Source organism: Sorex araneus, chromosome 5 (assembly GCF_027595985.1).
Source record: "Sorex araneus isolate mSorAra2 chromosome 5, mSorAra2.pri, whole genome shotgun sequence".
Taxonomy (NCBI): Eukaryota; Metazoa; Chordata; class Mammalia; order Eulipotyphla; family Soricidae; genus Sorex; species Sorex araneus.
The window spans coordinates 216,178,455-216,322,633 of NC_073306.1; the positions used below are offsets into that span (position 1 = coordinate 216,178,455).

Genomic DNA, 144,179 nt, shown 5'->3' on the forward strand with positions numbered 1-144,179 from the left:
CTTAATGTATGTAGCAGATCTTTCATCTCACTCTACAAGTCAAAAGAGAATGGTGAAATAAAATCACTGTCACTCTCACTATCACTATCATCCCATTGATCCTCGATTTGCTTGATCGAGCCCAGTAGTGTCTCTATTCGTCCTAGACCTGAGATTTTAGCAGCTTCTCTTTACTCGTCCATCCCAATGGTACCACATTAGAGGCTCTTTCGGGGTCAGGAGAATGAGACCCATCATTATTACTGTATTTGACATATGAATATGCCACAGGGAGCTTGCCAGGCTCTCCCGTATGGACCAGAAAATTCTTGGTAACTTGTCAGGTTCTCCAAGACGGAGAACTAGGCTATTAGATGTCTCAGATCTTGGCTGTTGATGGGATTACACAGTGATGGTGGGGGGGTTGGGGAGGGGGCAGCAGTTTCTGGGTGTGACTGCCTAGCTACAGGAAAATGGGGGATCTGGGTGGAAGAGGCCCAGTCCCAAGCGGAGCAGGCTTAGAGATCTCGGCCCTGAGTCCCCGCATACCTGGGTTCCTCTGCCGGTTCCTTCATGTGTGAGGCTTGTCCAAACATGTGGAGAGGGGCCTTGAGCATGGCTGTGACTGGTTTCCGAAAGTCTTCAGCTGCCAGGCCTCTGCTCAGGGTGGGGAGGGAAACTCAACCCACCCCTTCTGAGGGGCCCTGGTGAAGACAGTCAGGCACAGGGGCAAGAGACTCTGCCAGAAGACAGAGTAACAGGCTGTATTTGAAACACCAGACCTGACAGTGCTCCGAGATTGTTCTGAATCCCCTATCTTTCAGGAGTGCCTTCATTCCATAGTGTGTATGAATATCACACTCTTGCTACAAAGGCATGCACGTTCTGTGCCCATGAGGAACAGCTTACAGTGGCACACTGTACCCGATATGAAAACTAGAATAGTAGAATAGCTGATACTTTCCTAAAATATCAGCTCTGGCACAATCATATCCCAGAAACCACCAAATTATTGTGCCTTTTTTTAAAGCAATATATACTCACACATATATAAGTGTAGCATGAAGGTTATCAACCTTCTTTTGGGGAATTTTCAATCAGAAAGAGGCTTTCACTCACTCTCTTTCCAGTCCCAGAGTGTCCGACAGCCAAGCAACACTGACTGCCGGTAAGTTCCACATCTTGGAAACTTCATATTTTGAACCATTAGGTTCTTTCAAGAGAAGATGTGTACTGGCAAGCAAGACTCTTTTGGCACTTGGTTTCGAACAAAGGATAAAATAAAGCAAACAAAATGCCAATTAAATGAAATGCACACCTCTCCGGAAGTCAATAATAATACTATCTAGCTAGTTTATCATTCTCATTATTAGAAATGATACAAAGTTTCATGGATAAGCCACAGTTTATGAAACAATATCCTGAAATTATTCTTGCAAGATTTTTGCAGACCTTTCTGTAAAATAGGAAAAACCTTCACAATCACATGTAACATCTACAAAACTCTGACGACACATTTCTTCATCTCAGTAATCATACTCAGTGTCAAAGTCCTGAACACAGGAAGGAGCAGGCACAGAGTGGCAGAGTGGATCAGAAAGCAACCTAGCTTTCTCTGCCTACAAGAGACACATCTGAAAAGTCAGGTTAAACACAAACTCAGAGTCAGTGTCTGGAAAAGCAATCTAAAGAATTCCCTGAAAATTCAGGGTTGACTATACTCTCAGAAGAATAGACTTGGGTGGCAATAGTCATTTTGTAATTTATCTAAGGATCAAAAAATAAAAAAGAATGTATAAATTTAAACAAATACACACCTAATAAGGGACCATTAAAATCTCTAAATCAACAGCTGAAGATAGTTATAGCAGCAACACAATAATGTTATATTTTAAAGCTGCTCTAACACTGCTGCATAGATCACATAGAAAATATGCAACAAGGAGATGCTGATCTTTTTTTGTTTATTCTTTTTTGTTTATTCAGAAGCCATTTCATAGTGAAATACTTATATTTTATATTATTTTCAAGTAATTTAGGGAAATATAAATCATACAGAAAAAGTTATTGAACTTGTTATATGCAACAAATACTGAGTTTTTAAAGATATTTTTCAAGGGAAATTTTTGATTTTTGAAATAGTGATACAAAAATAGCATAATATACATATTTTTTAATGTAGTAGGGAAGGATGAGGATATGAAAGTATGATTAATAAATATAATTAGAGAGAATTTACCTCACACCAAGAAAGCTAAGGAAATGCTAGGCTATGAGAAAAAGGAAGGTTGGCAATTAAATTATAAGAAAGGAAATTTGTGGGTTTTCTTTTTTTTTGACCATCATGAGCATTGAAAGCCAAATTCCAGGAAATGTAGAGTTGTATTACGAAAGCTAGTAATCAGGGTAAGGGCAACATTTTAATACAGGGAACTATCAGAAGCTGAATTATGTTTTATACGATCATTATGTTGGATGACATTTTAGTATTAAAAGGAAGAAGCAGGAAGATCAATTTAAAAGTTGTAAAAACAATCTTAAAACAGGATGATGATTCTTGAACTAGAGTAATAAAGGTGAGAAAAGTAAATTAAACAAGACTAAAATATTTATAAAAGAATTTCTGATGATTTCAGTATTTGGAATAAAGAACGTGAATAAATCAATAGTAACTGTGGATATTTTAATTGAAATAGTAGGTACATGACTTGCTGAATTGAGAAAGATAAATAAAGAAACAGTTTATAAATTATAAATATGGGCCCACAAATGAGCAGACGATGCTGAGTCCCTGAGTTACTCACTAGAGGAGCTACTTTTGTGTCAGGGGTAGGGTACCGTTGCCCTTAGCACTCTCTCCTGGCTCTGGTAATGTTCAGGGGACCATATCACTGCAGATCAAAGTGGGATTGGCTGCATGGGACTCGGGAGTCATAACCCCTGGTCTAGCTCACCGGCCCTCCCTGCAGGCATTTGAAAGTTAAGATGAAGTCTCACATTTACATTTTGATGTATATGACCCTTCCAAAGATTTTACTATGCTTTCTTATCAACTGGGGGAAGAATCAAAGCCAACTGTCCCATAAAATATATAAATAACAGATCCTTAATATTTCTGATCCGGGAGTTGTAGATGCAAGCAATGGCTAAACACATACTTTGCATGCAGAAATCTTCATTTCTTGTCACCTGTGGTCCCCTGAACTCTCTGGGAGCACACCTCGGCATAGTCAGGAGTAGCCACTGAGCACTTCCAGGGATGTCTCAGAAAGGAGAAAAAGGAAATTAAATATCACTGTATCACTGTCGTCCATCAATTATCGATTTACTCAAGCGAGTGCCAGCAACATCGCCACTCATCCCTGTTGCATTCAAGGTCAGAGGAATGAGCCCATTGTTGTTACTGTTTTGGGCCTATCAAATGCGCCATGGGTAGCTTGCCAGGCTCTTCCATCGCTCTCTTCCAGGAGCTTTGTCTTATAGATTCTGGACCTAGGCCCTTGATGAGATTACATGGCACAGGGTGGGGTTTGTGGGTGTGACTGCCAACCTACTGGGAAACTGGGGACCTGGGTGGAGAAGGTCCAGTCCCAATCCGAGCAGGCTTGGCGATCTCAGCCCCGGGTCCCGCATACCTGCCTTCCTCTGAGGTTCCTTCACGAGTGAGGCTCGTCCAAGTGTGTGGAGAGTGGCCTTGAGCATGGCTGTGGCTGGTTCTGGAAGTTTTCAGCTTCTGGGGCTATGCTTGGGGTGGGAGGGAGACTCAACTCGCCCCTCTCCAAGGGGCCCCAGTGAAGACAGCTTATGCAGGGGCAGAAGAATTTATACAAAGGGAATATTTTTTAAAAAGAAGTTTTGATTCATAGGTAAATATTTTTAATTTTTAATTTCAAACCCAATTTAAGCATATGGATGCCAAACTAAAAGAAAATGAGCAGCATGGCATTATTAAGCAAAGTAAACATGCAATTAAAGATCTATAGTTTTATTTATTTATATATATATTTATTTTTGCTTTTTAGGTCACACCCGGCGATGCACAGAGTTTACTCCTGGATCTACAATCAGAAATTACTCCTGGCAGTGCTCAGAGGACAATATGGGATGCTGGGAATTAAACACAGGTGGCCGTGTGCAAGACAAACACCCTACCCTCTGTGCTATCACTCCAGCCCCTCTATATTTTATTTTACATAAAAAATGGAAAGTAGTTTCCTGAGTTAAGGGAAAAAGTTACTATTTGTTATGAATAAATAAAAAGGGCTTATTACAGAAGTTTCCTAAAAGAGAAATACAAATGGCCAAAAGGCACATGGAAAAATGCTCCACATCGCTAGTCATCAAGGAGATGCAAATAAAAAGAACAATGAGATATCATCTCACACCACAGAGACTGGCACACTTTCAAAAGAACAAAAGCAACCAGTGCTGGTGTGGATGTGGGGAAAAAGGGACGCTTTTTCATGTTGGTGGGAATGCTGACTGGCCCAGCCTCTCTGGAGAACAATATGGACAACCTAGGAATTGAGCCTCTGTATGATCCCACAATACCACTTCTGGGAATATATCCCGAGGGTGCAAAAAAAGCACAGTAGAAATGACATCTGTACCTATATGTTCAGTGCTGCACTGTTCACAAGAGCCAAAATATGGAAACGACCTAAGTGCCCTAGAACAGGTGACTGGTTAAAGAAACATTGGTACATCTACACAATAGAAAACTATGCAGCTGTTAGGAGAGATGAAGTCATGAAATCTGCTTATAAATGGACAGACATGGAGAGCATCATGCTAAGTGGAATGAGTCAGAAAGAGAGGGACAGATATAGAGGGACTGCACTCATTTGTAGAGTATAGAATAACATCACATGAGGCTGACACCCAAGGAAGTAGATACAAGGGCCAGGGGGATTGCCCCATAGCTGGAAGCCTGCTTCATGAGCGGAGGGGAGAAGGCAGATGGAATAGAGAAGGGATCACTAAGAAAATGATGGCTGGAGGAAATAGTCAGGATGAGAGATGAGTGCTGAAAGTAGATGATGGACCGAACATGGTGACCTCTCAGTGTCTGTGCTGCAAGCCATATGCCCAAAAGTAGAGAGAGAGTATGGGGAATATTGTCTGCCATGGAGGCAGGGGGTGGGGTGGGAAAGGGGGGTATACTGGGGATATTGGTGGTGGGGGAAGTGCCCTGGTGGAGGGATGGATGTTTGATCATTGTGTGATGGTAACCCAAACATGAAAGCTTGTAACTATCTCAGGTGATTTAATAATTTTTTTGTTTAATCACAGTATCACTGTCAGCCCGTTGCTCATCGATTTGCTCGAGTGGGTACCAGTAATGTCTCCATTGTGAGACTTGTTGTTACTGTTTTTGGCTTATCGAATAGCCACGGGTAGCTTGCCAGGCTCTGCCGTGTGGACGAGATACTCTTGGTATCTCACCAGCCCTGAGAGGGATGGAGGAATCGAACTCATGGTGATTCACTTGTTTCACTTGTAGTCCCGTTGATCTTCAATTTGCTCGAGCGGGCACCAGTAACGTCTCCATTTGTCCCTGTCACGTGCTAGTGCAGCCCAATGGTATCTGCTCACTCCAGGGACAGGAAGTGAAGGAGGACTCATCCACTCCATTCCTAATGACACTGGTGGTTTCAATATAGGCAATTCTAGGTGGTGAAGTGATATGGTCTGGTTATTTTTATTTGCATTTCCCTCACAATAAGTGATGATAAATATATTTTCAAGTGCTTTTGGCAACCTGTTTCAATTCTTTTGAGACTATTCTGGCCATCTCTTCTCCCTGTTTTTGATTATGATCATTGTTGCTGTTTAGTTTTATGTATGCTTGCTTTATTCACAAGATAATACATGGTGTGTTTAAAATAAAAGTCACATATTAAAGTTGCAGTATGGCATTATAAGTACTTACTTTAAAAAATTTTAATATTTTGGCTATCTTAGTAGATATATAGAACATATAACTGCATTTATTTCTTTTTGACACACTAATTTACAATACTTGTGATAGGGTTTCATGCATACTATATATATACATATATATATATTACAGTCTAGATGTCTAGATAGCATACTTACCTTTGTGATAATGCTCATCTTATAAATGTACAAAGTTACTATATCCCACCGCCAGCAAAGTGCCCAGGACCCTCTACCTATATCCACCTAAAGGATATTTTGAGTTGATTTTATCCCATGGTTAAATTTATAAAAATCTCTATATGGAAGTGATCTAATACCACTAAAAAATAACTGAAACAAAAATGTCTAATCTTCACAAATGGCTCAGGAGCAGCTGCTGTCGAAACTGCTTCCTGCAACATCTCACGTGCTTACTCTTGTAAACAAGGAAACGTATTAAGGGCAGTATTGGCAGCCGTATCTGAGTTGAGAAAAAAATTAAGATAAATTCAGCTGAATTTTTTCATTATCCTCTAAAGTCCAGAAACAGCACAATTTTAAAAATCAAATAAATAGTATTTGATTTCTCCCAAGCTTGGGCATTGAAAATAGTATTTCACATCAGGAGTGTGAGTTCCATGTGAACTTGTCAAATAGGTTTCTCATTCAGAAATGCTTGCAGGCATAAGAGTGCCAATTTCAGGTTTAAATGACTGCAAAGGACATTTGTTCAATTAAATGAAACACTGTTTACAAACTCAAGGCAAATCAGTAACGTCATTTTGAGACACAAAACTTTAGTGGAGGCTTTTAAAATATATTTTCTCATATTCACTTACAGGTTTTGACTTATACTTTTGGTGAAAAGTTTCAGTCTGTATTATTGTTTTTTATCTTTTATCTTTGCAGTTATTATTGGGGTAGATTAAGCATATTTTTGTCTTACTTAGGGTCATTGACATTTGATTTTATTTAATTAAGAACCGCCTTAAAATATTTGTTTAAAAAACTATTATATCAGGAATAGACAAGCTTTTGTTCATAATAAGTCTGGGTCAATTATAGAAAGATGATGATTTTAGTTTCCCCCATTTGAGGCTATATTTATTAGCTAAAGAAAAACATTTAATTAAATAATGTTTTCAATTTATATCATAAGAAAATGCTTTATGCTTGATTTCTGTCTGATACCTTTAAATATCCCTATGGCTATGCACCAATTAATGATTCTTGCTATATGGAATCAAAAGTATTTGTAAATTCTTAGACATAAGATTATTTATAGATGAAGCAATATTAGAAGTACAAAATTCAGTAGTTATTAGAGCCTCATTAGGAATCATACTTTGCTAGTACTGATCAATAGGCAAATATAGCCTGCATTCAGAGGCAGTCTATTTTGGTTAACAGGCATTACTTGAACAAGAGGTCTTATTATATGTTCATCTTATGCACTTATAAGACATTTAAGTGAAGAAAATCTCCAAGACACCTCAAATAGCATGCGGATTTTTAATGCGGGTTTCTCTTCTAAGATTGACTTAAGTAGAGGACTATCACAATGGTACTATCACAATGAAAACAATACTGTCGACTTTGGATATAGCATTTTGACCTTAAAACAAAGTCTTAGTGATAAAACAATAAGGAGAAAATGAAGGTAATAATGTACATGTTTATGACATTAATGAGTTTTATTCTGCTTTCTCATCATATTTGACATTTTAGTCAAATCAATTTGAAGGAGTAGAAGTCGTGAATAATCCTCTCCATTGCCTTTCTGGAAGATGTGATAGATCCATATGGACATCGGAGGGCAGTCATCTCGGTCTTGTAGTTGGCGAAGGACAGGCAAGCATTGCGAATACTATTTCCGACTTATGCCGCATAGACCAAAACTGCTGCTCTTCTCTCTTTGAGGTCTTCCTTTATCGCATCTCTGCACAGCTTTGTGAGCTCGGACGTTAGCTTGTGGTTGCCTGAAGCTCGCGCCAAACCACGTTGACAAATAAGCTCAAGAGTTTCCGAAGACAGGCATCTGTTTGTGGCTTTCTCACGCTCGGCATTCTTTGCACAGTCATGGAGGTGCTGACCCAGTCGATCGTATTCCTCATCGATGTTGTCAAGGACGGCATCTTCCCACGTTGCTGCAATAGTGCCCAAGAGCTCCCAGTTGGTGGTCATTCTGGGAGTTGCCTTCTTAGACTAAAATTTTGCAGACCTTTCTCCCCGCTCTGTGAATTAGAATTTTGCACAAAGGAGATGGTGGTCCGATCCCATTTGGAATTTTGGGACAACAGCGACATTGGTCAGGCAAAACCTTTGATTGAATAGTATGTGGTCAATTTCATTGTGGAACTGTTCACCGGGAGACTGTTCCAGCGTTTAGATTTGACCTTCTGGAACTGTGAGTTACCATGGATGGTCTTGGTCAACATGATGAATTCAGACAGTCTCTCACCCTGTTCCATTCTAGGGCATGGGTCCCAATGTGGTATTCTTTGGGCGACCTTCTTGGACCTATCTTGGCATTAAAATCACCAACAATGATCTTGTAGAAGGTGTGATCTTCTTTATAGAACTTCTCCAGTTCCATGTAGACCATCTCAATTTCTTCTTCATCGTAGTTGGATTTTGGTGCATAGATTACAAAGATAGAAACTGCAGGCAGTGAGCCACATCTATTCAAACGTAATTGTGTGATTCTGGTTATTAGGCATTCGAATGAATCAATGCTCATGGCCAAGTTCGTGTTGACGAGAACACCGACACCAACAATGCCTCTGTTGTCACATGTTCCAAGGAGCAATTGTTCTCCAGTGCCAAAAATGGCGTGATGTGATTCTCGGTTCAGTCAGACCGGTGATGTCGTATTTGACCTTCTATGCTTGCACCATCTGGTCCTTGATGGATGCCTCTGATGCCAGCACATGCGTTGAAAGTACAGACAGTCATTTTAGTCTTTCTTCGATTTGGCAATCTAGTTCGTCCCTGAGATTTTTTCAGCCTCCCCTTGCTCATCTTTCTTAACGCTGCTGTATTGGGCTGTTTCCATGTCAGGTGAATGAGGCCAACTCTTGTTACTGTTGTTGGATCTCTTTGACAGCCATGTCCACCTGCCCACATACCAAATTCCGCAGGATGGATATGTCATTCCCAATGTCCTCCCTTCCGAAATCCGACACACCATTTCGTTGGTAAAGACACGTACAGCACCTAGTCTGGACAAGATCAGACCTGAACTCCTGAAGAATCCGCCACCAGTACTCATCAACACACTGGCTCGGCTCTTTATAGGCTATCTGTCTGAATGCAAGGTTCCGTCTCAGTGAAAAACCAGTAGGACCGTTCTGTTGTACAAGAAAGGAGACATCCACGACATCGGCAACTATCGCACAATCTGCCTTCTGTCTGTCGTCTACAAGTTGTTCTCGCGTGTCATCCTGAATAGAATAGACAGAACACTAGACAAAGGACAACCATGTGAGCAAGCCAGGTTCCGAAGGGGATTCAGCACAATAGACCATATCCACACAGTGACCAAACTCATTGAACTTTCGCGAGAGTTCAAGATGCTGCTTTGTCTAATGTTCACCGACTTAAAAAAGTCCTTCAATTCTGTTGAGACTGAGGCAGTTATCGAAGCCCTAGCCAAACAGGGCATTCAAACTCAGTATATCAAAATCCTCTGCGAGCTGTACTGTGGATTCACCACCAGGATCTCACCATTCTACAAGGAAGTGATCATTGATGTAAAGAGAGGGGTGCTGCAGGGTGATACAATTTCACCAAAACTCTTTAGTGCCGCCCTCAAGAACATCATGCGATGACTGGAATGGGAAGGAGTGGGAGTGAAGATAGACGGTTGGCAATTACACCACCTCCGCTTTGCTGATGACATCGTTTTCATAACACCAAACACTAGCCAGGCAACACAAATGCTGACTGACTTCGATCACGAGTGTGGAAAGGTTGGTTTGCAGCTGAATCTCACCAAGACAATGCTCATGAAAAATGAACTAGTCCCTGAAGCTCCATTTGCTCTCAATGGACCAAACATCTCCAAATGCAGCAGCTATGTGTACTGGGGTCAAGAACTCAACATGAGGAACGACTTGGTGCCAGAATTGTGCAGGAGGAAGAGAGGAGTGTAAAATGCCTTCAAGAGCATCGAAGAAGTGGTTAAGAGGAAAAAGAACCTTTGACTCTGAAGACATCTTTTCGACTCCACCATTCTTCCTGCTCTAACATATGCCTCAGAAACCTGGGCCCTACGCAAACAGGATAAGAACACTATTCGGGCATCCCAAAGAGTAATCGAAAGAACTATGTTAGGAGTATCACATCTCACTCAAGTGGGAGAAAGAATCTGGAGTTCTGACCTCCGTCGATGGTCAAGAATCAGAGACACTGTTTTGTTTGCCAAGGCATCAAAAATCAGATGGGCCAGTCACGTAATTCAATTCAGAGACGACCACTGGACTAGAGCTGTTACCGACTGGATTCCATAGGATGTCAGAAGACCTCATGGCCGCCCACCAACTAGATGGTCAGATTTCTTTGTCAAAACCCTAATGAACAATTTGAGGGTCTTTCTGTTTCTAGAGCAAGCAGATATCATTGGGCTGCACTAGCACGTGACAGGGACAAATTGTGATGTTACTGGCGCCCACTCAAGCAAATCGAAGATCAATGGGATGACAAGTGAAGTGATACAAGTGATACAATTTGAAGGAAAACATAAACACATGAAATTTTATGATTATTGGTGATTTAGTTATGGTATATTTCTTTTAGTCATTTTATTTCTGTTTTACTGAAAAAAACCCTCATGCAATATTATAAACAAAGCAGTCACTTTAAATTTGATTTTTGTTTTAAAAATTAAATAGTTCATTTGACTATTAGATTTTAATGTTGTATTTTAAATTGCATTGTACTTCACTGTCTGTAGCACTGCCATCCCATTGCTCATCAATTTGCTCGAGTGGGCACCAGTAACGTCTCCATTGTGAGACCTGTTATTGTTACTGTTTTTGGCATATCAAGTACACCACGGGTAGCTTGCCAGGCTCTGCAGTGCGGGCAGGATACTCTCGGTACCTTGCCGGGCTCTTTACCCGGAGGGACAGAGGAATCGAACTTGAGTCGACCGCATGCAAGGCAAACACCCTACCCGCTGTGCTATCGCTCCAGCCAAAAAAAAAAAATGCATAGTACTTAAGGAAAAAAAAATCAACTGAATTTCTCCTGACAAAACACGTGTGCCTTTATGAAGGTGTGTTTTCTCCCTTATAAAAGAGACTTTATTATTTGTTTCACTTTCATAAACTCAAGACAATAGATCTTTCATTTTCCCAGCCCAGGAAATAAGCACTTGCCTCTTTGGTCACTCCAGAGATCATATGTCCTCCCAAATAGGGACTGGCTTTGGGTTGGTATTTGCTTGTGGGACTCCATAAGCAAAAACGTAAAGCGCCACAAACTGAGAGACACAAAGCAAACAAAATTCATTGCATCTCCATTTTCACTCTGTAAGTCTAAAGCTAAGGACATGGCAGGGTTATATCCAATATGCAACATTGGGTACCTTGCTATTATCTTTCTTTGATAAAAACGTAGGATTTTTTTATAGCTGCATAATTTGGATGTCTCCATGTATGTGTCTACATTATTTTGAATCAGGTCTATTATGCTTTCCTGAATAATCTCATCTTACTGCAAATTTGCAAAAACTATACTTCTTATAAAGTCACATTTTCAGTTACTGAGATTAGGTGTTAAACACATTGCTTTCATTTTATATGGCATAATATAACTCATGCCAAAGAATATAAGTTTCTGAAAAAATAATTTCAAACGTGAGGAATGTATTATTATATATAATTAGCTTACAGAGTAATTGTTTCTGTTTGAAATGGTAGTGTGTATTTAGTTTCCACTATCAATCATTTCAAATTCAAATTATCTAGCATATGCTTTGTCTAATAATGAGAATTCTTTTCATAATAAAGACTATTTAATACTGAATTACAGGAATTATATAAATATGAAATCAACAAAGTGCCTGCAGTTGTTATTATCCTTTGTCACTTTGGTGTTTAAACAGAACAGGTGTCAAAAGCAGATTCCTGAATTGATTTCACCTCATTTTCTTTACACATACCTTTGAAATCAGTCTTTAACACTATTTCTTCCTTAACTATTTCATCTAGGCCCCCGTCCTCCTTTTACCAAGTCTCAAAACTATAAGTGATGTTGATACATTTTTGAAAACAGCACAAAGCATTTTACTTTACAATGAAATCTGTCAAAGAATAGGCCTGTTTTCTTCATCCTTCTGTTGATCCAGCTATTTCATTGATATGGAACATATTTTGTTGTTACAGAATCAATGTAATATTTTCCAGTGAACTTAAAATTCATTTTACCAGGAAGTGTCATAGATTTCCTTGTGGCAATAGAGGACTCCTTGATTAAGAGTTTGACAAATTCCCATTGAAGCTGCATAATAAATCAGTCTTTTACTGGAACAGCCTAAGAGGGGGTAAGTGAAGATGCTGTACATTAATACCTGAGGGAGAGTTACTAACCTCTGTTCTCTGGTGATCAATCACACCCGCTGGGTCTCACTGACTATGTCTGGAGGTCATCTGGTTAATGAGACAGCGCTGGGAGAGTCAGTCCCAGGATTACATTGTATCAGTCAATCATTAGCACCCATATGAGACACCAAGATCCATTTGCTACTTTTAAGAGAAAATCCTGTGAAATATACCCAGAGCAGATTAATGATTATAAATGGATTACATAAAAACAATTAAGAAAACTATGGCCTGATTTTTAGAGTGCCTCCATTAGGGAGATTTAAAACAGGTTGCTATGAGGTGTTTTTACATGAGGTTTATGTGTCTCAGAAAGAAAAATAACAATTAGAGATTACATCATGTTTAAAAATAATGCATCTATGTTTAAGAAATCAACATAGGATTTCAATTAAAAACATTGCTTCAATGTTAGTATCTAGAACATAGCTACTTAGAAATTTATAGTCTCTGCAATATGTATAATTCAGAAACATGGAAATAAGCTTTAAACAAGTCATCTTGCATAGCTTTATCCTAATTTATGTATATTAATTTTGACTATTAATTGCAAAATAAATGAAAAGTTATACCTTTGTCTTTTTCTCTTGATGAGACAAAAATGGAGACAAAACAACTATCCTTTGTTTTTAATATCAAGTAAATATAGAAAATTGCCAGTTCCTTTATTTTATATAAGTATAAATCATCGTAAATATCATCCACCTTTTTTGCTCAAACTAGTAAACAGAGTACAAAATATTTTTAAAGTTTTTATTCCTATTTGCAATTTTTTAAATGTAAGCAGAATAACAAATTCCATTTTAAATTTCTCTTTGTTACAATTTGAAATTTCATAGAAAGTGATTGTATTGATTTTCATACAATTTTATTTTATTTTTATTACTTGCTGTCTAGCCTACGAATCTTTTCCATTTGGTTTGAAATATTCTCCTCTTTCTTACTTTTTTAACTGAGGTGCCCTGATTGTCAGTCGCTCATGCTGGTGTCCTGCGGACGGCGCTTCCACACCAATGCCCGCCAGCGTCTGCCTCCCTCCACCGTGCTCCCTACTTCTCCCCACCCACTCCCAGCCGCCTCTGGGCAGGCCCCGTGTTGCCCTGTAGGAACTGCGCTAACTGTGCTCTACAGTACTGTTCCCGGCGTGCCTTCATGCAGAACTTTTTACCACTTCCCAGAACCCCCTCCCCCTCCCAAGTGTTCAGTTCCCTCCACCGTCGCCAGGTGTTGTCCCCTCAGTTCAAACACCCATCCCTCCAGGCCCAGTGGTGCTTTCTCCTGGAGACATTCTCACGCCCTTTGCTGCTATAGCCTTTGCGCATTCGGCATCCCCCGTTTTGTTCCTTCATATCTCACATATGAGAGATTGTTCTCTGTCTTTCTCTTGTGACTAAATTCACTCAATAGGGTGCTCTCCAGGTCACCTGTGTAGCAGCTAATTGCATAATTTTATCTTTTCCATGGCCATATAATATTCCAGTGGCAGGTAACAAAATCACCATGCAGGACCTATGGCTTTTCCATTTGTAAATAATGAAACAGAAGAAAAATAAATTTAAAAAAATCCCATTCACAATTGCAACTCTGAAAATCAAGTATTTAGTGTAAAACTAGGGGTAAGCCCTGGGTTAGGGCAAAAACAAAAAATACTTTTGATCTGGCACATGTTCTCTCTTAAACACATAAATAACTAAATAACTCTTTCTCTCCTCATACACTTCTCTAAGAATATCTCTTCAAGTAAGAACTAATTTGCTTCACTAAAACATGATTTCTATCCATTACTTTAAGAAAATGTAAAGCAATTAAAAAATTTTACCAGAGGGGCCCTGAGTAGAGTGGGTAGTGCTCTTGCCCCCCACCTGGCCGACCTGGGGTAGGTCTGCCACATGCCAAATGGTCCCTCAGAGTGAGGAGCCAGGAGTAACTCCTAAACGTCAGTAGGTGTGAATGGGTGTGACTCCCCTAATGTTTTTTTTTTACCACAAACATACAATTTATAAAAATAGAACTATTTAGCTACTTATTGTAATAATAAAGGATATGTACACATTTTATACATGTGCATTTGTTTAAAACTGAAACAGGCTCATAAAATTTTGATCTATCATAGGCTTTCATAGCTAAAATAAGGCTTTCAGATAAGCCTTCTCTTATCTGAAACTTGTCTGTACTTATATTTTGCTTCTTAAAATGCTTGGATGGCACTTAAAATTGAAGCATTTATTCTTCTATATCATAATTATCACTATTATGATTTCAGACATGATTAATGATATTATGTTTGTTAAATAGAAGTGATATAGAAGTAATTATAATTTATGATGTATTCTGATATATGGAATTATAATATATGATAATATTTATTGCATATTAAAGAAAATGTTTCTAAAGTGTGGTTTAATTTATAGTTTTGGCAGAATGTTTTATACTTAAAATAGTTTTATAGAAGCTTTCAGTTGAATGATATAATAAGCTTGTAATTAATAAATCAGGAGTGAGCCATAAATTGCATGATTTTGAAAGTTCTCAAGCTATATCACTTAAAAATAAGATTGATACCTATATTAGATTGTTTCATATATTTAAACTGCTTATATGTTTATATAAAATGTGTGTGAACATTACACAATTGAAAACTGATCTTATAATCCCATGTTTGATATGCTCCCAATAGCACAGTTTTTGTTCAATATTGGCTGTACTAATACCAAACATTGCTCCGGTTCTCCTGGAGTATAGCTTTTCACCCTTCTGGAAGGTGTTGATCCCCAGTCGCTTTCTCTTTCCGTGTGGCATCAGCTGCCTGACTCTTGCTAGGAGCAGGAGTTTATAGCAGCCACATCACCTCTTTCCAAGGTCAGGTTGGAGCAAGTCTTGCAAATTTTGCTTTAGTCTCTTGGAATTCTCTTAGGTTGCTACCTCTTATAATTAAACAGGCAGTTTTGAGAAGAATGGGGGTCTAGGTACAAAGTCAATAGGCTCAGTATTGACTTCTCTATTTTCTCACTATTGATGCCACACATGTGTGTAGAAGCCTTCAGATATCTTGATTTCAAGTACTCTGAGACCCTCTCAGATATTCCAGCTCTCTCTAAGTCCCAAACATCATGACACAGAGATGATTCAATTAACAAGACCTTTCCTGAGTTCCTAACATGTAAAATATACTTAGATTCTATCTAATATAACCTAGTTAGGGTAGTTTATTGCATATTATTAGAAAATCATCACTGTATCACTGTCATACCATTGTTCATCAATTCACTCGAGCGGGTGCCAGTAACGTCTCCATTTTAGCAGCCTCTGCTTACTTGGTTTTTCCAACGATTGGAGGCTCTTTTCAATGTCAGGGGAATGAGACCTGTTATTGTTACTGTATTTGGCATATTGAATACCCTATGGGGAGCTTGCCAGGCTCTGCTGTGTGGGCGGGGTACTCTCAATAGCTTGCCGGGCTCTCTGAGAGTCATATATATATCACTTGTATCACTTGTCTTCCCATTGATCTTAGATTTGCTGGAGTGGGAGTCAGAAACGTCTCCATTTGAACCTGTTGTGTGCTAGTGTAGCCCAATGATATCTGCTCACTCCAGGGACAGGAAGTGCCTCAAACAGTTCATTCAGGGTTTTGACAAAGAAGTTTAACCATCTCCTTGGTGGGCAGCCAGGCGGTCTTTTGTTGTCCCGTGGAATCCACTTGGTAGCAGCTCTAGTCCAGCGGTCATCTCTGAATCGCATTACATATCAGGCCTCTCTGATTTTTGATGTCTTGGCAAACGAGACAGCGTCCCTGATTCTTGACCGTCGACGAAGGTCGGAACTCCTGATTCCTTATCTCACTTGAGTGAGACGTGATACTCCTAGCATAGCAATATCGATTCCTCTTTGGGATACCCGAATAGCGTTCTCATCCTGTTTGAGTGAGGCCCAGGTCTCTGAGTCATATGTTAGTGCAGGAAGAATGGTAGAATCAAAAAGATGTGCCCAGGGCTGGAGATCCTTCGTGCTCTTAACTACTTCTTTGATGCTCTTGAAGGCATTTTATGCTGCTCTCTTCCTCCTGCATAGTTCTGGTGCCAAGTCATTTCTCATGTTGAGTTCTCAACCCAGGTACATATACCTGATGCATTCAGAGATGTTCATTCCATTGAGATCAAGTGGAGCATCAGGGACTAGTTCGTTTTTCATGAGCATCATCTTGTTGAGGTTGAGCTGCAGTCTGACCTTTCCACATTCGCAGTCAAAGTCAGCCAGCATTTGTGCCGCTTGGCTAATGTTTGGCGTCATCAGAACGATATCAATCAACGAAGCAGAGGTGTTGTAATTGCCGACCATCTAACTTCACTCCCATTCCTTCCCGTTCCAGTCATTGCATGACATTTTCGAGGGTGGCACTGAAGAGTTTCGGTGAAATGGTATCGCCCTGCCGAACCCCTCTCTTTACGTCAATGATCATTTCCTTGTAGAATGGTGAGATCCTGGTGGTGAATCCGCAATATAACTCACGGAGGATCTTGATGTACTGAGTTTGAACTCCCTGTTTGGCTAGGACTTCGATGACGGCTTCAGTCTCAACAGAATCAAAACATTTCTTTAAGTCAATGAACGTTAGACAAAGCGGTATCTTGAACTCTCGAGAAACCTCAATGAGTTTGGTCACTGTGTGGATATGGTTGATTGTGCTGAAGTCTTTTCAGAAACTGGCTTGCTTGCATGGTTGTCCTTCATCTAGTGTTCTGCCTTTTCTATTCAGGATGACATGAGTGAACAACTTGTAGACACAACAGACAGCAGGCAGATTGGTCGATAGTTGCTAATGTCTTAGATGTCTCCCTTGTACAACAGAACAGTCCTGCTGTTTTTCCACTGGGATGGAACCTTGCATTCAGACGAGTAGCATGTGAAGAGCCGAGCCAGTGTATTGACGAGTACTGGCAGCAGATTCTTCAGGTGTTCGGGTCTGACCTTGTCTGGACCGGGTGCTGTATGTGTCTTTACCGATGAAATGGCGTTTTGGATTTCGGAAGGGAGGACATTGGGAATGACATATCCATCCTGAGGAATTTGGTATGTGGGCAGGTGGACATGGCTGTCAAAGGGATCCGATTAGAAGTCGTGAATAATCCTTTCCATTGCCTTTCTGGAAGATGTGATAGATCCATCAGGACATCGGAGGGCAGTCATCTTGGTCTTGTAGTTGGCGAAGGACAGGCAGGCATTGTAAATACTTTTCCTGGCTTCTTCCACATCAGCCAACACTACTGTTCCTCTCTCTTTGAGGTCTTCCTTTGTCGCTTATCTGCACAGTATTGTGAGCTTAGACGTTAGCTTGTGGTTACCTCAGGCTCGCGCCGAACCACATTGACGAATGAGCTCCAGAGTTTCCAAAGGCAGGCGTCTGTTTGTGGCTTTCTCACTATCGGCATTATTCGCGCAGTCACGGAGGTGTTGAACCAGTTGATCGTATTCCTTGTCGATGTTGTCAAGGACGACATCTTCCCATGTTGCTGCAATAGTGCCAAAGATCCACTGCCCAACCACTGCCTCACTCAAGCCACTCTCTGGACATTTGTGCCGAACTCCACGCACAAGTGAAGCCCCACAAAACTAGGTAAGTAGAGCTTTTAGACCTTGAACTCTAGGCTCAGCAAGATCCGGAAACAAGACCTTCTGTCTGCCTCCTCCAATCTCTGGTACCTTAGGGAAGGGGTCAAATCCAGACGCCCCACCCTATCCAAGTCAGAAAAGTACCTCACCGGCTGACTCCCACTGCATCCATCACCATGCTCCAGGCTGCTCTCTGGACCACAAAACAGCCGTGTGAAACACCATAAAACACTTAATACCTATTTCCCATAATTCCCACACCATATTTGATAGGGTTCAAATATGATGTGTACCATGGGAACACCTCTAAGGGCAATTAGAGGCCACCCTAAAAGCCTCCATCCCTCTCAGAGAGCTGTCAAGCTACCGGTAGTACCCCGCCCGCATGGCAGAGCCTAGCAAGCTACCCATCATATTCTATATGCCAAAAACAGTAACAACAGTGGGCCTCATTCACCCGACACCAAAAGAGCCCCCAGTACAGCAGCGTTAAGAAAGATGAGCAAGGAGAGGCTGAAAAAATCTCAGGGACGGACTAGACTGCCAAAATGAAGATATATGTATATATATATGTGTATGTATATATTTGTATAATTATATATATGTATATGTATATATGTGTATATATGTATATATACTTATATATATATGTATATATTTGTATGATTTCAGAAGAGAGGATGTTGGGAACAACATATCCATCCTGTAGAATTTGGTATGTAGGTGGGTGTTGAAGAGATCTGAGTAGAAGTCATGAATAATCCTCTCCATTGCCCTTCTGGAAGATGTGATAGATCCATCGGAACGTTGGAGGGCAGTCATCTTGGTCTTATAGTTGGCGAAGGACAAGCAAGTGTTGTGAATACTTTTCCCGGTTTCTGCCGCATAGGCCAACACTGCTGCTCTTCTCTCTATAAAGTCTTCCTTTTTCACTTCCCTGCACAGCTTTTGGAGCTCCGATGTTAGTTTGTGGTTGCCTGAGGATCATGCCAAACCACGTTGGCGAATGAGCTTGAGAGAGTTTCTGAAGACAGGCGTCTGTTTGCGGCTTTCTCAGTCTCGGCATTCCTCGCACCGTCATGGAGGTGCTGAACCAGTTGATCGTATTCCTTGTTGATGTTGTCAAGGATGGCATCTTCCCACTTTGCCGCAATAGTGCCAAAGAACTCCCAGTTGGTGGTCATTCTGGGAGTTCTCTTCTTAAACTTAAACTTTACAGACCTTTCTCCCAACTCTGTGAAGTAGAATCTCTCATGAATGAGATGGTGGTCCGATCCCGTTTGGAATTTTGGGACAACAGCGACATTGGTCAGGGAAAACGTTCGATTAAATGTGATATGGTCAATTTATTATTATTATATATATAAATAATATGCATAATATATTATTATGATAAAAGCTTTTCTGCTTATCTTTATCATTTTATCCAGTTATATACATATTTATATATGTATATATAATGTAATATATATTTATATATGCAATACATTCATCAAATTCTTGAAGAAAATGAGATCTTTCTCATCTATATTTCATTTACAGTTTGTCTAATTCAGAGAGGACCAGAGTAATGTTGTTTAGAATATCGGTGCTATGAATTAGAGATGCTGGATTTTATAAGCATTTTTATCAAATGCTAATGAATTTTGACAAAAACAAAAATAAACATTTTAACATTGCAAAATATTGTTTCTAATTTTCAACGTGTTTTTGCAACATTTACTTGATACCTATATTTATCTGGCACTATTTTTGTCTTCATCGTTATAGTGAAGGAAACAGAGGCATGTTTAAGTATTTTTTAATAAGTTGTTATTTAAACCCAAGTCTTTGGCTACAAAAACTGAACTTTTAAGCTCAGCAGTTTATTGCTACTCTAGAAGTGAAAAAGTAAAGCAAAGAATGAACGTACTGAATTTTAATGAATATCACTGTATAAAGGCATTTGGAATATTTGTAAATTATTCAACCTCTTCGACTTTTATTCTAGTTCATTCCATAAAACTCCAACAGTTAATTTAATTTAAGGTGAATATAATTGAAGTCAGTAGAATTTTCTGTGTATAGAAGAAGAAAACAAGTTCTCTTTTGTATTTACACAAATCCTATTTAATGTGCTGAATAGAACCAACGTTACATTGCCAGGGACAAAGCCAAGGATGTGACCCCTGGAGCACTGCAGCTCACACGCCACATGTCAATGCCCGAGAGAGTGTGCACCTGAGCTTCTCCGGCTGGTTCTACCGCACACGCTCTTCACCTTGCACTTGGGCTTCAGCACTCAGCTTTGTCAGCACGTCGGATGCTGATGAAAAGGCGTGAAGCATGTTCATGCTCTTTCTTCTGCTTTTAAACTTTATTACACCTATGCCAACAGATTCTCTTTGTAAAATAATAAGGACTATTATTAATAAGATTAATCTTATGTCCTTAAAGATGCTATTAAATGATATATTTAGAAAATGAGCATTTTACCATTGATTTATAAATACTAAATTTGTTCCAATTCCCACAACTTTAGAGGAAAGGTAAAGCTGGTCACGTAGATAAATCAGCAGGTAAGGCACTCATGTTGCATATAACTGACCCTGGTCCAATCCTCCAAACAATATATGGTCCCCTGAGACTCACCAGGAATAACTCCTGAGCACAGAGCCAGGGGCAAGCCCCGAGCACCAATGGGTGTGGGCTTAACATGTGTAACAAGCATCATTAAATCAAGGACTAATCTTTAAGCTGATTTCATAAGAAAAGTACACTAAGGCTAGTATGAATATCATTTCTTCATTAAGCTGGATGAATACTTTCGAAAGGTACTTGATGTTTCCAAATGATTCTGTAGTCCTCCACCCTGCCCCAAACTTGTACTCTCTTCTATCTTCTTCCCACATTGCCAAGATCTAATTTACTAAAACTCTCCTTTTGAAGGACAGAAAATGCATACACCTTGATTTAATCATCTGAGTATTGATGTTTTTCTCCAAATCATAATTATTTCTCAATTTATTTAACTGCATCAGATCTTCAGAATCGCGTAGTATTACAATAGTGCGGTATTTAATTCAATCTCAGGTAAACAGTTTTCTTGCCATTCTTTTTCTTCAGTCTCTACTTTATTATGAATCAAGTAAATTTTGGGATCAGTTAAATTTTTCTCCCTACAAATCTTCCTGGATCTGGTGTGCTGCTTCTGGAGCGTCCCCATAAGGCAGGACACCCCCCGGCACCCAGAGCTGCAGACGCCTGCAGGGACCCAGACACTCCAGGATAGCAGCAGCACCTGCACACTGCCTGGAGGTGGAGGCTCCATCCAGTAAATCCTGCTTCTGAACGAGTGGCGCACGTGTATGTGCCTGAGCAAAGCATACCTAGAGAGTTTAGACAAAGTAACAGAGATAGCTGTGAGCTACATGCAGAGGGTTATTACTGACCCACATCAGACACCGTGGAGAAGCTGAGGGGACAACTTCACACCTGAGGAAGAAACCCAAGCAGAGGGCTCTGGACGCTCCCTAAGAAAGGTCTCAAGGCGGCCAGGGCAAGGCTGTTCACAGAGCTGCAGCTAGAGGGTTTCAGACAAGATCTAAGAAAACTTCAAATCATAAACCACTAAACTGAAGAGCACAATTAGAAAACTGAAAAACAAAATAGTGAGAACAAGTAGTTGATTTCCAGAAGCAGACAGACTTATCAATGTGCTCAAGGAGAAGATGCAAGAAACTAAAAAGAACTAAGAATTTATAAGTGAGGAAAACTTTAGGACAGAGGAATATCTGAATTATAAAGTTTCCAGGAGAAATAAATAGAGACAACAAGGAAGAAACCTTGGAAGAATAAACTATAGTCAATACTCTTCTAAGGTTGAAGATCTATTTCACTCACACACAGGAATCCCACAGAGTTACCAACCATTGTATTTAGAATAAAAAGAAACAAAGATATAGATATAATCCTTGTGGATATAGAACATCAAGAGTAGAACAAAACACTATCTGCAAAGGAGTCTGGAATTCACAGATTTCGCAAATGAAATCCTAAAAATTAATAGAAAATACTATACGAACCAATATGATGAATAAAATGGACATTGGAAGCAAGAATAATCATCTGATTCTTACTGAGCTAGGGGATCATTTGATTCTTACTAAGCTACACAAACTTCACGGACAAACAACAGTCAAGAAAGTTTGCAAGACAAAACTAGCACTTTTATATATACTTAAATTACTCTTAGAAAAAATTTTTGAAAACCTAAGAACAAATTGTAAATGTAGACTCCATACAATAAATTGACAATGACTTTATTTTAAAATTTTTATTTAATACCATGAATGGCTCCTCCACTCCTGAACAGCCATGATCCCAGAGGCACACAAACCAATACTGGAATGCAGCGGCTGCTGACAGAAATACCTCTGGAGTTAATTACTAAAATACCAGCATTCCAAATCCATGTGGCTGCTCTCGAGGCCTTGCGACATCATATGCTCTTAATTATCAGCATTAGAAAAATAAATGATTTATTGATGCCTTTTTGGCAGGTCTGATTGTTGGGGAAATAATCCAAATAATAATAGTGGGTTTTCTGTCAAAAATTGAATGTAAACAAAGTAAAGAGAGAGTGAAAATCATCTGCCACACAGGCAGGGCAGGGGGTGGGGGGTATTCTGGGGTTCTTGGTGGTGGAACATGTGCACTGGTGAAGGGATGGGTGTTGGATCATTGTATGACTGAGACTTAAACCTGAAAGCTTTGCAACTGTTCTGAAAGCTTTGTAACAGTGATTCAATTAAAAATAAATAAATAAAATGAATTTTAAGATAATAAAATAAAATAATAAAAAAATTAAAGGCTGGAAAACACAATAGACTTCCAAAGCCCAGGGCATGCAGATTGATATGAAAGGAAGCTTGGTGCTGAAAGTAGGTAAGGCATATATATGCATTATGACCTTTCAGTACCTACAATGTGAACCATAATACCCAGAAGGACAGAGAAAGGAAAAGAAGAAAAGTGTGCCGTAGAGGCAGACTTGAGCAGGCACGGGAGGTGGGAATTGCACACTGGTGAAGGGGTGGGTACTGGAACATTGTATCACTGAAACCCAATCACGAAAAACTTTGTAACTGTGTATCTCACGATGATGCAATAAAAAAATAGTAATAGAAGGCAGTAATGGTTATTGTGCAATAATCAAAGAAAATATGCATCAAGGAACTTAATATAACATCAGTATATTTGCAGCAAATCAAGGAGCATCAAACTATGTAAAACAATTATTTTCATATTTGAGGGAAAATATTGAGGACAACACAACTATTTTCAGATTAGAAGGAAAATATTTAGATTGTTTGCCTTATGTTATTTTATTACTTATAAATTAATAAGGAGCATTACTGATTTTTGAGTAACAGCAAATAATTAAAATTTTAAATGTTTTTATAATTATACCATAACATTAATTTGTGTTAATACAATATCATGATTTATCAGAGCGTTTTCAGATTTATTTTTCTTTCTTTTTTTTTTTGCTAATTCATTTATTAGCTCATGAAAATGTATATTTTCAGCAAGTGTGTGTATGTATGTGTGAGTGTGGTTTGTGTGTGTGTGTGTGCAAGTGTGTGTTCATACCTAGGAGTGGAACCTAGGTACTTTTACATGGGAGGCACATTGCCTAACCATGTCTGACACTAGTACTTAGTTTTCCCATTGATATAACTGAAAATGATGTCAGCTTCTCTTGATAAATGCAAGATGTCAGATGTTAAATCTCAAAATCTCAATGCATTATACAAATTAGGTCAAAAGAGCATTTTATTCAGGGGGAGATATTTTATTTGCTATAACTGTTAGTGGAATAATTAAATCAATATGTATAAACTGTAAAATATTAATATCAACTCTTAAAATAATGTTCCAAAATAAAATTTAAATATATTTAAATATAATAAATCAAGAACATTTCTTTTTGAAAAAAATTTAGTTTGTCATGCAAATTGATTTCAGATTAATTTAATTTTAAATACATTTATGCAATAATTTTGATATTTTTACCTTCGTTGATTTGTGAAATTTATACAAGAAACAAAAGCATTGCTTCAATCTTTGCACATAATTTAAATTTCTTCATTCATTCCATCACAGTACATTCAATAAGGAAATTTAGTCTTAAGTGTCATCCTTTTTAAAATGTATTCATTCATCTCAATCTTCATATGAAAAGATATTTGCTTTCGTTTGTCTGTTTGTTTTGAGGCTCAAGAGACAGTGCAGGGGTTAAGGTTCATTCCTTACATGCAACAGACTGGATCTGGTGCTTGTCACTGCGTGGTGACTGCTGGACACCACCAGGAGTTATCACTCCGTGCAGAGCCAGAGTAAGCCCTGAGCGGAGTGAGTCTGGCCAACCCTGCACCTCAAACACTAAGGGAAGGGGCAGTCACTGACTAAGGTGGGTGTTATGAAGAGTTCTGTGGCTTACTGGATTGTTTATACTGTTTGAAAGTCAGAGTTCGGTGCACATATTGTCTGATATTTGTCCAGCAATATTTAGTCCGAAATGCCAATGCTTTTTCCTTTCGAGTGGTCTACTAAGTTGCATTCAGCAGGTCTAGGGGTTTTCTCTCTGGGTCATCTCTGGCCACAGGCCTGTGGTGCAGTGCAAGGGCTGGCTAGAGGTGCTGTGTGGACCCTGAGGGGTCAGTAGTTACCAAGCCCACCCCTGTGATGTCCCTGGGCCTACAAGGCCACACGCAGTAGTAGTTGTGAGATCATGTAGTGCCAGGGGTATTACCAGGGTTAGTTGAATTCAAGGCAAATATCTTAACCACTGTACCACCTGTGCAATCCTAAATATTAACACCTATGCATAAAATTAGAGAATTCACTCAAAGCTCATGGGCAGTGTCTAATAAAACATAGCATGTCATAAAGCATTGCTATTTTCAATAAAGACCATGACAATTATTATCATTAGGAATATATTAAAACATTCTATGAACAGGAAACAGAAAACATTAAATCCGGGCAGTTGTCTTTTCTTTTTCTTGACTATTGAGTGTGTTAATAGACTTAGGAAAGTGCCACATATGCACATAAAAAAATTGAGTAGCATCAACAGTATAATAACAAACGTTAATTAGAATTTTACATGGTTGATTACATTTATTAGAACTTATAATAACTTAATGCATCTATCTTAAGTATTTATTTATAAAACCCTTTTTCTATTTCTGTATGTATGGGCCACACCCTGCTGAGCTCAGGGCTCACTCCTGGCTCTTTCTGAGGGATCACTTCTGGGTGCTGGGGATTGGTCTAAGTTGACAATATTCAAGGCCAACCCCTTACCTGCTGTCCTATTTCTCCAGCTGCTGGAATCCTTTAATTTATACTTTCATCATCTCTTATAATTTTTGTGAAATAGAAGTTATTTCTATAATATAACTTCTTTTATAGAAGTTATAAAAGAAAGTAACTATAAATGTAGTGGGATAATTACATGGGATAATTAGCATAAAAATTGCTTTTAAGGAAATAAATCAATAACTGTAAGAAAAAATATTTGCACCACTTTACTGCTCTTAAACCTAGGAAGGAGTAAAATTTTAAGATTCAATCACTTACCTGTGATAGGTACTGAATTAAAGAGAACATGTAATTTTAACTGAATTAATTTGATTTTTGCTAAGCTAAACAATGATAGAAGTTTTGTCACTTGCTGGTTTGGTTGCTAGACTTTTTATAATGTTCTTATATAAGTAAAGCCTACTTATTGCTTCTACAACACATAGCCATTCATATTATTTTGTGACCCTGCTTTTGCATATTTTTTTTATTTTATTGAATCACCATGTGGAAAGTTACAAAGTTCTCAGGCTTATGTCTCAGTTGTACAATATTCAAACACCCATCCCTTCACCAGTACCCATATTCCACCACCAAAAACCCCAGTATACCTCCTGCCCCCTCCCCCCAACCCCCAACTGCGTAACTGATGAGTTTCACTTCATTTTCTCTTTACCTTGATTACATTCCATATTTCAACACAAAACTCACTGTTGTTGTTGGAGTTTCCCCCCAAGAAAGACAGCCCTACTACCAAGGAAGCATTTGATAATTAGTTTTCCATTGCTTAGAATGAGGAGATATGTAGTCCCACTGCTCCAAGTGCATAACTCTCTTTTTTTTCCTTTTAGCTTGTTTTTTTTCTCATCCCCCTTCCCGCACCTCGTAATATGGTGGACGCCACGCCGCGTTTCTCCCCAAAAATGGGAAACAACAGGGAAAGAGGGATATTTCCTCTTCTCAACCGGCGTGGGGCTATGGCTTAGTTCACATTCCAGAGAAATGGCTGCTACTTAGATTACCTTCAATATTTCAACAAAAAACTCACTGTTATTGTTTGGAGTTCACCCCCAAAGTCAGACCTGCTAAAAAGGAACTGTTTCACATTGCTGACAATTAAGAGATGTTAAGTCGGTTTTGGATTTCTGTATAAAGTCCAGGGAAAAATTCTGCCCAAAATTGCATAGCCCAGCTCACAGTCCCAGTGCATTGCTGTAGGAAGCCGATCTGGGTGCCAAAATGGGGTAGAAAACCTCTGGAATCAAAATCTTTAGGATCAGAGGGTCTGTTTTGCACTCAGCAGCCCTGGATTTATCTGGGCCAAGGGCGTGCCGGTAACGCCCACTTCCCATGGTTGCTTATTTGCATATATTTTTATTAACGAGGAACATAGTAGAATGACGCTGCAATATGTCTATGGCATTGTCTAGGGTGTGTATCTAATTATCCCCTTTGTTACCCCTTGGGCAAATTGATGGAGGTGGAGGCTTGTATCATTTGTCAAAAGCTGTTTAAGTTTTTATTAATGGAGAGTATGACACCATCTATAAGTCATGGTTTCTCTCCTGCTTGTATGTTGTTCAGAAGAACTAAACATAAAAATAGGGTTTATTGACTTTGAAATTAAATAAGATGACTGCAGGTTTCTTCTATAAACATCATCATTCACTTATCAAATGGTGAGACTTGCCAGAGGGATCAATTTTCTCCATTGTTTTTGCCCACACATAGGTTATATTGAATAGTCATAGGTTTTTTGTAAGAAGACATTTGCCTTCTAAAAGCCATATGAAAACAGTAGGCCTGAATTCAGTGGTAATTGATTTTATTTATATTTCATATGCATTTTAAAAATATGAAATGAGAGAGATGCATTCAAGAAAGATTAATGCCTTTCTTGTAAAGAAGGGAGAGTCAAGAGTAAACACTCCTGATTGAGAAATGATTCTCTTTCCTGAGAAGGAGAATGTACCATAAAGTCACAGAAATAGACTTCACATCTCATGTTGGGAAGTATACAACCACCCAGATAGACGAAGGACCTGTAATTCATCGATATTAAAAAATAAAACAATTTTATAGGGAAAATTAATTTTCATATATGAAAATATTTTGGAAGAAAGCATTCAGAGTTAAGTTTAATTACTCTAACATGAACCCAGAATTACTCTAACCCAGAACCCAACAACAGCCATGCTCAAAGCCCCTCTCCACACGTTCGGACAAGCCTCACACATGAAGAAACCAGCAGAGGATCCCAGATGTGCAGGACCTGGGGCTGAGATTTCCAAGACTGCTTGGATCGGGACTGGGCTTCTTCCACCCAGATCCCCCCATTTTCCAGTAGTTAGGCAGTCACACCCAGAAACTGCCCCCAGTGTCATGTAATCCCATCAATAGCCAACATCCAGAGACTTAAAACCAAGTGTGACATCTTATAGCCTAGTTGTCCCTCTTGGAGAACCAGGCAAGTTACTAAGAATTTCCTGCCCACATGGGAGATCCTGGAAAACTCCTCTGGCATATTCATATGCCAAAACCAGTAACAATAATGGCTCTCATTCCCCTGACTCTGAAAGAGCCTCCAATGCAGCACCATTGGAGAAACGAGAAAAGAGTGTCTTCTAAAATCTCAGGGATAGGACGAATGGAGGTATTACTGAGACTGCTCGAGAAAATCGACGATCAATGGGATGATGATGATGATGATGATGATTCTAACCTGAGGGCATTGTCTTTGGCATAGGATAATGTCACTTTTAGTCTTTTCTATGCTTTCATATTGTGAAGAGTAAACTGTTACATATGTGATATCTGAAAGATATTTTCTTTAATGACTTTACCATCTTAAGAGAATTATTTGGCCTGAGGACAAATATCAATGAACTTTTATTAAATGCCTTTTACAATAACATTTTAATGCAGTCAGGACAAAAGCCAGCCAACACACATAGACTAATAATTAACTTAATGTCTTATAATAGATATGTGCTCTGGCCATCTATAATCAGAATTATCACCCGCCAAGCAGATGCTTGCTTAGTCAGTTGAATAAAACTTTTACTTAAATGACTTTTAAAACATACTGATTATGGGCTAGTTTAAACACATTTTTCTATTTCAAGCAATTCTTTCATACTTTTACAATTACAAAAATGGTGGGGCAAGGTGAATTCCAAACTTGCTAAAAAAGTCTCAGGATAATCTTGCAGACATTAGGCAGTCTTTAACCATACAGGTTTGCTACTAACATGACTAGCTAAACATATTGGTAAGTTCTAACATGACTTTTATCAATATATATTTATGCAGAAAGTCTCTTTCCAAAGAAAAATATAACTGGGTGATGTGGAGGACAAGTGTTAGCAACCGAGTCTGCCTGAGGCCTGATAGCATCAATATGTAATAGCTGTATATAGAATTGCCATTTCTGTGATCAATTCATATTAGTTCTTGTCTATCTCTAACAGTAAATGTTGTAAGAGAGGCACTATGGAAAATTTCTAAAGAAAATAAAAATGTCTATCTCAGAAAATAAGACATATCTAACAAAATGCATTTTATAAAATAAAGGGGTCTTGAGGCCTCATCCCAGAGACCTTCCTTATCAGGAATTCTAAGATTCCCAATAAAATAAAAACCAATTCCAGCCAGTTACTGGAGTGTACTCACAGAATAGAATGCGGGATCTCCTTCGCCCTTCTCATTAAGTCTCAAATATATATTAACTTGCTGCGTGACTGGATACAATGTGAGCAAGTATGTAATCTGTACTTGCATCTGGATTTTAGCACCTCTCCGATTCAGCTACGCATTCTGAAACCCTTATGCATATTCCTCCACTTTAGGTAACTCTCCTTAAAACCTTAATCTCCAAATTTGACCGTAAGACTCTTCTTTAAGGGACCCTCAAGTGTATGGACTGTCTGCCTTCTTTCTGCTGTTGGTCTTATTCTTGAATTTTATCTCCCATAAAGGGCTGGGCTCTTTGGTTGGATGGAGTTGACTTTCATATACTTTTTCTTGACCTCGTAGAACTAAATCTCATTCCAATACTTGTTGCACGACATCTCTGAGGTTCTGGGGTGATTGGGTTAATTTTCAAGCCAGTACATTAAAGTGGACTTAGGTGTGACCCGATGGCCCCTGGGGAGGGGGGGGGCTGGCAAGGTAACTGCGCACAGGAAGCAGGAGCACACACGGTTTCTCGCTTGTTTTTAAGATCACGGATGATCAGATATGCTTGTAAATCCTTTCTTGTTTTTGGAACTTCCCCTAATAAGTTCTTTATGAACACACTACCTGAAATTCAGCAGCAAGCTTTGAAATCTAATTTGCACATTAGATTCAAGTGTTGATCAAAACATAAGAACACCTGGCAGGAGGCTCAGCAGCAGGGTGCCTGCCTTGAGTGTGTGAGGCTCTAGGTCCAATCTTCAGCATCACCAAAACAAAAGCAAAAGAAAAATCTACAGAGTGAGGGAGAGAAAAAATGTACCTGCCAGAGAGACAGGTGGAGGGTGGGGGCAGGAAGGGAAATGGGGACATTGGTGGTGGGAAATGTACACCGGTGAAGGGACAGGTGTTGGAAATTAACTAACTAACAGGAAAGAAACCAAAATTATAAGAATGAGTGATTGTTCAAGAGGCAACTAACTATAGCACATGTCTAGCTGGTCTAGGCTGCAGAGCAAGCTTCAAAAGGGGAAGTGGAAGCTGAGACACCAGGACAGGAGTGAGGATACACACCTTGTGTGCCGTCAACTTCTCTGATGTTGACTTCTCAGCTTCCCTGACCATGAATCATGGCAAGGGCTACGGTCACCACATAGGAAGTTTGGCACCAAAAACAAAAGTAGGTATCTGGTTTCATGTTTAGGACAGTTAGGATGAAGTAAACAGGAAATCTCTGATTTCAGGAGCTCAATGACCAAGAGGAAGAAGGTGACAAAACAATGATAAATCAGAAATTGAGTAATAGAAATACAGAAAAAGCATATAAAATATCAAAATTGCCTATTTTAATCTTAAAGTTTAATTACACTTTAAGTGAAACAACATTCAGATGGGAGAAAATTTATCTGCATGATAATAAGAGACAACTTATTCAGAGTTATGTGATAATCTGGAAATATAATAAACATTTTAGTTAAAATTCTAAAATCTAGACTTATTTGTGCTCAACACATCAGTTAAAGGATTGATATCCAGGACCTGTAAAGTACTCATGAATATCAACAAAATGATCTAAAAGTCCCATCAGAAAATGGGTAGAGGAAATGAACAGACACTTCTTGGAGGAAGACCAACAGTTGGCCAAAAAGCACCTGAAAAACTGCTAAGCACCACTTACCATGAGAGGAATTCAAATCAAGACAACATGAGATGTCATGTTACACCAGTCAGATGGCAAATACCAAAAATACTGACAAAAACCTCTGTTGGCAGGGATGTAGTGAAAAATGAGCCTTCATTCGCTGCTGATAGGAATGTTCTCTGGTCCAATCCCTAAGGAAAATAGAATGGAGAGTACTCATTGAACTTAGAATTGAGCTCCCGTATGATCCAGCAATTCTACCTTTGAGTATCCCGAGGACAGAAAGACACTCATTCAAAAGAAAGTATGCACACCATTATTCTTATAATAGCTAAGACTTGGAATCAACCTTGATGTACAATGACACTTAAGTAGATCATGAGTTGTGTTACATATGCACAATGGAATACTACACAGCTGTTAGTAATGATGAAATCAGGCAGTTTGAAGCAGTATGAATGGAACTACAAGATATCATGCTAAATAAAGTAAGCCTGGACAGGAAGGATAAACGCAAGATGATATCACTTGTATGTGTATTTAGAATAAGTAGATAAGGGAATGCAATATTTTAAAGGGGGGGTGTCCAGGTCAACTTTGGCCCCTGAGAACAAGAAGGAGAAACAAAAAAAAGAGTGGAGGTGAGGGAGAGAAGAGGCATCTGAGAAGCAATGGGGGCCAAGGAAAGGGGTTCAGGTACAAGGTGGTGCTAAGGAATAATTGAGCCAAATACCCAAACCACAGAGTCAACACACATAAATCAAGAGATTCAAACTTTAACAACAAAACCTAGAACGCTTTGTATAAATAGGGCAGGCTGGGGGGAGGAAGGGTGCTATGGGAGGGAACCTGGGAATTTGGTGGATGGAAGTTGACACTAGTGGTGGGATTGATGCTGCAATATTGTATGTCTGAAATTCAACTATGAAATCTTTGTAATTCACTGGTCACTAGTCACTTGTCATCTCTTTGATCTTTGATTAGCTCAAGTGGGTGCCAGTAACGTCTCCATTCTTCCCTGTCATGTGCTAGTGTAGCCCAAAGGTATCTGCTCACTCCAGGAACAGGAAGAGCCTCAAACCCTTTATTCAGGGTTTTGCATAAAAGTCTGACCATCTTGTAGGTGTGTGGCCCCACAATCTTTTGATGTCCCATGGAACACAGTCAGTAACAGCTGTAGTCCAGCATTCATCTCTGAATCACATTATGTGTCCAGCTTATCTGATTTTTCAGGCCTTGGCAAACGAGACAGTGTCCCTGATTTTTGACCATCAATAGAGGTCAGAACTCTGGATTCCTTCTCTCACTTGAGTGAAACCTGATACTCCAAGCATAGCTCTTTCGATTTCTCTTTGGGAAACCTGAATAGCATTCTCATCCTGTTTGCATAGGGCCCAAGTCTCTGAGGCATATGTTAGTGCAGGAAGAATGGTGGAGTTGAAAAGATGTGCCTGGAGCTGGTGTTTCATTGTCCTCTTAACCACTTCTTCAATGTTCTTGAAGGCATTCCACGCTGCTCTCTTCCTCCTGCGCAGTTCTGGCTTTAAGTCGTTCCTCATGTTCAGTTCTCAACCCAGGTACACATAGCTGCTTCATTAAGAGATGTTCTTTCCATTGAGAGCAAATGAAACATTAGGGACTAGTTCGTTTTTCATGAACATTGTTTTGGAGAGATTCAGCTGCAGTCCGACCTTTCCACACTTGTGGTCAAAGTCGGCCAGCATTTGTGCCGCTTGACTAACGTTTGGTGTTATGAGAATGATGTCACCAGAGAAGCGGAGGTTGTGTAGTTGCCAACCGTCTATCTTTACTCCCATTTCTTCTCATTCCAGTCATCACATGGCATTCTTGAGGGTGGCACTGAAGAGTTTCAGTGAAATGGTATCACCCTGCCGAACCCCTCTCTTTACGTCAATGATCACTTCCTTGTAGAATGGTGAGATCCTGGTGGCGAATGCATAATACAGCTTGTAGAGGATCTTGATGTGCTGAGTTTAAACGCCCTGTTTGGCTAGGGCTTCAATGACCCCTTCAATCTCAATAGAACCAAAGGACTTCTTTAAATCAATGAATGTTAGACAGAGTGACATCTTGAACACTCGTAAAACTTCAATGAGCTTGGTAACTGTGTGGATATGGTCGATCATGCTGAATCCTTTCGGAACCCAACTTGCTTGCATGGTTGTCCTTCATCTAGTATTCTGCCTATTCTATTGAGAATGACTCAAGTGAACAACTTGTAGACAACAGACAACAGACAGATTGGACGATCATTGCCGATGTCATTGATGTCTCCATTCTTGTACAACAAACTGCTGGTTTTCCATTGGGACGGAAACTTGCATATGCACAGGTGGCGTGTGAAGAGCTGAGCCAGTGTATTGATGAGTACTGATGGTAGATTCTTCAGGTGTTCGATCTGATCTTTTCTGGACTGGGTACTGTACGAGTCTTTACCGATAAAATAGCGTGTTGGATTTCGGAAGGTTTGGAAGTTAGGAACAACATATCCATCATGCAGAATTTGGTATGTGGGCAGGTGAACGTGGCTGTCGAATAGATCTGAGTAGAAGTCGTGAATAATCCTCTCCACTGCCCTTCTGGAAATGTGATAGATCCATTGGAACATCGGAGGGCAGTCATCTTGGTCTTATAGTTGATGAAGGACAGGCAGGCATTGTGAATACTTTTCCCGGTTTCACCCACATCGGACAATACTGCTGTTCTTCTCTCTGTGAGGTCTCTGAACAGCTTTGTGAGCTCCGATGTTAGCTTGTGATTGCCTGAGGCTTGTGCCAAACCATATTGGCGAATGAGCTTGAGAATTTCTGAAGACAGGAGTCTGTTTGTGGCTTTCCCACTCTCAGCATTCTTCGCACAGTCATGAAGGTGCTGGACCAGTCGATTGTATTCCTCATCAATGTTGTCAATGACAGCATTTTCCCACGATGCCACAATAGTGCCAAAGAGCTCCCAGTTGGTGGCCATTCTGGGAGTTCTCTTCTTAACATTAACCTTTGCAGACCTTTCTCCCTGCTCTATGAAGTAGAATTTTGCATAAAGGAGACAGTAGTCTGATATCGTTTGGAATTTTAGGAAAACAGCAATATCTGTCAGGCAAAACTTTCAATTGAATATGGTGTGGTCAATTTCATTGTGGAACTGTTCACTGGGAGATCCCCATGTCCAACATTTAGATTCGGCCTTCTGGAACTGTGAGTTAGCATGGGTGTTCTTGGTCAATAGGATGAACTCAGACAGTCTCTCACCCTGATCGTTCCATTCTAGGCCATGGGTCCCAATGTTGCGGTCTTCAGGGACCTTCTCAGTTTTATCTTGGTATTAAAGTCACCAACAGTGACCTTGTAGAAGGTGTAGTCTTCTTTATAGAATGTCTCCAGCTCCATGCAGAACTTCTCAATTTCTTCTTCATCATATTTGGATGTTGGTGCGTAGACGATGAAGATAGAAACTGCAGGCAGTGAACCACATCTATTCAAGCGTGATCATCAATTTGGGTTGTTAGGCATTTGAATAAATCAATGCTCATGGCCAAGTTCATGTTGACAAGGACACTGATGCCACTGATGCCTCTGTTGTCCCATGTTTTGAGGAACAGTTCTCCAGTGTTGAAAATGGCATGATGTGATCCATGCCTTCCTGTTTCGGTCAGACCAATGACGTTGTACTTGATCTTCTGCGCTTGCACAATCAGGCTCTCGATGGGTGCTTCCAATGACTGTGTACATGCGATTCAAGTACAGTCATTTTAGTCCTTCTTAGTTTTGGCAGTCCAGTTTGTCCCTGAGATTATCAGCCTCTCCTTGCTCATCCTTCTTAACGCTGCCGTATTGGGGGCTCTTTCAGTGTCAGGCGAATGGGGCCCATTGTTGTTTGTGTTTTTGGCATATCGAATAAGCCACGGGTGGCTTGCCAGGCTCTGCTGTGGGGGTACTCTTGGTAGCTTGCCAGGCCGCCGGAGAGGGATGGAGGCTTCTAGGGCGGCCTCCAGTCATCCTTACAGTTGTTCCCATGGTTCACACCATAATCAAACCCCATCAAACATGGTGTGGAAATTATGGAAAATGGATATCAAGTGTCTTATTGTGTGTCACCTGGCTGCTCGCAGTCGTGAAAGCGACCTGGAGCCTGGCAGTTTCTGGGTAGTGGAGGTAGTTGAGGTCGGCTGGTGAGGTATTTTTTTGGCTCCGGTAGGGTGGGGCATGTGGGTTTGATCCCTGGGGCGCCGGAGACTGGAGGAGGCAGACAGAGGATCTTGTTTCCAGGTCTTTTTGAGCCTAGAGTCCACACTTTGTAAATCATCGTGCTTTAATTGAAAATATACCTAAAATCTTATGCTTTGCAGTTATCAACTTGTGTGTGATAAGTAGAATCTTTGTGTTATTTTTTTGACTAGCCATGCATTTACATTTAAAACAAAACACTTTCAGATAACTATGCATGAGGTTTTAATGATTAAATTTTCTGTCATAATTCCTGACTGCAGTCCGTGAGATACAATAATTAATGAATAAGATAGTTGCTTTTAATGTTCCACAATTTAGTGATATACAACTTGCAGTATCTCAGAATCATTTAGAGTTATGCCTAGGTGAACAGGTATCTGATATATTGCTTCTCTGGTAAGAGTATAATAGCATAAGAACAATTACTAGCTTTGTGTCGATGGCATTTTATCAATGGAATTTCCATTAAGTTAGTCTTCTATCTTGTTAATGTCATGCTCTTTCTTAAGGAACTTGACATCATAATAATATGTCACTGTAGGAAAAAGTACTTTTTAAGAGCTGTAGATGTAAAAGCATGTTATTTTCACCACTAAAATAGCATTCAGAAGTTTCAAAAATAATTTTTAAGACAAACATGGATGATATATAACAAAGTGTATCACTTTGACACTAAAAAAAATGAATTGTCAAATTGCTTGCTAATATTCACTCTTTACATATAATCCTACAAAAAGCATGTTTTAAGAAAGTATTTAATGTATTTTAAATTCTTATAGTAAGCATTTGGCTTCACTAACCCTAATGGGAATACTAGTCTGAATTAAGTTGAAAATTCACAAAGATGGCACTTTAAATAGTTCTGCCTGATATGCAAAACTTATCTAATTGCTTGGAAATAAAATGCTTTAATAATGAAGTGCACTTTTTAAATGCGATTTATATATTACATTTTGTGGAGTGATAGCACAGCGGGTAGGGCGTTTGCCTTGCACACAGCCAACCCAGGTTCGATTCTTCCATCCCTCTCAGAGAGCCCAGCAAGCTACCAACAGTATCCCGCCCCCACGGCAGAGCCTGGAAAGCTACCCGTGGTGTACTCGATATGCCAAAAACAGTAACAAGTCTCACAATGGAGACATTACTGGTGCTCACTAGAGCAAATCAATGAGCAACAGGATGACAGTAATACAGTGATGCAGTGATTTTGTGGTGAGGAAGTGAATCAGGAAATAAATATATTAGAAATTGTTAAATGTCTTGAATACAAACAAAATATTTTTAAATTTGTTATGCTGACATATGTCAAAAGGAAACTTTAAAAATGAAAATTTTAGGCTCCTTAAAGACTATGATCCTGGAGCACCCAGCAGCTTCTTGTAGAAATGCCCCTAGACTGTGAACTGAGCTACAACCCCATGTGAGGTAAGGTTTCTCTCTCTCGACCTTTTCTTTCCGTGGGGTGGTGGCACGGCAGTGGCAGCGCCCACAAGGTGACCACCATCTTCTAGAACCCACTACCCAGAGGTGTGAGCTTGCAGTGATGTGGAGTGCAGGAGACCTTGGGATGGGAGTGTTGCCGGCACGCTCTCCGCCAGGACGAGTTCCAGAGCAGCCGCACACGAAACTGTGAACTGAGCTAAAAATCAGAAACCCAAAACCGTGCAACCACTGTTGCGGCCAGGTGGGCTCATATACTCTTCATTCTCAGCTATGGAAAACACATTATCAAATGATGCCTTTTCACAGGTTTGATTGTTGGCGGGAAATTCTAAATAATAATAGTTTTCTGTTGAAATATTGAATGTATTCAAAGTACAGAGAGAATAAAGTGAAGATCAATAGCCACACAAGTGGGGGGATGGGAGGGGGTATACTGGGGTTCTTGGTGGTGGAACACGTGCACTGGTGAAGGGATGGGGGTCTGATCATTGAGTGACTAAGACTTGAACCTGAAAGCTTTGTAACATTTTTTCATGGTGATTCAATAAAACAATAAAAATTTTAAAAAATGATAATTTTAGGCAAATACCTATGCTTTTAAATCTATTGATTGATAGATTTATTTTTCTCCAAGAAACTGCCTAATAAAGCTGTTCAATAAAGCTGGCCATATTTGTTAACTGTTTAAATAAGTGAAGAAAGGGAAGAAAAAGGACATATCTTATACATTTTTGGGGGTAGGGTCACAGAGCACTGTCATGCAGATTAAATCCTTGGGGTCCCTCGGCAAAGGAGTTCTGGTCCTTTGAGCATTCCTTGGACCCTCTCAAAGCCTCTGGGATTCACTAGCACAGAAGACTACTTCAGGTCTCAATTAGCTTTTAAAAAACCTCTCTCGCCAAAGATCTGTAAAGTGTTCACAGAAAGTAATTTTAAAATGTTTTGTTTTTTTTAATTAAAATTTTTTTAATTAAAATTAAAAATTTTTTTAATTAAAAAAAATTCGTTTCCAACTGGGCCAGAGAAATAGTACAGCAGAAAAGGTACTTGCCTGTGTGCAGCTGACCTGTTCAATCCCTGGCATCCCATAAGGAACCCTAAACACTGAACACCACCAGGAGTAATTCCTGAGTGAAGAACTGGGAGTAATCCCTGAGTACCACCAGGTGTGGCCCCCCTTCTGTGTAAGTTGCTTTTAAAAGCATTCCCAGAGTTCCACTGAATATGTGTTAAAATAGGCACACAGTACAGAAGCTTTATTCAACTGCCAACCTTGAATCCGTCTTGTTATGGATGCACAGTGTCCTCATTCTTCCATTCTGACACCCAACCCCCAGGAAAAATGTCACACTGAAGTCCTACCCCAATCAGTACCTGAAAATTTCAGCTTATTTGGAGACAGGCTCCTTACAAAGGTAGTTGGAACAGAGCAAAATCACTAGGATGTTGTTATATTAGGGGAAACAGGCCCCTTCACTGCTGTGTTGATGATGCGGCAGCTGTGACGGGTTGACCTGGCTGTGGCACTGACTGTGGGTTACACTTTTAGTTGTGCTTCCACCTGACTACGGTGAGGTCAGAGACCAACTGTAGTGCCAGGTGTCATAGAGTATCACAGCTGCCAGGATGGCAGCTGGCACAGGGTATCAGATCTATGACCGTGAGGCAGGAATTCTTAGTCACAAAAACGGAAATCAGAAGAACAAACTAGTGAGCACGCGCACACACACACACACACACACACACACACACGTGAAGACTGGAGTGGGGAGAAGCCCAGAACACAGCCTTCTCTCGGGGGTGCCATTCCTCAGAAAGAGCTACCATCAGAACAGTGAGACATTCTCAAGAATCACCACAGTTTGTTATAGTAGGCCTACCAAACTAATATGTCTCCTTGGCAAACACTGTGGTTTACCAAATTTTCAAATGATTTGTCCATGATGATTTGTTATAGGCATTTAATAGTCTGACACCAGCCCCACCACCACTGTCCCCTTCCCTTCACCATTGTCTCCGTCTTCCCAACCACCCTCAAGCTTGCTCCCTTAGCAGGCCCATGGTAATTTGTTTTAGATTGCTTGTTACCTTATATGGCTAATGGAATGAAGGTGTGTCTTTTCTTCATGACTTAACAACTGAAGTCACTTAGGTACTGTAGTTTAAATTTTTAACCCTGTGATTTACAAAGTTTTTGTAATTTGTAAAATTGCATAGTAGTTTTTGTTCATAGTAACAGTTGTTTCAGGCTTTAATGTTCTTTTTTAAAAAAATTATTTAATCACTGTGAGATAGTTACAAGTTTTCATGTTTGGGTTACAATCTCACAATGATCAAACACCCATCCGTCCACCAGTGCACATTCCCCATCACCAATATCCCCGGTGTACCCCCCTTTCCCGTTCCCCTCACCCCTGCCTCCATGGTAGACAATATTCCCCATACTCTCTCTCTACTTTTGGGCATTATGGCTTGCAACACAGACACTGAGAGGTCATCATGTTTGGTCCATTATCTACTTTCGGCATGTATCTCCCATCCCAACTGGTTCCTCCACCCATCATTTTCTTAGTGATCCCTTCTCTATTCCATCTGCATTCTCCCCTCAGCTCATGAAGCAGGCTTCCAGCTATGGGGCAATCCCCCTGGCCCTTGTATCTACTGTCCTTGGGTGTCAGCCTCATGTGATGTTATTCTATACTCCACAAATGAGTGCAGTCCTTCTATGTCTGTCCCTCTCTTTCTAACTCATTTCACTTAGCATGATACTCTCCATGTCTAGCCAATTTCATGACTTCATTTCTCCTAACAGCTGCATAGTATTCCATTGTGTAGATATATCAAAGTTTCTTTAACCAGTCATCTGTTTTAGGGCCCTCGGGTTGTTTCCATATTTTGGCTATTGTGAACAGTGCTGCAATGAACATATAGGTACAGCTGTCATTTCTACTGTGATTTTTTGCACCTTCAGGATATATTCCCTGAAGTGGTATTGCGGGGTCATATGGAAGCTCAATTTCTAGTTTGTGAAGGACTGTCCATATTGTTTTCCTGAAAGGCTTGACCAGTCGGCATTCCCACCAACAGTGAAAGTGTCCCTATTTCCCCACATCCACGTGAGCACTGGTTGCTTTTGTTCTTTTGAATGTGTGCCAGTACTGCTCTGTGGTGTGAGATGATATCTCATTGTTGTCTTGATTTGCATCTCCCTGATGACTAGGGATGTGGAGCATTTTTAATGTGCCTTTTGGCCATTTGTATTTCTGTTTTGAGGAAGCTTCTGTTAATTTCTTCTCTCCCCATTTTTTGATGGGGTTGGAGGTTTTTGGTCTTTGTGTGTGTGTGTGTGTTGTCGAATGTTTTATTGGGTGTTGACATCTGGAGTACTGTAAAACATGCATTATCTTTAGATTCAAAAAGGAGAAAGCCACATTGTCCTCACTGTCAAATGTGTCATGCTTGGCATACATGATGGAAATTAATGAAGTATCATGAGAGTAATATGGTCCTGAAAAGCACCTACAACTTGGAGTAGGGTTCATTGGAGGTACACAGTATATTAATTTAAAACAAAAATAATCTTTGTAGAAGATCCACTCCCGCACAAAACTTTATTTGTCCCTTTACTTTTCAGAAATTTTAATTAAAAAAAATCATATACCTTTTGAAGGTTACACTTTTTGTCTGAATAATAAGTACAATTTATTTCTTCTTAGGTAGCTGATGTGTATTAAATTTGAAGAAGATGATATCTCCTTCTTCAACAATATAATTTCTGCCTTGTTGTCTGTACTTTCCAGCAGCCTTGACTGCATTTTCAGAACCTTCTTCTTTAAAATCTTCGTATATCATTATTTCTGACATAAAGAATCCTTTTTCGAAATCCATGTGAATCTTTCCTGCAGCTTGAGGAGACTTCGTCCCTTTCCTGATGGTCCATGCACGCACTTCATCTGGGCCTGCAGTGAAAAAGTATTCTAACTGGAGTGCTGGAAACCCAGCCTTAATCATCTGGCAAAGCGCTTTGTGTCACGTTCGCTTCCAGATACTTCTGTCTCTCCTCAGCACTCAGTTCTTGCAACTTGAGTTCCAAGGCCCCACTGAAAGGAATGACCAAGGCACCTGGGTCATACTTGTCCACCCACTCTTTAATTTTTACCAACCATTTATTTTTCTTTAGGATGTAGTCTTTTTCAGAAAGATTAACCAAATAGACCATTGGTTTTGAAGTCAGAAATAAGTATTTATTGAACACTTCAGTCTCGTTGTCATTCCAATCATGACAGAAGCGAACAGGTTTCTTCTGATCTCTAACCCAGGATTTCACTTTGCTCACTGTGCCATGCTCAGGCTTTAGCTTCTTATCTCCTCCTCTCACCGCCACCTTCTCTAGTTCACCTATAATAGGCCCAATCATTTCCTCATCTTTAGGCTGGAGTTCTTCGTGTACTATTTCTATGTCTCGAACAGGATCTACACTTCCTTCCCATGCGTGACATCGTCATCTTCAAAAGCACGGGCGAGGTGAAAGGTTCCATCCCAGGCACTAATAGAGATACAAAGGCATTTCCCAGGCCTTGCCCATGTGAGAGCCTTTCACAAGCCCAGCAATATCCACCACATTCAGAAAGGCAGGGATTGTGCTGGCTGGTTTGTGGTACTGGCAAAGAGCGTCAAACCCCTCACCTGGCGCAGGTACTCTGCTCGTATTAGGATCAATAGTGCAGAATGGGAAGTTTTCTGCTGCAGCCTGACTATTGGTTAATACATTGAAGAAAGTAGATTTTCCAGCATTTGGCAACCCAACAATGCCAATCTTCAGTGAAGTCCCAGATCTTCCAGTGACTGGAGTGGTTTAATCCCATCCCATATAGTGCTTTTGGGGGGGCCATTGTGCTCGGCTTGTGCAATGACAAGGTGTGTGGGGGGGTGGAGGAACCAGTGGCTGTGGGGGTCGCACTCTGCTGGCAGCGAGAGCAGGGTGGGAAGAGAAGAGAGAGCGCGAGCAGGCCCAGCCCCTCTGCCAAGCAGCACGCACGGCGGTGGCGGTGGGGCGGAATGCTGGGTATTTTTCCTCATACAATTCTACCAGTGTCTCATATATCCTGGATATTAATCCCCTATCAGATGGGTATTGGGTAAATATTCTTTCCCATTCTGTGGCTCTTTCTGTATTTTGGTCACTGTTTCTTTTGAGGTGCAGAAGCTTCTTAGTTTGATGCAGTCCCATTTGTTTATGTTTGCTTCCACTTGCGTGGTCAGTGCTGTTTCATCCTCAAAGATGCTTTTAGCTTCAACGTCATGGAGGACTCTGCCTCCATTTACCTCTGTGTACCTTATAGATTCATGTCTGATATTGAGGTCTCTAATCCACTTTGATCTGACTTTTGTGCCTGGCATTAGACAGAGGTCAGAGTTCATTGTTTTGCAGGTAGCTATCCAGTTTTCCCAGCACCACTTGTTGAAGAGGCTTTCCTTGTTCCACTTTGCATTTCTTGCTCCTTTGTCAAAGATTGAGTGGCCATATATTTAGGGGTCTGTGACAGGATATTCAACTCTGTTCCATTGGTCTGTAGGTCTGTTTTTATCCCAATACCATGCTGTTTTAATTACTACTGCTTTGTAGGAAAGTTTGAAGTTGGGGAAGGTGATGCCACCCACCTTCTTTTTTCCAAGGATTGCTTTAGCAATTTGTGGGGGTTTATTGTTCCATATAAATTTCAGTAGTGTTTTGTCTATTTCTTTGAAAAATGTCATGGATATCCTGATAGGGACTGCATTAAATTTGTATAGTGCTTTGGGCAGTATTGCCATTTTGATAATGTTAATTGTCCCTATCCATGAGCAGGGGATATGTCTCCATTTCCTAGTGTCCTCTTTTATTTCTTGAAATAGTGTTTTGTAATTTTCCTTGTATAGGTCCTTCACCTCTTTGGTTAAGCTGATTCCAAGGTACTTGATTTTTTGAGGTACTATTGTGAATGGGACTTTTTTTAATGTCTCTTTCTTCTCTTTCGTTATTTGTACATAAAAAAAAGCCATGAACTTTTGGGTGTTGATTTTGTAGCCTGCCACTTTACTATATAGACCTATTTCTAAGAGCTTTTTTGTAGAGTCTTTAGGGTTTTCCAAGTATAGTATCATATTGTCTGCTTGATATCTTGACCTCTTAATTTCCTATCTGTATGCCCTTTATATCTTTTTGTATATGCTTTTTATTGTTATAAATCTCGCAAAAAGCTAATACACAAGATATTTAAAGCATTGGCAAAATTTAACAAAAAGCAAACAACCCAATAAGAAAGTAGAGGGTCCCCAGAGAACCTCCAGGAGTGTCCATGAGTTCAGAGCCAGGAGTACTTTCTGAAGACCTCTGGGTGTGACCCCCAGTCAAACAAAAAATTTTGGTGAAGAGCTTCCTAATTGCAGACATATAGGTTGTCAATTAGCATGTACTTTTCATCATAAAGATTAGCAAAAAGTGCTCTGCATTGCCTGTCATCAGGAAAATGCAAATAAAAAGAACAGTAAGATATCACCTCAGACAGTGAGAATGGTATGCATGCAGGGTGCATAAACCAGTGGGGCCTGTGGTGGGGGAAAAGGGGTCCTCAGACCTGATGGTGGAGTATAGAAGAGCTCAGCGTTTATGAAAGGCACATTGGAGACTTCTCAAAAAACTCAGAATTAACATTTCAAAAATTTTATTTCTTGGCATCTACCACAAGAGCTTCAAAACTCTACCTTGCAAAGACATTTACACCACACTTGTAAATCGTTGGCTATCGTTCACAATAGCTAACTTACAAAAAAGCCCTAATGCCCAATAACAAAAGAGTAAATACAAATGCTGTAATATGTTATTTATAAAATGGAATATTTAACTATAATAAAAAATAAGTCTTGCAATTTCCTGCTGTATGAATGGAACTGGAGTATACCAAGCTGAGTGAAGTCAAGGAGAAAGAGGGGAAAAGGCTGTGCAACAAGGACCCAGCAACCCTGTGACCCAATAAAACAATTTTTACATAAATTAATTTTATACTTATTCATTTAATTATTGAAACTTTGTGATATAATCAATTTTAATTATATAATTGTATCCAAAAATGCAGGCTTTTCTTCATTAAAATAAGAATAAATTTAAAATAAACTGCATTCAAAAGAGGCAGATGGCAATAGAAGAGAGCGGCATTGTTTGTAGGTAAAATGAAACATTCCGCCACACATCTTGATAAAATACAAGAAAGCATGATATGGTTATAGCTGTACATCCAATGGGCACCAGTTTCTTTACATAGCTCAGGGTTAGGATACACATACCCTGCTGTTCAGCACATCACATGGTCAGTACATGTCATTCCTACATCAACTTGATAATAGTTAGCATGTAACATCTCCTCTTGCTACAGATAAGCCCTGCATTCCATACATCCCAGGAACTTGGTGTCTGCAGAGTTTTAGCCTCTAACTGGTTCAGCAGCATGTGTATGTTGTTTTTAACTAATTTAATAAATAGGCACATAACAATACTCTACAGAATGTCCTATGTAACAACAAATTGCATGTTTTCATCTTTTTTTTCCAAAAGTAGAAAAGTTTATTTAAAAAGTAGAAGAGAAAGGAAAATGATTTTATCTTCTTATGTATGAGAAATATTGTGCGGAATATAACCAGCTTTGTTCTTGTTTTATTTCTTATTCTCCTTTCTTTTTCTTTCTTTCTTTCTTTCTTTCTTTCTTTCTTTCTTTCTTTCTTTCTTTCTTTCTTTCTTTCTTTCTTTCTTTCTTTCTTTCTTTCCTTCTTTCTTCTTTATTTATCTTTCTTTCTTTATTTCTTTCTCTCTTCTTTCTATTTATTTTTTCTTTCACTCTTGGTTTGATGTACTCCCTTTTATCTTTGCTTCTACATTCTTGGCCAATGACATTGAATCATAGTGGAGGTTCTGCTATGTTTCTCTTAATATAATTTATAGGTACAGGCTTCCTGTAAATGCATTTAATACATTTTAGTTGTTTTTTGAATATGGTGAAAGATAGACTTCTAAATTTATTTCTTTTTTACATACGATGCACCAGTGTTCCTGGAACCTTTTTTCAGGCTTTCTTTACTCCATTTCATACTTTTTGCTCCTTCACCAAAGACTAGTTGCCTATAAATCTGAGGGTATATCTCTGGGCTCTCAATTCTATTCCATTGGTCTGAAAATATGTCATAATTTCAGTAACAAACATTATAGTATAAGTTAAAGTTGGGAAAATTGAAGATCCCTATCTTCTTTTTTTACTAGAACTTCTTCGGTTATTTGGGGAGTTTTAATACTCTATACCAATTTTGACAGCACTTGATTCATGTCTTTAAAAATGCTGTGGCTATTTTTATAGGTTTTTAATTAAATCTATATAATGCATTTATAATATTAATCTTTACAATCCATGAAAGGATATGTGTTTGGATGTTCTTGTGCCTATTATTATTTCTTTTAATAGTGATTTATAGTTTTCTTTATATGTCTTTCATGTCTTCTGTTAAGCTTATGCAAAAAGATCAAGTACATTCTGTTACTAGGCAATTGATTTTAGGTGCAATTATGATTGCAATTTTTACTTATTTCTCCATTATTTTATTTCTTATTGATTCTCTTTCATCATTTGCATAAAGTGTGGGAAATCATCCCCTGTAATACTGATGTCAAGATTGTTCCAGGGTCAATAACTTGGGTTAGGGTTTAGAATATAAACAGGCAGCAAAAATACACCTGGAAAGAATACAATATAGATGGGCAGTCAAAATGCACCAAAAAATAATAGAATAATATAGTTTAAGGTTTTCTAGATGTAGCAAGTAATTGGACAAAATAGAATAGAAGGTGTCATGAACTAATTATAGACTTTAAGGGTGCTTCTAATTACATATGTGAATATCTCTGCTCTTTAGGTACCTACTGAATTTTGATGTAATTGCAGTCATTCTTAATGTTTCTGGAAACTTAAACAATAATGCTCTTGTTGTCCAAAGTGTTTTTTCTCCTCCCTATGTGTGTGTTTGTCTCATTATCTGTGAATAATCTCCACTGGACAGAGGTTGAAGATGCCAACCTGACTTGCATTAGACCTCAATCTCATGGATTTCTGCAAGTTTGATCTTGTAGCCTGCCACATTACTCTGTAAGTTTAATGTTTCTAGAATCTCTGTATACTTTGTGGGGTTTTGTAAGCAGAGAATCATGGCATGTGCAAATAGTGATGACTCATTTTCTAATCTGACCAGACTCGATATCACTTTCTTATCTAACCTCTTTGGCAGAGATATTTGGTACTATATTACACAGTAATGATAATCATGAACAATCTTCTCTTGTTCCTGATAAGTTTTCTAATTAGTCTCCTGACTGATCCTAAATGAAAGGCTTTTAATGTTGAGTTTCACTGTTGAGCATGGCATTTGTTGTGGGATGACAGTGAACAACCTTAACTATACTGGGAAAAGTTCATTATATTCCCATTTTATTGAGTTTTTATCATAAATGGGTGCTAAATCTTCTCAAATGCTTTTTATATATCTATTGATATGACCATATGAATATCAATAGATGCATATTATTTTTCCTTGCATTCATATGGCGTTGTTACATTGACTTACTTGGGCATGTTAAAACATCCTTGCAATACTGAGATAAATCCTACTTGTTTGTGGTAAATGTTCTTTTTAATATATTGATGAATTCAGTTTGCTAATAATTTGTCCAGTTTACTTGTGTCTATATTCATTGGGAATTTAGGTGTATAGTTTTCTTTTCTTAGTGGTTTCTCTCTCAGCTTACGATGTAGAAAGTGTTCATGTTTATTTGACATTCTGCAAGAGCCTGAAAATAATTGGGACTAAGTAATCAGTAAAGATTTGTAACAACTTGCTAGTAAAGGCCTGGAGTTTTGTTTGGGGGGAGACTTACTATTTCAATTTCCTAGAGTTATTGGTATGTTCAGAAATTCTGTTCCTTCTCATTCACTCTTGAATATGTGTTAATTTCTTCTTGGTTCTCCAGTTTCATGTCAGAAAGATTTCTATAATAATCTCTGACTATACTTTGAACTTCTGTTTTGATGAATTCCCTGTCAATTTTTAATTATTTATTAGAGATTTTCCTCTTTCTTTTATTTTGGTGAGTCTTAGGAACGGTTTGTTATTTTGATTTGTCTTTTCAAGAATTACCTCTTTATTTAAATAGTCTTTAAAATTACTTTTCTAGTTTTTATTTTATTGATTTCTACTTTATGTTTTTTTTTAAATTTATTTTATTGAATCACCATGTGGAAAGTTACAAAGTTCTCAGGCTTATGTCTCAGTTATACAATGCTCAAACACCCGTCCCTTCACCAGTGCCCATATTCCACCACCAATAAAAACAAACAAAAAAAACAAAACAAACAAACAAAAAAACAGTATACATCCCACCCCTCACCCTCCAAACCCCCCCTGCGTGACTGATAATTTCACTTCCTTTTCTCTTTACCTTGATTACATTCCAGATTTCAACACAAAACTCACTATTGTTGTTGGAGTTTCAACACAGACTCACTATTTTTGTTGGAATTTATCCCCCAAGAATACAGCTCTATTGACAAGGAAATATTTGATAATAAGTTTTCTACTGATGAGAATGAAGAGATAAAAAGTCGCGTGGCCGCGGTAGCTGCCACGCGGTTTACAATTTCTGTATTATAGTAATTACGTCCAGGGAGATTTAAGTTGGAAAATAAATCATTTCCCTTCCTGGAACAGCATGGAGCAAAAGCTTAGTTCACAGTCTGCATACATGGTTGCAAGCACTCGCTGGAACCACAAGTCCTAAAGCTGGCTCTGGTTCCTGCTCGTTCCACATCCATGTGGCTGTGCAAAGGTATGGCCACCCGGGTTGAATCTCGGCCAGAGCCCGAGCTCCGGCCCCGGCCTGAGACTCTCTACTTTATGTTTAATTTTTCTTCTGTCTTAATTTTTCAGTTCTCTTTGTTGGTGTTTTGATAACTGCATAAACTATACTATTAGAATATTTATTTGGGGCCATTCTTGCTTGTTAGGAAATGCTTGCATTTGCTATGCCCCAAATGTTAAAGGAGAATTTTGAATTCTTCCTGAGTTCTTCTTGATCCATAGGTTGGTCAGTCTGTAAGTTGTTTTCAAGTGTTTTCACTTCCCCTGATTCACTTTGTGATTAAATTGAATTTTCAAAGCATTGTGGTCTGAACGGATAGTTGATTCTTTCAGCATCTGTTCATATCTCCTCTCATGGGAACATGTGGTTATTCCCTCCCTCTTTCGTCACCATGGTTGTTCTGGGGCCGCATGAGTCACTCCTGGAAGACTCTAAGAATCATTTTGGGTGACAGGGTAGAACTTGGATGGGCTGACTGCAAGGGCAATGCCTCACCTGATGTACTCTCTCCAACCCTCTCCCCAGTAATTGATGGCGTTTATTAGAATTTTTGTCACTGGGTATATTAATGCTTTATATATTTTGGATAGAGCACTTTATCTGACATATCATGGGTGAATACGTTCTCTAAATTACTAAAGTGTCATTATTTTGCATGTATTTTTAAATTGCATCTAGTCTAATTTATTTATTTATTATTGCTGGTGGAATCAAATCATTATAAACACCTCCAAGACCCTTATCCTGGAGAGTTCTGCCTATAATCACTTCACTTAAAAAAATGAATTCTAACCTTGAGATCTTTTTCTCACTTGGAATTAACTTCCATGTGTGATATAAGATACTGGTTCAATGTCTTTTTTTCTCTTCGCATATTACTATCTAATTTTCCGAGCACTATTTGTCAATGTTTTCTTGGCATCACTTTCTGGTCATTGATCCTTTGTCATAGATTAATTGTCCCTCAGAATTATGAACAGTTAATTTTCTAGCATAGTCTTATACTTCCTTCGATGTTTATTTATAGTTTCCAATAGTTCTAATAGATTTGTCATTTTCAGTAGTTTCAATATCTTTCACCTTTTCAGTTGATAATTAGAAACTTGACTTTATAACGTTATTTTAAATGTAGTAGTATTTTAAAATTTCTCCTTTATATAATTAGTGGCATAGAGTTGTTTGTGATACATATTATGCCCCTTTGTATTTATGAGATGTCTGTTGTAATTTTACCTCTTGTTTGGGCTTACTCTTTTTTCTCATGACTCTGAGAGAAAGCCTACTTTAATTGTTATTTAAGTAAAATAAACAACAGAGCCAGCTCATAGTATCATTATTTGCATATGCCTCTTCTCTATTCAGTTATGTCACATGTGTTCAGAAACGCAACACTTTTTTTGTTAATTTTTTTTTGGCATTTATCCTTTGTTATTTTATCTCCTGGTTGAAAGTATAGAAAGTGAAACAAAGTATAGAAAGTATAGAAAGTGCATGAAGAAAATCTGGCCTCATAGTTATGGGTACTTAGAAAAGGGAGGTTTATTTTTTAATTTATAAAAATATATATTGTATTAAAACACCTTGATTTACATGATAGAAGGAACTTGACTTATTTTTTCAAAGAGTTTTAGTGAACTCTTTTTTTTTTTCTTTTTGGGTCACACCCAGCGATGCTCAGGGGTTACTCCTGGCTTTGCACTCAAGAACTACTCCTGGCGGTGCTTGGGGGACCATATGGGATGCCGGGGATCGAACCCGGGTCGGCCGCGTGCAAGGCAAACGCCCTACCCGCTGTGCTATCGCACCGGCCCCTTAGTGAACTCTTTAGGGTCTTACATATATTTTGTTATGTATCTGAAAATAGTGATCACTTCAATTCTTCTTTATTAATTTGTATCCCTTTTATTTGTATTTATTTTCTAACTTCTGGAGTAAGGATTTTCAAGTAAATTATGATTAATAGCAGAAAAACTGGAAATCTTGTCAATAGAACCCTTATTTTTTCACCATTCAGAATGATGTAGGCTGTGGGTCTGTTAAAAGTGGCAATTATTTTTTTCAAAAATTTTCTTCCAATATATTTTGTTTCTTTATTATGAATGAATGTTGTATATTGTCAAGTACTAACTCTGCATTAATTGATGTGGTCATGTGTTTTTTATATTTCCATTTGCTGATATGGTATACTTTATTTGCATATAGTGAATCATCCTTGTATCCTCAGAATGAATCTAACTTAATCACTCTGTGTTGGGGTCTCTTTCGGTTTCAGGTGAATGAGAGCCATTCTTGTTACTGTTTTTGGCATATCGAATACGCCACAGGGAGCTTGCCAGGCTCTGTTGTGCGGGCGGGATACTCTCGGTAGCTTGCCAGACTCTCTGAGAGGGATGGAGGTTTTTAGGGCGGTCTCCAATCACCCTTAAGGTGATGACAAGTGAAATGATACAATCATTCTGTATGATCCTTTTGATATATTTTTTAATTCAGTTTGCTAAGAATTTGTTTATGACCCCACCCCCCCGCCCATGCATCTCGTGACAAGCTTCCAACCATTGATCAATCCTCCTGGCCCTCTGTAGCTGGTGTTTTTAAATCTACCACTAGGTTGTGGAAGAGCTTTTGATCTTTTCACTCCCAACGTCTATTTATCATGTGAATTCAAGTACATTTCCAGTAACAACAGAAGGTTGATTTTTGCTTCCTGGTCCTTTCAGTCATTGTAGTCCTTTTGATAGAAGACTTCAGTCCATTGGCATTTAGTGATTTGAAATGTTTGCTGCCATCTTTTTCTCCAAGGATTTAGATTGCTCTTTCTATTGACATTTGTGTTTCATAGGACATCACTCAGTGTTCCATGTAGCACTCCTTCGCTTGTAGCAAATGGTTTCAGCTATTGTTTGCCTGCACATGTTCTTATCTGTGCCTCAAATTTGAGTCATAATCTTTTAAAAAATATTATTTCATTCCCTTCTTGCTTCTAGAGCCTCATTTGAGAATTCACTGTGTATTTTATGTTGCTTTCCTGTATTTAAATCTTAGCTTCTCTCTTGACATTTTGTGGAGTCTGTCTTTCTCTTTGGGTTTCGTAATTTTGACTATAGTGAGTCATGGTGCTATTGCTTTGGAACTAGCTTTGTCACTCCTTGAGTCTACCTTATCTATGTACATGCCCCCCTCCTTCCTCTTCAGACTGGAAGAAGTTCTCAAGTGTTATCTCTTCCACTATTCATTTACCCCTTTTTATCTTTCTCCTTCTTCTGAAATTTCTATAAATTGAGGTTTTTCCTTTTGCTATTGAGATTAAATATCCTGTGTGGAATGAATGAAAAATATATATTCATAAAATAAATCCATGCATATATACACAGATATAATATATACATATATATACATACATGCCCCCTTCTATATCAACATTCTGTTCAGAGTTGTTGTAAATAGTAGATATGTAATAATGACCAAGGCTACCTTAATGCTTTGTATATTTTAGAAGTCAAAATCCAAATTATGGCATTAACAAAACAGAAAGAAATACAAGTAAATTAAAGAAAACTATTTTGGAAGGTTTGTGGGACCATAGCTAGGTGTGCTCAGGGATCACTCCTGGCAGGGCCCAGGTGACTGTCAGTTGACTTGTATTAAATAGTGGTTGACCACATACAAGGCAAGTGTCCTACCCTCTGTACTATAACTCTTTCTCCTAAATAAAACATTCTAAAAGTTTGGAATATTTTTATAAAAATTAAAATATTTCCTATGGAAAATTTAAGATGTGTTTATATTAGAATACATTTACATTAAATATGACAATTATTAGATGTTAACAATAGAAATAAGAGGAAGAATAAATAAATCTAATAGGTTTTGAGGAGAAATGGGATGAGGTTAATACTGATTTACATGTTCTATATAATGTAAATTTGACTTCCCTATATAAGTAGACTAAACCCTAGATATAAGTATGCCAAAGACTAAGCTGCTGTACTACAATGGAAGTGCTCTTTACTGCAAGCATTATTTTTTTATCACTATCATTTTCCTGGCCTTCCTCACCTCTGCCTTACATTCCCCATGTTATACAACCTTCTTGTCTTCCAAGTTTACTATATATTTCAAAAGATATTTTATTTGGAGACATGTAGATGTATAATCTTAAAACAAAAGCACAAAATCACTCACCCTGTAGCAGCATTGATAGATGAGGAGAAAGAAGCCATGATTTGATCAGGGACAATCAATTTTTTTTAAACATTAACTATGACTACGAAGAAAATACAAAAGATAAAGAGAACCCAACTGGAATGTACTAAATATCTAGAGACAAAACCAAGGAAGGAATAAGTCAGGAAGGGAGCCCCATTCCAGTATGCTGAGAGTAAAGGCTCCGCTCCACTGTCCCAGGCTTACATTTGTGCTGAGCCACTGAGAAAGAAGAACATGTCTGTGATTATATGTGAGCTAACAAATGCCATGATTCAAATTAGCAAAAGTAAGTACCTTTCTAGAGCGCAAGTTTACTGTGTGTCTACAGGGAGAGCAGGTGAACTGGCGGGCAGAAAACACCTTCCTCGGGGATAGATTGGTTGAGAATGGCAGGTAATACATAAAGGGTGCCGAGGCCTATCGGTGGCTGAGGGCACAGCGGGATTGAAAACCACATGTGTGAACCACAGAGTGCCTGCGTCATCTGCATACACTGCCAGACAGAATACCTTCGAATGTTCCTCTCCATCCTATTGTTGTACCCAGACACTGCAAGCAAACAAACAAAAATAAAGGAAAACAAATACCATACACCATACAAACAATACAGACGCCGTACACAGGAAGAAAAACCTATTTCTAATGTCTCATTTGCACTTATTCTTCAAATGCCACACACACTATAAACATCACTTTACATGTATCCAGCACATAATACAATTACTTAAAACAAACCAAAAGAAAGCAATTTTGCCCTTTGAAACATCAATACTTACTAAATTAAATTAATTCTTAAACTGGGTATTTTACCATTCTAACTGCACATATATAAATACAACTATCTACCTGCAAACAATTAGCATATGCAACAATTTGACTTATGTAGAAACAGCACAATGAGAAGAGGGATTGGTTACTCCTTTGTCTCTCATGAGGATCCTAATATTGTCAGGAGTTTTAATAGAGTATAATACCAAGTATAGCGTTCCTTCTTTAAGAAATAATCGAGTGGTCTTTTGTCTTCCAAACGCTCTGACAGATACTGATATTGAGTTGATCTTCCGAAGCACTGCTTGAGTCACGCCATTTCCTTGCTCAGCACTTCTCTCAACAATGACAATATTTACTGGATTCGTGACATAAAATATCTTCTTTCTCATAAAAAGTACTTAGAAAACAATTGCTTTTAATTCTCTAAGGTTTTCCTCTAATCACATGTATTTCTTAAATTTTCTTCTAATACTGCAGTTAGCTACCTTGTTAGCTTATTATTTCAGCTTCTCTGTGGCTATCACCCACACCCACCCAAATCTATTTCAGACCATTAAAACCTTGAGTTGTTCTCTCATCTCAATTTGAAGTGATATTTCCGTCCTCTGAATTTCTAATGTGAACACCACGTTTTGAGCAATTAATCATTTACTTCTGGCTGCTCCCTTTGCTAATGGTGCCTTCAGTCTCACTTTAATTTATTACTGATATTAGGTCCCAGGCTTATGCCTTACATTTCCAAATGGATAGATCTTAAGAGTTTTAAGAGGGAAGATTGATTATGCTTTTTTGTATACTCAAATACATCTACCAATGAGACTTTCCTATTATGCGTGGTAATAATTGTTTAATCTAATTTGATTTTACTTAAATTGTTGCAGATATACAACTATGTTATGCACAATAAGTTGAGCCATGTCATCCTTTATCACAGTAAAAAGCAGCTACTAAATTAAGGCAATAGATTTTTACTGAATCACCATAAATTGCATAGTTACAGAGATCTCTGTTAGTGAGCTTCAGGTGTACAATGTTTCAACACTGATCCCTTTACCAGTGACCACTACCATCAGTCAAAGTTTCCAGTTTCCCTAGTCCCCTCAGCTTGCCTCTGTGTTGGGTATTTTTCCTCTTTGCATTTGTCTTGGGTATTCCCTTCCCTACCTTATCCCTCCACACTCGCCCCAGGGGCAAGCTTCCTACTGAAACCAACTCTCCTGCCCTTCTTTTCTACTGACTCTGAGCATTTGGTGTTCCCTCGGCCTTTTCTATATCCCACATATGAGACAGATCACTCTGAATCTATCCCTCTCCCTCTCTCTGATTTGCTCAGTTTGATACTCTCCGGATGCACTCACATAGTAGAAAATTGCATGACTCCAGCTTTTCAGCTTTTCCTGTAGCCTAGTAGTATCACTGTATCACTGTTATCCCATTGTTTGTTGATTTACTTGAGCAGTCACCAGTAATGTCACTATTACACTCAGCCCTGAGATTTTAGCAGCCTCTCCTTACTTGTCTTTCCCAACGATTGGAGGCTCTTTCAGGGTCAGAGAAATGAGACCTATCATTACTGTTTTTGGCATATCGAATATGCCACTGGTTGCTTGCCAGGCTCTGCCATGTGGACAGGAAGCTTGGTTTAATAGTCTCTGGATGCTGGCCGTTGGTGGGATTACATGGTGCCGGGGGCTGTTTGTGGGTGTGGATGCCAAGCTACTGGAAAAGGGGGGATCTGGGTGGAGAAGGCCCAGTCCCAATCCAAGCCTGCTAGTAGCCTAGTAGTATTCTATGATATATATGAACCATAGTTTCTTTATTCAGTCATCTGTTTTGGGGCATTTGGATTATTTCCAGATTTGGACTACGACCATGGCCCCAGTTAAACTACTTTGGGCACCAGCAGCTTCTTGCAGAAATGTCCCTAGACTGTAAACTGAGCCCCGGCCACCATTTTGTGACGACCACAAAAGGGAGGTAGGAGCTTGCAGTGATGCAATTTCTGGCAGAAATTTCCCTGGACTTAGTTACTAAAATATAGAAACCCCAAACCACGCGGCCTTGTCAGCAATGTAAAACAAATTATCAAATGCTTCCTTTTCAACAGGTCTGACTTTTGTGGGGGGGACTACAAACAATAATAGTTAGTTTTTGTTGAAATATTGAATGTAATCAAAGTAAAGAGAAAAGTAAAGTGAAATTTATCAGCTACACAGGCGGGTGGGAGGGGCACGGTTGGGGGAAGATATTCGGGGCTTCCTGGTGGTGGAATATGTGAACTGGTGAAGGGATGGGGGTCTGAGCATTGTATAACTTAAGCCTGAAAGCTTTTTAATTTTCCACATGGTGATTCAATAAAAAAAAAATTAAAATTAAATAAAATAAAGAAAAAAACAAAAACAAACAAAAAAGCATCAGCACCTCAAAGGTAACAATGATTATAATACAAAGATATCCCACAAATTGGGAGAAACTATTTGCCCACCACTCATTCAATAAAAGGTTAACACTTGAGATATAAAACAGTGGTAGAACTCTATAAGAAATATAATTCAACCCTATCAAAAAATGGGTCAGACATATGAACAAAAACCTCTTCAAAAATGAACTACAAATGGCAAAAGGAAATATGAAAATGTTCTATATCACTAATAATCTGGGAAATCAAATCAAATCAAAACATCGAGATATCACCTCACACCAGAGAGAGGCACAGATCACAAACAACCAGTGTCATGTCAGTGAGGATGAGGGGGTAACAGGGACCCTCCTTTACTGCTGGTAGGAATGCCAACTGGCCCAGCCTTTCTGGAAGACAATATAAACATTCATCAGAAAATGAGGCAATGCACGATCCAGTGACACACAAACAAATCTTGGACCCCAGCAAATTGCGGCAGAGATGGCCAGGACTTTGAAATAGGCCTTCTCTGCTGGGCTGCTCCAGACGGGGAGGGTGTTGTCCCTCCGCCTGCCCTTTCAGAGCTCCAGCGGTCCCGCTTTCTAGAAGCCAGCAAGAAGCACCAGGTATGAGTCGAGGTGTGGGCAAATCCCAATTCTCGTGGGACAGGGGAGGAGCGGGCCCTCCTTCCCCCTGCCCTGATGGGACGCCAAGATCATGCCACATCCGCCCACCATCTACTTAAGCTACAATGTGGCCACAGTCCAGAGACACACAAATGAATCTTGGACCTGAGCAAATGCTACAGCGATTTCTTCAGACCCTAATTATTAAAATCATAGAATTCCTAGAGCACACAGCCACGAGTGGCTGCATGACATTATATTATATCTATAACAAGCTATCACTACCATTGTCAACCCATTGATCCTCGATTTGCTCGAGTGGGCCCAGTAATGTCTCCATTTGTCCTAGCCCTGAGATTGTAACAGCTTCTCTTTACTCGTCCTTCCCAACAGTGCTGAATTAGAGGCTCTTTCAGGGTCAGGAGAATGAGACCCATCATTGTCACTGTATTTGGCATATGAATACACCATGGGGAGCTTGCCAGGCTCTGCCGTATGGACAGGAAGCTCTTGGTACCTTGCCAGGTTCTCTGAGAGGGAGAACTAGGCTATAAGATGTTCGTGAATGCACACTTCCGGGAGCTTGGTTTTATAGTCTCTGGGTGTTGGCCATTTGTGGGCTTACATGGCAGCGGGGGCAGTTTCTAGGTGTGACTGCCTAACTAGTGAAAAATGGAGGATCTGAGCAGAAGAGGCCCAGTTCCGATCCCAGCAGGCTTGAAGATCACACTGGGTCCCGCACACCTGGGTTCCTCTGCTGGTTCCTTCATGCGTGAAGCTCATCCAAGCATGTGGAAGTGGTCTTGAGCATGGCTGTGGCTGGGTTCCAGAGGTCTTTGACTGCTGGGGGTTCTGCTCTGGGTGGGGAGGGAGACTCAACCGACCCTCTCCTAAGGGCCCTGGTGAAGACAGCCAGGCACGGGGGCAAGAGACTCTATGTCGCTCTCCCCTAGGAGCTTGGCTTTAGTCTCTGGATGTTGACTGTAGGATAACATTGAGTCTGTCCTTTCAGCCTTGCTGCAGGGAACTTAGTTTACCTTAAATGTCCTTTCTGTATGGACACAGGAAGACAGTTAATATTATGCTTTGTAACTTGGGAGCTGATTGACTCCAATAATTTTTACTCCTGGGCATCTGCTTTCTCAACTCCATTGCCCTTAGTCCATAGCACACAAAAGCAAGGTCCTGACGAGCTACTGAATGGATCCAGGGCAAGCTGTGAGCTATCCTGGCATTGAAATGGGCCAGGCCAAAGCGCCACAATACTCGACTATAAATTGAGAGCATAGTCATAGAAAAATGCTGTCATGATCCAAAAGTAACGATGAGACTAGGACCCTACTGGATTTAGGAAGACTAACCTGACCTGAGGGCTATGGTCTGGAATATATAATATATAGAGGAATATACATTAAGTTTGATATATATATATTACTGTGCTCATACAGAATGACATTCTGGAAATATTAGAAGTAAATTTGCTATAACTATTTAAGTAGATTACTAGTTGAAGAAGAAAGTGACACACTCTGGATGAGATCCCACCCTTGAGCAGATCTAATAGTAATCTGGAGTAATCTCCTTAGATGAGATTTTGTTACTCTCCTGGAGGAGTGGTCTTACCCCTCTTTGTTGATTTGTTAATGTTCAACCCACCTTTGTGTCACCACCCTATGTGATTGCTTTATAAACTAAGACTGTAAGAGAAGACACAGAAGCAAGAGAGAAGACACAGAAACAGGAAACAGGGAGAAGATACAGAAGCAGAGCATAGAGGAGGAGCCATCCCTATCCGGCCCATACACAGCGGCTCGAGAGCACCAAACTTGAGCGGTGAGAGAGAGAGACCACGAGAGCCCTCAAACAACACACACACATCACCCTCTTCCACGCATGCATTTGTAACTTTTTACAGTTGGCTGTTGATGGGATTACAGGCGCCAGGGGCAGTTTGTGGGTGTGACTACCTAGCTACTGGAAAATGGGGGATCTGGGCGGAAGAGGCCCAGTCCCGATCCACAATACAAGCAATACAACACATTGTCTAGCATTGCATTTTCAGCAGGTAAGAGGAGTGGTAGGATTGGTCTTGAAATAGCGAAGGTAAGTAAAGTAGAGAAAGAATATTTTGCAAATTGTCTGCCACACATGCAGGGGGAGGTGTGAAATGGTGGGGGGTGGATACTGGAGATTTGGGTGGTGGAAAATGTGCACTGGTGAAGGGATGGGTGTTTGATGGCCATATGATCGAAGTTCAAACTGAATATTTTGTTACGTACCTCACGGTGAATTAATTTAAAAAAATAAGGCAATGGACTTTTATGACAGAAAGGCTAGATAAGTAAAAGTTAGTGGAGCTGTTGACAAGGGAGGAGATAAATAGGAAAGGGCTCACGGCAAAGAAATTCCTGGGAAGTGATAAAACAAATAGCCCTCAAGCTGAAAAAAAAAAAAATTGCCCAACTAGTGAGCACAGGAACTAAGGCCTGATAAGAGCTTCCTAGTGGCAAGAGGTCCAGGGAGTTCTAGACCTCCCTCCTAGAGACGCTCCAACAGGAAGACCAGGGAAGTAATTACAAAGAAGACCACTGGCCACTTCCAACTCTGCCTAATTGTCAAGGACCCTAGCAACATACTTTTGCCTAGGTGGGGACGAGTTGGAGGAACCCTATAGAAGCCACCTTGAACAAAGGAAGGGCGCACATGCTGCCCGAGCACACTTGCTGCTTGTGTCCACGTGGCCGAGCACATGTAATGCCCGGGCACGGGAGGCACCAACATCTCTCTTTTTTGAGACATGTTCTAGGGCTCTCTTTGCCTTTTATGAAGCCTGCATTCTCATTGGAGTGCCTTACTCTCTCCCTCTCTCTCTCTTTCCCTTGCCAAAAACCCTCCAAATAAAATCTGTTCTACTTCACTGCTTGTCTCCTCCTGAAATTATTTTCTGCAACATAGGACAAAGTATCTGGAACCCTGGCTTGGGCTTAGGGCTGATTTCCTTTCCGGCAAAGAGAAATTCCTTCCTCCAGCCCAAGTCCATGGCTCCCCAAGAGATGGGGTGTTGGAGATCAATTCCCACGCCAAGAAGAGCAAGCAGATGTCAGGTGTAACTTGGTGACCACCTTGTGGGGCTGGAGCGATTCAAAGTCCATCCTGTGGGGGGGCTCATCGCAGACTTTGTTAGTCCTAGCCTTCTTAGCTGGTCCTGGGTTGGCAGAGGCGGATTGGGAGAAAGTGACCATCTCTCTCCTTCCCACCACACCCAAGTCACCCCTGGGTGCCCACCAACTTCAGTGACAAGGAGGGTACAAGTGAGTACAAAACAAAAATAAGAACTAAGAGGACTGGAAGAAACAAACTGGCTTATGTCATCAACTTTCGTGAATAATTAAATCAAATGAACTTTGGGGTGAAGAAGCAGTAACTAAGAATGGTTGGAAGAGGGAATTAAGTGGATAAATAAGACAGAAGGATGGTTCCTTTTTAGGCATTGTCCTTGATTGCTTTCGTTAGTGGGATAAAAAATCTCTTGAACTAATTTCTACACTGAAAATAGTATTTAGTATGTCATCCAATATTTGGTACTAGCAAAATAATATGAATACGTTTGATACAAATGAGTAAGATAGAGATTCTCTCACAGGTCACTAGGTATGTAAAAGTTGGGAACTTCCTAGAATTAACACTTCAGGAAAACATTTTTAGACTTTTATATTTATACATTCAGACTATTTTATTTATGAATCAGTCTTTTTAACTGCCCCTTAATTATTGGTTCTATAGTTCATGAAATGGGTGTTATTGTTTAATAACAACCTTATCCGTTTCTGAGGTCTAGAAGATTGTTCAATGGCTTAAATTGATTCCTGGCAAGTGTGTATCCTGGGTTTAAACCTTGGTACTTTTTCAGATCTTGTTACCTAAACAGCTCTACTGTGTAAAAAACAAAAATAAAAAGAAATGGCGCGGGTGAGGGAAGGGACGCCTCACCGCACCGAGCCAGGCACAGGGCCTAGGGCAGCAGCTCTCGCTCCCGCCACCCGAGTTCGGTAGCCTCCAGCAGCTTCCCCCACCCCGGGGAGGTTGATGGCGAAGATGTGGCATGCGAAGGAAGGAACAAGGCCAAACTGGTTGCTCGATCGGTTTATTTCATGTCCATCTCCATTCTCCTCTGATTCTCCTCCTGCTTCTTTCTCCCCCATCCTACTTCATTCTCTCTCTCTCTCTGCCTCTCTCCCGGCTCTCGGTCTCTCTCTCGATCTGTGGATCTGGCCCCCGTGGATCTGGCCCCCGTGGATCTGGCCCCCGTGGATCTGGTCCCTGTGGATCTGGCCCCTGTGGATCTGGCCCCCGACCCACTCTTACAGCCGAGTTAAATCTCCACAGCATGAGGGGGTTGGGGCATCCACATAGGTGTGGTCACCATCCATAGGGTAAGGTTCCTTTCCCTCAGGGGATGCTTCTCCTAGGACTTAATTCTCTTTCAGCAGGAGGATCCACCCAAGGGCAGAGTCCCATGAATGTGTTTCTCTTCTCCTCAGCCAGCAAACATATAAGAATTCATAATATTAATTATTTTGTATGGACACAATAAGAGATGCATTAAAGCTTATAGAATTGCTCTCCTGGGGCCATCTCAATCTCAGACTACAGTGCTCAGGCCAGATCAGTCTTTCCTATCCCTGGCAGGGTCCCAGTCTCATAATTACTATTGGATCATGACAGCATTTGTCTATGATCAAGCTCTTAACTTATAGTTAAGAATTAGGCACTTTGGCCAGGCCCATCTCGATGCCAGGGTAGCACATAACTCACCGCTTGCCCTGGATCCTTCCCGTCCCACGTCGGGGACCCTACTTTGGGGTGCTAGGAACTGAGGGCAACTGAGGCTTAAGTGGAGAAAGCAGATGCCCAGAAGGGAATATCGAGGCCAATTAAGTCTTAAGTTATAAAAACATAATATTGTCTTCTTGTGTCTATACAAAAAGAACATAGCTTTAAAGAAAATTATTCAAAAGGCATAAAGAGGAGAGAAAGGCAATGTTATAATATTCAGTGTCCTAGAAAGTTCTGACCTTACCAATTAACAGAGTTTGATTAAGGGAAGAGCAGATAAACTGGTAGAAATGGTTACAGATAAACAAAGGAATGGGAGTGACTTGGGAGCACTTCGATGGGTGTGACTGATAAACCTAAGCTCCTAGTGGCAAGGGGGAAAGGACAAACCAATGATATCCAACACTCTACTACCTGTGATCCTCAACAATAAATAAATAAATAGACAAATAAATAAAGAAATAGATAGATAAGGCTGATTTGGACTTGTCTGGAATCTGGGAGCTGAGTTGCCTGCAGGGATGTCCAACAGGGACTGTCACTTTGACTTTCCCAGGTGACTTGCCTCCAACCCTAGGATGTCCTGAGTGGCCCCAATGGCCACACAGATAGAGCCAACTTGACTAATGCATTAGTGTTCACCTGACAACTCTTCCTTTAACTCAATAACTCTCCTGGAGGTGACTGCAGGTTCTTAAGTCTTTTCCCAAATGTCTGTATAATAACACTAGTATCTAAACAGGAGTAACAAGAACTGTATTGTCTTGTCCATGGAAAGCCAAGCTAATGGGCAAAAAAAAAAAAAAAAAACCTAGCTAATAAAATAGATCATGAGCCATAGCCTTTTAGTGTAAAATGATGAATACAAAAGTTTTTAGATCATTGGAAACCTAAGGTTCAACTCCCAACAATCATAAAACTCTAGGGTCAATGCAAAAACAATGATTCAAGTTCTGGAAGTCAGGGGCAGAAATTCTGGTAAATTCTTGATTTTAACCAGGCTTCAACCTCATTGAAGAGAACCACAAATGAACATTTCATGCAATGCCAATGAAAATTAAGCAATCACTGGAGGAGATATTTAATCACCTCAAGGAAAAATTAGATACAGAAATATCGATACAAATGGAACTGAAGGAGATAAGAATATATTACGATGCCACAGCAACAGAATTTATCATGCAGAGAAGAATATCAGTGACATTGAAAACAATATCCTAGCCATTGACAAAAATGAAGGCGCACAAGGAAATGAAAGCAAATGAATAGAAAAGAAGATAAGATTCTTTTTTATGAAAAATTTTTATTGAATCACCATGATACAGTTACAAAAGTGTTCATGATAGGTTTCAGTCAAACCTGTTCCCTCACCAGTGTACATTACCCACCACCAATTGCCCGGTTTCCCTCCCACCACTGCCCACCTCTTGCACCCACCCACAGCCTGCCACTGTCACAGACACTTGACTTCCATACTGCTCGTCATAGGGCAGGGGCACACCAGCTGGTGCTCAGGGCTTACTCCTGTCTCTTGCTCAGGGGTGACTCAAGGCAGACTCAGCAAATCAAATGTGGTGCTGGAGAACAAAGCTGGCTTGGTCGCATTCAAGGCAAATGTCCTGCCTTCTGTAGAGCCGATATCACTCTTAATGGTAGAAAAGTAAAAGCATTCCTGCCGATATCAGGTACAAGTCAAGAATAGCCACTGTTTTCACTTTTATCTACAATACAGTGTTAAAAATCTAAGCAACAGTAATCAAGCAAGAATAAGAAATCAAAGGGACCCAAATTGGAGAAGAAGTCAATTTACTGCTGTTTGCCAATGACAAAGAGTCACAAAATGCTTCTGGAAATAATAAACCAATACACAAGAGTGGTTGTCTACAAACTCAACAGACAAAAATTGGTTTTATTCCCATATATAAAAAATGAATTTGAGGAAAAAGAGATTTAAAAAAATCTACCTGTTTTAAAAACTGTCCAAAAATATCAAGTATCTAAATATCACCCTAACAAAAGAGATGGAAGATCTATAACATAAAAACTTTAAATCACTCCAAAAAATATAAGACATGGATGTCCATAAGAAATGGAAAAATGTTTTATGTTCATGGAACAGAAGAATCAATACTGTCAAAATAAATATTTATCTAAACCATTATTTCTTCAATGCAATTTTCATACAAATTCAGACAGCATTTTTGAAGGATTTAGAACAGTTAATAATAAAGTTATTACAACCTACTTCTTATAGCATATCGAATATGCTATAATATTCGATATGCCAAAAACAGTAACAACAAGTGTCACGATGGAGACATTTATGGTGCCTTCCTGAGCAAATCAATGAGCAACAGGATGACAGTGACAGTGACAGTGACTTCTTATAGCCTTTTAGCTTTTCCTTATAGCCTACTTCTCCCTCTGGGAGAAACTGGCAAGCTACCGAGAGCTTCCTGCCCACATGGGAGAGCCTCGCAAACTCCCCATGGCGTATTCATAAGCCAAAACCAGTAACAATGATGGGTCTCATTCCCCTGTCTCTGAAAGAGCCTCCAATGAGGCACCATTGGAAAGGATGAGCAAAGAGAGGCTTCTAAAATCTCAGGGCTAGGACGAATGGAGACCACTTGAGAAATTTGACGATCAATGGGAAGATGATGATGATGATGATAAATAAAGTTCATATGAAATAATTTCTAAAACTCTGAATAGCCAGAGCAATCCAGAAAAATAAGGTATTGGGAGTTATCTCCTTACTTAAATGAAAACCATACTCCAAAACGGTAGAGATCAAAGCAGCATGGTACTGGTGAAGGAAAGACTTGCCAACCAATGCATGTGAATAGAATATCCAAGATCAAATTCCCACAGACATGCTGAGCTAACTTTTGACAAAGGATCTAGAGCACGAAATGGAGAGAATACACCTTCTTCAACAGTTGGTGCTGGAAAACTGCATACCAAATTGTAAAACTATAAAGCTAGATCCACATCTCACACCTTACACAAAAGTCAATTCCAAGTGGATCAGGGACCTGGAGAGCAGAAAAAAAGCTGTAAAGCACCTTGACAAAAATATAGGAAGGATGCTCCAAGATTTAGATCTCAAAGCTGTCTTACTGATACTATGCTGTGTGATCACAAAATAAAATGAGTGTGTGGCCACGGCGTGGGCTCTCTCACCCACCACAGGTGTTCAGTGGCCATGAGCCGCTTCCGCACCCCAGCCATAGCCAACAGACGCACGAAGGAAGGAGCAGGACCTCCAGGCTGGCTGGTGATCCGTTGCCGTTTATTCCATTCTCCCTGTGTGCTGCTCCAGTCTCACTGAGCTCCCCATTCGAGGTCCACATGCCCTCATGCCCGTCTCCTGTCCACCATGATTCTCTCTCTGTCTCCCATCCTTGGTCTAGAGCCCAACTTCCCAAAGGTTGGGGAGCAACCACACCTAGGTCGGGTAGCACAATCAAATCAAAACATATGAAAGCCCTTCCTTCCCAGGGAAGCTCTTCTAAGATAAGACAGATCTCCTGCAGCCAGAAGATCTGCTCGGGGTAAAACACCATCTAGGTGTGTTTTCTCCTTTCCTTAGTCCAACAACCATTTAAACATTCATCTTAATTCTACTTCTTGATATTAGTCATAGGGTGCTCTCCTGGGACATCTTCCTGTAGATACCAGACTACAGTGCTCAGGCCAGATAGCCCTTCCTAATCCTAAGCAGGCTCCTAGTTCAGTTGTTTCTTTTTGGATCATGACATAATTTGTCCATGACTGTGCTCTTAACACAGCTAAGTGTTAAGTGTTATGGTGCTTTGCCTGGCCCTTTTCCATGCCAGGGTAGCTCACATCCACTTGTCTTGGGTCAATCCAATTCCTCACTGGGACCTTGCTAGGAACTAAGGGCAACTGAGGCTTAAGTCGAGAAAACAGATGCCCAGGAGAGACTATTACTCAGAGTCAATTGACTCCCAAGTTACAAAAGCACAGCATTAACTGTCTTCCTGTGTCTATAAAAAAAATACATTGCTCTGAAGAAAACTATGAAAAGAACATAAGGGAAGGAGAAAAGCAATATTTCACTTACAAATACAAAATCAGAGATTTCTGAGGAATTTGACTTTACAAGTCACAGGTACTTCTTAGGTGAAATGAATGATTAACAGGTAGAGAATTGAAGAACAGAGAAGTTAAAGATGAATACCGAGGAAATGGGAGTGCTCCAGGAGCATTGTGATGGGTGTTACTCAGTAAACCTAAGCTCCTTGTGGCAGAACAGAAAGCACAAACCAAAGATCATACACTGTGCCACCGGGAAAAGGCAATGGAATAACATTAAACAAATAGGACTATATAAAATTAAAGGATTTCTTCATGGCAAAAGAAATGAAGGCTAAACCTAATGGTAGATAACTAAGTGGGATAAAGCATTCACACTTAACACATCAAAGGGCCTATATCAAGTATATATAAACTACTCAAAAATATCAACAAAAATTCAATAACCCTACCAAAAATGGGGAAAGAAAATGGACAGGTATATCCATAAGGAAGAAATATGGACAGCGGAAGATAAGTTTTAAAGAAATGCTCTTTGAGCGGGGGAGGGGAAAGAGATGGATAGATAGATAGATAGATAGATAGATAGATAGATAGATAATAGATAGATAGATAATAGATAGATAGATGATAGAGAGAGAGAGAGAGAATTACAGGTCAATATCCTTGATAAAACAGAGACATAGATCCTTAACAAAATACTAGCAAATAGAATCCAGCAATTGATGGTACACAATGAATCATGGTACAACATTGCTAAGTAGAATTCATCTTGGGAAGAAAGGATGATTTAACTAACATACACATTCAATCAAAGTAATATACCATATCAATGCAATAAAAAATAAAAACCATGTGTTCATATCAAAGATGCAGAAAATGCAGTCGACAAGATCCAGTACTGATTCATGATAAAACTGACCTCCAAAAAAAGGGAAATTGAAGGAAGTTCCCTCAAAATCATCCACCACAAGTCCACAGAAAGCATTATTCTCAATTAGGAAAAACTAAAAGCCTTCCGTCTAAGATGAGACACACAGTTGACCATTCTCATAATTTCTATTCAATGTAGTACTAAAAATACTTCCCATAGCAAATGGCATGAAAACTATATCAAGGGTATTCAAAGAGAAAATGAAGATGACAAGCTCTCACTATTTGCAGATGACTTGATACTGTAACACTGTCACTGTCATCCCGTTGTTCATCAGTTTGCTCAAGTGGGTGCTAGTAATGTCTTCATTTGTCCCTGTAGTGTGCTAGTGTAGCCCAGTAGTGTTTGCTCACTCTGGGAACACAAAGAGCACTTGTTGTTACTGTTTTTGGCATATTAAATATGTGACAGGTAGCTTGCCAGACTCTGCTGTGTATAAAAAGAAAAAGAAAAAGAAAAGGTGTGCAGGCGGCGAGGCAAGCGAAGGAAGGAAGAAGGCCAAACTGGTTGCTCGATCGGTTTATGATCGAGTCCATCTCCATTCTCCTCTGATTCTCCTCCTGCTTCTTTCTCCCCCATCCTACTTCATTATGATCGAGTCCATCTCCATTCTCCTCTGATTCTCCTCCTGCTTCTTTCTCCCCCATCCTACTTCATTCTCTCTCTCTCTGCCTCTCTCCCGGCTCTCGGTCTCTCTCTCTTGATCTGTGGATCTGGCCCCCGTGGATCTGGCTCCCATGGATCTGGTCCCTGTGGATCTGGCCCCTGTGGATCTGGCCCCCGCAACCCACTCTTACAGCCTAGTTAAATCTCCCCAGCATGAGGGGGTTGGGGCATACACATAGGAGTGGTCAGCAATAGGGTAAGGTTCTTTTCCCTCAGGGGATGCTTCTCCTAGGACTTAATTCTCTTTCAGCAGGAGGATCCACCCAAGGGCAGAGTCCCATGAATGTGTTTCTCTTCTCCTCAGCCAGCAAACATATAAGAATTCATAATATTAATTATTTTGTATGGACACAATAAGAGATGCATTAAAGCTTATAGAATTGCTTTCCTGGGGCCATCTCAATCTCAGACTACAGTGCTCAGGCCAGATCAGTCTTTCCTATCCCTGGCAGGGTCCCAGTCTCATAATTACTATTGGATCATGACAGCATTTGTCTATGATCAAGCTCTTAACTTATAGTTAAGAATTAGGCACTTTGGCCAGGCCCATCTCGATGCCAGGGTAGCACATAACTCACCGCTTGCCCTGGATCCTTCCCATCCCACGTCGGGGACCCTACTTTGGGGTGCTAGGAACTGAGGGCAACTGAGGCTTAAGTGGAGAAAGCAGATGCCCAGAAGGGAATATCGAGGCCAATTAAGTCTTAAGTTATAAAAACATAATATTGTCTTCTTGTGTCTATACAAAAAAGACATAGCTTTAAAGTAAATTATTCAAAAGGCATAAAGAGGAGAGAAAGGCAATGTTATAATATTCAGTGTCCTAGGAAGTTCTGACCTTACCAATTAACAGAGTTTGATTAAGGGAAGAGCAGATAAACTGGTAGAAATGGTTACAGATAAACAAAGGAATGGGAGTGACTTGGGAACACTTTGATGGGTGTGACTGATAAACCTAAGCTCCTAGTGGCAAGGGGGAAAGGACAAACCAATGATATCCAACACTGCTGTGTGAGAAAAAATAAAAATTAAAATTAAAAAAAATAAAAATAAAGAGATCGGGTGGTCTCTGGATCTTGAAAAAAAAAAAGAGATATAATCTCACGCCAGTGAGAATGTTTCATATAAAAATACTTGTAACAATCTGAGTGTGTTCCCTTGGTACACAAAAATATTAATTTTAAAAGAGATATGCCACTACTTATTGCAACAAAGTGTATTGTAGTTAAAATATAGCATTATCCTAGGTGTCCAATGAGAGATTATGAACACGTGGTCTATATACACAATACAGGAGAATATTATTCAGCTGTATGGAATGAAGAAATCATGCAGTTTGCTGCAACTTGGATGGAACTAGAAGATATCATGTTAAATGAAACAGGAAGACTAAGTTACGGGAATGCTGTGGAGTAAATGGCAGATCCCTAGATACCATTTACTCTAGAGTACAGGGAGGAGGATATCTAAGGAAATGAATCTAAGTTAGGAGGGAAACAAAGAGGCATATGAGGAGCAATTAAGGGGGTTAGTGGTCAAAGGCATCAAGTACATCATATTATAGAGGACCATTATATAGAGGGGAGGTATAGCTACATACCCAAACCACAGACAACAACACTGGAATCATATGATCCTAAATACAACCAAATTTTAAAATATGTCTATCTAGGTGATAGGCTCGGGTTGAGGTAAGGGGAGAGTCCTTGTGGAAATTGGTGAGGCAATTTGACACTGGTAGAGGGATTGGTGTTAAAATGTTGTATATCTAAAATTTAACTATGAAGAAATTTGTGACTAATTTTAAATTAAAATATTTTCTAAGAGATGAAAGTGAATATCAATTTTTATCATTTACCAAAGAAATTTTAAAAACAGTCCTTCTAAAATAGGAAAAGAACTTAGAATAATCTACATGACACATATATATGGTGTATATATCTTAAAGTGTTTTAATATGGCATATTATAAGTATATACATCTTCTCTGAGGCCATCAATCGCATGTTACAATAAGTTAATCTTACTTTTTTCATTTTTCTTTTTTCCATTGTGTAGTGGTGGGATGTTGGCCACATATAGAATTGCTTTGGGTTACTCCTGGCTCTGTGCTTAAAGATAACGTCTGGCATGCTCAGGGGACCATGTGTGCACTAGGAGATGGAACTAGGGCTCACTCTGTCAAGGCACTATCTCTTCAGCTCCCAAAGTTAAATTTTGTTTCTTTCAAATCATTTTAACTGAATTCATAAAATTTTAAAAACTTCCAAATGAGTTTGTTAGCAGCTGATTAAGACAGTAGATAATGGTGCTGGAGTGATAGTACGGAGGGTGTGGCTTTTGCCTTGCTCTTGCCTGACCTGGCTTTAATCTCCTGCATTCGATATGGTTGCCCAAGCACTGCTAGGAATGAGTGCAGAGTAGGTGTAACCCTGAGTATCACTGAGTGTGGCCCCAAATCCAAAACATACAACAAAGTAGTAGGAGAAAGGGCCTGAGAAGTAGGACAGTCGTAAGGCAGCTGCCTTGCACGTCCGTGGCCCGGGTTCTAGCAGCAGCACCACAGATGGTCTCCCAAGCCTGTCCGAAGTGATCTCTGAACACAGAGCAAGCAGAAAGCCCTGAGCACAGCCAAGTGTGTTCAAAACACCTAAATAAGTAAGCATTTAATAAAAATAATAGATATATTTAGTAAAAGTAGAATTAAAATATTAGGCACATACTCCTTTGTTACCCTTTCAAACTATTCAAAACACACTATTTTTATAAGTAGCACAAACATCTCTTCTGTTGAAGCTATGTGGAAACGAAAACAACTTCCATTTCCTTGCTAAGACTTTTTAACTTTTCTTTTTGTATTAGTTTCCAAAGCAATCCCTGCATACACACAAAAACTCATGCACTCCTACTTACATATGTACAGACACAAACATGCACACACACCTACGCACACTCTCAGTGCCTGATTTTTACTTGAGTTCTCAAATTGAGAATGCATTTGAAAACAACAGTCTTTTAATTTATGTCTTTGAGTGGATATGAGGTATAACAAAGAACACTTCTTTAATCCAAGTGTGTGAATTCCTTTGGCCACCAAGCCAGTGATACACTAGTAATTCACTTCTGTAAGAAACTATGAGTCCTATGTTCATTAATTCTTTATGATACAATTTCTCCAGCCCCTGCACAACAGACTATGTCCTAATTTTCTATGAGAAGCATAGAAAATTCACTATCTGTGAAAAGCAGATCGTACCTTCATATACTCTGAAGACAGCAGCTACAAATGATGCAGAGAGGAATCAGAGAGACGCTGAAGGTCCTCAAACCCTGTTAATGATGATGACAAATATTTTGCCCCAGGGTTTCCTGGGATATCATTATAGAGTAAGTGCAACCCATAAAGCCTTATTGATCATCACATTGCTTGCTTATGAACCCTAATTATCTCTGATAAAAAAGCAATCTAGCAATCCAACTCTCCAGAGAGATTGTGTGGTATTTTTTAATTTGAAGCTTCAAGAATACTTAACTGAGATATTCTTTTTTGTACCTTTTTGATTAATGTATTTATGTTGCCTACTTCTCATATATAGATGATGGCTAGTCAGTGATAAATCTCTCAGTTTTACTTTATGTCTGTTTTGTTATATTTTTGTCTTTCCTGATTTATTTCCTTGCATCAGACTGCTGTGCCTATGACATTCCCACAGCTGTCCCTTTGCTGTTCCACTTACCAAAGTTGAATGACACTGTTAAGAAATGAAAAGAGGTGATAATTATACTTCCATTTTCAAACATGTATAATATTAATCTAAGTATTAGAGAAAGAGGTAGTAGTCTAGTAAATGGGTAAGCTATTTGTCTGTATAAAGAAAACTGAACAGTTGCTAATTAATTTGAAAACATATTTAGAAACCCAAAATAACTACTAAAAATCAGTGGATATTTTTTCAGTGGTTTATATTGTAGTCACTTTGGATATAAAAATATTAACTTCCTTGAGATAATCTGATTGAACATTGGTTGTTTTATTAATAAGAACAGTTTCAGTACCGTTATAAGAATTAATTGGCACACAGTGCATCTATATAAATTTAGCAGACAGGCTTCTAGCTCAGCCTAGAAGAAATACAGTAAAAAAAAAATTCCTAGCTCCTGTTTTGGGTATGGTTTGAGGTTAAGCATATGGTATAAAAAATGGTAGTTGTTATGGACACAGAAAATGGCATTAGTTCCAATAAGATGGAGTGGGAAAATATGTATGCAACTTCAAAGGAACAACAAGAAGGTGGAATCATTCTCAGAGTTCCCTGAATTTCACAATCAAGATATATAAGAAACTGTGGAAGGACACAAGTCATTCTTTTAAAATAATTTATTCATTGATATTCTGTGGTTTACAACCCTCTTACTATTGGTTTCTCACATATGTAATTGTAACTCCACACCTGCCTCTGTTTCCCAAATGTCCCAACCCTGTTGCCTCTGAATCCCCCATGCAACTCGGAACTGTGGATCATTTCTCCCATTGTGTTGCCAATGTTATTCCTTGTTTAGTGGGCCCTACCAATAAGGGCTTGAACAAGTCTTTTGGGAAATTTTGACAAAAATTAGCATTTTGGAAGACTGAAAAATAAATCAAGCACTGTCCAAGATGTGCTCTATTCCATTTATTACAAAATCCACTGACTGAGTTATTTACCAGTTGATACCACATAAATATACTTAAAATTTCCCTCTGAATTGCACACAAAGTTAAAAGTGGAGGAAGGTCAGGAAATCAGGAACTTGGCAAGTCTGAGGGAGGAACTCTCTGCACTGGAAGCAAGGATGGTGCTCTGTGCAAGTGTACTTGAGAGTCCACAGAAGAGAAACAAATGGCTTGGAGTGACCTTGAAGAAGGTCTTTATTTAAGCTGCTCTGTTCACCTTTGATCACTGAGGCACCTCCCCACCAAATGAATTGCATTTGACCTTGACTAAGTCACTGGCTGGAAATAGAAGTTAATATTTATTTTTGCATGACAGACACAATTAATATATGAGGAAATTTAAATTTAGTTGAAAAATCAAGGACTCTTTCAGTCTACTTATGGCAGTTTTACTATTTATTTCAAACAAAATTAAATCTGATGAGATTTGTAAATAATAGAGTTACTATCACAGAACCTCACTACATACATTGATTGTTCACATATAAGAAAATAAAGTAGAAATTGGAGTGGGAAATAATAAAAAATAGAAGTAATAGCCATTACAACTTATATTATCTATACACTAAATACTCTTCAAAACTATCAAGTCATCCCTCTTTCTCAGAAAAAGAAAATGACGTGTCAGTATATACAATTTACATCCTAGGCTTTTAATTAAAGTTTGATAGTAATTTATAAACACTATTTAAACCTAGTAATATTTCACCATTAATAAAATTGTACCTATTATCATTTAAAAGTTTATATTATTTGCATCCAGTTCTGATATCTCATTTGTGCAATGTTAAGGAATAGAACAATATTTTTCTCAAATTTAATTTATAAGAAAGACAATATTGCTCTGCTGTTACTCCCAATTCACTCAAATGCAGTGAGAATCACCAAGACCAAGTAGAAGATATCTAAACAGGGTCTTCATTCTGTAGTCACTGCTGTGGGTTGGGGTCTAGAACCTGGGCCAGTGACTCAAAGGCTAGGATCTCATGAATACCCTAAAACTATACCTTGTGTGTCAATTAGGAGTATGTTAGATTAACAGCAATCTGTAGAAGAACAAAGCATTGCCACACAGCTGAGGGGCTGTGAGGGGAACAAGGCCTGGTTGCAGTCACGTCAAGAGAAAAAGATAGATCCTAATGGTATGGGATCTTTCCCATCACTGATCAGTCAGCAGAGAGGGTCACCTGAAGACTCCAGGGCCAGTTAGGGAGTTACAGGGTTACACAGTCAAAGCAGATTGGTGCCTAAATGTCAGGGGAAAACTTTTAACCCTTTGCTCAACCTAACAGTATGTGAATAGAGTTTTCTTTACCAATTCAATATTATGTCAGTCTTTAACAATCTGCCTAATGATCATCGGTACAATGGCCAGGATTTGGAATGTGTTCTCAATCCTGATTTAAGAGTTAGTCTTTTATAGCAAAATGACTTGTTCAAATTACTTTTTTTCAAACAAAATTTAATTTAGTTGTTCAGATCTCTTATAGCCTTCTAAAAAGAAAATTGCATTAACAAGTAAAAATTAGTAGAAAGTGTTCTGTTTCAGAACACTTCTCAGACATTGTCATGTGGAGACCTCTGGCTTTGCTCTCCAGCCTAGGTACAATAGCGGTCTGTTGCAATGATTGCCACTAGGAACTTAGCATTCCCACTTTCTCTCTCCTTTCCCCTTCTGCTTTTAATAGTTTGCCCATGGAATTTTCAAAACAGAATGGCTGGTGATAATGAAATCGTCATCAACTTTTCTCCCCATCTCAGAATGACTAGTGTCAATACAGGACACAAAACCCTACCTGGAGGTGATACTAAAAGAACATTGACATAGTAAAAAAATGAGGGGAAATGCAAAGGAGAAAAATTATTAATATTATGTGGGGTCAAATCTCAGGGGTGAAAAATGTTTCTCACTTTCTGAGAGCTCTTGTGGCTTTGGATCCGGTGGCTTCTGGCATTCCTAGCACCTTGCTTGTGTAGTTGCTCCTAAAATATCCTTTCTTGATAGGTCATTCAGCAGCCTTGAATGAGCTGGACAATAGGAACAGGACCCCTGCTCTTGTTTTGCATTTTATATTAGAGAAAGAATGTATTGCAATCTTTAATGAAATTTCTCAATACCCCTGTGAAAATCAAAAGTATTCTAAATTTACTCAAGCCAATCAAACTGGAAATTAATTAGCAAGAAAACTATTAAAAGAAAACTGCTTATAAAGAGTATGAGATGTTACATAACAAGTGTGAAATACAATGTTATCCAAGCAATAAAGCACTGTGGATGAATTTCAGAGGAAATAGAAGACAAATTTCATCTCCTAAATTTACCATTCAGGTCTTCAAAAGGAATTTTCCAACAGTACAGAAAATAAGATAGTGAAAAGACAATGAAACTAGGATTTTTTGACTACAACAGTGTTATAAAGCTCCAAAGAACACCACAGTTTCATGAGGCTGCACACATGACTTTGGTTTATGCTGTGGTATATAATGGACTCACTTTGCAATTTGCTATATAACTGCATGTATATATCAGAATGGGGAACCTAGCATTCTTGAATGTAGTAAAAGTAGTTTCTTTTATATCTTTTTTCCTAACAAACAATAATTTAAAAAATAAGTAAAAATAAATGTTTCCAATCAGTTTGCTTGCTTTTACTCAGTTTCCCATTGTTTCTTTTCTTTTTTTTTTTTGCTTTTTGGGTCACACCTGGCAATGCACAGGGGTTACTCCTGGCTCATGTACTCAGAATTACTCCTGGAAGTGCTGGGGGACCATATGGGATGCTGGGAATCGAACCTGGGTCAACCGCGTGCAAGGCAAACGCCCTACCCACTGTGCTATCGCTCCAGCCCCTCCCATTGTTTCTTATTATTTAACTGTTTACAAGTTGTCTAGATGAGAGCTTATGGTTGTATATATCTTTCACCATTACATTCTAAACAAACTGAAAATAGATTACCATTTTGACCAGTTCTGTGCCATAAAACACCTCTTGAAATCTCCTCCTTTCTACCATCATCATCATAATCATCATAATCATCATCATCATCATCATCATCATCATCATCATCATCATCATCACCATCATTCCGTTAATTGTCAAATTTCTCTAGCAATCTCAGTAACATATCCATTCATACTAGCCCTGAGCTTTTAGAAGCCTCTCTTTACTCATCCTTCCCAACGATGCCAAATTGGAGGCTCTTTCAGGGTCAGGGGAATGAGACCCAGCATTGTTACCGTTTTTGGCATATGAATGCACCATAGGGAATTTTCGAGGCTCTCCCATGTGGGCAGGAAACTCTTGGTAACTTGCCAAGTTCTCCGACAGGGAGAAGTAGGCTATAAGATGTCCAAAAGCTTGGTTTTAAGTCTCTGGGTGATGGCCATTGGTGGGATTATAGGGCACTAGGGGCAGTCCGTGGGTGTGACCGCCTAGCTGCTGGAAAATGGGAACTCTGGGAGAAAGAGGCCCAGTCCTGATATGAGCAGACTTGGAGGTGTCGGCCCCATGTCCCACATACCTGGGTTCCTCTGCTGGTACCTTTATGCGTGAGGCTCGTCCAAACGTGTGAAGAGGGGCCTTGAGCATGACTGTGGCTAGGCTCTGGAGGTCTTTGGCCGAGGGAACTCTGCTCAGGGTGGGGAGGGAAGCTGGAGCCCACCCCCTCCGAGGGGCCCCAGGGAGGAAGCCAGGAGGAGTTTGGGCAAATGACTCAATGCCACAGTGGCAAGAGACTTTCTACCACTGCTATATTATATTCAGGTTCTTCACTTATGATATCAACTGCTAATATGGCATATATTTTTTGTTTATCCTGATGTTTCAATTTGTATTCTATATTGACCTACATGTTCCTTAAATAATAGTAGTTGTGGTTTCATAAACCTACTTCAAAGAGCCATGAAAGTTTACCTCTAAAACATATATAGTCATTAAAAAGATAGTAAAGAAAATTTCTTATGACTACCTCTTATAGAAAAAATTTTAAAAATTATATTGACATATTTAACATTCATACTGAATGAATACTATGACAATACTCTTAGTGAGAATTTTTATTGATTTTTTGGGCTACACTCAAAGGTACTTCTGACTTACTCTGGTATCTTTGGTTAGGTATCACTCCTGTGGTGTTTGGGGACCATATGGGATGTTAGGATCAAACCCACGTGCATTGCATGCAAAGCAAGCATCTTATCCACTGGACTAATATTACAAACCCTGAGGGAGAGATTTTGACCAATTTACTGAATATAAGACACCCAGGTTCTAGGATACCATCTATGCCTGTGATTTGTTAATTCCATAAGCTTGTCTGCAAAGCAAGGTTCTGACATTCCTGTTTCACCTTGCCCCAAATACTACCAGGAGTCTCCATTAGAGTCACTTTGGAGGATCATTGCCTCTGTTTTTGGATGGCCATACATCTTTTTACTCTCTCAACTATACCCACTTTCAAATTTAATACTGCATCATTAGACTGTCCCAGCCACCCCCCCAAACCAGCCCCAGACTGCCGCCCTGTCTGGCGGCATGCCAATCCTCAGCACCGCAGCCATTTTTCTTCCAGCCTAGGTGTGTGACATCACCCGACCCGCCCTCCCGCATCCCAGACAGCCTCTTGTACTCAGCTATAGTGCAGCTAGGGGCGTGGCCTCTGCCAAAGTGGGAGTGGCCTCTCTGGGGGCTGGTGGCTGCTGTGTTTTTCTTGACACACAGCAATCTCTTGTTACATCTCATTACCTATGTCCATGAGTAACATCCTAGCTATCCAAAAGCCAGTAGGACAATAGGCCGCTACTCTATCCTAATTTCACCCAAACGCCAATGAATATCAGTACCTGTGCAATGTAAAAGAGCACATTCTCCCAAAGCATCACTTTAGGCCTCACGAAAAGATTAGAGGAACATCTGAGGAGGAAGGACATGTTCTCAAAGGGGAAAATGAAAAGGGAACCACCATTGACTGAGCCCATCCAGAATCATTTTTCACAACAAGAGGGAACAGGGATAGTGAACTTGAAGGTCCCTCTTCCATACCACCACAACAACATGAAGAAAAAGCGCAAATCCCCACCACAGGAGAGGACGATGAAAGGAGTCCAGAAGCCTCAATAAGCGTTTCCTAAAACCTTGAGCTCTCCGATACAGAATTCAGAGTTGAAATGCTGAAGATATTCAATGAACTCAATGTAAAGATTGAAGAGTTATCAATTAAATTAAAGGATGACCTGATAGAAAAAATTGAACAGACAGCCAAGAAAATATGGGAAGAAATGAGTGCAGAAAAAATCACTTGTATCACTTGTCTTCCCGTTGATCTTCGATTTGCTTGAGCAGGCGCCAGTAACATCTCCATTTGTCCCTGTCACATGCTAGGGTAGCCCAATGATATCTTATCACTCCAGGGACAGGTAGTGCCTCAAACCATTAATTCAGGGTTTTGACAAAGAAGTCTGACCATCTCGTTGGTGGGCGGCCACGCGGTATTTGACATCCTGTGGAATCCAGTCAGTAACAGCTCTAGTCCAGCAGTCGTCTCTAAATCACATTACATGTCCGGCCCATCTGATTTTTGATGTCTTGGCAAATGAGACAGCAGCCCTAATTCTTGACTATTGATGGAGGTCGGAACTCCAGATTCCTTCTCTCACTTGAGTAAGACATAATGCTCCTAACATAGCTCTTTTGATTCCTCTTTAGGATATAAGAATAGTATTCTAATCCTGTTTGCGTAGGGCCCAGGCCTCTGAGGCATATTTTAGCGCAGGAAGAATGGTGGAATCAAAAAGAGATGCCTGGAGCCTGAGATCATTCGTCCTCTTAACCACTTTTTTGACACTCTTAAAGGCTTTCCATGCTGCTCTCTTCCTCCTGCGCAGTTCTGGCGCCAAGTCATTCCTCATGTTAAGTTCTCGACCCAGGTACACATAGCTGTTGCATTCGGAATGTTCGTTCCATTGAGAGAAAATGGAGTACCAGGGACTAGTTCATTTTTCACAAGCATACTCTTGTTGAGGTTCAGCTGCAGTCCGACCTTTCCACACTCGCGGTCAAAGTCCTCTAGCATTTGTGCCACTTGGCTAATGTTTGGCGTTATGGGAATGATATCTTCAGCGAAGCAGAGGTGGTGTAGTTGCCATCCCTCTATCTTCACTCCCATTCCTTCCCATTCCAGTCGTTTCATGAAGTTCTTGAGGGTGGCACTGAAGAGTTTTGGTGAAATGGTATCGCCCTGCTGAACCCCTCTCTTCAGGTCGATGATAACTTCCTTGTAGAATGGTGAGATCCTGGTGGTGAATCCGCTATATAGCTCGAGGAGGATGTTGATGTACTGAGTTTGAACTAGGGCTTCGATGACCGCTCTGTCTCGACAGAATCAAAGGCCTTCTTTAAGTCGATGAGCATTAGTCAGAGCGGCATCTTGAACTACCGTGAAAGTTCAGTGAGTTTGGTCACCATGTGGATATGGTCGATCGTGCTGAATTCTTTTCAGAACCTGGCTTGCTCGCGTGGTCCTTCGTCTAGTGTTCTGCCTATTCTATTCAGGGTGACTCAGTGAACAACTTGTAGGCGAGGATAACAGGCAGATTGGGTGATAGTTGCCGAAGTTGTGGATGTCTCCCTTCTTGTATAACAGAACAGTCCTGCTGTTTTTCCATTGGGATGGAACCTTGCATTCAGACAAGTAGCGTGTGAAGATCTGAGCCAGTATATTGAAGAGTACTGGTGGCAGATTCTTCAGGTGTTCGGGTCTGACCTGTATGAGTGAAATGCAAACACAAAAGTTCATAAGTTTGTAACTGTACATCAGTGACTATCTAATAAAAAATTTTTTAAAAGCAAATAAAAACCTGGTTTGATTTTAAAAAATAATAAAATAAAACTGCATCTTTGTTTTCTCAGTTTTTCATAAAACTGAATCCTCCAAAATATTAATTGTGCATTTAAATAGCACTTCACAGAATATCATACATCACTCTTCTAAGTAACAACTTTTAGACCTTATCAGCTACATTCTATTTTTTTCAACTCAACTTCTACAGAATAAATTAGGGTTATAGAATTCGAGATGGGTGTACTATCCTGAAATATTCAGGTAGGTCCACTAATGTGTCTTAAACTACAGAAAACTGTTCTGGCCTTGTTTGGGTAGAGATGCAGCAACAGAATATGACAAAGGTATACTGCATTAGTAAGGACTCAATATTCCATTTCTGGTATTTGAGATGGTCTATCAGCAAGTTAAAAAGAGACTTTTCCCACTGACAACCAATAACAAATAGAACCCTCATTCATGTTGAAATCTGACAATTGGAATCATCAAAAAATAAGTTTTTGCCTGATTTCCAAAAAGAATAGCAGTTCTCTTCAATTGTTTTTTTTTTGGCTTTTTTGGGGTCACACCTGGCAATGCACAGGGGCCACTCCTGGCTCTGCACTCAGGAATTACCCCTGGCGGTGCTCAGGGGACCATATGGGATGCTGGGAATCGAACTCGGGTCGGCCACGTGCAAGGCAAACGCCCTACCCGCTGTGCTATCTCTCCAGCTCCTCTTCAATTCTTAATTTTAATAGATGTCTTATGTTGAACTTTTGTACTAAAGAATTGTAAAAGAATAATAAATTTGCATTGCTTTAAGCTAGTAAATTAAATTAGGGTATAAAATAACAAGAGAAAATGGTCATTGTAGAATTTTTTGGTTTTCAATTTATATATATATTATTGAATCACCATGAGAAAAGTCACAAAGCATTCAGGTTTAAGTTTCAGTCATACAATGATAAAACACCCATTCCTTCACCAGTGCACATGTTCCACCACCAAGAACCCCAGTATACCCCCATGCCACCCCCACCCCCTGTCTCTGAGGCTAATTTTCACTTTACTCTCTCTTTACTTTGATTACACTCAATATTTCAACAGAAAACTCACTATTATTATTTGGAATTCCCCCCCCCCAACAATCAGACCTGCCAAAAAGGCATCATTTGATAATTTGTTTTCCATTGCTGAGAAAGAAGAGCATGTGAGGTCGCGCGGCCGTGAAAGTGGCCGTGTGGTTTCGGATTTCTGGTATTTAGTAATTAAGTCCAGAGAAATTTCTGCCAGAAGTCATGTCACTGCAAGCTCATACCTCTATTTATAAGGGCCTTATAAGATGGTGGTCGCCACGCCACCACCGAGAGGAAATGCCGAGAGAGAAAAACCTTTTCCCTCCCGGGACGGCATGGGGCCATAGCTTAGCTCACAGTCTAGTGGCATTTCTTCAAGAAGCCGCTAGGTGCCAAAAGTAGTTAGTGGGCCTATGGGATCATGGGCATTCAGGAACGAAGGAGCCATTCGTGTGCGGCCGTTCAGGGTATCATCTGGCCGGAGAGCGTATTCAATTTATATTTGTAAAAACTTACTTTTAAAAATTTTTTAGAAATTAAACTTTCATAACAAGTCTCACAAGGGAGACATTACTGGTGCTCGCTTGAGCAAATCTATGAGCAACGGGATGACAGTGATGACAGTGATACTTTTATAAAGATGAATTCTTTTAACAAATTATGAACACTGTAGGTATTCATGCTTAGTTTGAAATTAATCTGGAAGCAATTCAAGTGTCCAAGGACAGATGACTGTACACAGTCTATACACAGTGGAATATTGCCATGAGAAAAGATAAAATCATGCGATTTCCCCTTTCCTGCAGAGATGATCTAGAGAATATCATGCTGAGTGTAGTGAGGGGAGAGGGAACAACACAGAGTGATCTCCCTCACATGCAGACTATGAAGGAACAATGATGAACAGCAAATGCCCTGAGGCGTTGGAAACAAAGCCTGAGAACTGACCTTCCGCAGGAGGCTTGCCACTTACAGCGCTGGGGTCACGACAGGGAAGGTGGTCGAGGGAAGCGTTCAGGTGGGCAGAGGGGAGCGGAAAGGGAGTACTGTGTTGTGCACAGAACATTCACTTGCAGCAGCCTGTGCACACCACTGTTCATTGCAGCACTTGGTACAGAAACTGAGACCTGAAATCAGTCTAGGTGTCCGGTGATCGACGCAGAACAATGAAGATCTAATGCAACGGGATACTAGGAAGCGATGAGGATGATAAAAATCACACTTTCTGCTACTTGGATGGAACTAGAGGGTATTCTATTAAGTAAACTGAGTCAGAAGGAGGTCAAATGCAAAACTATCTCACTTATTTGTGGTTTATAGAATGTCATGAAGAGGGAGCACAAGGTACTACAATGGGATAAGTTCTTGATCCTAAATTGCAGTACTAAAGAGACCAACGATGGGCAGAACTGGAGGGAGGAAGTACAGAGATGCACTAGTCACATCCATGAGGTGGAGGTGATGTTTGTCACATCTAAACCACAGAGCCATCACTGTGAAGCATGAGACTAATTCTACAATAACTAACCCTTAAAATGTGCCTGTTGGGGCTTGAGCAATAGCACAGCGGGGAGGGCGCTTGCCTTGCACGTGGCTGACATGGGTTTGATACCCAGTATCCCATATGGTTCCCTGAGCACCGCTAGGAGTAATTCCTCAGTGCAGAGCCAGGAGTAACACCTGTGCATCACCAGGTGTGACCCAAAAAGGCAAAAGAAAAATGTTCCTGTTAAAGAGGCAGGCTAGAAGGGGGGAAAAGGAACCTAGTGACCCTGTGCAGGTAAAATGACACAGGTAATTGGTGTTGGAATATTGGAAGCTTGAATACCCAGAATGCACACAGTTGTAAATAATGGTGCCTATTTTTTAAAAAAAGAATAATAAAAATTAAGTCACTATCAGTATCACTATCACTATCATTGTGTTGATCATCAGTTTTCTCAAGCGGGTGCCAGTAATGTCTCCATTCGTCCTAGCCCTGAGATTTTAGCAGCCTCTCTTTACTCATCCTTCCCAGCGAAGGACACTCTTTGGAGGCTCTTTCAGGGTAAGGGGAATGAGACCCATCATCCTTACTGTATTTGGCATATTGAATATGCCATGAAGAGTTTGCCAGGCTCTTGGTAGGATGCTCTCGGTACCTTGCCAGGTTCTCCAAAAGGGAGAACTAGGCTATAAGAGGCCACACGTTCTGGAAGCAATGTCTTATAGTCTCTGGATCTTGGCCATTGATGGGATTACCCGGTGCTGGGGGTAGTTTGTGGGTGGGCTACCAAGCTACTGGAATATGGGGGATATGGGTGAAGGAGGCCCAGTCCCGATCTGAGCAGGCTTGAAGATCTCAGCCCCGGATCCCTCACATTTGGGTTCCTCTGCTTGTTCCTTCATGAGTGAGGCTCGTCCAAGTGCATAGCCAGGAAAAAGACAGTGCTTCCATGTGGAGTCAAAAAACAATGAACAGAAAGAATGCATCTGTGGGAGCTTCTCTCTTGGATTCAAAATGGCAAGAACAAGTTTTATATTTATTCACTAACTCTAAAGTAACAGGAAGTTGAAATTCATAGAAATATTGGTATATTAATAAAATTTGCCTATTTTATAGGATGGACATGGGATGAAAGGTTTTTTTTTTTATTAAAAAGGAGATTTAGAGACTAGAGAGCAATACAACAGGTAGAGCGCTTGCCCTGCATGCAGCCTACTCAGGCTCAAATCCTGGCATTCCATAAGGTACCCTGCACACCCCCAGGAGTAATTCAAGAGTGCAGGAATAACCCATGAGCATTGCCAGGTGTGGTATCAAAACCAAAAATAAATAAATAAGTGTTAGAGGAGAGTTTTTTAAAGAAGAATTAATGAATACATAATCTCTGGATATAATTTTTGTGTATATAAAAGCCTTTGGGCTGGAGTGATAGCACAGTGGTTGGGCGTTCACCTTTCATGCAGCTGACCCAAGTTTGATTCCTTCGCTCCTCTCAGAGAGCCCGGCAAGCTACCGAGAGTATGGAGCCCGCACGGCAGAGCCTGACAAGCTACCCGTGCGTATTGGATATGCCAAAAACAGTAACAATAAGTCTCTCAATGAGAGATGTTGCTGGTGCCTGCTCAAACAAATCGATGAGCAACGGGATGGCAGTGACAGTAACAGTATATAAAAGCCTTTAAATTATATACACTTTTCAAAGAGACAGGCAATTTATGAAATTTTGTTCGTTCAAGGTAATGATTAGACATCATTTAATTGTTTACAACAATACTAAGGAAGTAAAGATTCATATTTTCTTCTGTTTTGTAATTTCTTTGACTGAAGTCTATTTATAGCATCACTTGCCAAGCATGTGTATAAAGCAATTATTAGCTTTCAAGAAAAGTATTCAATATGTTATTGTGCTATTAATTGAAGATGCATTTTTCATGACATGAATATTCCTCCATGCAATTCAGTCAAGCACAAATCTATCTAATGATATGTATGAGGTAACAAAATTGGTATGTCAGCATTTTGGATATAATTGAAAAGCTTCAGATTGCCATTACCCCTATGCTATGTAAATTCACTTGCATTATCTCCTAAATTATAGACAAGAATACATCTAATTATTTTAATTCTGGTACATATTATAGAAAGTCTTACTAGAATAATAGAATTAGAGAAATATATCTCTATCACCCTTCCCTAAACAGGTTGAAAATAACAACTTCCAAAAAATATACAAAGAATCACTGGTTATTGGCATATAGAAGACATTATGCATTCTTTGCTGACATATTCTACTATGCTTCTCTCCAAAATAACTTTCTGATTTAATAAATGAATTTTCATTGAAGAAAATTATAAAAGCTATAAATATGATTGTTTACACAAAACATGGGCTAAAGTATTAAGAGTTGGTAGAAAATTAGCATTTTGCTTCTGCTAATGTTTCCTTTTTCAGAGAATTATGGATGATGAGGGCTGTCAAAAACCAATAATGATTACTATAAAGAGATTACATATATTGAACAATTACATTCTCTTTCCTTGCTAATAATAACTCTCTGAGGTAGGGTTACATTTTATCAAAGAACACATTGACATTTAGTCAGGATAAATAGTTGTTCAGGATAATAAAATTAATAGATAAAGAAGATAGGTTAGAACTACATACTCTATATTTTATAGTAAATACCACACTAAATGACCACTACTTAATTAAAATATCATTGCTCCTTTAATTTTATTTATTTATTTTTGTTTGTTTTGGTTCATATTGAGCTGTGCTAAGGGGTCACTCCTGGTGTGCTCTCAGAACCACACTGCATGTTGGGAGTTGAATGCAGGCAAGCAATGTGAATGTTCTTCCCTATTGTACGCTCTCTCTCTCTCTCTCTCTCTCTCTCTCTCTCTCTATCTCTATCTCTATCTCTCTCTCTCTCTCTCCAGTCCCATCAATTACAGTGACTCAAACTGCCACTTTTATAAAATGTGTGTTTACCTTGACTTTTAAAATTAGATAAGACCAAAAAAAAGCAGAATAGAAAAATACATGTGTTTAAGGACCTTCTAGAAGGATAAAATATTAAGGTTAAATTTGACCACACTTTTGGATTTTATTTACTTGTAATATCTACAGGAAAATATCATTCCTTTTAATGGGTAAGATATTTTCCCAAGATTTTATTTAATAGAAGGTACTAAAAATGAAACTAGCAGAAAGTCTGGTGTTTCGAATACGATCACCCAGCTCATCTCCTACACTTCCATAGCCGTGTCAGTGTCTGTTTTCACAGTTCCGTATGATCGAGTGCGTGTTTGCTAGTCGAGAGTCAGCAGTCACGAGACGCAAGGAGTAAGGTTGATGACATGGTTTAGGTCAGCCCTTTCTCTCCTTTAAAGGCTATTTAACCGGTGTGAGGAACAAGGGGAAAACGTGGGGGCTACTGAGTAAGATTTAAAATGTCACTGTGGCCAGAGCGATAGCAGAGTGGGTGGGATTCCTACCCTGCACGTAGAGGAGCCTGGTTCAGCCCCGAAACCCGAATGGTGGGCTCAGCCCCGCCAGGAGTGAGTGCTGACTGCAGAGTCAGTGTGAGCCCCAAGCTCTGGTTATGTTGCTTCCAGTGGCCATTTTATCTCATGGCTCATCTTTTGGATGCTGGCCTTCAAGTAGCCACTGTACTTTGAACTGGGTTTTGTCCTGAGCACAAATCTGGGGGCCCGTCTTTGCATTTGTATTTGTCCAGCACCACCTATTGAAAAAGCCTGTAATTCAGAAATTTCCCCGGCCACAAAAACTGTGATGTTTCCAAGACCTTCCTCTACTGTCGTGCATTTGTTTGAGGGGCTAATCTGTGTATCTCTCTTGGTTTTGTGTTAAATCGCTAAAGGTCACGAGTTTTGGCTCTCTGGGAAGTTCTCTGGAGCTCTGTAGAATGTTGCCCATCTGTTCTATTGATTTTTCAGCCAAGTGCAGTTCATAGGTCTCTTTAACCTGCCATCCAGTCTCTGGGATTTCTGACTACCACCATGGAGGGGTTTTCTTTGGCATAAGCTGATGGTGCTTGTTATGAGGTAGTATTAACATGACCTCCTTGAGGGTGACAGTCAGGGCTCTGCAAGTGGTAGGACAGGGACCAAGTGGTTAGAAGATGGAGTTGAGAGCCTGATCTGGGACCCCAGATGCAGTGATGGTGCTGGAGAAGGAGGTGGGGGTGTCTCTGACCTTACGGGTGTGCAGAAGGATGTGAGTGAGAAGCGGGTAGAAGAGAGCAGGTGTGAAGCGGCAGCCACATGGTGAGGGGATGGTGTCCTTGGCCAGGCAGAATGTGGGAATGTGTGGTCCAGGCTCTGTGTGTAGATGGAACTGGGGCTTTCTCTTTTATTCCCGTAGGTGGTCAGGGTCATCAAGAGCTGGATGTCTGCCGGTGGTGCTTTGCCGATAGAGGTGCGTGAGTCTGGAATGGTATGGGCCATCTGGGCCCTGTTTCTCCAAGTGTATTATAGTTCAGGTAGGATGGTTATCATAGCGTTCAGGTACTGATACTCAAAGTCACTGTCATCACCACCACCAAAATGTCTCTAACCTGCAACTGCTGCCCCCAGCGTACTGCCATGTGAAGTTACCTCCTCTTCCTGTCTACCCAGATTTGGCATTCAGTTTTGTGACATAAGTCCAAGGTGTTTTTGCTTTTTATCATTCCTTTGTTGTGTCTCTCTATTGCAAAGATGAATGACATAATCCAGCTATATCATCAACCAATTCTCAGAGGGAGTCTGTTAAATACATATACATATAACTACACATACATATATAAAAATACAAGTAAATAATAGACAGTATATGTGCATAGAAATGTCGTGAGAATCTAAAGTAATTAAATATTAGATAAAAATCATTTAAAGATGTGCAAGGACATCCATGATGTGCTTTTTGATAAGTGGAAGAATAGTATTAGGTAGGGATTTCATTTATTTTACTATCTAGGAATAATTTTTGCAACAGTTTCTGTGTCGGTAAATAATTTCTTGGAATTAATCCAAAAATTATAAGATTATAAAATCTTATAAGAAATTATAAAATCAAACCAAATCTCTTTATCTTTTTCTATTTTCTCTAAACAAATGCAGATCAATTTCTCAATATAAGATATAAAGTCATGTGTTCAAATGTGTAATTGGATCAAAGAAGGGCTTTTTATCATTTATGCACTACCCATGTTTTTGGCAGTTAAGTCTAGCAACATGTACAGAATCGCAGAACCCCTTTGGAATAAGTTGGCATGGAGCATAAGCTGTGGATGATCATGCCTTACATATGCTTCCAGGTATTTGGCATCCAAAAGGGTATGCATTTGTTAGCAAGCCAGTTAGATTCATTGTTTGGGGTAAGGGTAAGAAAACAAAATTGAGAGGAAGTATTTTGAGTTGTAGAAATTATCTGGAGTTTGCAACTTTGTGAGAATATGTTTCCATTAAGTAGGTATTGAATTTTTTAATTCAACACACCTTGTCACTTTAATTGGCTGTATCCATATAATTTCTAAGGAAATTGAAACCTAGATACTCATCAGACACAGATATTTGAATGCTTAAGATTTAATAGCAAAACCTGTTGGTATATTGCAAGATTTTGTTACTGAGGCCCATTTTTGTTACTGTTTTTGGCATATTGAATATGCCACGGGTAGCTTGCCATGCTCTGCCATCCAGGTCGCATGTGGGGAAGTGGCCCCCTTCCTACTCTTCATTTATCTATAAGTGAGTGTATTATGATTCACCACCAGGATCTCACCATTCTGCAATGAAACGATCATCGACATAAAGAGAGGGGTTTGGCAGGGTGACACCATTTCACTGAAACTCTTCAGTGCCACCCTCGACAACGTCATGCAACGACTGGAATAGGAAGGGATGGGAGTGAAGATAGACAGTCAGCAACTACATCACCTCTGCTTTGATGATGACATTGTTCTAATAACACCAAACAATAGCCAAGCGGCACGAATGCTGGCCAACTTCGACCTTGAGTGTGCAAAGGTCGAACTGCAGCTCAATCTCACAGAGACAATGTTCATGAGAAATGGACTAGCTCCTGAGGTTCCATTTGCTCTCAACAGAACAAATATCTCTGAATGCAGCAGTTATGTGTACCTAGCTTGAGAACTCAACATGAGGAACGACCTGGCACCTGAGCTGCGCAGGAGAAAGAGAGCAGCGTTGCACACCTCAAGAGCGTTGAAGAAGTGGTTAAGAGGATGAAGAAACTCCGGCTCTGGGCACATCTTTTCAACTGCACCATTCTTCCTGCACTAACATAGGCCTGAGAGACCTGGGCCTTAAGAAAACAGAACGAGAACACTATTCGGTTGTCCCAAAGAGGAATGGAAAGAGCTATCTTGGAGTATCACATTTCACTCAAGTGAGAGAAGGAATTCGGAGTTCCGACCACCGTCGACGGTCAAGAATCAGGGAGGCTGTCTTGTTTGCCAGGATGTCAAAAATCAGATGGGCCGGTCATGTAATGCGATTTGGAGACAACCGTTGGACTAGAGCTGTTACCAACTGGATTCCACGGGACGTCAAAAGACTGCGTGGCCACCCACCTATGAGATGGTCAGACTTCTTCGTCAAGACCCTGAATGAACAGTTTAAGGCTCTTCCTGTTCCTGGATCGAGCAGGTGCCATTGGGCTACACTAGCACACGACAAGGACAAATGGAAATGTTACTGGCGCTCACTCAAGCAAATTGATGAGCAATGGGATGACATGTGATACAAATGATATTGCAAGGTTTTAAATAAATTTTAGCTGCTTATATCTTAATTTGGCAATGGTCCGCTGTATAATAATTTAGTTAATAAATTAACCAGTGGACTAAATATTAATCGTAGCACTGTCATAGCACTGTTGTCCCATAGCTCATTGATTTGCTCAAGCGGGCACCAGTAACGTCTCCATTGTGAGACTTGTTACTATTTTTGGTATATTGAATATGCCACGGGTAGCTTGCCAGGCTCTGCCGTGCGAGTGGGATACTCTCAGTGGCTTGCCGGGTTTTCCAATAGGGGCGGATGAATTGAACCCAGGTCTGCCATGGGCAAGACAAACGCCCTACCTACTATAAAACAGTAATAATAAGTCTCACAGTGGAGATGTTACTGGTGCTTGAGCAAATCGATGAACAACGGGATGACAGTGCTTCAGTGCTACAACCTTAAGTAAGAGCTAATCATTTCAAATACTGATTTTAGAAGTGGCATGCTGGTAAGATTTACTATATTATTCATGTGTAATTTTATATTTATTATTTTTATCTATATTTTATGGTAAAAGAATATTTTGATAGCATTTTCTATCTTTAAACAACTAAAGCTAAGCACAGTCTTAATGGCAGCAGGTGTGAATGGCACAGACAACATTACTACATGTTTCAATGGACAAAAACTTACTTTTTAAGATATCAATATTCTCTTACATTATTGAAAAGAATGCATGAAAACTCAGACTCAATTATCAAAGCTGAAAAAGTTTTAAAATATAGTCAAGTAATCCTTAAGATCATTACTAATACAAGAAAAGGCCATCCTTACATGGGGTGCAGGGGTTTTTTATTAGTTTCACCTGAAGTCTCAGCTAATAGCTTTATCATGTTTCCATATTCCTAGATTGATGAAACTAATGCAAAGAGGTGTTTTTATTGCCTCAAGGCAAAAGTGTATGAAATTAGTCTGTCTATATTATTGTTATTATCTTAGACTAATAATGTGGAAAATATCTTCTCCAGAATTTTATATTTATTACATTTAAAAGCAATAGAATTTCTAGGAAAATATTTATTTTTTAGAAACATAATTTTTCAGAAACATATTTTTCAGAAACACTTTTCTGGAAACATAATGTCATTTATATTCAAAATAAATTTCACATGTGTAATCTTATAGAATGGAGTTGAGTGATAGCACAGCAGGTAAGGCGTTTGCCTTGCACGTGGCCGACCCGGGTTTGATTCCTCCATCCCTCTCAGAGAGCCCTGCAAGCTACTGAGAGTATCCTGCCAGCATGGAAGAGCCTGGCAAGCTACCCCTGGCACATGGAATATGCCAAAAACAGTAACAACAAGTTTCTCAATGGAGACATTACTGGTACTCATTCAAGCAAATCGATGAACAATGTGATGACAGGGCAACAGTACAGTACTAATCTAATAGAATAATTCTACAGATTATATATCAGTGTTGTACATATTTATAATATTTTAACTTATAGCTTGATTTTTCTTTGACAAAAAGTTTTGTTTGCCCACCATGAATTTACAAAGTTATTCATGAACTGGGTTTAAGGCATACAATATTTCAACTGCATGCACAATTGAAAAGACACTGTCCTTTCACCAGGGTCCACTTCCCTCCACCAATTCCCTCACCCCATTGCTTCCCACACACTAGCCTGCTTCTATAAAAGTCATTTTCGAACAAATATGTATAAACTGGCCTGAGGACTGTAGTCTGGGATATAAATAATAAGATGTCTCCAGGAAGAACAAACATTAATCTTAATGTATCTCTTTTAATGTGAAAAAAGCTTATTTTACTTATTAAAGAATTGATGATTAAATGAGTGCCAAACATTTTAGTTTCATAGCTGAATACAATGCTAAATTATCAAATTATTTTTAATGATATGGACAAAGAAAGTGAACAAAATCAGCAAATGGAGTTGTATCAAACTAAAAGTTTCTAAAATGTAAAAGAAAATATGGCAAAAATACACACCTTATTAATAGCCAAATAATCTATATCTGACAAAGGGCTAATATACAAGACTTATAAAGCAGCAACAAATTTGACAGCAACAAAGCATACAATCCCATCCAAAATAGGGAGACCTGTCAGGTACTGTCTCCAGGAAGACATAGATGATAAGCAGGCATACAAAAAAGTGTTCAACATCAATGATTATCAGATTAGTGTGACTAGCAGGGCATTTGCCTTGCACATGGCCCACCCAGGTCCGATTCCTCTGCCCCTCTCGGAGAGCCCAGCAAGCTACCGAGAGTATCCTGCCCGCACAACAGAGCCTGGCAAGCTCCCCGTGGCATGTTTGATATGCCAAAAACAGTCACAACAAGTCTCCCAATGGAGATGTTACTGGTGCCCGCTCTAGCAAATCTATGAGCAACGGGATGACAGTGACAGTGACAGTTTAAAATAACCAAATTTTAGTTACTGCAATACTTGGTACTTTGTTTTGAGCATTGGACTGTCTCAACACATTTATTGAATTTTTTCCTTAGATTGTTTTATTGAACTTTTTCATTTCCTAAGTGAAATTGAGAAAATTAGAATTTTTCTGCTCTTTACCCTGAATTTTGCCCTAGGTAGACAGGAAGAGCTTAACACAGAAACGTCTAGAAAATAATTCTTCTGTCAACAGTATAATGTAAACTGGTGAAGGGACAGATATTGAAACAGAGTATAACTGAAACCCAGTCATAACAACTTTGTAACTGTAAAAAGTATAAAAAAATTGAAATTTTTAATAAAGAAAGAAAATGATTCTCTTTTACTGTCAAGAAGGCTTTGACTGACAAGAGTTAAAAAATTAAAGTTTGAGGACCAAGAAGATAGTACAGTGGGTAAGTGCTTGCTTTGTCTGTGGGTTACATTCCAGCACCACATACTGACCCCCAGAGCCGATCGCCCCGCGATTCCTGAGCAAGCCAGCTGTGACTCACACTGCTCTACGTCCCAGCTGTGACTCACACTGCTCTACGTCCCGGCTGCGACTCACACTGCTCTACGTCCCAGCTGTGACTCACACTGCTCTACATCCCAGCTGTGACTCACACTGCTCTACATCCCAGCTGTGACTCACACTGCTCTACATCCCAGCTGTGACTCACACTGCTCTACGTCCCAGCTGTGACTCACACTGCTCTACGTCCCGGCTGCGACTCACACTGCTCTACGTCCCGGCTGTGACTCACACTGCTCTACGTCCCGGCTGTGACTCACACTGCTCTACGTCCCAGCTGTGACTCACACTGCTCTACATCCCAGATGTGACTCACACTGCTCTACGTCCCGGCTGTGACTCACACTGCTCTACGTCCCGGCTGTGACTCACACTGCTCTACGTCCCAGATGTGACTCACACTGCTCTACGTCCCAGCTGCGACTCACACTGCTCTACATCCCGGCTGTGACTCACACTGCTCTACGTCCCAGCTGTGACTCACACTGCTCTACGTCCCAGATGTGACTCACACTGCTCTACGTCCCGGCTGTGACTCACACTGCTCTACGTCCCAGATGTGACTCACACTGCTCTACGTCCCGGCTGTGACTCACACTGCTCTACATCCCAGCTGTGACTCACACTGCTCTACGTCCCAGATGTGACTCACACTGCTCTACATCCCAGATGTGACTCACACTGCTCTACATCCCAGATGTGACTCACACTGCTCTACGTCCCGGCTGTGACTCACACTGCTCTACGTCCCGGCTGTGACTCACACTGCTCTACGTCCCGGCTGTGACTCACACTGCTCTACGTCCCGGCTGTGACTCACACTGCTCTACGTCCCGGCTGTGACTCACACTGCTCTACGTCCCAGCTGTGACTCACACTGCTCTACATCCCAGATGTGACTCACACTGCTCTACATCCCAGCTGCGACTCACACTGCTCTACATCCCAGATGTGACTCACACTGCTCTACGTCCCGGCTGTGACTCACACTGCTCTACGTCCCGGCTGTGACTCACACTGCTCTACGTCCCAGATGTGACTCACACTGCTCTACATCCCGGCTGTGACTCACACTGCTCTACGTCCCGGCTGTGACTCACACTGCTCTACGTCCCAGCTGTGACTCACACTGCTCTACGTCCCGGCTGTGACTCACACTGCTCTACGTCCCGGCTGTGACTCACACTGCTCTACGTCCCGGCTGTGACTCACACTGCTCTACGTCCCAGCTGTGACTCACACTGCTCTACATCCCAGATGTGACTCACACTGCTCTACATCCCAGCTGCGACTCACACTGCTCTACATCCCAGATGTGACTCACACTGCTCTACGTCCCGGCTGTGACTCACACTGCTCTACGTCCCGGCTGTGACTCACACTGCTCTACGTCCCAGATGTGACTCACACTGCTCTACATCCCGGCTGTGACTCACACTGCTCTACGTCCCGGCTGTGACTCACACTGCTCTACGTCCCAGCTGTGACTCACACTGCTCTACGTCCCGGCTGTGACTCACACTGCTCTACGTCCCGGCTGTGACTCACACTGCTCTACGTCCCGGCTGTGACTCACACTGCTCTACGTCCCGGCTGTGACTCACACTGCTCTACGTCCCGGCTGTGACTCACACTGCTCTACGTCCCGGCTGTGACTCACACTGCTCTACATCCCAGCTGTGACTCACACTGCTCTACATCCCGGCTGTGACTCACACTGCTCTACATCCCAGCTGTGACTCACACTGCTCTACGTCCCAGCTGTGACTCACACTGCTCTACGTCCCGGCTGTGACTCACACTGCTCTACGTCCCAGCTGCGACTCACACTGCTCTACGTCCCAGCTGCGACTCACACTGCTCTACGTCCCAGCTGCGACTCACACTGCTCTACGTCCCGGCTGCGACTCACACTGCTCTACGTCCCGGCTGCGACTCACACTGCTCTACGTCCCAGCTGTGACTCACACTGCTCTACATCCCAGATGTGACTCACACTGCTCTACATCCCAGCTGTGACTCACACTGCTCTACATCCCAGATGTGACTCACACTGCTCTACGTCCCGGCTGTGACTCACACTGCTCTACATCCCAGATGTGACTCACACTGCTCTACATCCCAGCTGTGACTCACACTGCTCTACATCCCAGATGTGACTCACACTGCTCTACATCCCAGCTGTGACTCACACTGCTCTACGTCCCGGCTGTGACTCACACTGCTCTACGTCCCAGCTGTGACTCACACTGCTCTACGTCCCGGCTGTGACTCACACTGCTCTACGTCCCAGCTGTGACTCACACTGCTCTACGTCCCAGCTGTGACTCACACTGCTCTACGTCCCAGCTGTGACTCACACTGCTCTACGTCCCGGCTGTGACTCACACTGCTCTACGTCCCAGATGTGACTCACACTGCTCTACATCCCAGATGTGACTCACACTGCTCTACGTCCCAGATGTGACTCACACTGCTCTACATCCCAGAAGGGAGAGAGAAGGTCTGACCCTCCGACCTTTCTTCCTCAAGCGACCACTGACGTTCCACTCGGTAACCTCCGAAATGGGTCAGAGTTCTCCCTTCCTGACCTAGCCTACTTCCTTCATTGCTGCAGGTGCCATCTAGGCTTTTTTCCTTAAAAAACTTACCAAGAAGGCATTCCTCAGATTGCAGTCAGTTTAGTCCAACAAGACCTGGTATTCCTAGGGCCAGGGAAGGCTCAGCATGCAGGAGCTCGCCTTGCATGCAGCAGACCCAGTCTGACCTGGGAACTCTGCGATACCTCTCCAGCGCTGCAGAGAGACCCCTGAGCACAGAGCCAGAAGGACACCCAGGCAAATGGAAGTGTGACCCCAGAACAAAACATAATCTGCTTCTCTTATGCAGAAGCTGGGGAGGCTAAAAGCACCAGTTATCACTGACATGGGCCTTTTCTGTGTAAAGTCTAAGAAGCTTCAGGTGGGTGCTAGCACATGATCAGAGGATCAGGGTATGGCCCTGGCACACTACCCTGAGACCCTGGAGCGCCAACAGCCGTGCCCCACCCCTGAGGCTGAGCATCCTGCAGGCTTGGTTACTTGACGTCTGCCAGCAGAGTGACTAGGCATCACGCGTACACAAATCCTGTATGATTGTGATTCTGTCCACTCATTTATAATGAGATTTTTTAAATAATTTATGTGTTGTGTTTGTTAGTCCTCATCTGATTGCACTTAAAAGCAGTATTAAATGCAACTGGTGTCTATCCAAATTGAAGATGAATTGCTTTCCGAACATACTTTCACACAAGATAAATATTTACCTTTAAAATGCCCTTCCTTATTTTTTCCTTTCTGTAACATCGTGGTGGCTTGAGATTTTTAACTTTGCATAAAAGGTGTATAATTTAGTATTTCAATAAAAAATGAAGATGAAATATCTCCCAAGTTGTTTCATAAGTAAGCTGAGTTCTTCAGTGTCTTTCTCTGCTTCAATGATATTGACAGTTGTCCTTATTGAAGAGGAAATTAAGTGTGTGCTTGGAACCTCACAGCAAGCTGTTCATCATTCTCTCATGAAACCTCTGTGCCAACACATGGAGTCAGATGGCAGTTACAGTAGCAGAAAATCAATAGACTGTACTAGGAAACTCCGAGGCTAATCAGAGCCCAATCTCCAGGCATGATGTACTCCAAGAGAAGTATTGCTTGAACACATAACTCAATTCTCAGAACACCGCAGACTGCAGCTTAATTCGAGCATTTAGGGGGAAATGAGGGTTTTTAAAATATACATTTTATTCTTTATTGCCTCCCAGAGAAGCATCAGTGCAGTGCTGTAATGAATAATGATAGCACACATTCTTAAAAACTGATGCCAGCTCAGTCATTATGCCCGAATAGAATGAGAACTCCTGCTGGGGGAAGCAATGAGATGTCTTTAGTAAGCAGCATTTCTGCTAAAAAGGAAGATGCATATTGTTACTTGTTAAACACACTATTAATATCTGTAGAGGTAAATGACAATTGACTCTTTACTTCATAAATATCTGATTTTACTAACATGTTTTAATTGATCCTGAATTCTAAGTGATTACACATGCAAAAGTTAAAATATATTATGTGACAAGTTTTAAATAATTTGAACATGGCATGGTATAATCTAGGAGCATTTGGATTAAATTAAATTCAAAAATACCAGACCTTGAGTGATTCCTGAATATTTTCCATTGGTATAATGTTTTCTTCATTTGGAACTCAAAGATCTTTGGCATATATCATATTAACAACTTCTCTAAAATTTCTCAAGAATAATTAGTATGAATTCTTAATCTGAATCTTAAACTTTCACCATTGTGTAATTATAGAAATTGTAAAAGAATTATTTCAATAATATAGGGTCATAACACTCACATTAGCTTCTACTCATATTCTCAATAGTTGAAGTCAACACACTTTTGATAATAGTTTTTAAATATATTTATTGTTTCTCAGCATGATTCTGAATTTCATTTAGCAAATTCATATTTCTATATTAAAAGAATCTTTGAACTATTAATGAAGCTCAGATTTTATCCCAGGCTAACACATTGAATTTAAATATTGCATAAACATATGACTTATTGTAATGGATAAGATGTCAAGGTCAATTTAAGTCTGATAATTCTGGCTAAGAGAAGTAACATCATGAAAAATGAAGCCTCGCTTGGAAACAAAAGCTAATTAAGAGTTTTTTAATGCCCCAGAGAGAGAAGTGAGCTGAGAGTAGTCACAGTCGGTTTAAGATTGGCAACTCTGTTAGATGTGACAGCACAGTCAGCTCTTCCCACGCAGACACAATCTAGCATCTGGGATGGCAATTATTAGACCTCAGAACACGTCTTGGAAATTGGCCACGTATCAGAGTGCTTGCACAAACAAACCTTCTGGAATTATCATAGTTTTGTATATTAATATTTTATCAATATTTGCATTGCTTTACCTCTTAATTGTAGTTATTGTGGAGAACCAAAAGAGGACTGACTACTATATATATACCTTTAATGATATAGTAAATATAAGTAATATATATACAATTTGTATATAATATGCAATACAATATATTAAATGTAATAATATATATACAGAAACAATTTTTAAAACAATTCTATAATTTTATAATTTAAAATTTTAACAAATTTTTCAGATTTATCATATTTGAGAAATTCTACTAAATTAACTCACAAAACAGGTGAAAAGATCATTTTAGAATAGAATTTAGGAAATTTTTGCATTATAGTAGACATTTGCAATTTTGAGAAATCTTTTTACTGGTCTTCCTGTTCCTCCCACCCTTTTCTCTTCATATCTACTAACCACTAAAGTTTACAGTATTGTTTTTGTTGTGTTTTTATTGCTTGTTTTCTTTCCTGTTATAATTAAAAACCCCAGTAATTGTCTTTTGGTTTCTCACATATTTCACTTAGTAATATTTCTTCAAGCTCCATCCACATTCACACAAAACACAAGAGTTCATCTACTTTCATTGCTGAATATTATTACATCGTATATATCATGACTTCCCTTCTCAGCCATCTTTTGATGATGAGAAACCTATGGAGAGCATATATATAACCTATGTTTTAGTGTTTGTAAATAATATTGCTATAAATTAAGAGGTGCAAATGTTTGTTCTTTCAAACTAGAATAAATTATTCAGAATTATTCCTTAGATCTGTATTGTTGCTGAATCATATTGAATGTCTAGTTTTATTTTATTAAGGTATACAGCAGTGTTTTCTGTTAGAGGAAACTTACCCTGTACCACAAGAGTCCATGAGTTTCTTCTTTGACAACACTTGCTGTTTTCAGATTTTTCAATGTAAGTGATTCGTGAGGGGAGTGTTAGAGGATTTTATTTTTGTCTAACTAAAAGTTAGTGGCAATGAACAACATATTTCATGGGACTATGTCTCCCTTAGAGAAATGTCTAATTACGTATTATGCTCATTGAGTTGCATTTTTTGTTGTTGTTCTTCAGTTTACAATTTATGTATATTGAACAAAAACCCCATGTCAAAATGGAATGTGCAAATATTTAGTCTTCGAGTCAAAAGTTGCCTTTTCTTTATGAGTTGATTTCTCTTGTTGTACAAAATCTTGTGTTTGTTTTAATCTCATTCTTTTCTGCTCTTTGTTTTTCTTCATTTCTGTGGTTCATCTTTCTGTGGTTAATTTCTACTTTTATGGCATTATAGTATTAGAAGTTAATTTGTACAATTTGTACATTTTCTATGCTTGTAAGTTCATGCATGTTTAGTTATGCCCTAATATGTGATCTATCATGGAAAACATCCCAAGTGCATTAGAGGAGAAAGTGTAGTCTTGTTTGGGGGAGATGTAAAGCCCTGTGTATGTCCTATAACCCCAGTTCTCTCAGCTCTTCATTAGGGTTTATATCTCTATTGACATTTCATCTAGATGATCTATGCAGTGACAGCAATCACTTTTAGCACTTGTCTTCCCATTGATCTTCGATTTGCTCAAGTGGGCGCCAGTAACGTCTCCATTTGTCCCTGTCACGTGCTAGTATAGCCCAGAGATAAGTGGCAACAATAGTGGGCTAACTTTTCTCACTTTATTGTGTTTATTTAGATTTGTGAACAGAAACTTTATGAAGTTTGATGAATCTTCATTTGGTCCATAAACATTGTTGACATTACATTAGCGTTTCTTGTTCTACTGTACCCTTGATCAACAAAATGTGTCCCTCATTGTCTCCAATTACTTTCTTTATATTGAATGGGGTTTGGTCTGATATACATCTGGCTATTCCAGAATTGTTTTTTTTTTACCCTCTATTGGCTTGTATGATAGTTTTTAATCCTTTCACTCTTGAAGGAAATTCTGCCTATAAATAAAAGATCCAATCAGTGCCCAAATAACACAACATGCTAGTCTTCAAGTCAGCCAGTCCTTTGGATTTTATTGTTTTACAAGTCCCCATAAGCATATTGGATAATATATTTTGCTTTGTTTCTATTGGGAGATATTTATGGGATTTGATTGCTGGAGATAATGCAGGAACTCACATAAGCAAGGGGTGTGCAGTCCATCTTTGATCAGTATGTTCTATGAGTCTATTCAAACACATCTCTTCAAGAGAATGTGTTTCCCTTTATAAATCATGATTGATACATAACTTAGTAACAAATACTCCTAGAAGAAGTATATTGTAAGGACAAGTTTTCTGAACTCATTATGGGTTTTGTTGAACTGCTTCTCTAATGTACTTAGGTTATCAAAACTCAGTGACTCTGTCTTCCATGATAATGAAATGCCGTATGATCCAGCCACTATAGAGAACAATATGGACATTTAAAAAAAATAGGAATAGAACGACCAAATGAGCCAGCTACATCACTTCTTGGCATCTATCCCCCAAATACAAACACATTGATTCAAAGGGATATATTTATTGCCACACTTAGTAAATAGCCAATATATAGAAGCAACCCAAATACCCAGATACAGATGAATGGATCAAGAAGTTGTACTATATATAAACAATGGCATTCAACACTAAGAAATAGAATACATTGTGCAATTCACAAAGAGTTATATGAAACTACGGACATCAGAATGAGGGAAGACAGAAGAAAAGTGATGGAGACAAAATGATAGAGAAAAGTGATAGAGACTTAAACAGGATGACATTCTCACTATCAAACATAAGAAGTCTATGGAGAGCTAAATTTTAGATTTATCCCAATAATCCTGGTCATTATGCACCCAGATAATAATAATACGTGTGCCTCATCGTGTCATTAAGCGGAGTTCATTCGCCAGCATGGTTTGGCTAGAGCCTGAGGCAACCACAAGCTAATGTCCGAGCTCACAAAGCTGTGCAGAGAAGTGATAAAGGAAAACCTCAAAGAGAGAAGAATAGCAGTGTTGGCTGATGTGGCAGAAGCCAGGAAAAGTATTCGCGATGCTTGTCTGTCCTTCGCCAACTACAAGACCAAGATGACAGCCCTCCGACGTTCTGATGGATCTATCACATGTTTCACAAAAGCAGTGGAGAGGATTATTCACGACTTCTACTCGGATCTCTTAGGCAGCCACATCCACCTGCCCACATACCAAATTCTTCAGGATGGATATGTCATTCCCAACGTCCTCCCTTTCGAAATCCAACACGCCATTTCGTCGGTAAAGATGCGTACAGCACCCGGTGCAGACAAGGTCAGACCCGAACACCTGAAGAATCTGCTGCCAGTACTCGTCAATACACTGGCTCGGCTCTTCACATGCTACCTGTCTAAAGGCAAGGTTCCATCCCAGTGGAAAACCAGCAGGACCATTGTGTTATACAAGAAGGGAGACACACACTACATCAGTTAACTATCGCCCAATCTGCCTGTTGTTTGTCGTCTACAAGTTGTTCACTCGAGTCATCCTGAATAGAATAGGCAGATCACTAGACAAAGGACAACCATGGGAGCAAGCCAGGTTCTGAAAAGGATTCAGCACGATTGACCATATCCACACGATGACCAAACTCATTGAAGTTTCGCAATAGTTCAAGATGCCGCTCTGTCTAACTTTCATCGAATTTAAGAAGGCCTTTAGTTCTGCTGAGATTGAAGTGGTCATCAAATCCCTGGCCAAACAGAGCATTCAAACCCAGTACATCAAAATCCTCCATGAGCTGTATTGTGAATTCACCACCAGGATCTCACCATTCTACAAGGAAGTGATCATTGATGCAAAGAGTGGGGTTCGGCAGGGTTATACCATTTCACCAAAACACTTCAGTGCCACCCTCAAGAACATCATGCGACTGCTGGGATGGGAAGGAATGGGAGTGAAGATAGACAGTCAGCAACTACACCACCTCCGCTTTGCTGATGACATTATTCCCATAACACCAATCATTAGCCAAGTGGCACAAATGCTGGCCAACTTCGACCTTGAGTGTGGAAAGGTCGAACTGCATCTCAATCTCACAAAGACAATGTTCATGAGAAACGGACTAGTTCCTGAAGTTTCATTTGCTCTCAACGGAACAAACATCTCCGAATGCAGCAGTTAATTGTACCTGGGTCGAAAACTCAACATGAGGAACGACCTGACACCTGACTTGCACAGGAGGAAGAGAGCAGTGCTGCACACCTTCAAGAGAGTCAAAGAAGTGGTTAAGAGGATGAAGAATCTCCGGCTCCAGCACGTCTTTTCGACTCCACCATTCTTCCTGCACTATCATACGACTGAGAGACCTGGGTCCTACGAGAACAGGATGAGAACGCTATTCAGGTATCCCAAAGAGGAATCGAAAAAGCTGTGCTTGGAGTATCACATTTCACTCAAGTGAGAGAAGGAATTCAGAGTTCTGACCTCTGTCAATGGTCAAGAATGAGGGACGCTGTCTCATTTGCCAAGGCATCAAAAATCTGATGGGCTGGACACGTAATGGGATTCAGAGCCAACCACTGGATTAGAGCTGTTACCAACTGGATTCCATGAGATGTCAAAAGACCACGTGGCAGCCCACCAAGGAGATGGTCAGACTTCTTCGTCAAAACCCTGAATGAATGATTTAAGGCTCTTCCTGTTCCTGGAACAAGCAGATATCATTGGGCTACACTAGCATGGGACCGGGACAAATGTAGATGTTACCGGCGCCTGCTCAAGCAAATCGAGGATCAATGGGATCACAAGTGATACAAGTGATTAAATACAGTATAAGAGACAGACTCATAAAACAAAGAGATGTACTGGTATTTAAAAAAATTCTTAATGAAATTATGCGGCTTGCTGAGATGTGGCAAGAAGTGGAGGGTATCATGTTTAGCAACATAAGTCAGAGGGACAAGGGCAAATACCAGATTATCTCACTCCTCTGAGGAACATGGAGACAAACAGAGGAATAGACATGACAGCAATAAGCAATGACCAATCTTACATCTTGGAATACAAAACCAATTACCAAGCAGTCAAAATAAACTACATATTTTAAATGAATATGTGCATTTTAAATATCATATATGAGACTTCAAAACCTTTCTGCTTGAGTAAATTTGATTCAGACAATGAAGATGTGGATTGATCAGAATTAGTCACTACCTACTACAGATTCCTCAATAGATTTATATTACACTTAGAATTACATTTAACCACCTAGATTTGGCTCTTTCCAGTTTCATCTGATACCATTTTCATGCTTGCTCATTAATTCTGTTACACATATATTTTTTATTAGTCAAAAAAAACCCCAAACAAAAAGAATGAGGTCTTTTCCAGTTTCACCAACTTGCCTTTATTGCTCTGTCTGCCTGAAAAACATGTTTCCTTTTCTTTTGACCGTTAAACTCACCCTCTGACACATAGACCTATTTTTCAGCCCTTGTTCTCTGGCTATCATTAGGAGCTTATCGTCACGGGGCGATGGCCCTGAGCTGCTGGGGACAGGGCAGAGGCCAGGGCCACACTTGCTGCTCTCTGGCGGTGAGCACGGGACACTGGAGAGCTGCAATTTTGTTTCTTAGATATTTCTTTTCAAATGTCTATGGTCCCTATTGCTTTTTTTAAGCAATTTGAATATTTTATATTTCATCCAAATATATTATCTAAATGGCGTGATGAAAGCTTCATTTTTATCTTTTCACTTGCTCATGTTTAAAAATTTTTATGATTGAATTATTTTAAGTTGAAGTTTACTTGTTTTCTGTATTGTACATCTTGTGTTCTATTAGTAATAGAAATAATCCCAGAGAGAAGATTGATACAAAAAATAAGTTTGCTTTAATTTTGAAACTTCAGCTGAGAATCAGAACCTAGTTTTCATGAGAATTTTCTCAAGAATCTGTCATATTTGGACAAGCTTTATTGTTACTCTCTTGAGTTGATGACCTAATTGTCCCAACTTCCTTCAACAGAAAATCTGCCTTATCAGAGTGCCAACTGTTTACTCTCTGATCTCTTGCAGATACTTGCAGATAATCAATATAACTTGCCTCATACGGACCTACAAGCCATTACTTTGTCATTACACTACCAATAACATTCACCATTAAGTTTCATAAACAGCCTTTACTTCCTTTCTACGACCTAATTATTTTCTTGTGAGTTTAACATTTTACCATTTTCAATTGTTTACTAGATTCATTATTAGGAGACTCACTGTTAATGCTTAAGACCAAGTACTGAAATGCAGTGTTTGCCAACCACCTAATTGATCATAATTTATTATTGTACTTTTTATTTTTTTGTACATATCTCAAATGAAATATATTACATTTCATTATTACAAGTATTAGGCCAGTGTCTATGAGCTGGTGTTTAGAGTGCAACTCAGATCCAAAGCAAGCTTATTAAGAATTGTAATCGTAACGCTAAGATAATAAATAGCAAATAAGGTTCTATAACTCCAAAGATAGAACATATGCCAATAGATTCTGCATCTTGGTAGGTCAAGTAAACACTTAATGGACTGATTTTATCATGAATAAAAATAATAAGATATAAACAAAGATATAAAGTTTGATAAAATAGAAGGAAACAATATGATTAAATAATAAACTGATAAAGTAGAAGAAAACAACCAGAAAGTGATAATTTCTACTTATAGTTTTAAAATATTATTATAATTTGGAATCATAGTTATAGTACAGTGTGTAGGGTGTTTTCCTTGCATACAACAGACTCATGTTCAATCCTTGACAACCCATATGGTCACCTGAACACTATTAGTAGTGACACACTGAGTGCAGAGATCACCGCTGTGCAAGTGAGGTCCCAAAACCAATATATTACATATATGTATATGTATGTATACAATATATTACATATATGTATATGTATTAAAAAACTCTCCAAAAATTGTGGTAAGAATTGTATATATTACATAATATTAGAGAAAGAATGTTCCCTCTATATATTCTGACTACACCTTTTGGAGAGATATTTTTTAAGTTGAATATACAACAATTTTGAGTGAACTTCCAGTATTGATAAATTTTGCCATGCAGAATTTCTAATTTTCTGTGCTCCCATATGCTTATTTTTGCTTCTGTTTCATTTGCAAAAGATATCATGTAATTCAAAAACCCTTTGAAGTTCATATTTTCCACGTGTTCTTTGTGGATTCTGATCTTATCTCAAAATCTTTGATCCCTTTGGATCTACTTTTGTGTAGCATGTGAAATATGTATCCAGCTTCTCTTTTTTTTTTAACATTTGATCATCCAGTTTTCCCAACACTATTTATTGAAGAGACTGTGTTTACTCCACTTCATGCACCAGTCTCCCTTGTTGAAAACCAGCAAATCTGGGGATTTGCTCTAGAATAGTTGGTTCTAACTAACTGGTTAGAGAAACTTTCCTGTATTCCAGTGCGATGCTGTTTTGATCACTACAGCTTTATAATATAGTTTTAGATTGGGTGGTTAGATACTCCATGTTTTTGCTTCTCAGTACAGCTTTGGCTATTTGAAGTGCTTTATGATTCCATACAGTCTGTATTTTGATTGTTCTGAATCTATGAAAAATGTTATCTGTATTTGGACGGGGGTTGCACTGAATACATAATAATTTAGATAATGTAGTCATTTTGAGAACACTGATTCTTCCCATATATGAGCATAGAAATTTTTACCGTGTCCTTATATCATCTTTTATCTTTTTATTAAGTGACTTATAGTTTTCAAGGATTAGACTGTTAATTCCTAAATACTTGATGTATTTGAAAACTATTCTGAATGGAGTAGATTTTTTTTATCTTTTTCTCTTCCAACTTATTATTTCCTTATAGAAATTCGACAGATATTCATGTGTTGACTTTGTAGTTGGCTACTTTGTTGTATTGGTTTACTTTTTCTAAGAGGCTTTAAATGCATTTTTGGGTCATTATCATCACCATCATCATCACATCATCATCATCATCATCATCGTCATCATCATCATCATCATCATCATCACGTTGATCATCAGTTTTCTAGAGCGGTCTCAGTAACATCTCCATTCATCCTAGCCCTGGGTTTAGAAGCCTCTGTTTATTCGTCCTTCCCAATGGTGCCACATTGAGGCTCTTTCAGAGTCAGAAGAATGAGACCAATCATTGTTACTGGTTTTGGCATATGAATACACCACGGGGAGCTTGCCAAGCTCACCAATGCGGGCACGAAACTCTCGGTAACTTTCCAAGTTCTCCGAGAGGGAGAACTAGGCTACAAGATGTTGCTTCCAGGAGCTTGGTTTTATAGTCTCTGGATGTTGGCTATTGATGGGATTACACAGCGCTGGTGGCAGTTTCTGGGTGTGACCGCCTAGCTACTGGAAAATGGGGGATCTGGGCAGAAGAGGCCCAGTCCCTATCTGAGCAGGCTTGGAGGTCTCAGCCCCAGGTCCCTCACACCTGGGTTCTTCTGCCGGTTCCTTCATGCGTGAGGCTCATCCGAACATGTGGAGAGGGGCCTTGAGCATGGCTGTGGCTGGGTTCTGGAGGGCTTCTGCTGCAAGAGCTCTGCTCAGGGCGGGGAGGGAAACTCAACCCAAACCCTCCGAGGGGCTCCAGTGAAGACAGCCAGGTGCGGGAGCAAGAGACTGCACTTTTGAGTAATTTATGTATATTCTAATGTTATCTGCAAATAATGAAATTTGATTTTCACTTTTCTAATTTGTATAACTGTAAGATAACATTGGTTTGTCCTTTCTGCCTTGGCTCAGGGAGCTTAGGTTTATTGGGTTGCTCCCATCACAGTGCTCCTATTCATCTGTGTTTATTTGTGACCTCTTTCTTTGGGCTCTGTTGACTTGTAAATACTGTTTTTCTCTTCCCCTTAAGACCCTTGCATACTTAATTCAGAGCAATGTCCTTTCTGTATGGACACAGGAAAACTGTTAAACAGACATGCTTTTGTAACAGTAGTTAATTGACACTGAATGGTATTTACCTCTGGGAATCTGTTCTCTCAACCTAAACACCAGTTGCCCTTACTTTCTAGCACCCCAAAAGCAGGGTCTAGATGAGGGACTGAATGGACCCAGAGCAAGCTGTATTCTATGTGCTACACTGGCATCGAAATGAGCCTGATCAAAATGCCATAATGCTTAGCTATAAGTTAAGAGCATGGTCATGGACAAATGCTGTCACAATCCAAAAAGCAATAACTAGATTCGGACCCTGCTAGGGTTCAGAAATATTAATCTGGCCTGAGCACTCTAGTCCGAGTCTGTGGCGAGATGTTCCCAGGAGAGCCAAGCCTCAATGTATCTCTTACTGTGTCCATGTAAAATAAGTAATATTAAGAAGTAGAATTATGCTGTTAATTAATACGTTAATTAAGTTATTGGACTCTGGAGAAGAGGAACAACATTCCTAGGTGCTGTTTCTGCCCTTGAGCCTGATGGGCAGTCAGCATGGGCTTTCTTATGTTGATTTTGCTACCAGACTGTGTGCAGCACCCACCCCCAGTGCTGGGGAGTTGGAGAGAGAGGAGAGCGTTGGAGGGAGATGAGAGAGAGACCAGGGCAGCAAGATGGAGCGCAGAGAGACTAGCAAGGGGGACAGAGGGAGAAGAATGCAGAAGAATGCAGGAACAGGCGCGTGGGGGGAATGAAATAAACGGCAACTGATCAGTCAGCCGGCTTTGCCCTTGTTTCCTCTCCATTCACCCCAAGGCCAGGCTGCCCTGCTGGGGAAGCTGCCGGGACCAACCAACCTGGACAGGAGGGGGATTGCCTCCAGGGCCTCCCTACCTGCCCGGAGATTATGCACGTGACTCACCTCTGCATCTTGCTGATTGCTGTTGCTAGGGTGCCAAATGCTGCATTGAGCAAAAGCAAGAACGCCAGACGTCCTTGCCTTACACCTCATCTCAGGTGGGGAGACTTTCAGCTTGATAACTTTAGAATTATACTGGCTGTTTTTATAGTTACTCATTATAATCTTGAAGGATCTACCACCTCTGCTTTGTTTCCTAATCCAGCAATTCTATACCTTTTGATGAGAAAGTTTAGTCCATTGGCTTTTATGAACATTAAGGGCCATATTACAACTTATATGAGTGGAGCCATTGCTTCTGGAATAGAAAAGACTCACACAGGACAAAGTAAAATGGTAGAATAGGGGCCAGGAGGATAGCAGAGTGGGGGGCAAGTTTACCTTGCATGTGGCTGACCTGGCTTCCATCTCCCTGTCATCCCATGTGATCCCCTGAGCACTGCCAGGAGTAATTCCTGAGTACAGAGTCAGGGGTAATCCCTGAGCATTGTAGGGTGTGACCCGAAAAGCCAAAAAAAAAAGTTAGAATAATTTTAGGAAAAACATGCCTAAGTTATTCTAATAATCTGATTTTTAGAATAAACATAAGTTAACAAGAAAATCCATGCAAAAGTATATGACCAAGCAATAAAAAACAATGAACTATTAAAACACAGGTTTGTTTCATAATGTCTCTAAAGGCTAATGTTGAATGAAAAAGTCTTATACAAAGAATATATACATAGATATAGAATAATTCTATTTATATTGAACTTTTAAGACAAAAGACTATACTAGGGTAAAGTCAGAACAGAGTTTTCCACAAAAGAGAAAAGACAGGAATTTGCGAAGTGATGGCAAACTTTCAGTAGTGGACAAATATTCTGTATCATGAAAGATTTTGAAGGGTATACATAGTCAAAACTCAGCAAATTGTTAAGAGGAATTTCAGCTTTTGTTCTACATACATTATAAATGCAAGGAGAATATATGTATATATATATATATAAGCATTCAATATCAGTGATACTCATGTCAAGGTAATTAGGGGGAAGTCTACAGATTATTTCAATTCATTTTGAAATATGTCCCAAAAAGATTCTGTTTCCATAACTCGAACCAGAGATAAACAGACACATAATAAAATGAGAATTGTGAAAGTTAATTAATTAAGAAATTAGATTAGAGGCATTTTGGATGCACTGAATTTTTTTCTCTATATTTTAAAATGTTTATAACTTTGATTAAAAAAATCTATTTGGAACCCCTTACTCCTTACCAAATTACTACCAAAAGGAGCCAGAAACAAAGGTAGAACTGGGGGATTATGTTCCACAGAAAAACAAAAATAAAGTCTTTTTTTTTCACTAAAGAATGTAGTTGATACTAACAGAACAAAAGGCGGCTGCTCAGGGGAGGAACAGTGGAGAAGTCCCAGTCACCCCCACAGGGCACCGCACTCCCCTGGAAGGCTGAAATCGGAAGGAGGAATACCAAGTTTCTTCCCATCTCTTGTTCTTCCACCTTTCATTAGTATTCCTGATGGACTAGGTTCAATTCACTTTTGGAAATGTAATTGGTAAGGGTTCGTTATCTGTGATACAAGGAAGAGAAAAAAGTTAGGGATGGAATGAAGGGAACAAGCAAATAATTAGTTCACTTCTATAATACATTTTAATATTTTGCATCTTTAATCATTATTGCAGAAGCATGTATTATTAATAACTACTTCAACATTGAACTATAAACTGCTTAGCAGAATATTTAGTAAATTGTGAGTTCAGGTAAAATCCTTATTCTTTTCCAGGGCTGGAGGACGTTTCATTCATAACTTTTTTGGATAATATTGGTTCACCCACACTGGAGATACAACTCGAGTGAGTTTATCTTACACAGGAGTGATTGACCCATCATAAATATTCACTTCCTTTTGTATTTATTGTATAGAGATATGTAAACAATATACTTTAAGAAATGCTGGAAATCTTGTTTTCTGATCCTAAATCAAGATGAATGGGGTTGGTTTTGTCTGCTAGACAATTCCGTGATTCTCCACATTTTGGCAACCTGACTTTCTGCTGAGGTTCACAGGGCACAAAGGAAGGTTGTATTAGGAAACAGGAAATGTCACTGACAATCACAACTAAGCCCTTCTCCATAATTGCATGTAAAAGAGAGTCTTACCTTTGCTTGCACAATTTAATAAAATAGAGCTGCTTGGTCCTCAGTTTTCTTGAAACTCTCATGTGTATATTTCTTTAGCAAAACCCTGATGAGGAACAAAGAAGTGTCTGGAGTTGAATCCCAAAGAGTAAGCACAAAATAAAATGTAGTGTGCTGTTTTTGTTATCGTTGAGTAATATTATAAACATCATTGCTATATTTTTACAAATTCCCAAATTGCATGGTTATTTAAATAAGTCTGTAAAGGTATATCCCCAACACTATTGTTAAGAAGAATAAAAGAGTGATGGCACCCATTTATTTTCAAACTAAAGTCTTCCACTATTATTTTGGATTGGTAGTGTATGTCCTTTCTCTGATACTTTTTTTACAGAGAAGGAATGCAGGTTATTTTGAGAAGCACAATTAATAGCAAAGGATGCCATAGAAACTGCAAATAGCAAGAGGAAAAATAGTGGCAAAATTATAAAAACACCTAACCCATCTCCTAGATCGCATTTTGCTAATAAAATGCTGATGGTACTCTTCAGTACGCTTCATGTAGTACAGGGTGTGACCTTACAAACCATTGTTTTACTTTTCAATTTTTTTTTCTTTATGCTGAGTGGATAAATAAATTGACCTAGTAGCTGACCATCAAAGTAGCTTCCTATATTCTAAATATAAGAAAACAGTTTAGATGAGCTCTTGTTCCTTAAAATTAATTTGATCTTTACATGTGAGAATTTCAACACCCCAGTTCTTAGTTTCCTGTTTTGTAGAAATTTTACTCACAAATTCATAAGCATTCTTCTGAGTTGATTTTAATCATAATATTTAAAGTCTAAATCTATTTATCTCTATTTTGGGGCTACATACCACTGTTCTCAGGGTTTACTCCTGACTCGGTGCTCAGTAATCCTTCTTGAGGCACGGGAGGGATCTATGTGTTGATATGGATTGAGCCACAGTTGGCCCGATGTGAAAGGAAACTACCCTACCCGCTGTACGAGTGCTCTGGCACCTACATCTCAATGTTCCATATGAAGAATTACCAGTAATGTATTTATGTTTCAATTGCATGAAAATATAAAGTTACTTTCAATTTTCATGAAAATATTCTGGAATTAATTCTATTACATAGTTAGTCTAATCAAAGTGCAGAGCAACGCTCAAAATGAAATTCAATAAATATTTAATATATATTTAAAATACTCTTCTGAAGATAAGTTTTAAAAAGCCAAATTCAGAACTTACTAATGCAAATTAAATTCATAAGCCTGTCAAAATAACTACTAACACTATTTACTTTTCTTCCCTGATCATTTTTTGGGGCAACAGCCAGAGATATTCAGAGGCTATTACTGGCTTAGTGACCCTGGTGATTTGGGGGAAGCTATGGGATACTCAGAATTCAACTTAAGGACTCACAGGTTAGACAAGTGCTTTACTGTGGGGCCACAGCCTGACTCTATTTTCTCCTTTTATACATAAAACTAAATTAAATTTCTTTTGTTTGCTAAACAATGGGATGTAGGTGAAATGATGTGTCATTTACAGCCATGCTCACAACCCTCACACATAAAATAACAGATCAGTTTTCTTTAAAAATGACTAGAGAAAGAACACACTCTCATAATTTAGGAGACTGGAGTTGAGGATTTTAGAGCCTCAGTATAGAGTATGCTATTTTTTTATATTTAAGAATTAACTTATTAGGTAATGTCATTTATATTCCATTTATCAAGCCAATAGATATGCTTAATGTAACTGGTGTATTAGGTAACTGAATTTTGTCATCATAACATTGATTTAATTAATACAATATAGCAAAAGTAAAATAAGTCAATTCCTGTAATATTAAAGTCATTATCTATCTTAAGGGAAAGAGATAAACAGAATTCATTTCAATTGATTTCCTTTGTCGAAACCAACCTCAATTGTACTTGTATATATCTAGCATCAGAGTTTGTTCTGCAATGCCTTTCAATAACTTATGAGTAAACTTCTTTAAAAAGGAGAGTTGCTCGAGCAGACCCCAATAATGTCTTCACCCATCACTGTCACATGGTAGTGTAGCCCAATGGCGTCTGCTTGCTCCAGGAACACAGAGAGCACATTGTTGTTACTGTTTTTGGCATATCAAATACGCCATGGGTAGCTTGTCAGGCTCTGCCATGCGGAGAAAAAATAAAGTAACAAATTAATAAAATTTTAAAAATAAAATTAATAAAGTAATTAATAAATAAATCATTCCTCCAAGGCAAAGAGATGGGGGTTTCTTTGCAATGTTGATAGTGCCTAAAGTAAGCCAGGGTTTCCTCAATTCTGGCATAATCCATAGTGTGCCATCATTCTTATAACTCTTGTGGGACTTCAAAGGGAAGCCAGCGGAACTTGGGGCTCCAAGATATTAGCTCTGCGGTGAGCTATGAAGTCATCTGGAGACTCCAGCAGGGCAGAAACTGTGAGAGGCTGCCTTGTTAGTTTGCACATAGGCTAAAATCTCAGAGTCTTCACAACTCTTGATGGTCTTATTCAGGTGTGCGTGTGTGCGTGTGTGTGTGTGTGTGTGTGCACATTCATGAGTAAGAGAGAGAGAGAGAGAGGGGGAGAGAATGTTTTGAACTAAATGCAGGTACTGTGTTTCTTCATATTCACACACTCAGTCAGACTCTATTCTCTTGTCACTATTGTGATACTTCTTCCTCCTACATCTCCTACATGCTCACAAAGATAGGGAGTTTCTGGAAAATTATGGTCAAAACAGATTTTAAGGAGTTGGAGGCACACCCAGTGTGTTACTCAGGAATCATTTTGGTTGGCTAAGGTATATATGCAGACCTGGAATTGAACTTGGTCTCACAGGAGCAAGGCAAGTGCCCTACCATCATTCTGGCCTCTAAACAGTAATCTTAAGAACAACTTTTTAAGCATGAAAATAAAAATATAATGATAGTGATGATGCTGAAAACTTATTAGACTTTGTATGTAATAATCATTATTTTAATTATTTTTGTTTTAAATATTTTAAACAGTGCCACTGCAGATAGTTAGGACATTGCTTGTTGATAATTATTTTGTACTTACGGAACTATGTACAGTATAGATAGATAGATAGATAGATAGATAGATAGATAGATAGATAGATGATGGATAGAGATAGATAGATAGATAGATAGATAGATAGATAGATAGATAGATAGATAGATAGATAGATAGATAGATAGATAGATAGATAGATAGATAGATAGATAGACAGATAGATAGACAGATAGATAGACAGAGGTATCGGCATGAGAATATTCTAGTAAGGTTCAACATTTAAGTTGGTTCATAGCTTGTGCTTTGTGAGCTGACAGTTGCCAGAGAAGGGACACCTTTTTTCGGGCGTCCTTCATAAGGGCTCTCTATTTATTGCACAATGAAGGCTCTGGCTTCAGAACCTGGTCATTTTACACTTAAGAGTTCAGCATATGAAAATCTAGGAGGACACCTTTATACCCGAACACCTGCAACAACTATATACATGGAGGACACCAGATGCCGCCTTGTGCCAGATATTTAGATGTCATGATGTACTAAGTTGTTAGCCTGCCTCAAAGTTTCTATGACATCCTGAATGAAAATGAGGTAAGTGATGGAAAATTTGGACTTATTGCTACTTTAAATTTTCTGGTGAAGTGGAGAGATTGATAAATCACTGAATTATAGAAAAATTAGTAATATCCAAAATTGTTTTACTTGATAATAATAATAGATATTATGTGCCATTGTCTTATATTTTAATAATTATAACTAGACTTAAAATAAGGGTGGAACTCTCAATACTTCTTGTGGCAGATATGTAAGATATATGACAGTTCAGATACAATATAATAAAGGATGCTTTCTTCCTATGATGTTTAATATGATGTAAGATACAGTGGAAATTGTTTTGTTTGATCTTTAATTTTTAGTCTACTTAATTTAATTTAGTTGCTATCTAACCACTTATTCTTTATGTTTTATTTGAAAATACATAGATACAAGGAACCAGGACCTTCTCTTGAGCTAAAATTTGCTTCTATAACATATAAAATACCAAAAGACTTAGATCATCTGTATCTAACAACCTACTGATTTCTGTTCGAGGATTCTGACAAAATCATAGGGTCCTATGTCTCCCTTGAGAGAGTTTTTATTCTCTCAGTCACCCACAATAGGCTCAATTGTGCAATGATTCGATCTTTTCTTTTGCTCTCCTTCTGATAATTTTTTTAAATACTGTGTATTTGGTTTATATTTGATCTTGAGTTTAGATTAAATTTCTTAGTGTTATATTACATCGACTTCTTTTGCCTCTGTTAACTTTGTTTTTCTACATCTGTTGTTGGGTTCTGATTCTGTTGTCACACTTTGTGGTCCCAGGTTTGATCAACATGGCATCTCGAGCACCACAAAGTGGAACCCTAGAATAAAATAAAAATGTAAGTTAATACAATAAATAATACAAGCAGACAGAAAAATCATTGAGCAGCCTCAGCTCGGTCATTACACCGAGAATAAAAGAATAAATCACTATAAATCACATAGTACTACTGTCAAACCATACGAGAAACCCTCAGGACTATATTTAGGGTTTTATATATTTCTCATTCTAAGCTCTGTCTTGGGCTGGAATGACAGCACAGCGGTAGGGTGTTCACCTTGCACGCGGCGGACCCGGGTTTGATTGCTCCTCCCCTCTCCATGATCCTGGCAAGCTACCAAGAGTATCTTGCCCTCATGGCAGAGTCTGGAAAGCTACTCATTGCATATTCAATATGCCAATAACAGTTACAAACAAGTCTTACAATGGAGACGTTACTGGTGCCCACTCGAGCAAAATAGATGAGCAACGGAATGACAGTAACATATAATAATAGATTGCTTGACATTATTACACCAAAATATCCTATTCTCATATTAACAATCTTTCTTCCTCTTGATGGTTAAGTTATATACTTTTTTATTTTAGGGATCAACACCGGGCAGTGAACAAAGATTATTTCTGGCAGTATCAAAGAACTACTTGTGGTGTTAAAGTAAGGATTGAACCTGGTTAGTTGTATGCAAGGAAGGTGACTTAACGTTTGTACTATCTCTCTGGCCCCTTAACTTATGCTTCTTATCTTACTTTATCTCAGCTTATAGACCTAATGTTTAAGAAACTTTTGATAGTACTAATCTCAATATAATTCTCATCATAATATCAATTACATTGTTCACAGCAAAATTTTATTTCATTTAATTGGATCAGTTCAAACTGATTAATAGAAATTCTTTACAGATCTCTAAAATATATATCTTTCCAGAATTTTACATTAGGTTAAAGTTTTCTGATTTCTATTAAATTTAAACTAGTCATAATATATCCAAATCCATCAAAATTGTTTCAGTGAAAAAAATGGTACATGTCATAATGTGTTTGAACTTTGTAAGTGATGAGAACACATTCTCCTTCTCTGAACTGCTAAAAAGATGTTAAAATACACACAGTGTCTTTTGGGAAAGGAATTCATTCAAACATAATCATCGTACTATTCAGAAAACTATCCTTTTATTTTATTCTTTTGTGGGTACGCCCAGAACCTGGCTGTGTTCTGGGCTTTTCCCTAGTTCTGCACTCAAGGCCCATTCCTGGAGGTGTTTAAGGACCATGTGTTCTGTGGGAATCTATTCCTATGGCTTACATACAAGACAAGCATTAACCCCCAAACTGTATCTCCCATCAAAAGCACAGCTTCAGGGGAGAAACAGGACACACCACACAAATCACATTGTTATTACTTGTGGATTTCACATGGTTAATTTAATTCTCTTCTGTTGCTTTTGAAAGAGTGAGAGATAATCAGATTGTGTGTATGTGTGTGTGTGTGTGTGTGTGTGAATGCGCGGTCACACGTATGTGTAGTTTGTATCTGTGTTTCAAATTAGATCATGAAGATATTCCAATAGCTAACTGGGATGAAAGAAAGTAGAATTTCCCTGGTGAGGCTTCTTCATCTATCCAGAACAAATGTCTATTTCCATAAATTATAAAATCACTCAAAAAGTCATGCCCTGGTTATCAGAAATACCCCCATCTGATTATAAACAACTCACCCCTGATGAAGAAACACAGGAAAGACGACAGAATAAAAGTAATCTTGACACCAATACTGCCTTGCTTTCCCGTGGCTGTCCCGGGTTCTAGCCCCAGTGTTCCAGAGGGTCTCTTGGGCACTGCCTGGAACAATTCCTGAGCACACAGCCAGGAGTAACCCCTAAGCATCGCAGGTTGTGGCCCCAAACCAAACTAAACTGAAAAGCAGATACTGCTGGAACAACTGCACAACTTTATGTGAGAAAAAGCAAACCAAAAATAGAGCCTTGACAGTGTTTTTACATATTTTACGATACAAGGCTCAAAATCTATCACAGCCTTAAGTGTACAATGCCAAACTATAGAAGACCTGGAACACATAAAGAAAAACCCCAGACCATTGGACCTGGACATATTTTTCTTTTCTTTTCTTTTTAACTTTCCGAACCAAGGTCAGGAACTGGCTCCTCCCAGGGATTCTCAGCCCGCCCCCGCGGTGCCCGTCAGACCTTAGGTGTTAGGAACCCCAGGTCACCTGGGTGGTGCCAGGACTTCCACGGCTACAGGCTACACAGTTTCACTGGGGACTAAGTGCCCACCATGAAACAAAGGTCGCCTTAAGTTCTTAACAATGTTTCCAGACCCAGCTTTTTGAAACAAACTTGGGTACCTGCCTAACCAGTAGTGGGGGGGAAGCCTCTTGGCCACACTGTAACAACACCTTCTAACGCTCCTCCTTCTTTGTCCCCCTGGCCTTAGATTATTTCTACACACCAGCAGAACCGCTCTCTCCCACGCTAAGGACCCTCCGTGTCTGCACAGATCCGCAGAGCTCTAGGGTCTGTCTCTTCTGTGAGACGCCTGTTCTCGCTGATAAGCTTCTGGCCACTGGTTCCCTGTTGTGTCTTAGCACATCACACTTAATTTTGGGGCCGGCTGTGATCTTCCATGATCTTCCTGCGTATCTTTGCACAAACCCCTCTTTCAGCCGCTCTGTGACTGCCCTGGCATGCTGACGGAAAAGCCTCATAAGCAATCATACTGCACAATCAAGCAATAGATTCCTGTTAAATATTTTTGCAATTTTTTATTAGTGAATCACCCTGAGTTAAAAGACAATTTTCAAAAGTTATCTTAGCTTGATCATTTGGAGAATATTCATTTGAATTAATAAATGAAGGAGTGACCATGATATGGCGACTGTGTCTATACAAAATAACTAGTATTAAGATGTTGATTGAGTGTTTGGACTGAGGAAAGGAGAAAAACACCTTAAAAGGTATTTTGCCTGCTGGCAGTCAGGAAGGGCTTTGGAATGCCTCTAGGTGGTGTTTCCTTTGAGCCTGGGGGGCCCTCGGAAGGGCTTTCTTATGCTGATTTTGCTGGGTATAGCTTGGGCCCAGAGAGACAGGAAAAGGGGCATAGACTAGTGAAAAGAGAGAATCCAGAGATCTGGGATGGAAGAATGAGGAGCTAGGAAAGAAGAGTGTGTGAGATAAGAGAGAGAGAGAAGGAGGGAGAGAGGGAGGGAGAGAGAGACAGAGAGAGACAGAGAGAGATTGAATAAACAGTAATTAATGAGCAACTGGCCTGGTCCTCGTTCTTCCTTCACCTGCCCATTGCCTACAGCCGTCCGGATTCTGTCCTTACACAGTGCTCGAGAGCACTGAACGTGGGCCGTGAGAGAGAGCTGCCCGGAGAGCCTGTGAACACACATCCCTCATGCGCGGGGCTAGTTCTTTACAGTCAGAGAATTTTATTTTTTCAAAATTATCTTTTTGGGCATTATTTATCATATATTTAATCATATATTTAATGCTTAATGTATATAAAAGTGACATCCCTAATTTTTCAATTTCCTCTGTATTGATAAGCAAATCACTAAAATAGAAGCCCAATTCTATATGTAATGACAGTACATATACAAATGAGTGTTATGATTTTTCCTGAGAGGGAAAAGTGATTTTAATGTGTCTGTACATAAAAAATATAAATAATTTAACATGTATTTATATTACAGTTTAATTATGAAAGTTTTTGTGCTATCAGTTCTCTTGTATATATTTAAATAATGGATTATTTATTATTTTTAGTGGGTGTTTAGGTTTGCCCATTTTAACAATTATTTTAATGCTTCACATATAGAGAATAAGGAATAATTGTAAATAAAAGGATAATATAAGTAAATTGTCAATATGATAGTATGTTAACACACTTATTGTCAATAAGTCAATAAGAAATTACTTAACTATCATAACAGGAAGGTCAAAATTAAAAACAAGCCTATGTTTTTGTGTTGTGTTGTTTTCATTTTGTAAGCGCTAGCAGTGTTCAGGGGTCACTCCTGACTCTGCTCGGGCATCGCTCCTGGAAGCCATCGGGGACCATATAGGACCCAGGGATTGAACCCAGGTGGGCAGCATGGGAGACAAGCACCTTACCTGTGTACTTTTGCCCCGGGCCTGACAATCACTCGTATTTCTTGACTATTTCTGCCGGTCACCCTTCTGTAGGAGAACATGCTGTGTAGAGAATGCCATGGGATTTGGGGACACAGCGGCTCCACGTCCTTAGCTGCTGGAGCAGTGCAGGTGGGCGCAGACACGTCCTGCAGGGGACACCTTGTGTGGCCGCGGGCAGCTGCACTGCCCCTTCCTGAGCACGAGGCCGGTCTTCAGACAGCGGCTGTCCACGCTCCTGTGGAGGGTCAGCACGGAGGGGGCGATGCTGCAGGGCGTCCTGCCTCGCTGGCACGTGTCCGACGCTGCGCCTTCAGAGCAGCCTGATGCTGCGCTTGGCCGGAGCAGGAGCTCACGGGCAAAACAGAAGTTTGCGGTGCTCTGAGGCACCCCCGGCCTGTGGCCACACGGGCTGAGTTAAAACATCTGAGTTTTGTGTAGCGTCCATGAGTTGGGCTGCATAAATCCACAATTAATCTCCTTGCTAAAAGAATCCTTGTTTTCAAAGCACCTACTAGCTGCTGAGAATATAGTGGGTCGCAAAACTGAGAAGGCCCTGCCCCCTAGTGGAAAGAGGAAAAACAGCATGAAATCGCGAAGTGAAGGTGCCAGACTGGCTCTAGGCTAGTCTCAATCTTTTCTTGCTACCCAAGAACACATCTTCACAAGTGCTGTAGGTCCAAGTGTAAGTGAAAATCTCAGCGTGAATAATTTTAAATGTTTTTCTTTATTTTGAAGGAGTATGAACCCTTTCAATTTATTGTTTAATATTAATCTATCAATAGATTTAATAGGAGATGTCATTTTGTGAAAAAGATTTCCCTCTCCTTCTTAGTTTTGAGGCTATAGATTTTTTCCCTTTATCACTTCATTCTTTTGAAATATATTCCATAAAAAATCTATCCACAAGTATCTAATTATTATCATGCTGAAGGTGTGAGAGAAAGGGACTTTGGGAAGATGCTGGAGCCAACTTTGTGGCTCTGGGGTGGGGACCTTGAAGTAAAACAAGCATAAGACAAGAAGTTTGATATCGCTATAAGAAATATGTTCACATAAAGAGTATCAAATTAACTCATAAACTGTTTTTTCTAAAATATATACTTTAGCCTAAATTGTACTTTCAAGAAAAATTGAAGGTATCAAATGAACATAAAGTTCTAAATTTTTGTTATCAAATATATTTATTTGATTAAAAATGTACAATATATTATATTAAGCATAAGCCTATTCATAGGAAAGTGATAAAAAGTAAGAAACAAAAAATGAAAACAGTTCAAATTATAATTACTAAATATAAGGAAATATTCACCATTTATGTACCCTATTAAAATTGTCATTTGAGGGTTGGAGTGATAGCACAGCGGGTAGGGCGTTTCCCTTGCACGCGGCCGACCCGGGTTCGATCCCCGGCATCCCATATGGTCCCCCAAGCACCTCCACGAGTAATTCCTGAGTGCAAAGCCAGGTGTAACCCCCGTGCATCACTGGGTGTGACCCCCCCAAAAAAGAAACCTCTGAATAAAATCTATTTAAAATAAATAAATAAATAAATAAATAAATAAAATTGTCGTTTGAAAAAAGAAAACTACAGACTTACCTATGTGCATAGCATAAGGAGGGTCTTTAGATGAAATATTTCACCCAACAATAGCTTCCTTTCGTGTTTATTTGGGGGCTACCCTGGAGATACTCAGGGCTGAAGCCTGGCTCTGGGCTCAGATGAGATTCCTAGCTGGCTAGGGAGCAGACAGGGTGTCATGACCAAATCTGGGCCCACCAAGAGCGAAGCAAAGACTAGTCTCTGTACTATTTCTTTGGTACCAACATTGAAATTTTGATTTCCACAAAACAAAGCTAGAGTTTTTACTGTTAGATGGATGATCATTGAAATACTAATCACCAAGACTTATAGCTTTAATTCTAGAAAACCGTAAGTGAATGTCATTCAAGAGACTGTTTTAGTAACCTGATAAATTTTCTCTTCAACACTCAACATTGTAGATACAGTTGATAGATTTAACAAATGAACCATGCTATGTTCTATTCTACTGTAACAGGTAGACATTAATACTGTGATACATATAGAATTGCTGGTATTTTGCCTTGCAGCTATAAACAGGATTACTAATAGGTTAAAAAAAATCATCAACTCTAATCGGCATCATGCTCATGGCTGGACTCCACAGGCTCAGAACAAGCCTCAGTAAATCTGTTGAAAAACTCAAGTATATGGGTTTTCTGACCAAAACCTCCAGCCTCCCACTGAGTCAGGGATGAGCAACCTCCCCCATGTCCCTGTTCTTCCTAGAGCCTGGCAGTCATACCTATGAATTGCCTCTGGCGCCATATAACCTCATTAACTGTCTATGATCCAGAGACTCATAAATAAATCTTAAAAGATATGAACAAGCTGCAGCGATGTTTCAGGACCCTAAAGTCACCATTTAGCTGTATGACACTATTCAAAATTTTGGAATTTAAAAATTTTAGAATTCCCAGAGGCATCTCAAACTCTACACCAAGAGTAGCACATCACATTGGATTGATGTAAAGTAGAAGGCAAACAATCTTGATTAAGAAAATATTAGCACACGAAGCTTAACTGTAACAACGTGTTAATAATCTCTTATCCAAGGGCTTAATAGCTCCAAGGTGAGATGCAACAGTCTTCACACACTTTCTTCTAAGGAAATATTTTTGATCATTTTTAGAGAATTATTCATAACAAGCATTATAAAATAAATTACTGGGGCACATTTGGGTGGTGGTTGGAAAAATTGGAAATAATGTTAGTGAGAAGGCGTGATGATGGTGGGATTGGTACTGGAATATTGAATGTAATAAATCAGTATCTGCAACTTTATAAAAATATTAAAAATTATCAATCTATTTTCAAGAAGCAGAAAATATCAACATTTTCCATTATTAAAATAAAACAGAGAAGCTTAATAAAGGGACAAGTACATTTCTAACACTTTAAAATCTTTTCTAAATGCCCTCACTAATCTTACACTTATAACATTTTTACAATCAAAGTGTATGACACACACACAAAAATGTATGACACACTTTAGCTCTATCTGAAAGTAAAGAAGAATAAAAAGGTGAATGAATATGACACCTTCAAAGTAAACAAAATCAAGACACTCTTCAGTTATTTAGACTGGAAAATTAATAGAAACTTAATTCATCTAGTAGGGAAACATGTATTATGTACTAATAATGAGATTAGTTCCAGATAGCTAACCTTTTTCCAGTTTTGTAAACTGTGCTTGGGTGTTATAAAACAAATGTGTGAAGAAATCTGTATTACAAATAATAAACATATGTTTGTATACTGCGTAACACATTTTATCTTAAACACATTTTACTTAACATCTTTTCACACCATAAAACTGATCAATATGCTCCTTCAAAATAAAGGTTTAACTAAAAATTACCCCTAAACTTTCTGAATAGTGTATTTATATGAGAATAAGTGCAAGCATTGCATGTTTTGATGTTGGAAGTTTTATTTAACTTAATGTTTAAATGTTAATTAGAATTCTAATATTGTAGACTTTTCAAGTACCATAAGTCATTATGTTATTTAGGAAAGATTAGGCTAATTAATACAAAAAGTAATAAATTTCAGATCAGAATCCATAACATAAATTCAAAAAGCATAGAATTCTCCAGGATATGGGCCTAGGGATACCCTCAGTGATTTAAGTCCATTGTCAAAGATTTAAAAAAAAAAATTGGATTAAATCACATTTAATTTTTTGTTACATTTCAAAAACGAAATCTTCAACTAGAATAAAAAGGTGCCATACAAACAGGAGAAAATATCGTAGCACACACTACATCAGTAGAGAAAAGGCTAATATGCACGATATGCAAAACACTCACAAAGCTCAACCACAAAATTCCAATTAACCCAAAATGATGAGTGTAGATAAACAGAGACAGTCACGGAGATAGTATGTAGATAGCCAATGAGTGTACAGAGAAATGTTCGTTTTGGGACTGGAAGATAGTAAGTAGAGTGAGGTGCTTTCCTTGTAGATGGCTGACTACAGTTTAATCCCTGGTATTGCATACGGTCTCTTAAGGACCGCCATGATTTATCTCTAGTGTAGATCCAGGAGTAAGCCCTAAATATAGCTTGGTATAGCCCCAAACCAGAAGGAAATAGCACTGTAGCACTGTCATTCCACTTGTCAATTTGCTCAAGCTGGTACCATAACGTCTCCATTGTGAGACTTGTTACTGTTTTTGGCATATCGAATACACCATGGGTAGCTTGTCAGGCTCTGCTGAGCGGGCAGGATACTCTTGGTAACTTTCCGGGCTCTCCAAGAGGGATGGAGGAATCGAACCTGGGCCAGCTGTGTGCAGGCAAATGCCCTACCCGCTGTGCTGTCTCTTTAATCCTCAAAATGACATGGCTAGAAATATTACTTATAAATATAAGTTATAAATAGGAGAAATAAATTAAAGTGACAATAAGATATGATCTCACAGTGCTTGAGAATGTGGTGGATCAAAAAGACTGAACAGCCAGAATTGAAGGGGATGTGTTCGAGAGGAACTGTTAGTAAACATTTCCTGGTTCAGCCTCTGTGAAAAACAATATTGAGATTCCCCAACAAAGTAAGAATATAGCCTCAATATGAACGAATGATTCCACTTCTTGGCATCTACCTCCCAAAGAAAAAATGCATTAATTCAAAAAGATAAATTCTCGACTAAGTTCATTGCACTGTTTGTTTTGTTTTGAGCACAATAGCTAGGATATGGAAATAATACAAGTGAGAAAGGTGAATAGATACATAGCTATGATATACATATACAATGAAATGCCATGAAGCTATATGGAAAGATAAAATCAAGCATTTTAATGCATGAATGGGACTGCAAGGTATAATGTAAAGCAAATAGAGTCAGAAAGAGTATAAATTACAAATGATCTCACTAGTTTGTATTATGTAAAGAAAGAGTGTAGAGGTGTAAGGAAAAATCTGTTTGCCTCCTGGACTTTTCCTGGGCTCTTCAGAACATTAGACAGGTTAGGAAAAAGAAGAATCAGTTTACTAGCATATGTGTGGAGAGTTAATATGGCTATAAATCCTAAAGAAACACAGACACACCTAGTCTATTTTCCTGCGTTAAAGGACTAAAGGACCTGGGTCCTGAAAGGGGTAGGGCAGAGACTTTGCATAACCAGGTAGGGATTGTCTCACCTGAGTCTCTCAGATAGACCTGACATGTCCGCTGATAAACATACACCTGGGTAATACCTCCTCACGCTGCATTCTTCTAGGTCATAAAAGAAGGAGCACTGATTTTTCTTCTCTTTTTGGATTGAGAAAATGACTTTGACAACAAGAAGACCTTCGAAGTCTGTAGGGTGTTTTCTACTTTTGCCTTAAAATAACCTGCATTCTTTAAGTAGAGGCAACATTTTCTCTCCACACCCAGAGACTCAATTGACCTCTAGTCGCCCCTACCAAGGTGACACTTGGTGTAAGAAGGCATCTTAGTCAGGGTATCGAGGAAAACCTAGTAATTCCCACAGCGGAAACTCCAGGTAATCTATAATCCTTTTATCAGAGAAAACCATCATTAATGAAGTGATATTTTTCCAGTCATTTTTCCCTGCACATTTGATCTGATTAAGATCATTTTAGACTCTGGTTTTTGTTATGGAGGACGGATGGGAGGAGACGGGCTCTGCTGCTGTGCTGGTGGCGTGTGTGGGGCACATGGTGGCTGGGATCAAATCCAGGGACCTACATATGCAAGATGTATGCACTACCACTTGAGCCATCTTCCTGGCCCCCAGCTCCTAGTTAGTTTCAACACCATGAAAAACATTTTTATTGTAATAAAAATGCTCCAATTATATACATTTAATAGCCACAAAACCTTTTCATAGATACCCTCATGTCTAATATCTTTCTACAAGTAGTTGTCTGAAGTTATTTTTATCTCTTATATAATTTAGAACTTTTGGATAATTATGGTGTTAGAGCACATTTAACATTAAAACTTCAGTGCTGCTGTTTTGTAAATGATATCTTATAGCTTAATTCTCCCTCTTGGAGAACCTGGCAAGCAATTGAGAGTTTCCTGCCCACACAGGAAAGCCTGACAAGGTCACTGTGGTGTATTAATATGACAAAACCAATAACAATGATGGGTCTCATTCCCCTGACCCTGAGAGAGCCTCTAATGCAGCACTGTTGGGAAGGACGAGTAAAGAGAGGCTGCTAAAATCTCAAGGCTAGGATTAATGGAGATGTTACTGGTGCCCGCTCGAGAAAATCGATGATCAACGAGATGACAGTGATATAGTGAAAGAAAGAGTTCAGAAAAATGGAAGGAATCAGGTTATAACAAGCTCTTGGGGTTGGATTTCAGAACTGAGAATGCCAAATGGGATGAGTGGTTAGGGTGGGAATGGTGTGGGGGATGTGACATTAGGACAGTGGTCAGCAGTCTTGAATACTTTGATGGTGATGTGGTAAAGAGGTACTATAAGGGTTATACCACTGTAAGTTCCGACCTAAACTATGATAATTAAACTAGTTATGAATTTGAATAACTTAAAATAACAAATAGGGATGCAGTGACCTAGAATGCCAGCCTTGCATCTGTTTGGTGGCCCACATGCAGCAGAAAACTTTGAGCATTTCTACTGGTTTATTCTCTTTTTAGACACATTGGCTTAGAAATCTTTTGCTTAATGTTTCCATACATAAAACATCTAACCACTGCACCCTCCACTAGAGCATCAACTTCCCTCCTGTTCCGGTTCCCCTAATACCTACGTTTCCCATACTAAGCATCTACTGCTGAAGCGTTCTCCACTTCTGTTGCTTTAAAACAAGCTGTTGCACATCTTGTAACCCCTGATGCTGTGAGAGATCTCTACATCCTAGCAGTCAGGCACAAAAAGAACACACACACACACACACACTCACACACAATGATGTGAAACCTGTTCGTGCCTCTCTGGCTCCCTCCATGATCCCCTCACCCATAGCCTATGTGCCTCAGTCAAGAGCGTGCTTCTCCAGCAAATGCTTGAGCGAAAGAAGTGCAGACCACAGTCCCACAACCTCATGAGTGACCCACACTCACTAGCAATATAATAAAACCCAGACGTAGAAACACAATCAGACAGGCGTGTGATAGTTGCTAATAGCAAAACAATTGACAACAATATAAAAGGATGGAATAATAATACAAAGACAAATTTTTTAAAATTTTTTATTAGAGAATCACTGTGATGTACAGTTACAAAATTATGAACTTTCGTGTTTGCATTTCAGTCATACAGTGATCATTTTCCCATCCCTCCACCAGTGCCCATTCACCTCCACCAATGATCCCAGTATCCCTCCAACCACCCCCAGCCCATCCCCCACCACCCCACCCTGCCCTTTTGGGTGTTGTAATTTGCAATAGAGGTATTGAGTGGCCTTCATGTTCGGTCTATAGTCTACTTTTGGCATGCATGTTTCAACTCGAGTGGGTCCTCCCAACATCCTGTACTTGGTGTTCCCTTCTCTATCTCAGCTGCCTATTCCCCAGCATGTGAGGCCAGTTTCCAAGCTGTGGGGCTGACCTCATAGTCCGTATCTCTACTACTCTTGGGTGGTAATCTTCCACTATGTCATTTTATATTCCACAGATGAGTGCGATCTTTCTATGTCTGTCTCTTTCTTTCTCATTTCATTTAACATGATACTTTCCATGTAGATCCACTTATATGCAAATTTCATGACTTCATCTTTTCTAACAGCTGCATAGCATTCCATTGTGTAGATGTACCAAAGTTTTTTTAACCAGTCATCAGTTTTTGGGCACTTCGTTTTTTTTCCAGTTTTGGCTATTGTAAACAGTGCTGCAATGAATATACAAATGCAGATGTCATTTCTACTATAACATTTTGCCTCTCCAGCATATATTCCCAGGAGTGGTATTGCTAGGTCAAATGGGAGCTCAATTTCTAATATTTTGAGAATCATCCATATTGTTTTACAAAAGGGCTGAACCAGTCGGCATTCCCACCAGCAGTGAAGGAGAGTCCCTTTCTCCCCACTGGTTGCTTTTGTTCTTTTGGATGTGGGCCAGTTTCTGTGGTGTGAAATGATACAAAGACAAATTTTTGTTGTTTTAATCTGCATCTCCCAAATGATTAGTGATGTAGAACATTTTCTTACTATCTCCTTTGTGCAAAATTCTACATCACAGAGCAGGGGGAAAGGTCTGCAAAGTTTAAGCTTAAGAAGAGAACTCCCAGAATGACCCCAACTGGGAGCTCTTTGGCACTATTGCGGCAACGTGGGAAGATGCCATCATTGACAACATCGACGAGGAATAGGATCAACTGGGTCAGCACATCCATGACTGCATGAAGAATGCTAAGAGTGGGAGAGCCAAGATGCCTGTCTTTGGAAACTCTTAAGCCCACTCGCCAACGTGGTTTGGCGCAAGCCTCAGGCAACCACAAGCTAACGTCCGAGCTCACAAAGCTGTGCAGAGAAGCGATAAAGGAAGACCTCAAAGAGAGAAGAGCAGCAGTGTTGGCCTATGCAGCAGAAGCTGTGAAAATTATTCACAATGCTCACCTGTCCTTCGCCAACTACAAGACCAGGATGACTGCCCTCCAACGTCCTGATGGATCTATCACATCTTCGAGAAGGGCAATGGAGAGGATTATTCATGAATTCTACTCGGATCTCCACCTACCCACATACAAATTCCGCAGAATGGATATGTCATCCCCAATGTCCTTCCTTCCAAAATTCGACATGCCATTTCATCAGTAAAGACGAATACAACACCCGGTCCAGACAAGGTCAGACCCGAACACCTGAAGAATCTGCCACCATTCCTCATCGATACACTATCTAGGCTCTTCACATGCTACTTGTCTGTATGCAAGTTCCATCCCAATGGAAAACCAGTAGGACCGTTCTATTGTACAAAAAGGGAGACATTCACAACATCAGTAACTATCGCCCAATCTGCCTCTTGTCTGTCATCTACAAGTTGTTCACTCACATCATCCTGAATAGGACTGGCAGAACACTAGATGAAGGACATCCATGCCAGCAAACCAAATTCTGAAAAGGATTAAGCATGATTGACCATGTCCACACGGTGACCAAGCTCATTGAGGTTTCATGAGAGTTCAAAATGCTGCTCTGTCTAAGGTTCATCAATATAAAGAAAGCTTTTGATTCTGTTGAGACTGAAGCAGTCATCGAAGCCCTAGCCAAACAAGGTGTTCAAACACAGTACATTAGGATCCTACATAAATTGTATTACAGATTCACCACCAGGATCTCACCATTCTACAAGGAAGTGATCATCGGCATAAAGAGAGGGGTTCGGCAGGGTGATACCATTTCATCGAAACTCTTCAGTGCCACCCTTGAGAACTTCATGAGACGACTGGAATGGGAAGGAATGGGAGTGAAGATAGATGGTTGGCATCTACACCACCACCGCTTTGCTTATGACATCGTTCTAATTACACCAAACATTAGCCATGTGGCACGAATGTTAGCGAACTTTGACCATGAGTGTGGAAAGGTCAGATCGCAGCTGAATCTCACAAAGACAATGTTCATGAGAAACAGTAGTTGCTGATGTTCCATTTGCTCTCAACAGAACAAACATCTCCAAATGCTTTGTGTTATGTATACCCAGTTCGAGAACTCAACATGATGAATGACCTGGCACCTGTTTTGCACAGGAGGAAGAGAGTGGCATGAAACGCCTTCAAGCATGTTGAAGAAGTGGTAAAGAGGATGAAGAACCTCTGGCTCCAGGCACATCTTTTTGACTCCACTCCACCATTCTTCCTGCACTAACATACGCCTCAGAGATCTGGACCCTACAAAAACAGGATGAGAACGCTATTTGGGTGTCCCAAAGAGGCATTGAAAGAGCTATCTGCGGAGTATCACGTTTCACTCAAGTGGGAGAAGGAATCTAGAGTTCCAACCTGTGTCAATGATCGAGAATCAGGGACGCTGTCTCATTTGCCAAGGCATTGAAAATTAGATGGGCAGGAAATGTAATGCTATTTGGAGATGAATGTTAGACTAGAGCTGTTAATGACCGGATTCCATGGGATGTCAAAAGAATGCGTGACCGTCCACCTACCAGAAGGTCAGACTTCTTTATCAAGATCCTTCTACAAGCATACATCACTCTAAATGAGTGTACCATATTTTTGTAACTTTTGATAAATATCCAAATGTGGTGCCAGTGAATTGAACTTTTAATTTTTGATGCCTATCCACACTACTTTTTATAATGACTGCACAAATTTACATCTCACCATCCTCTCATATGAGAGTTTTTAATGAAGTATGTCTTAATAAACCCAAGCACTAAGCACTGAGTGATACAGAGACCTAGACATAGCAAATATATTTACATTTCCATGTTTGCATTTCTAAAATTCTTTTATGGAAATCTCTGCTATAAATATTTTTCATCATTTATTTCAAGCACTATAAAACAATTTAAATCTCTCCATTTTTATATCCTTAGAGATCTTACACTTTAGCCCCTGAAAAAGCAGTCCTATTAATTTAACAGACTCATTAGACCTAAAAAATAACATTCAAGGAAGGGCCCTTATTAGCTGTAAGTTTCAATATTCAATATCTCTGGGAGAATTGAGATTATGAATCTAATTAGCACTATATTTACTTATGGAATATACATTTTATAATAAGGTAAAGCTGATTTTACTTTAATTATTTAAACTATATTAAAGTTATCATTCTTAACTTTATCTTCAGATAAAGTTAAAGTTAAAGCAGAGAGTCTCTTGCCCACAAGCCTGGCTGTCTTCCCTGGAGCCCCTTGGAAGGGACGGACGCCAGCTTCCCTCCCTGCCCCAAGCAGAGCTCCCGGCAGCCAAAGACCACCAGAACCTAGCTACAGCCATGCTCAAGGCCCCTCTCCACACATTTGGACAGGCCTCACGCATGAAGGTACCTGCAGAGGAACCCAGGTGTGTGTAATCCCATCAACATCCAGAGACTTCAAAGCAAGCTCCCAGAAGCACGCGGCCGCAAAGATATCTTTAGCCTACTTCTCTCTCTGGGAGAAACTGGCAATCCTCTGAGAGTTTCCTGCCCACATGGGACAGCCTTGCAAGCTTCCCATGATGTATTCATATGCTAAATCCAGTAACAAGCTGGGTCTCACTCCCCTGACCCTGAAAGAGCCTCCAGTGCGATATCTACATCGTTGGGAGGTCCGAGTCAAGAGAGACTTCTAAGATCTCAGGGAAAGGATGAACTGAGAGTTTACTGAGCCCGCTCGAGAAATTAATGACTAACAGGATTTCATGATCGTGAACTTTATCTTATCCCATTTCATCAACTTATATTATGCATATATTATATTCTTGGTTTTTGTTGTTGTTAAGAGAAAAATCCTCACAGGCTATCTCAGGATATAATTCTGGCTCTTTGCTCAGGGATCTCTCCTGGCAATGCTTAGGGGACTATGTGTGGTATTGGGATTGAATACTGAATCCGAACTTGGAAGGCAAGCAAGTGCCTCACTACCTGTACTATTCTTCTAGGTAGCACCTTATTTTTTAATAATTTCATATTTTTTGCCTGAATGTCTTCTTCATTTCCTTTTCCTATTTCCATTTTTTCCTTATTTCCCTCCCTTCTTTTCTTTCTTTCTTTCTTTCTTTCTTTCTTTCTTTCTTTCTTTCTTTCTTTCTTTCTTTCTTTCTTTCTTTCTTTCTTTCTTTCTCTTTCTTTCTTTTCCCCCTTCCTTCCTTCCTTCCTTCCTTCCTTCCTTCCTTCCTTCCTTCCTTCCTTCCTTCCTTCCTTCCTTCTTTCTTTCTTTCTTTCTTTCTTTCTTTCTTTCTTTCTTTCTTTCTTTCTTTCTTTCTTTCTTTCCCTTTCTTTTTCTTGCTTTCTTGCTTGCTTTTGTACTTTTCTTCTTTCTCACTTGCTTGCTTGCTTGCTTGTTTTTCTTTCTTATTTTAGTCTACACATGATGGTGCTCAGGGTTTCCTCCTGTTTCTCTGCTTTGTAGTCACTAATAGACCTGATTTGGGGATCATATGGGTTGCTGGGGATTGAACTCTGGCCATCTGCATGCAAGAACTTTGTTTTCTGTGCAGCCTATCTGGCCTCACACAGTTATATTTCTTCACGAAAAGTTATACATAAATTTTGAATGTCTCACTAGGTTCAAAGGGAGCCAGTGGTCTCCTGTGGGAAATAAGTAGGCTTGTCTCTCCAGGTCTGTTTGCTCAGTGCTCAGCCTGGCGATGCTTCTCAGACCTAGCAGTGCTGGGGCCACCAGAAAGTGCCGGGGGCCTTGTGGTGTTGATAGCTCAAACTGAAAGCTTACAACATGTGCGCCTGAATTTTGATCTATTTTTCAGTCCCATACATGAAATTCACATTAAATCCTAAGTCTCTGAGCTGGCACTTTGTATCAACTAAGTGCTTTCATAATTGGGGAAAATAACAACTAAGGAAGAAGTTGTGTTTTTGCTTCTAGAAATTATCTCTGTGCAGAAATAATTGATGCTGTATTTTTTTATTGTATCCTGATAAATAGGGCTAATCAATAATAATGTGAAAACCATCACAGTACGTTTTTGGTGTGTTTTTAGAGGCAATTTTTCTCTTCTAAGAAAGCTTCTTTCTCTTATAAATGATTATATTCATATATAAGCACTGTGTTTTGTTTGTGCTGATTTAGTTGCTTAATTTTTCTATATCAATTTATTGTCTCTGAGTTAGTGTAGTATTTAGAGGTTTCTCTCTATATCACTGAAAATAATGATAGATTAACTTTTCCTTTTTCAATTCATATATCTTTTATTCACTTCCTCATGCTGTATTTCTAAGGTGAGGGCTTACAAAATTATATTGAATAAAAGCATTGCAAATGGACATTTTTATCTTGTGCTCACCTCAAATGTAACAATTTCAATATTTCTCCATTGGGTATTATGTTGACTATATGTTTTGTTAAAAGCCTCTTACTTTGCATTACCTCTATTTTGTTGGATTGGAAGAATTGATAGTCAAAATGACCATTCTATCTATAAAATTATGCAGTCTCAATGCAATTCCAATTAAAATTCTTATAAAAATTTTATTTATAAGAATTTTTAATTTTTATACAAACTTATAAAAAATCGACTAAAATGTTTATGAAATTATGAAACTCTTAGCCAGCTATAGGACAACATCACCACAGGAGACTTAGGTTTATTTGGGTTACTCTCATCACAGTGCTCCCATTCCTCTGTGTTTATTTGTAATTTCTCTCTTTATGCTCTGTTGACTTAGAAATATTGTTTTCCTCTTCTCCTTAAGTCCTTTGCACAGTTTGTTCAGAGCAATGTCCTTTCTGTATGGGCACAGGAAGACAGTAAATGCTACACTTTTGTAATGTGGAAGTTAATTGACTCTCAGTGATATTTACCTCCTGGGCATCTGTTCTCTCAACTTAAGCCTCAGTCGCTCTTACTTCCTAGGCCCCCCAAATCAGGGTCCTGATGAGGGACTGGATGGAAACCAGGGCAAGGAGTGAGCTATGTGCTACCCTGGCATCGAGATGGGCCTGGCCAAAGTGCCTAATGCTTAACTCTAAGTTAAGAGCTTGGTCATGGACAAATTCTGTCATGATCCAAAAAGTAAACTAGATTCATACCCTGCTAGGGTTAGGAATGATTAATCTGGCCTGAGAACTATAGTCTGAATCTGTGGCTAGATGTTCCCAGGAGAGCTGCCCTATAATCCTCAATGTATCTCTTTCTGTGCCCATACAAAAATAGCTCATTAAGAAGTCAATTAAGAAAACCCTGGGTGGTGTTTCAGCCCTTGAGCCTGGTGGGAAGTCAGGGCTTTGGATTCCCCCTAGGTGGTGTTTCTGCCTTTGAGCCTGATGAGCAGTGGTCAGGAAGGGCTTTCTTATGTTGATTTTGCTACCAGACTTGGTGTAGCATAGGCACAGAGGGAAAGGGGTGGAGAGATGAGTGGAGAGAGGCAGAAAAAGGGAGTTAGGGAGTCATGGGGGTTGGGGGAGAAGAAGTCAGAGTCAGAATCCAGAGGTCATAGTCAGAGGGAGAATCCGGAGAGCTGGGATCAAGGAATGAGGGGCTAGAAAGGAAGAGTGTGTGAGATGGGAGAGACGAGAGATTGAATAAGTGGCAACTAATCAGCAACCAGTTTGGTCCTCGTTCTTTCTTTGCCTGCCCATCGCCTACAGCCTTCCTGATCCTGTCCATACACAGCGGCTCGAGAGCACTGACCCAGGCGGCGAGAGAGAGCCACCTGGAGAGCCCACGAATACACATCCCTCTACGTGCATATTTTTTTACAGCCAGACAGTATAAAAAATAACCAAAAGAGGTGATGTGCAAACACTCTTTTGAAGACACAAAGGCAAATACTAGCAATATGAAAAAAAGTGCTTATAGTCACTTACTATTAGAAAAATGCCAGTAAAAACAACAAGACATCCCATGCCAGTGAGAATATATACTGACTCATATCAGTTCTGCCAGGCATGTGGAAATGTTTCCTTGGTTCACCCTTTGTGGAAAACACCACAGATATTGTTCTAAGAAAAACTCCCACACCACCAAGTAATTCCACTTCTTATCATATATTGCAAGCCCCCAAGGTCTTTTGCACTCCTATATGCATTGCAGCTGCAGCACTATTCAGGACAGTCAAGATCTGCAAAACAACCCAAAAGCTGAAGAACATGAGTGGATAAAGAAATAATGATTTAATATAGACTGTGCAATGTTACTCACCTATAAGAATAGATAAAATAATGTAGTTTGCCACTATGTGGGAAAGAATCATGCTCAGTGAGTGGCATGCAGAAAGGAACAGGTATAGAATGATCTCTCTCATATGTGGAGTGTTAAAGTAGTAAGTATAGTAAGGATACTTACAAGTTTAAGTAAGTTATAGTAAGTAGCACAAAATGGCAATGGCAACATAACCTGAGAGATGATCAGCTAAACTGGGCTTACCTGTGAGGTAGTGGTGTAGGGTGTTGGGAAGGTCCTTGGGAGAGTGGTCAAGAACAGCAGACTGTCTATTAGTGGTGTGGTTTTGGACCTAATATATTAATGAAACTCTATCATTAACAGTATTAAGATGCCTCAGGAAAACTGGAAAAAAATCTTAAGCAGCATATGTACATAGAAAACCATATCATATGGGACATAGAAAAAGTTGTGTTAAGAATAAAGCAAGGAATGACCCACATAAATAATATAGCACACAGCTTAAGCAGCTAGAAAAAGACCAACAAAAGGAACACAGAGAGATAGCAGAATGAATGAAATAACAAAACAGCACAAATTTTTATGGAATAGAAGCTAAAAATCAATTTTAAAGATAAATAAATAGGAGCTGTCTCTTTGAAAGCATAAAATAGATTAAAAATCATTTGAAAGGCTTATAAATAGAGAAAACTCTAGTAAATAGAATCAGAAATGAAAGTGGGGCAAGTGAGTTTTACAAGAGGTAAGTCACTTGTCTTTGCATGCTTTCTTAAAAACATACTCAAAAGTGTTTTTAAGAAAGAACTTCACTTGTATCACTTGTCATCCCATTGATCCTCGACTTTCTCGAGCGGGCACCAGTAATGTCCGTTGCCATTTGTCCCTGTCATGTGCTAGTGCAGCCCAATGATATCTACTTGCTCCAAGAACAGGAAGATTCTTAAATCATTCATTCAGGGATTTGACAAAGAAATCTGACGATCTAGTTGGTGGGCGGCCACTCGGTCTTGTGATGTCCTGTGAAATCCAGTTGGTCACAGCTCTAGTCTAGCAGTCGTCTCTGAATCACATTACATGACTGGCCCATCTGATTTTTGACGCCTTAGCAAATGAGACAGCATCCCTGATTCTTGACTGTCGACGGAGGTTGGAACTCCGGATTCCTTCTCTCATTTGAGTGAGACATGATACTACCAGCATAGCTCTTTCGATTCCTCTTTGGGATACCCGAATAGCGTCCTCATCCTGTTCTCGTAGGGCCCAAGTCTCTGAGGCATATGTTAGTGCAGGAAGAACGGTGGAAGCAAAAAGATGTGCTGGAGTTGGAGGTTCTTCATCCTCTGAACCACTTCTTCGACGCTCTTGAAGGCATTCCCCGCTGCTCTCTTCCTCCTGCGCTGTTCTGGTAACAAGTCATTCCTCATGTTGATTTCTTGACCCAGGTACACATAGCTGCTGCATTCGGAGATGTTCGTTCCATTGAGAGCAAATGGAGCTTCAGGGACTAGCTCGATTTTCAAGAGCATCGTCTTGTTGAGATTCAGCTGCAATCCAACCTTTCCACACTCACGGTCGAAGTCTGCCAGCATTTGTGCCGCTTGGCTAATGTTCGGTGTTATGAGAACGATGTCATCAGCGAAGCAGAGGTGGTGTAATTGCTGACCATCTATCTTCACTCCCATTCCTTCCCATTCCAGTCATTGCATGATGTTCTGAAGGGTGGCACTGAAGAGTTTTGGTGAAATGGTATCACCCTGCCGCACCCCTCTCTTTACGTCAATGATCACTTCCTTGTAGAATGATGAGATCCTGGTGGTGAATCCACAATACAGCTCTTGGAGGATTTTGATAAACTGAATTTGAACACCCTCTTTGGTTAGGGTTTCGATGACCTCTTCAGTCTCAAAAGAATTGAAGGCCTTCTTAAAGTTGATGGACTTTAGACAGAGTGGCATCTTGAACTCTTGTGAAACTTCAATGAGTTTGGTCACTGTGTGCATATGGTCGATCATGCTGATTCCTTTCCAGGACCCGGCTTGCTCTGGGTTCCGAAAGACATGGTTGTCCTTCGTCTAGTGTTCTGCCTATTCTATTCAAGATGACACGAGTGGACAACTTGTAGACGACAGACAACAGGCAGATTTGGCGATAGTTGCCAATGTCGTGGATGTCTCCCTTCTTGTACAACACAACGGTCCTACTGGTTTTCCACTGAGACGAAACCTTGCATTCAGACAGGTAGCGTGTGAAGATCTGAGCCAGTGTATTTTGAGTACTGGTGGCAGATTCTTCAGGTGTTCGGGTCTGATCTTTTCCGGACCAGGTGTTGGTAAAGACCAGAGTCTTTACCAACAAAATGTTGTGTCGGATTCTGGAAGGGAGGACTTTGGGAACGACATATCCATCCGGTGGAATTTGGTATGTGGGCAGGTGGACATGGCTGTCAAAAAGATCCGAGTAGAAGTCGTGAATAATCCTCTCCATTGCCTTTCTGGAGGATGTGAGAGATCCATCAGGACGTTGTAGGGCAGCCATCTTGGTCTTGTAGTTGGCGAAGGATAGGCGAGCTTTGCAAATACTTTTCCCGGCTTTTGCTCCAGTGGCCAACTCTTTTATCTTTGAGGTCTTCCTTTATCGCATCTCTGTACAACTTTGGGAGCTCAGACATTAGCTTGTAGTTGCCTGAGGCTCACACCAAACCACATTGACGAATGAGCTCGAGAGTTTCCAAAGACAGGCGTCTGTTGGTGGCTTTCTCACTCTCGGCATTCTTCGCACAGTCGTGGAGGTGCTAAAACATTCAATCCTATTCCTCGTCGATGTTGTCAGGGAAGGCATCTTCCCACGTTGCTGCAATAGTGCCAAAGAGCTCACAGTTGGTGGTCATTCTGGGAGTTGCCTTCTTATACTTTAATTTTGCAGATCTTTCTCCCCGTTATGTGAAGTAGAATTTTGCACGAAGGAGACTGTGGTCTGATGCTGTTTGAATTTTGGGACAACAGCGACATTGGTCAGGCAAAACCTTCGATTGAATATGATGTGGTCAATTTCATTGTGGAACTGTCCACCGGGAGATTCCCATGTCCAGCCTTTAGATTCGGCCTTCTGGAGCTGTGAGTTACCATGTCTTGGTCGACATGATGAACTCACACAGTCTCTCACCCTGATCGTTCCGTTCTAGGCCATGTGTCCCAATGTGGAGTTCTTCGGGTGGCCTTCTCGGACCTATCTTGGCATTAAAATCACCAACAATGATCTTGTAGAAGGTGTGATCTTCTTTATAGAACTTCTCCAGCTCCATGTAGAAGCTCTCAATTTCTTCTTCATAAAGTTAAAGAACTTAACATAGTTAAAGCCATTTATTAGAAGTCCACTATTGTGAATTCATAAAGTAAATCATGTGTGCTGCTGCTGGGAGGAGTGATGGGTGTGCTTTCGGTGGTCCAGAGCTGCCTCCCCACCTCCCCATCGCTCCCCAAAAGAGAGACAGAGACACAGGTTGACAGGAACCACAGCCTGATGGTGAAAATGGCCCATTTAATGCAGAGCTGCCAGCATACTTATGGAACATCTAAAGGGGGCTTGAGGTAAGGACATAGGTATGATTGGTCATTTGCATAGTAATTTGGCAGAGGAAATTCTCTTGGGGAGATCATTTCAAGAAGACACTCTATCTCCCAGGGACACATTTACATTGCTTTTATCTTTCCCTCTAGTTGTATAAGTTATCAATACTTGTAGTTGTTTGGATAAACACAGTAAGAGACAAAGATCCCAACACTTAGCTTCTGGGCTGAGAGCAAGCAAGGCTTTTAACACTTGGCTCTCTGGGCTCTGAGAACAAGCAAGGCTTTTGTCTTAAATCCCAGATTAAGTTATCAGGTCAATTCAGTTTGTCCTTTCCCATGGGGGTCCTGTCTCTTAGGTTGTAACAGCTTACATCAGGACCATGCATTTATGCTTTCTAGAATGTCCCATTTTCATGCCGGATAGTTTTGCCACTCGCCCCGAGTCCATCCCAGTCCCATGGTGGGACCTCCCTTTTGGAGTGTTATGAACTATAGCAATTGAAGCCTGAGTCAAGTAATTAAGACCAAATAATTATGCCCAGGAGTAGATATATTTCAAACCAATCAATTCCCAAATATTAGGAGCGTAGCATTAATGGTCTTTCTGTGTTGAACCAAAGAACATTGTTCTATAGTAAAATGTAAAAAGGCTATAGAGGAAATAGAAAACTACACATCACTTCAAATACAAAGAAGTACAAAAACAAAGTTCAGAATTACCAGAAAGTTTTGGCTTGTAAGTAATCAAGCCTAACTTGGGGAACTGAGACAATGAGAAGTAAAATACAAAGGAAAGGTTAAAGATAAACTTTAACTAAAATAGAGATCCTAGCAAGGACAGGATAAGCTTCTCTGAGGAAAAGGAGCAGTTCACAGATGAAGCCTAAAACAATTTGGGTTCATATCCATCACACTGCTGTCATAATGACAAAAAATGGAAAGCCTCCTCTTTTCGGTAGATAGGCAGAAGGCATATTTGCCCTCTCTCACCACTACTATTTAACATAGTATTAGACCTCAGTAAGTCCTTCAATATTCCTTACCATAGAATTAGGCAAGAGAGAAATATTAAGGAAAACCAGATTGAAAAAGGAAGTTTAAACAGCTAATTAGAGAGAGAAAACAGAAGGGAATGCCTTGCCACAGTGGCAGGGTGGGGTGGGGGGGAGATGGGATTGGGGAGGGTGGGAGGGACACTGGGTTTACGGGTGGTGGAGAATGGGCACTGGTGAAGGGATGGGTTCCCAAACTTTGTATGAGGGAAGTATAAGCACAAAAGTGTATAAATCTGTAACTGTACCCTCACGGTGATTCTCTAATTAAAAATAAATAAATATGTAAAAAAGGAAGTTTATCTTGCTATTTTAAATGACGTGGTACTATATTTAGAACACCCTAAAAAAATTCTACAAAGAAAAACCTCTACAAAAATTCTCCCATAAAAATAGGCCTGTGAATAAATTTATTAGCTGCAAAGTCGATGCTCAGAAATCCATGTTTCTATATACAAATAAAGAATGTAAAAGAAGTGGGAAAATTTTAATAAACTATCTCATTCACAATTGTGCCTCAGGAGATCATGCACTTTTGATTCAGCTCAAAAAATGAGATAAAAAGAGTTGGGGTCTGAGCGATAATTCAGTAGGTAGGACACTTATTTGCCTTGAATGTGGCTGAGTAGGTTTTGATCCCTGGCATTTCATATGGTACACCAAGTCTGCCAGTGTTGACTCCTGAGCGCAGAGCCAGGGGTAAGTCCTGAGCACCAAGAAGCTGGTACAAAAACGAACAACAAAAATAAGAGGCAGGGTGGGGTGGTGGGGTTGGGATGAGGATGGTGGGAGGGATACTGGGAACATTGGTGGGGGAGAATGGGCACTGGTGGAGGCATGTAAACCAAATACAAACATGAAAGTTCATAAGTTTGTAACTGTACCCTGTAAAGTAACACGCAACCTGGAGATTCTTCTTCCAGCTATTTATTAAGAAACCTTCTCATGCAAACAGAAAAAAGGACGAACGAAGCATGGACTAAGGACGAACTAAGGAAAAGGAACCAGGGGGGACCCCTAGCTAGGCAGCTTCCCTCCTTATATACCTCTCGCTGCTTGTTTTCGCCCACGTGTCTGCATCTGATAGGTTAGTTACAGCTTATGGGCGTGGCAAGACATCCTGTTTCCTTATTAGGAATGGTTTTCGAAGCACACAGGTGTTGTTTACGAAGAAAGGTGCAATTTACAAGCACAGTGCAACTGTTGTTGCAAAGCACGGTCCTGGAGGCTCTCCACAGTTCCCCCTTTTTGTTTTAGAACAGCCAGTCTGCGTAGCAACCTCGGCCCCCTTGGCCTTACCCGTCATTGGGAGCCCTCTCGCTTGTAGGTCCCTGTCTTAGGTTGGTCCAAGGGTCAGGTGGGGTATAGTGCACCCTTTCAAACTCCTCAACTACAGGAGGTCCCCTGCAGTTAAGGGCTCTCAGCTGCACAATACCTTTGCTACATCCAGCTAACCTGATTGTTCTAAGCGAGATAATTATTTCAAAGTTGCAAGCCAAAGCTGCGGGGATTGCTGTGCCTCCAGGGCCACGAATGCCTGTAAATATCACGCTTTTGTAAATAGTTGTTCTTGCTGCATTTTGTATAGACACCAGGCAAAAAACCAAAGCAGCGAGAAGCAACAAGGACAGTACTGCTCCCACCTCCGCCCACTCTTTGATAAATGGAGGGGACTTCTACTCTGGTCCTATCAAGATGGGTAAGGAAGGGGATAATCCATGCACAGGCGTTAAAGCAGGCCATGTTGTAGCAATGGCCCAGGAAGCTGCTTCTTCAGTTCATATCCTCACAGGAATCAGGCTGAGCACCAGTTTGCACATCTTGGTCTACTGGAGGTCTGAAATCCAAATCAGGTGGTCGAATTCTACCTCTGATGAGATGTAAAGGGATCCAAAGTTTCTTAGTGGGGTTGTCATCTGTTGAAACAAAAGCATAGCCTTTTCCTCGAATGAGGAGTTTTCCTGCTACATTCAAGTGAGAAAATACCTCCTTTTTGTATTTGATTTAACATTGCATACATCCACTGAAAAATGCAGAGGTGATGGGCTTAAAGCCTCAGTGTTCTATACTGAAAAGGGGTTGTAGTAACTTTATCGGGGCAGGGAATAGGCTGCGCTTCCTGCAGTCCCTGGCTGCAGTGATTATACTGATTGGAGCTCTGAAACTCCACACTGGGGAAAGGGGCTGAAACTGGGAACATCCCCTGATTTTGCGGGGCCTGGGGCTGGCCCCCTTGCAGATGTCCTGAGTTGGGGTCACCCACTACATCAAAATTAAAGCGACAATCTCTGGCCCAATGATTTCCCCTCTTACACCGGGGACAGGGCCCGGGAGGTGCAAGTCTGGCTCTGCAGTCTCTGGCCCAGTGGTTTCCCTTCTTACACCTGGGACAGGGCCCAGGACGTGCTCTCGTAGCACGGCTTGGGGGCGCATAGCAATCTCTACGAAAGTGGCCTGGTTTTCCACAATTAAAACATCTTTTCTGAGCTTGTCTCTGTAAGGCATAGACCTGTACCTTATGTTTAACAGAGCCAACATTCCTGCATGCTTCCAAAAACCCGAATATGTCTCCCTTCTCCTTAATAGGGCACAGAATGGCTTGGCAATCCTTATTAGCATTTTCAAAGGCCAATAGTTTAGTCAACAGCTCCTGAGCTGCCTTATCTTTAACCTGCATTTCAATGGCCTTCATCAACCTTCCTATGAAATCTACATAAGGTTCTGAGGCTCTCTGGAAAATCTTTGTAAAACTTCCCTTAAATTCTGCTTCTGCATCAACCTTCTCCCATGCACGCAGGGCTATTTCACGGACATGAGCAAGAACAGCATGAGGCAAGGTGACTTGCCTTTCTGGGTCGCGCCATTTCCCTTCACCAGTTAACATCTCACAAGTCAACTGAATACCTGAAAAGTTTTGTCCAGCATGGCCTAGGCCTTGAAGCTTTGCCTTGGCCTCATTATAGAGCCACATTCTCCATTCCAAGTACTGAGAACGGCTTAAGCATGTCTTAGCAACCATGTGAAAATCTTGAGGTACCCAGTAGGATTTTTTACTCCAGTATGCAAGATACTCCCTACAGTACGGAGATGTAGGCCCGTACAAGACACAGGCACGTTTGAAACGACTGAGAGAATCCATCTTTAACCTGCGACAAGATGGATGCTGCTTCTTCTCTGCCTGGACTGGGCGATTGGGAGCATGTCCCGAGCGGTCTGGAGGCCGCTTGGCTGAGTCACTCTCGGACTCAGAATCTGAGTAAGTGGCAGCAGACTCATAACCCACATCACTTCCATCTAATACACTGGAAGTAGAGCTATATTCACCAGCCTCAGAAGTATTTTTCCTATGAAAACCCTTTCGAGACTTAGGTGTGGGAGGAGCTGAGGCCGTATTATTCCTAATGTTCTCCACATCAATTGCACTATTCAAAAATAGGAGAATAGAATTAACAATCTCCCATGTAGTCCAGAATTCCCAGGGGACCTTAGTCCCTTTCTTAAATGCCTTATAGACATTTTTCCTAACTTGTCTCCAAATCCTGCTTTCTAGAGTTCCTTCGTCTGGGAACCATGGGTTAACCTCATAAACTACTTTAAGGCAGGACCGAAGTTGGTCTCTGGAAATGTAGAGTTCCGGGTTTCCTATTCTGCGGGAGAGAGACGGAACGAAATCCACAAATGACTTGCCCTGTTCAGTCTGGCTCGAGAAAATACGAAAGATCTTGGGAAGGCCCAGAATCTGTCCCATTTTAGTGGGGGATTGCTGCTAGGATTCTAATCCGCAGCACACACAAAAAATCCTGATCTCCCGCTCACCTTCTAGAGTGGGGCGCACCGAACGATTATTCTTACCTTTAGTCGGTAGTTCAGCCCACCCAGGGACGCCAGCTGTAAAGTAACACGCAACCTGGAGATTCTTCTTCCAGCTATTTATTAAGAAACCTTCTCATGCAAACAGAAAAAAGGATGAACGAAGCATGGACTAAGGACGAACTAAGGAAAAGGAACCAGGGGGGACCCCTAGCTAGGCAGCTTCCCTCCTTATATACCTCTCGCTGCTTGTTTTCGCCCACGTGTCTGCATCTGATAGGTTAGTTACAGCTTATGGGCATGGCAAGACATCCTGTTTCCTTATTAGGAATGGTTTTCGAAGCACACAGGTGTTGTTTACGAAGAAAGGTGCAATTTACAAGCACAGTGCAACTGTTGTTGCAAAGCATGGTCCCGTGGAGGCTCTCCACAGTACCCCATGGTAATTCACTAATATAAATAAATAAATAAAAGGAAAAAAAGAGGTAAAAGATTTATACAAAGAGCCCCACCTCTCAGGCCGAAGACGGTTCCCACTCAGCCCCAACTGCTCCAGTGTTCCCAGAACTCGTCCAGCCCCTGTCTCCCGTCACCACACCTCTCCGCAGGCTCCCTAACTCCACCCTGTCTTCAGGTAATCGGCCCACCCCAAGCCACGCCTCCTGGGCCCCAGATGGCTCCCATGCACCCCAACTGCCTTGGCTTTCCCAGATGGCTCTCCCAGATCAGGACACCACAGGGTCTCAAGAGTTTCCTGGGGGCGTGGCCTGGATCTCACTGGGCGTGGTCTCAAAGGGGCGTGGCCTCCCCATTATTATTTTTTTGCTTTAGCATAATATGTACAGTCTGTTTCTTTGAAAAACACCCTGGCCATCTCAATCACTCTAAGTCACATAGCCCATTAGCTTATTCTAACTTCACAAAAACTATCAGTGAACAATAGAAGCTGCACAAAACCTTAGTAAAGAGAACATAGAATTAAGCCTTCATTAGAGGCCCCACATAAATCAGGAAGAGTGCCTGAGAGTAAGGAAGAACTCTAGAATAGGAACAAGGCTACCACCATCAATATAGCACGTCCAGAGCCCCCACACCCACAGCAAGAGAGAATAGGGATAGACAACTAGAAGGTTCCAACTCTATACTTCCATGACCATACGAAGAAATAGCGAAAATCCCCTCCACAAAGACAGAATAAAGAAAAGATTCCAGAAACCTCAACAGGAGCTACTCACATATGACCTTTCAGATAAAGAATTCAGAGAGGAAATCTTGAGGAGAGTCGACGTACTTCAAGCAACCATGGAACAGACATCCAATAAACTAAGGCAGGATATAAATGAAGCATTATCTAGTTGAGGTTCAGCTGCAGTCTGACCTTTTCACACTAATGGTCGAAGTTGGCCAGCATTTGTGCCGCTTGGCTAATGTTTAGAATTATGAGAATGATATCATCAGCGAAGCAGAGGTGGTATAGTTGCTGACCGTCTAACTTCACTCCCATTCCTTCCCATTCCAGTCATCACATGACATTCTTGAGGGTGGCACTGAAGAGTTTAAGTGAAATGGTATCGCCCTGCCGAACCCCTCTCTTTACGTCAACGATCACTTCCTTGTAGAATGGTGAGATCCTGGTGGTGAATCCACAATACAGCTCTTGGAGGATCTTGATGAACTGAGTTTGAACGCCCTCTTTGGCTAGGGCTTTGATGGCCACTTCAGTCTCAACAAAATCAAAGACCTTCTTTAAGTCGATGAACGTTAGACAGAGCGGCATCTTGAACTCCTGCGAAACTTCAATGAGTTTGGTCACAGTGTGGATATGGTCGTGCTGAATACTTTTCATGCTGAATACTTTTTGGAACCCTGCTTGCTCACATGGTTGTCCTTCATCTAGTGTTCTGCCTATTCTATTCAGGATGACACGAGTGAACAACTTGTAAACCACAGACAGCAGGCAGATTGGGCGATAATTGCTGATGTCGTGGATGTTTCCCTTCTTGTACAACAGAATGGTCCTGCTGGTTTTTCACTGGGATGGATCCTTGCATTCAGACAGTTAGCATGTAAAGAGCCAAGCCAGTGTATTGATGAGTACTGGCGGCAGATTCTTCAAGTGTTCGGGTCTGACCTTATCTGTACTGGGTGCTGTACGCGTCTTCATAGACGAAATGGCATGTCAGATTTCGGAAGGGAGGACATTGGGAATGACATATCCATCCTGCGGAATTTGGTATGTGGGCAGGTGGACATGGCTGTCAAAGAGATCTGAGTAGAAGTCGTGAATAATCCTCTCCATTGCCTTTCTGGAAGATGTGAGAGATCCATCAGGAAGTCGGAGGGCAGTCATCTTGGTCTTGTAGTTGGCGAAGGACAGGCGAGCATTGCAAATACTTTTCCCGACTTTGCCGCATCAGCCAATACTGCTGCTCTTTTCTCTTTGAGGTATTCCTTTATCACTTCATGAAAAATGAACTAGTCCCTGACGCTCCATTTGCTCTCAATGGAATAAACATCTCCGAATGCAGCAACTATGCGTACCTGGGTCAAGAAACCAACATGAGGAATGACTTGGCACCAGAACTGCGCAGGAGGAAGAGAGCAGTGTGTAAAGCCTTCAAGAGCGTAGAAGTGGTTAAGAGGATCTCCGGCTCAGGCACATCTTTTCGCTTCCACCGTTCTTCCTGCACTAATATACTCCTCAGAGATCTGGGTCCTACGAGAACAGGATGAAAACGCTATTCAGGTATCCCAAAGAGGAATTGAAAGAGCTATGCTGGTAGTATCATGTCTCACTCAAGTGAGAGAAGGAATCCGGAGTTCCAACCTCCGTTGACAGTCAAGAATCAGGGATGCTGTCTCTTTGTCAAGACATCAAAAATCAGATAGGCTGGACAAGTAATGCAATTCAGAGATGACCACTGGACTAGAGCTATTACAGACTGGATTCCACGGGCCATCAAAAGACCACTTGGCCGCCCACCAACAAGATGGTCAGGCTCTTCTGTGCCATTTTTAAAATCTCTAGATATTCCATTTTTTTCCCAGATATCTTTATACAGTTAATTTCTATTGTTATCACATCATATCATTATGGTCTGAAAATCTACTTGACATAGTTTTAATATATAAGGCTCTATTGATACTTGAATTGTTTCTCAGCATGTGAAATATTCTAGAGGTTGTCCCACACTCACTAGATGACTATGTGTTTGGGTATGGTTGGGGGGACATCCCTATAAATAAAGCCCATTGCTTTCCTTTCCTCTTTCAAGACTGGTATTTCCTTATTGATTGTCTGTCTAGTTGATTTATCCAGTAATGACAATGGGCTGTTAAGTGTCCTACTACTTTTGTGTTACTGTCAATATCTTTCTTCAGGCCTATAAGAAGTTGCTTCATTTTCTTCCATTTTATATGGTACATATATACTAAGATATTTGATGTATTGATCGGTCAATAATTATATAACATCCCTCTCTGACTCCTAGTTTTTTTAGATTTAAAATTGTTTTGTATGAATTAAGTATGGATGTCTACATCTTTTATGCTACTATTTGTATGGTTCACTTTCAATCTATAACTTTGAACCAATATTTATCACTAAACTTTAAATTGTCTCCTGTAAGTTGAAGAAGATTGGGTTTTGCTTCTTGTTCCATCAAACCAATATGTACCTTTTATTTGATGATTTTAGGACACTGATATTTAGTTAAATTATTGACAGGATTTTTCTTTCTTTTTTCAATATATATCAGGGCTTTTGTGAAGTTTGCCTCTGTTTCTTTGGTCTCCAAAGTTATTAATTTCAGTTCACACACATTCATAGCTCTCTTTAGTATAATGATTAGTATCTATTTGACTGGAGTGATAGCACAGCAGGTAGGGCGTTTGCCTTGCACATGGCCAACCAGGGCTCGATTCCTCTGTCCCTCTTGGAGAGACTAGCAAGCTACCTAGAGTATCCCGCCTGCACGGCAGAGCCTGGCAAGTTACCCATGGTGTATTCGATATGCCAAAAACAGTAACAAGTCTCACAATGGAGACGTTACTGGTGCCCGCTAGAGCAAATCAATGAACAATGGGACGACAGTGCTATAGTTTCCATTTATTTCTTCCAAAATTATTTTGAAACTTAAACATAAAGTTAAAACAACTCTCAAGTTTATTATGAGATTCCATGATTTCTCTCCTTTTTAAAATTATGTCCTCTGCCATAATAAAGTATCTTATGATTTCTAAGTGGTTTTCTTTTTTAAAATTATGTTTTTGCAGATACTTTAGTTGCAATTATTAATTCAACTTTTGTTTATTTGAAAAATTGTCTGTCACTCTTTTGAATTTGGGTTTTTTTCCAAGCTGAATAGACTGTTCTTGGTTAGGGTATTTTTTGGTTAAAACCTTGTGTATGGCATATTTCAATTGATACATTTAAATGGATCTTAAGGAGGTTCTGGAACCTCTAGGATACAAATGTTTTTCTCATTACTGTTCCATAAATATTTTTTATTTCAAAAATAATTTTTTAATTATTTAAAAAATAACTTCCTTTCCTCTTCTCAAACTGTCTGATTTGTCCTTGACTTCAGATATTCTGCTAATGAGCCCTGCTGTAAAAACTAAGGCACGCCATATGTAAGATAACACCCTTCTATTGTGATTTCCTTTCTTTCTTTTCTTGCTGTGGTTTGGAAGATCCCTGGTGCTTTCTAACTGTAAGCATGTGGTCATTTTCTGGCAGCAAATGTGTGGGCTAGAACAAAATGCTTTTGTTTAAACAGCCTTAACCAAATGTCCGGAAGCACTGTGTTGTTTTGCCCTTAGCTTAGGATGAGTAGAACTCACCGTAGGAATGAACTTTTCTTTAGGCTGTCCTTTCAAAAAAGACAAAAGATGGTTTTTTGGAGTAAGGTTGCTTGAAGACAATGAGGTGAAGACTCCTTAACTAGATCTCTGAGTATCTTAAAGTCTTTTCCTCCTAGTCTGCTAAGAATAGTCTTCTGGAGTCTTGTGTCAGGAAGGTTCAATCTATGCTGGGTTAAGCTTAGCCACTCTGTTTCTTAAAGAAAACACCTGTTCCTTAGCTTTCTCATTATGATTTTTGGTCAGTGCACCAACTTGTTCCAGTGTTCGAGGTGGGTTCAGGTACTTAGCCTTGGGATCCAAACCACTGTTCATTGTTTTATGGCTGGGTTACTTTCCTGTGGGTACTTCATTGGATTCCCTATGTCCAGTTAGGTAGGATTCATCCATAGTTTATGTATTTTTAGTGTAGATTTTGCAACAGTCCCAGAAAAATATTCTATAGATTCTGCTTATTTGTTCCTGATACTCTCCTAATGTCTCTCTTTTTTCTTGTGTCCAACATCCTTTCAGGAAAATATGCTTAAGAAGCATTAGGTCATACTTTTATCCCTCAGTCTAAGATGTAACAAACAAACAAACTTGACTTTTTTAGGAGCAAGCTGAATAATCAAAACTGTCAAGCTGAAGAAATTTGATTAGATTTAACAGCCTGAAGAAAACATATAAGAACATTAAACTTCGTACCTTCTTTTTAAATGCATTAAAAAGTCCTTTATTTCATTACTTAAAAATTGTGTTGTATTATATAGCTATAGCCTAGAAGGCAATAGTTTATTTAGACACATAAATATCTTTGTTATAATCATTCAGAATGTATTAATATTAACTGTTCTATTATATATATAACACAATAGTAGTATATGAA

At 39.9% G+C, this 144,179-nt stretch overlaps 1 pseudogene; it reads right to left on the minus strand.

The window, feature by feature from the left end:
* Positions 1–40,139: 40,139 nt before the first annotated feature.
* LOC101540328 (obg-like ATPase 1) lies at positions 40,140–115,267 on the minus strand (annotated as a pseudogene).
* Between the last annotated feature and the right edge of the window lie 28,912 nt (positions 115,268–144,179).